Source organism: Juglans microcarpa x Juglans regia, chromosome 8D (assembly GCF_004785595.1).
Source record: "Juglans microcarpa x Juglans regia isolate MS1-56 chromosome 8D, Jm3101_v1.0, whole genome shotgun sequence".
NCBI lineage: Eukaryota > Viridiplantae > Streptophyta > Magnoliopsida > Fagales > Juglandaceae > Juglans > Juglans microcarpa x Juglans regia.
This window is the reverse complement of record NC_054608.1, coordinates 35,306,500-35,450,678: the sequence shown is the minus strand read 5'-3', so window position 1 is coordinate 35,450,678 and position 144,179 is coordinate 35,306,500. Positions and strand designations below refer to the sequence as shown.

Here is a 144,179-nt window from a genome sequence, read left to right as displayed (position 1 = left end):
GATGCTTTGGCCTGGAGTGCCTTTAATGTAGCGAAGAACACGTGTGGCAGCGGTCATGTGTGGAACCCAGAGGGCATGCATAAATTGACTGAGAATGTTCACTGCAAAAACAATATCGGGTCTAGTAATGGTGAGATAAATGAGTCGTCCAACTAACCGTTGGTAGGAGCCTGGATCAGGAAGAAGGTCACCATTAGTGTCGCTTAGCTTCAGGTTTTGTTCCATAGGGAAGGAAGCAGGACGAGAACCAAGAAAGCCGCTATCAACAAGGATGTGCAGGGCATATTTCTGTTGATTGAGAAAGATGCCAGAAGGAGAGCGAGCAACTCCAAGTCCAAGGAAATATTTGAGAGGGCCAAGATCCTTGGTTTTGAAGTGAGTGGAAATAATGGTTTTGAAATAGGTAACCTGAGAAAGATCATTGCCAACAACCAAGATGTCATCAACATAAACAAGTACAATGGTGAGGTTGGTAGCAGTGATCAAAGTAAAAAGAAAATGGTATGCCTGAGACTGAACAAAACCTGCAGTAAGAAGAACATATGTTAGTTTAAAAAACCAGTTCCAGGAGGCCTGTTTGAGACCGTAGAGAGATTTCCGTAGACGAAAAACCCGTGTCTCCCCCTTAGGACAATAACCAGGAGGAAGTTTCATGTAAACTTCCTCATCAAGGTCACCATGTAAGAATGCATTATTGACATCCATTTGGTGAATAATCCAATTTTTTGCGGCAGCAATAGCAAGAACACAATGAATTGTGGTCATTTCGGCGACTGGAGCAAAAGTTTCATGATAGTCAATGCCTTCAACTTGAGTGTAGCCTTTGGCCACGAGGCTAGCTTTGTGACGCTCAACAGTACCATCTGCTCGTAATTTGGTCTTAAAGACCCACTTGCAACCAATGGATTTTTTACCAGGAGGGAGAAGTTCAAGAGTCCAAGTAGAGTTTTCCTGAAGAGCACGGAGTTCAGAGGACATAGCTTCTCGCCAGTGAGAGTGGCGAGTAGCTTCTGAATAAGAGGTAGGTTCAACAGATGCAGTAAGGGCAGTTAAGAATGAATAATGAGCAGGAGAAAAACGAGAGTATGAAATAAAGGTAGACAAAGGATGAGAAGTACCTGAGGACTGTGCAGCGGTCAAAGTAGCAATGGACTCCGTGGGTATGGTGGGACAAACATAATAAAGGAGATATGCAGGTCGGGTGATAGTACGGCGTGGGCGAGAAGCGGGAGGGATAGGGTCGGGAGGTATGGTGGGAGAAGAAGTATTAGGAGAAGTGGGATTTTCGGGTACGGGTAAAGGGAGAATGATGGAAGTAGGCTTAGGTGGAGACACAAGAGTTTGGAAAGGAAATTGATTTTCATGGAAGGTAACATCACGGGAGTAGAAAATGACATGTGTGTCCATATTGTATAACTTATAAGCTTTGCGGTTGCTCGGATAACCAAGAAAGACACAACGAGATGCATAGGGTGAAAATTTATCGCGATGAGCAGTAAGAGTTTGAGCATAGCAAAGACAACCAAACACTCGAAGATGAGTGTAGGTGGGTGGAGTATTGAGAAGAATTTGAAAAGGAGTTTGATTTTGAAGAGAGCGAGTAGGGGTTCTATTGATGAGATAGGCAGCGGTAAGGACACATTCGCCCCAAAATTTGAGGGGTAAATCTGCCTGAAAACGAAGACTTCGGGCAACATTCAAGAGATGTCGATATTTACGCTACGCAACACCATTCTGTTAAGGAGTTTCAACACAAGTACGCTCATGAATGATGCCATGTTCATGAAAATAGGTTTGTAGATTTTGAGAGAGAAATTCTTGGCCATTGTCGGTGCGAATATGTTTAACAGTTGAATTAAATTGATTTTTGACAAGGGCAAAAAAAATGTATTAAATGACTAAAGGTTTCTGATTTAAAACGCATTAAATAAATCCAGGTGGTGCGTGAAAAATCATCAACAACAGTCAAGAAATAATGTGCGCCACAAATAGAAGCAGTAGAATATCCACCCCAAATATCACAATAAAGTCGATTAAAAGGAATCTTACTTTTAGTAGCTTGAGTTGGAAAAGGCAAGCGAGTATGTTTAGAACGAGCACAAACATCTCAATAAGAAAGAGTACATGGACTATCAAAAATATTAGGAATAATAAAACTGGAAGGGTGACCTAGATGTTGATGCCATAGGGTCTTATTGTCAAGGGTGTGAACAGAGAAGGCAGCAACTTTTGGTGGCCGAAATATATAAAGTCCATTGTAGGCTTCACTTGCTCCAATCAACCTCTTCAACGGAAGGTCCTGAAAAAAAACTGTAGAAGATGAGAAAAGTGCAACACACGGTAAATTACTAGTGATTTGAGAGATAGAGAGGAGATTATAATGAAAGAGAGGGACATAAAGGACATTGGAGAGGATGATATTTTTGGAGAGCTGAATGGTACCAATGCCTTCAACGGGAATCATGGCACCCGTGGGTAGCCGAATCTCACGGCTCGAAGAAAGCTGTTGAAGATTCAAAAATGATGATCGACAGTGGCTCATATGATCACTAGCGCCACTGTCGATTATCCAATCGGTATGGGGATCGAAAAAGGAAGGGTTTGAGAAAGAGTTAACAACAAAATTTGCCGTGGGTGGAGGATTTTGTAAGAGATTCATGAGCTGTTGATAGGTTTCGGAGGAGAGACCTGGAACCGGGCTGGAGGAAGAAGCAGCTGGAACCGGGCTGGAGGTAGTGAGATGAACGGTGGCAGAAGGGGGTTTCCCGAGCAAAGATGGCCTGTGGGGGTTGCGTGGTTCACGGCCAGGGGGGTAGCCGATAACACGCCAGCAATGATTTCGCAGGTGGCCATCCTTACCGCATTCGGTGCATTTGAGAGGTGGATGTGCATGAGGAGAACTCCGAGCAGCAAGAGCAATATTTTTTGGATGGAGTCGGGACGCTTGAAGGAGCCTCTATTGTTCCTCTTGAAAGAGGATGGAGAAAATTTTATTCAGAAATGGAAGAGGGTCGGTGGCAAGGATTTGGGACCGAAGAGCAGCGTAGGAATCATTGAGGCCGAGAAGAAATTGAAAGACACGTTCATCTTCAGCCCTTTTTTCCAAGGTAGTGGCATCGGTGAAAGGTTGGAGATTTCTCAACTCATCCCAAAGTTGTTTGATACTATTGTAGTAGTCGGGTATGGAGAGTTGGTTTTGGTGAAGGTTGGAGATTTCTCTTTTAGGATGGAAGAGGCGAGCATTATTTCCATGGCTAAAACGAGATTCGAGATCAAGCCAAACATCTCGAGGATCATCATGATAGTCCAAGGAATTGGCGAGGGAAGGGTGATTGTGTTGAGAAGCCAAGTTAAGACCATATCTTTGGTGCGGCTCCATTGGGCATAATTAGGGGATGTTTTAGTTGGGGCATTGAGAGTGCCATCAACAAAAGAGAGCTTGTGTTTAGTGTTGAGTGCACGGCAAATAGAACGTTGCCATTTTGGAAAATTGTCACCAGTGAGGAGATCGGAAACCAGAACAAGACTAGGAGAATCAGAGGGATGGAGGAGATATGGGGAAGAAGGTAGAGGAGGATTTGGAGGAGGGTCGGTTGAGGAAGCCATCGGCAAGGGCAGGAAAAAAAAGTAAGTCAGAACCTGTTTTGGCCTGATACCATGTTAAGCGATAGTTTTGCTGAATAATTCACTGTATTATTCATTGAAAATGGTTTACAAAATATATAGCTATGTAGGGGTGATGCTTTACATGGAGAGAAGATCAAATAATATCTTTACAAGGAAATCAAATGCTATACTTGGAAATCAAATATTGGGTAGCAAAACTGGTGGGATGTGCGAGAATCATGGAGATTCTGATGTGCTATAATACGTGTTTAGACTTGCCTCCCTCTTCAAGGTAGTAAGTTCAAAAATCTTCGGTAGCACAAACCTAGGGAGTTGGTTCTCAAGCAAAAGTAAATAACGTTCATTGTGTTTCAAGAAGTATAAATGTCATCAGTTCACCTTCTAGTGAAGTCGATTGAATTCTTATACGTTCGAACGTATTATGAGGTTAAAACGTTCGAATGTTAAATATAGTCTTCGAACGTATATGTAGTGTTCGATGTCTTAAGAAATCATTCGAACACTAAGTATTACGTTCTAACGCTAATTGTATCTATGTATGAACCGAAATTACAAATTACATTCGAATGGTTAGATTGACTATAATAAGATGAGCTCAACACCACGTATTTATACTACAAAATTAACGAATAATTACTTGATGATGAAGATAATCTTGACGTACAATTATTAATTTTATTGGAAAAATAAAGACATAAATTTGTTTTGGAAACCATACGCTTCCGCTTATTATATATATTTTCTTTCAGTTATGATATTTTGTAGTATCATGTTGCTAAAGCCTAAAAACAAAAGAGGTTATATATAAATATACATACATATATATATATATATATAGATATAGATATATAATATAGGTTTCCTTGCAATAGTGTTAAGTTTGAAGGAAGATTATACCATGCAATTGTCCCCAAGAGTAATTTTAGGGTGCATGGTTTTAAATACAGTACTACTAATTATTCTAAGTCTTTTGTTAATTGTAGCCAAAAGAGGTAGGTGTTAGTTGACTTGATTTTTAAAGTCTCGATCCGGTCCACAAGGGTCAAATAAATCATGTTAGTTAAGGTCGTAGGAGGTGGTCGGGAGATTAAGTAATGTTACTCATCATTCTATTTCTCAGAATTATTTCATTATTTTATGATGTGATATTAAATAATTAAAAATTATTTATTATATTTTACTTGTGAACCTATCATTTAATGACACGTCATTAGATGATGAAAAGATGATTAATAGATTTTTTCTAATCCAAATACGTGCCCTAACATTCTGTCTCATCAATATCATGCACGTACATGAAGTGGAAGCATGACCACTCATGAGCCACATGCATATTTTTCTTGGTGTAATTAGAAAAAAGTATGTCCCTGCTCGGAGCAATATATGGAGATCGAGGAATTGTGCTCATCCCATGCATGGAAATGGAAGCGACCTTTTTTTTTTTTAGAAAAAAATACAAACTCAATAGTTGTAATTAGGGGTGGTAAATTAATGTGCATTAATATGATTGCTTGTAGCGTCAATATTGGTAAATTAAAACAAAGAATAGAGGATGCTTAATGCAGAGAAGCACATGACCAACCGTACCTAAAACGGATTACATGCAAGATCATATATAATTAATACACCCAGTCAATAAATGTGCCTCAATTGGCTTGTGCTAGTGAACCAACTAATTTCATAATTAACGGTTCTCTGATCCCTTTCCAAAACTCCTCATTATTTTTTTCTAGTATGAACAATATGAGTACTCCAGCTCCAGTTCGGTGGTCATTAGAATTAATGGAAACTCAAAGATGTTCTATATATTTTGGGTGTCTTGAGATTTGCCTGATCTCATATATGGATCTGATCATTTTCTCCTCATCTTTTTATTAAATAACTTGGCACGATTATGTATTTAAGCATGGTAATAATTAATGATCCAAAATGTTACGTCACGTTTAATTGGACATATAAATGTTATATATAGTTAGTGTCTATTGGAATAATTATAAACGCGGGTAAGAACTCAGGTGATCTACTGGAATTGATACTTGGCATGTCGACATCTATATATAATAATGACTTATACTCTAAATTAAAGCACTAATTAATCAATATAACAGTTATAATTGCTTGAAATTATAATTATAAAATCACAAGCACGAAATCGTCTTTATAACCACCCTCTTAGGTTTATAAACCTGGCGATTGAGGAATTGATATATACTTGCCATGTCGACATCTAGATCTATATATAATAATGACTTTTACTCTAAATTAAAGCACTAATTAATCGATATAACATGAGTTATAATTGCTTAAAATTATTATAAAATCACCAGCACAAGATCTTCTTTATAACCACCCTCTTATTTTTAGAAGATCGAGTACTAGGTGATGATTTTAGTGTTCAAGGAATTCTTCCTTCTAGTACTTAAGATTTTAGTGTCCAAACAAGCCCTTATCGATGCAGGGTAGCGGGAAGCTGTCTTTCGGGCAAGCCTTATTTAAGTCGGTGAAGTCAACGCACTTTCTCCACTTGTCGTTTTGCTTCTTCACCAACACCACATTGGACAGCCAATCTGAGTAATGTGCCACTTGTATGAAGCCCGCCGCGAGTAAACGATTGACTTCTGTGGTGATGGCGACATTCTTCTCTGCACTGAAGTTTCGGCGCTTTTGTCTTACTCCCTTAACTTTTGGGTCCACGCTCAGGTGGTGCTGCAGGATCTCTAGGTCGATTCTGGGCATGTCCTTGTGACTCTAGGCGAAGACATCCTGATGTTCCATGAGAAACTGTTGCATGGCGTTCCTCATTTCGAGTGTCATCCTGCTGCCAATCTTGGCAGTGGCTTTCAAGCGGCTCAGGTTCAAAGGGATCAACTCCAGTGGCTTGTTCGGCTCCACCATCCTAAGCACCTACACATCTTGAATCTCCCCATCTGCTGAGGTGCGCTCGGGCAGGAGCGGGATAATGTGATCTTCGGCCGGGGTGTGGGCATCAATTCCTGCACGTAACACTCTCGTGACAAGACCTGCTCTCCTTGGATTTCTCCCACTCCCTGAGGGTCGGGAACTTCATCTTCAAGACGTAGGTTGACGTTACCGCCCTTAGGTTATTGAGGGTAGGCCTGTAAATTATGGCGTTGTAAGAGGAAGGGGCCTGCACCACCGAGAAGTCGACCATGAAAAAAGTCGTACAGGAGGCCCTGCCAGCCAAGATAGACAGTGTGATAGTCCCGACTGACTAGACCATTTCCCTAGAGAACCCCTTTAGTGGCATGGGAGCTGGTTTGAGTCAGGCGGTGTCTATCCCCATCCAGGTAAAGGCTTCCAAGAAGAGGATGTCTGCGAAGCTGCCATTGTGAAGTTGGTGACCAGCATAGTCACCATTAGGGCGTCGTCAAGTGAATAGAGGACCCATTCCTCATCGTCTTCTCCAAAGGAGATAACGGGTGCCGGTTCGCTTCTCCTGTATTTGGTGAGGACGTATTCTGCTGAATACACTTCCCAACATCTCGCTTGCCTAGCGTGCACCTTTCGATTGGGATAAGGCCGTGCCCCCGCCAGCGAATCCTCCCACAATGGTCCTGATTTTCCCCAACGGTGGTCTTTCCTGATGTGGTGCACGAAGGTGATCTTGCGGGGGTCCTCGCGCAACTTTCCTTTACCTCGGGCTCCCTTCCCTCCTTAGCCTTCTAACTTTCTATGCACTTCTTTCCTATGATATGCACACTTCTTTCACGTGATTTCATACTTGCACAACAACCGGCGACTGAGATAGATGATGAAGATGCCATCCAGAATGAGCCTCCCGCAGATGATGGTCCCACACACGATGAGATTCGTCAGTTGATGCATGACAATTCGGCTCCTCCATATGATGGCAGCAAGGTGATCAAATAGGTAGATTGTATCATATTTTTCAAAATGTTGAATTTAATTGTTTCCCATAATATTGATATGAGGAAACACAAGACTAATTTCGGTGTGGAACGAGCTCTATTTATGTTACGGATAGCACCAGGAGAGCCATTTGATCTGCCTTTATATTTCCTCCTCCTCATCCAATCTGAGTCACGATATTCGAGTAGAGGCAATCTACCTTTTGCACTAATGATCTCTAATCTCCTAGTCCAATTGGGGGTTAATGTGCTAATGACAGAGCGGAGGTAACCACAGATCGGACCCATTAACAAGATCACTTTCAACAAGAGCGAGGGCCACTTGCGGTAGGCTCGAATTAATATTCCAACGGCACAAGATAGTGGTAGTTAGCGTGATCCAGCTTTTGCTAATACTGGTGTTGATAGACAGACTGCACGGGCTACTATGACGGAGATACAATCCCTACTTGAGGAGCATTGCATACTTTTGATCTAGGAGATGGAGGATATCATTGTGCCCATCATGGTTCGACTGCAAGAGATTGAGGGACACATTTTCTGTCATACAAGAGGACTTTGAGAATCTTACCTAGTAGTTTTATTTTTTATTTGACTTTTTATGCTGTATCGAACATTGTCGATTTAATTAGTGCAATGTTTTTATTTGTTATATAAGCTTGCTTGTTTATTGTCAAAAATAATTTTTCTTATTTTACTTACCGTTCATGATAATATAAAAAATGACACTCCCTATAAGGTAATTGTTTTTCTTTGCTAATTCTTATTTAACATAATAAAACTCATTAATTAATTTTTAAATTATTTATATAAAATTTTTAGGAATATGAAATATTTTAATTTACCATGAATAATAATAAATACGTATAGCTAGATTTTTTATCTTTTGAAAACGATAACTAATAAACTCAAATAATATTTATTTTTAAAATATTTGGATGCCTTTTAATAAATTTATATAATTAAACAGTATCCTTCGAACACCTACTTAAGCATTCAAATCAATAATAGATCCGTTCGGATATAAAATTATTGTTCGAACTGTGTTGCTACCATTCCTGCCAGATTTATTTATAACTTCCCACCAAAAAATTTGTTCAATAATCGTGGCATTCGAATGGGTTCTAATGTATGTTCCCACTACGAATATTATAATTCAAACAGTTATGTCAATATTTGAACTTGAATTAAAATACAATTCAAACTTTTACCGGAGTGTTCGAACAGTATAGCAACATCCCCATCAGATTTATTTATAACTTCTAACTAATATTATTATAATATTATTCTTTAATATTATTATTATTTAAAAATTTAAATAAATTAAATTATTTTTTATATTTTTTATAAAAATTTAAAAAAATTATAATAATAAAATGAGATGGAATAATTCCAACTATTAAAACGGGCCTTAATGATAAGTAAATAGTAAATGCATATCACGTACGGTTTGGCTCATAAATATTAGTTTCGGCGTGCCATGCAACGTGCATCAGCTGGAATTTAACCGAAAAAAAAAAGAAAAAAAAAAGAAAAGAAAAGAAAAAAAAAGAGGCAACTGTAAGACATGATAAATTACATCTCTTTTGCTTTTAGATTCTTTAAATAAATGTATATAATTTTTTACTGTCTTTGGAAAAGTCTTTCAACATTTAAGTCTACGACTATCACATGATTGTCTGTGTATTAATTTAGGATGTGAAGTAATATTTGTCTGTGTATTAAAAACCATTAGTGCTTTTTTAAGAATTTTTATAGTTGTAGACTTAAATTGCATCTCTTTTTCTTTTAGATTCTTTAAATAAATGTATATTATTTCGAGTGACTTTGGAATTGTCGTCTTATAGACAAGCCACTAAAAAAGTATTATAAGAATTTCTTGGAATATTTTCTCCGAATGATAAGTATTTTGTGAAATTTTAAATACCTAAGTATTAATGAGAAAATATATAAACAAATATGTTTATAACAATAATGTGTTAATGATTATATTTTAAAGGAAGTGTTGAAAAGATAGGTCATATGCTTATACCCATGATGTGAACATGGTAAAGAGATCATTGATATGCTAAGTATTTTGTTACTGGACATTGAAATATATCTATTATGGTTGTTTATGTTTTCTGTCATTCCACTTTTAATGTACATTAAATTGTGTAGATGACTGATGACAAGATAATGTCTACAATAGATATCAATTGGAACCCAAGGCATTACAGTATTTGCCTTAATTTTTCCAATTAAAAATCGTGTTGAATTAAGTTACTGTTGTTGTGGTACATGGAAGGGAATTTGTTGGTCATATAACAGAAGACCGCCATGCATGACTCGCATTGGTAGCTGGTTTGACATTAATATTACAGAACTCATGTAATATATTCTGAGCTATAAAAGTTTTCTGGAAATGAATTTGCGCAGTATGGTTAATTTCCTGTAATAAACTCATGAACGGAAAATATTATTTTATGGGCGTATGGGCCAAGTGGGAGAATGTAAGAGTTTTATTTAAGAAAAATTATAGTTGCAGTCGTGAGTGCACAAGCGCCATGCAATCACTTTGAAAAAAGTGAATAAATATGGGACCCACATGAAAAGAAATTAATTTTTTAATTGTGGATCTCACTCTTTTTCAAAGCGACTGTAAGGAAGTTGCATCTTTCACGATTGTATGTAGCATTACTCTTTAAACTCTATGTCCCACACATCCATATCCTGATGGGTTTAGAATAGCTCAATACTTATTACTTATTTGCTCCATCACAATAAAATAAGATTAACTCTAATGAGATAAGATTAATTATATATCTAATTACAATAAGACACAAAGTCTCTAGATTTCTTGATTGCCATAAGTCTATAAATAGTACTGAGGAGTTAAGGATTTTAACCTACAACATCATTGTGTCTCTAGTCATCGGGAGACACTCGGAGGTAAAATTGTTAGGGTGATTATTCTCTCATAGCCAGGTCAGATTTTTCATCGAATGTGATTGAGAAATGTATGTCTTTTAACTGTTATTATTCTATTATCGTGAATCATAGAAAATCGAAGATTCAACTATTAATGTTCATATTAAAATATTTAACATATATCTCATCTCAACTCAACATTCAAATATCATTCAAATACAAATATGTAAGTGCTATGCGAGTGCTATTAATTGTGAACGCGAACATTTATATACAGCAAATTGTATATAATTTTTAACCGAAAAAAAAAGAAAAAAAAAGAAAAGAAAAGAAAAAAAAAGAGGCAACTGTAAGACATGATAAATTACATCTCTTTTGCTTTTAGATTCTTTAAATAAATGTATATAATTTTTTACTGTCTTTGGAAAAGTCTTTCAACATTTAAGTCTACGACTATCACATGATTGTCTGTGTATTAATTTAGGATGTGAAGTAATATTTGTCTGTGTATTAAAAACCATTAGTGCTTTTTTAAGAATTTTTATAGTTGTAGACTTAAATTGCATCTCTTTTTCTTTTAGATTCTTTAAATAAATGTATATTATTTCGAGTGACTTTGGAATTGTCGACTTATAGACAAGCCACTAAAAAAATATTATAAGAATTTCTTGGAATATTTTCTCCGAATGATAAGTATTTTGTGAAATTTTAAATACCTAAGTATTAATGAGAAAATATATAAACAAATATGTTCATAACAATAATGTGTTAATGATTATACTTTAAAGGAAGTGTTGAAAAGATAGGTCATATGCTTATACCCATGATGTGAACATGGTAAAGAGATCATTGATATGCTAAGTATTTTGTTACTGGACATTGAAATATATCTATTATGGTTGTTTATGTTTTCTGTCATTCCACTTTTAATGTACATTAAATTGTGTAGATGACTGATGACAAGATAATGTCTACAATAGATATCAATTGGAACCCAAGGCATTACAGTATTTGCCTTAATTTTTTCAATTAAAAATCGTGTTGAATTAAGTTACTGTTGTTGTGGTACATGGAAGGGAATTTGTTGGTCATATAACAGAAGACCGCCATGCATGACTCGCATTGGTAGCTGGTTTGACATTGATATTACAGAACTCATGTAATATATTCTGAGCTATAAAAGTTTTCTGGAAATGAATTTGCGCAGTATGGTTAATTTCCTGTAATAAACTCATGAACGGAAAATATTATTTTATGGGCGTATGGGCCAAGTGGGAAAATGTAAGAGTTTTATTTAAGAAAAATTATAGTTGCAGTCGTGAGTGCACAAGCGCCATGCAATCACTTTGAAAAAAGTGAATAAATATGGGACCCACATGAAAAGAAATTAATTTTTTAATTGTGGATCTCACTCTTTTTCAAAGCGACTGTAAGGAAGTTGCATCTTTCACGATTGTATGTAGCATTACTCTTTAAACTCTATGTCCCACACATCCATATCCTGATGGGTTTAGAATAGCTCAATACTTATTACTTATTTGCTCCATCACAATAAAATAAGATTAACTCTAATGAGATAAGATTAATTATATATCTAATTACAATAAGACATAAAGTCTCTAGATTTCTTGATTGCCATAAGTCTATAAATAGTACTGAGGAGTTAAGGATTTTAACCTACAACATCATTGTGTCTCTAGTCATCGGGAGACACTTGGAGGTAAAATTGTTAGGGTGATTATTCTCTCATAGCCAGGTCAGATTTTTCATCGAATGTGATTGAGAAATGTATGTCTTTTAACTGTTATTATTCTATTATCGTGAATCATAGAAAATCGAAGATTCAACTATTAATGTTCATGTTAAAATATTTAACATATATCTCATCTCAACTCAACATCCAAATATCATTCAAATACAAATATGTAAATGCTATGCGAGTGCTATTAATTGTGAACGCGAACATTTGTATACAGCAAATTAAAACTCAAATAATTTGCAATGCTATAAGTTAATTATCAGTGATCTCTCCAGTCTCCCTTAAGCTAAATGCTCCTAAACGTACGTCGACCACACGAGCTTTTGATTATTTAATACACGATGATCAATGAATGAGTCCAATCAATCATGTGATAGTTGTAGATTTAAATTACATCTCTTTTATTTTTAGATTCTTTAAATAAATGTATATTATTTTTGAGTGACTTTGGACCAGTCTTTCAACATTTAAGTCTACAACCATCCATGATTGTCTGTATATTAATTTAGGATGTGAAGTAATATTTGTCTGTGTATTAAAAACCATTAATGCTTTTCTAAGAATTTTTATAGTTGTAGACTTAAATTACATCTCCTTTTCTTTTAAATTCTTTAAATAAATGTATATTATTTTTGGTGACTTTGGAAAAGTCTTTCAACATTTAAGTGTACAACTATCATATGATTGTCAGTGTATTAATTTAGGATGTGAAGTAATATTTGTCTGTGCATTGAAAACCATTAATGTTTTTCTGAGAATTTTTATAGTTGTGGGGAATGCCTTCGATTGCTTCATTGTTGTCTAGTCCGTCCATGCATCATGATCAGGCTGATCTAGATCATGATTCGTTAACTCTAAGTACTACTGACATAAAACCCACGATTTCTTGGCAAATAAATCGTTCTGGAATTAAGACCAAATTGCTAATTAATTAATTTTTTTCTTGAGATTTGTAATATTGACATGACAAGATTTAATTTTCAAACTAAAACTTTCAATACTTATAGTACTGCTTGACTGAAGACATCTAGGAGAAGTAGTTTAGGCAAATTAAGCAGTATACTTCGATCTGCTGTTTATTTTGGGAGTAATTTCAAATATTTTGACTTTGTTTTTGGTTGCTGATTTATTTGCTTATTTGTATGGGAGTGCCATATTTTAAGCACAAATAGGGGTGTAGTCTGTCCAGTCTAGTTTTAGACAAAATTTAAGATCAAATCGGTATGTACCAGTTTTACATTTTTGAGAATCGATTACCTACCAATTACCCTCTTAAACCTCATGTACCTCCGGTTTTAACAGTTCCAGTCTAGTTTTTCGGTTTTATTAATATTAGTATTAGAGCATAAAATGTAATTAATATACTAATATATATTAATATACTAATTTATACTAATTAATTAAATTGAAATGTAATTAATATACTAATATTGTATATTAGTATTAGTATTACTAATATATTATGTATTTATCAAAATGAATATGTTGAGAATTTATTAAGCCATAAAATGTTAGTAATATATATTTCATGTTTAAAGCATATGATCAAATAAATTTTCACGTTTAAGATTAAAAAAATATTATATATAATATTAAAAAAATTAATTTAAAATATATAATATAGTGAACCGGTCCGGTACGATCCGGTCCTAAAAAGTATAGAATCAGAACTGGCTAGTTTTGGAACTAAGGGAACGGGTCCCAGACCGGGCCAATTTTCCTTTCTAGTTAATTTTTACACCGCTAAACCCATACACGAATACATTCCAATCCCCACCCTCGCCGCTATGCCGGTCAATTGTGCAAATTGCTGGTTTAAGCATTATGTATATGGAAAACACTACTTTGCCTCCCCACTTTGCCCACTCTATTTGACCGCTGGTCAAATTTTTTTATTTTTTTTTACTTAGTGATTAAGGAAGTGATTTTAAGTGTATTGATGTATTTTTTTTTATTTTTTTAAAATATTTAAATGTATTAAAAAAATGTGAAAAGAAAAAAAAAAAAAAACTTTTTACGCTGGGTGGTAAGCCCAACGGTCAATATGGGGCGGCATAGTAGCCGCACCCTTATGTATATATATAGGTACTGTTTACTTATGTGGAAGGCTTGGCATGGAGCTTTAGCAGTGGATGATAAAATTCGGAGACTTGGTATCCCTTTAGTCTCGAGATGTAATTGTTGTATTCAAGGAAAATATGAAGACTTAAATCATGTTTTATTTGCTGGTGAAGTGGCTACTGAAGTCTGGAAAAAAATTGGAGTTTTGCTTGGTCTTCCAATTGGAAGAAACTGGTATGAAACCTGCCTTAGTTGGTTTCAGAGGGCTTCAAATGCCTCTCAAGCTGGTGTCATATTAGGTGTATTACCTATAGTTATTTCGTGGAGGCTTTGGATTAGGAGATGTAAGGCCCGTATGGAAGGGAAGATGGAATCTGGTCAAGTTGTGTGGCAATCTATCAAACAGTGGGTGGGCGTTATCTGTCAAGGGTTTTCAAAGCCTAAGAAATTTACTCAAACTGACTTTTACATTCTTAATTGTTTCAATATACAAAAAGTTCCAATCAAGCAACAACAAATTAATTACATAGCATGGTCTAAGCCGGATCAAGGCCGTGTGAAGCTAAACACGGATGGTAGTAGTCTAGGGAATCCAGGTGAGTCAGGGGCAGGAGGTGTGATTCAGGATATGCATGGGAGGTTGCTGTTAGCATTTGCTAAGAATCTCGGGTTTGGTAATAGCACTTATGCGGAGTTAAGAGTGCTGTTGGAAGGTGTCAAACATTGTAAAAACATGAATTTCAGTGCAGTTGATATAGAAATGGATTCTAAAGTGATTCTGGCATGGTTAGATAAGAACAGATGCGGTAGCTGGTATTTGGAGGATTTTTGGGAGGAATTGCAACTTCAGCTCATTACTATGGATGTACGGTTTATGCACATTCATAGGGAAGGAAATGCTACTGCGGATTGGTTAGCTAGAAGGGGAGCAAGTGATGGTGATATGGAATGGCAGAGTATGGGGGAGGTTTCTCCTTTGTTACGGGGTTTGATTAGAGTTGATAAATGGGGTCTCCCTTCAATCAGGCGGAAGAACTAGTTGAGTTAAACTGTGCGTGTTGCGGGTTGCTGCTGGTTTGCATTCGTGCAGATGTATGTTTCGTGGAGGAGGCGTTCGGGTTTCTGTCGTGTGTTGTATTTATAGGCAGTTTTTTTGAGTAGCAGGTTTTTGGTTAGGTTAGGATGGGTCTGCTGTTTTAGGTGGTTTTGTAATTTTGATTTTGGGTTTTGGTTTAGATATAAGGGATGTTTGTAATTCTCGAGTCTCGGTTTTGTAACTACGGTTTTCCTCCGTCATAAGTGAGGTTTTTTTAATAAAATTGGGACGGGATAACTAATGGACAGGTGGCTTCCGACTCTTCTATAAAAAAAAAAAAGGTACGTACTGTCTAATTCATAGTATATATTTTATTTTTGGTGTCTTGAGATTTGTCATCTTATATATATATATATGGATCTTATTTTCTCCGCATCTCTTTCTTAATTTTTACGTCACCTTTGGGCTTCGATAATAGAAATGTTATAGTTATTGGATTCGATAAAAAGGGTAAGAACTCAAGTCTCTGGAATTAATATGCGTGTGTGAGTGTTTACTCTCTAAAAGCACTATTCAATATTACATTTATAATTCCTTAAAATTATTATAAAATCTAAAGAATCTCCCCCTTCTAAAATTATTACAGTTATGGCCGGTGCATGTTGTCTTCTCAATCCTTGCTGGAAATATATATGTTCCAAGAATTACCTATAAAAAAAAATAAATATATGTTCCGAGAATTGTATACAAATTAAGCTTGGAAAGGTTGCAACTCCATATGTGCAGGTTCTCTCGTGGGTACTGTACATGTTGTAATACTCAATTGGACATTGGTACATTAATTCTTCATTTTCCTTACATAACCCTTCAATTGTTTCGATCAAGCTGGATCGCATGTGCAGAATTTCCGTATTGAACCGAGAAAAAACATGATAAGAATGTTCAAGAAGTAGATGCATGATGATAATTTGTCAATCCCAAATTGTAATTAAACACGTTAATATACAATGAAAGTCGTAACTTTCTCCTTCGAGGGAGGAGATCATTTCATCATACTTGTATCTTTTACTTTTGACTACTTTACACATTCATTCCATATATGGATTTCATTATTTGAAGGAAAACATTTTTCGTTTTTTATAAATTAGAAAATATCTGGAGGTCACAATCTATTATATATAACATGGATTATGAGAGAATCCCAACAACTTCTAATTCCAAGATGGGTTTATTCGATTTGAAACTCAAACATAATACACATAGTACACACATACGCAATGAAACAACAACAGAGCATAAAAGAAATTAAAAAACAAACACTGCTACATGAGAATCTGAGGACTCCCAGTTTTATTGAAAAGCCGATACTAAGCTAAATGATGTGCAAACACAAGGCTCAATCATCGCTCCACTGGATAAACCTACATCAACCATTTCAAACGGGGTTTTGTTTTTGTCAAAATGGTGATAGTGAAGACAAAGGTGGAGGCGATTCCTGAGTATTTGAGAAGTTGTCATTTGAATTATTAAGCCGTGCTTGCATCATGATTAGTAAGACTGTGATCAAGATGGAAAAGCATGTGTGGATTAATCCATTCAAATTCAGCCTAGTGAGAAGACGGCGAATTCGAACTTTGATTTCGTGCATTTGACAAAGACGGTTGATCTTTTCGATTTGCTTGGTCATGTAGCAATCCTCTTCATCAATATCAAACACTAGCTCTTTAGTGAGTCTATTGAAAAGATTCGCCACCTCCTGGTCTCCACCCATTGCATGTTTAATAATCTCGACATCACGAAGAATCTTGACATCCTCGACCGTATCCATTATGCTATCCAAGAACAACGCCAGACAGCAAAAATATGGATCTACATCGCAGTTGTTCTGTTCATAGGCTATCAAGTTCCTCAACACAGGGTTGGTGCTATCATCGATGACAATAGTTGGAATCTTTAACGTTTTGCCTTTAAGCTGTATGTTGAGAATGCTACCAGAATTTTTTTGGAACTTAATACCAGCATAACTAAGTGTTTTGGCATTATGCACCCAACCTTTCCCAGGAAGCTTAAGATGTGATTTTTTCTTTTCACTCTTTGCAGGCTTCGGCGGGCATATATTATCCCCTGAAATTAAAGTAGAGTGAAACAAAGCTAATAGATGTATATACTCGCCATTGGCGTGCTTGTTCAACGTCCATGTTTCAAATTTGTCCTTCCCAATCCTCAAGGGTTCAAAAAACCTGAGAGCAAGCATATTCAGAGTTTCCTCCCCCGTCAAGGTAGTAAGTTCAAAAATCTTCTGCAGCACAAACATAGGGAGTTGGTTCTCAAGCAAAAGCAAATCACGAGAGATATTTGTCCGCATCCAACGTGTTTTGAAAAAGGGCTCCCCCACATATTTTTTCTGCAAGAAGTTAAGAAATATAATTGTGATCAGTTTGCATGCCTTCATGTGATCATAATTGCTAAAGGGAAAATTAGAGCGAAAAACAAACTGAATTAGAATGTATAACTAATTAATACCTCGTATAAACGCAGGAGTTCTACAATGAAGCAACCGTCGAGGAGCATCATGTGCACAAAATCATCAGGTTTTATAGCCTGAAAGTCATATGCATAAAAATCTCTTGTCTTTTCCTCCAATTCTCTCATGGCATTTTTAAGACATTTTTCAAGGCTAGGCTGCCCTGTTCGGTTTCGAATTAGGCGATCAAGAAACTGCCGTTTTTGAGTTTGCATGGCTTGTAGACTTGGTTCATTATGATGAAATGGACCAATGGAGACAATCATGGGGACGTAAGCTCCTTTGTCGACTTTGAACATAGGTACAGGAACCTTCAATGTTGACCATCCTGATCCGCTAATGATAACATGATTTTGTCTCTCATTATCCAGGATTCGGATAGCATGCTCAGGAACAACTATTCTTGATTGACTCTCTTCATAATTTGGATTGTCATCTTCTTCTCCACCAATGCCAGAATTAGCAGCTGCTTCTTCATGACCAATATTGCCGAAAGTTGGGTCCAAAACTACATTTAAAGTACTCCCACAATTTGATTGTTCGTTACTGGTTTCAAATTCCTCTCCCTCATCTTCCATTTCTTTCAATAACTAGCACTTTTAGTTCTTCTTAATTATTACGAAAATGCTGAAACTTAGTTCGCAATAGTTGTTAGATCTGTACCATAAATAACGAACATATAATCACAATGTGCTGAGATTCTAATTAAGACCATATATAGAAACTTAATGATCATGATCGATGTAAAAACATGATGAGGCTGAGATCCACAATGCATGGCCTAGTAGTCCTGGATATATAATTTATTCAAATAAAATTTTATGGAATGAGTTTATCACGAACTAAAATTTTCAAACCAATGACTACAATAAGAAAAATGAGTATGTGTGACGAATTATTTAAGACGAAAACATACTCATTTTTGCAGGAAATAGTTATTTTTTCGAGAAATAACTAGCCACAAATAAACAGTTTTATTGCTTATATTAAATGAGTACCATACATACTCGGTCGGAAATTGGAAGAAAAAACATCCATTCATATTTAATTAACTATATATATATATATATATATATTCTAAATGAGCATTTAAATATCTCATTGATTATATTTAAATTATAAGATGAAAATTTTACCTGTAATTATATATGTTATAGACCAATTTGGATTCAAAAGTTTAATTAGATGAGTAGTGAATATATATATATATATATATATATGTATATTTAGAATAATTTTATTTGAAGATTTTTATTGTAAGCACCATCTACATGAGGTTTTGGTTTCACAATATCACTAAAAATATCGTACGTAGCTTATATATATAGCCCTCTGTGTATAAAATTATCAACCCTAATTCCAAATATTGGCTCCATATATATATATATATATATATATATATATCAGGCCAGATATCTACTAGCCTCAACGTCTTACAGATAGCTGAAATCAGATATATGCAGGAGGGTCAAGAGGCCAGACATCTACTAGCTAGTCTCAACTCGCATGTGATCATCACGTCGATATGCATGCATGCTAGTAGCGCTGTAATATACAGAAGATCAAAAATTGATTATGAAAACTATCAATCGAGCTATAAAAAAGGACCTTTTTGTATTTTACATCAAGCAATATATATGTAGATCAGAGTACTGACCCTGATCAACATAACAGTAATAGAGGTACCTCATCAACTGTCCGTCAACAGATTCTGGTTCGTCTTATGTTTTCTGGAAATTTACGTAATTATATAATTACCTGAAGTTAATTAATCACGTAAGACTGAATATATAAATAATATATATATTTTATTAGTTCGAACTAATAAAATAGAAAAAAGGATAATGGACATGTTTACATGATAAGAAGAATACATATGAAAAATAGCAAACAACGTACATACGTAGAGTACTAATCATAAGTACAATAAAAACAGCTAGCAAAAGCTCTGAAAATACGAAAGGTACGTACGCACAAGACGTACATGATATAAATATATATTAAATTGTAATATGTTTTTTAATATAAATAAATTTTACACATCAAACTAAATCAAAATTAATTTATAAATTTATTTTTATATAAAGTTTTTTATGGATCATGTAAAACTCCTATTTTTTCAAGAGCGGTAGAATTGTCAATTTGGAGCATAAGCTCTTTACTATTGGACTCATTAGGGGTGGGCAGCGGGGCCCCGCCCCCGCTGCCCCGACCCGCTTCCGCCCCGCCTCCGTTAGGCGGGGCGGATCACCCCGCCCGTCAGATGCGGGCGGCGGGGCCACCCGCCCGCATCTGGGGCAACATCCGGGGGCGGGGGCGGGCTGGGGTGACCCCCGCCCCGGATATAACCCGCCCCGCCCCGCGGATATTATTATATATAATATATATAATTATAATTATATATAATTATATTATATATTATACGTTATTTACATATATTTAAAAAAAAAAAAAAAAAAAAAAAAAAACCCAGGCATGAAACGACGTCGTTTCATGCCTGGGTTTAAAATTAAAACCGAAACCCTTCGTCCCTTACGCAGCTCCCCCTACTTCGCATCTCAGTTCTCACCTCTCGGCTCTCACTCTCGCTCGCAGCGGCGCAGCCTCGCTCTCGCCTCTCTCTCTCTCTGAGTTACTTCTCGCAGCCGTGAGCCGCCGCCCGGTCCATCACCTCTCTTTCTCTCCGGTTCATCTCTCTTCATCTCCGAAGGTAAGCCGTAAGAAACCCAAATTTTTAAATCAATTTTTTTTTTATTTACATATTTAATGGAGATTGGAGGAAGGATGGGGTTTATTGGAGATGGAGGATGGGATTTTGTGAATTGTGTGCTGTGGAGTTTAGATTGTGCATGTGGTTTGATCTTTGAAATTTTGAATGTGACCCGTGAATTGTGTGCTGTGATTTTTTTTTTTTTTTTTTTTTTTTTGCATTATATAATGTGTGTAAATCACTGAATTTCAATATTATTGTGTCTAGGGCTCCAATCCGAAACCCTAAATTAATTTAGGGGTTTTAATCTTTGAAACCCCTAAATTAATTTAGGGTTTCGAAATACCCTAATTTAATTTAGGGGTTTTAATCTTTGAAACCCCTAAATTAATTTAGGGTTTCGAAATTCCCTAAATAGCCCAATCCGAAACCCTAAATTAATTTAGGGGTTTTAATCTTTGAAACCCCTAAATTAATTTAGGGTTTCGAAATACCCTAAATTAATTTAGGGGTTTTAATCTTTGAAACCCCTAAATTAATTTAGGGTTTCGAAATTCTCTAAATAGCCCAATCCGAAACCCTAAATTAATTTAGGGGTTTTAATCTTTGAAACCCCTAAATTAATTTAGGGTTTCGAAATACCCTAAATTAATTTAGGGGTTTTAATCTTTGAAACCCCTAAATTAATTTAGGGTTTCGAAATTCCCTAAATAGCCCAATCCGAAACCCTAAATTAATTTAGGGGTTTTAATCTTTGAAACCCCTAAATTAATTTAGGGTTTCGAAATACCCTAAATTAATTTAGGGGTTTTAATCTTTGAAACCCCTAAATTAATTTAGGGTTTCGAAATTACCTAAATAGCCCAATCCGAAACCCTAAATTAATTTAGGGGTTTTAATCTTTGGAACCCCTAAATTAATTTAGGGGTTTAATCTTTAAAATTGCTATGCATTAGGGGTTTAAAAAATTAATTTAGGGGTTTAAAAACAGAATTTGATGTTCCCTACCAAATTGAACAAAAAAAAAAAAAAAAGAATGCACTAGGGTATTTCGAAATTCAATATAATGAATTAAGATGAAATATATATATATATATATGAAATTATGAATGTCAAGTGGTACTTTTTTTTATTCTACTTTTTTTTTTTTTTTATGTTCATTATAATTTATATAGTTGCTATGCTTATGCCTTATAGTCTTTCAAGTTATAAATATATATATATATATATATATATATATATATAAATAACTAAAACCACTATAAGTCTTTTTATAACTTGAATAATTAATGTGTCTTTTTAATGCCTAAAATTTATGACTTTAAATTTTTTACAATTGTTTGATGAATTATATATATAATTATAATTTTTTATTCTAATTTTTTTTATGTTCATTATATATTTGCTATGTTTTCTATAATTTCAGATTTGTTGTTTGCTTGAGTTATGGATATGCCAGCAGATTCTAGTGCGAGCTCTCCTTTCCAGGCCGAGGGCACCCCTACCCCTACCCCTACACCTACACCTACCCCTCCTAGTCAAACCCCTACCCCTAGCCCTACGGCACCTTGCCCCGCCCCCAAGCCCAACAAGAAACCTGCTTCAATAGTTTGGAGTCATTTCACCAAACTAGAGGGTGGTGACTCAAGTAACCCCCAAGCCAAGTGTAACTATTGTGGAAAAATTTATGGATGTCACTATAGGAAACATGGCACCTCACAATTAAAGGTGCACTTAGAAGAGCAATGCAAAAAAAGTCCAATATTAAGATCATTACAAGACAAAAGCCAATCTAGGCTAGAAATTGGACTTAAAAAAATGGCGGATGAGACTAGTGGGGGTGCAACTTTGAAGGGGTATACTAAGTATGATCCCGATGAGTGTAGAAGACACCTAGCTCGTATGGTCATAATGGACGAGCTACCTTTTCAAATTGTTGATGGGAAAGGGTTCCAAGCGTATTCTCGCTACTTGGAACCAAGGTTTAACATTCCTTCTCGCCACACGGTGGCAAAGGATGTAAAAAAACATTATTACATTGAAAAGGAGAAGTTGAGGGGTCAATTGGCGGATCAATTTGTTTGTCTCACCACTGACACTTGGACATCGATCCAAAATTTTAATTATATGTCTTTGACTGTACATTTTATTGATTGTCATTGGACATTGCAAAAGAAAATTATAAAATTTTGTAAAATCACCGATCATAAGGGTGAGACAATTGGAAAGGCCTTGGAGGCCGCAATAAAGGAGTGGGGGTTGACCCGAGTGGTTACAGTCACAGTCGATAATGCCTCGTCTAACGATGTTGCATTGGGACATCTAAAGACCTATCTTAGAGAGGCAAATAAGACACTCATGGGTGGTGAGTGTCTGCATGTGAGATGTGCGGCACATATTCTGAATCTGATTGTCACTGATGGTTTGAGAGATCTTCATGACTCGATTGCTCGGGTTAGGACTGCTGTGAGATGGGTGAGATCTTCTCCTTCGAGGTTGGACAAATTCAAGGTTGCTGCGAGATCTGCGGGCCTAACATCTAAGAGGGGCCTTTGTACTGATATGCCTACACGATGGAACTCAACATTTCTGATGTTGGAGGCGGCCCAAGAATATAAGCTGGCATTTACATTATTGGGTGACGAAGACATCCAATATGTTAAATATTTTGATGATCACGGGGGATTGGGGAAACCCGTAGAGGATGATTGGGAAATTGTAACTAATTTTGTAGAGTTTTTGAGGCTTTTTTACGATGTCACCATGAGGCTATCTGGAACTTTGTACCCTACATCCAATATTGTATGTCAGCAAATATGTAAGGTAAAAGAAGAATTAGATGACATGGTCGCGGGTGGTCACATTAGAATGCGGGAGATGTCATTGATTATGAGGACAAAGTACGACAAGTATTGGGGAGATTTAACGAAGGCTAATATTTTGTTATATGTAGCTGTCATCTTTGACCCGAGGTATAAGTTGGATGGCATGATATTTGGATTGGGCCTTGCGTACGGGCAAGTATGGGCAGAGCTTATTGCAGCAAGGGTTCGGGAAACCCTTACTAGATTATTTGATGAGTTTTCCACCCTGCGGGGTGGTAATATTGCGGCACCTACACCTACCCCCTCAGCCTCAAGCTCACAGTTTCCTGAAGTCGAGGTTGGGAAAAGACGTAGATTGGAGTGGGGTGAGAGGTATGAGCAGACCCCCTTCCTTCGGAGTTCTATAGAGGCTCAGTCAGAGATAGACAGATACTTAGCAGCAGAGATTCTACCATTTTCCCGAGATTTTGATATATTAAGTTGGTGGAAGGTGAATGCCGTGAAGTATCCCATCCTTGGAGAGATAGCCCGCACACTTTTGGCCATCCCTGTTAGCACAGTAGCCTCAGAGTCAGCCTTTAGCACGGGAGGACGTGTATTAGATTCATTTCGGAGTTCATTAGCTCCTGCCACTGTAGAGGCTTTGATTTGCACGCAGAATTGGATCAAGGGAACTCCAATTCATGTTCCGGATGTTCTTGAGTATGAGAAGGCCGACGTCGAGGAGGATAGTGATGATCAGTTTGGATCTGGTATTTATTTTAATTTCATTTTATAATTTCTTATTTTAATTTATTTATTTTCATTTAATTGGTATTCATTAATTTGATTTCAAATTTAATACTTATAGTGATACATGAGACGACGTCTACGGCTACCTCCGATGCAGTATGACTTTGTATTGGACCCACCATTGTCATGGTTTGCACTTTGCACAATTTCTTCCATAATTGTTTTTTGCATTTAAAATTTTGTTTCATCTTTATAACTTTTTAATTCTAATTTGTTTTATTTTTAACTTATTAATATTTCAGGTTTTATAACTTATTGACTTTTATGATCTTGATTTTCAGTCTCACAGCAATCGACATAACTCACCACTCAGTGAACTCACCGCTACGGCTCCACCCCAAAATCAAATTGATCAAATTGAAAAATTATGATTTTATTCATTTAACATTGATTGTAATGTTGCTACAATAGTTAATTGTATAATTTGTAATATTTATTTCTTTTAGAGGAGTTTGTAATAGTGTAATAGTTTATTAGTTCTCTTAATTTGTATAATTGTGAACAAAATATTTTAACATAGTGCCTTACTGCCTTAGTGATGATTACTACTTAATTAGTTAATAACGTAATAGTTCAATGTATGATTCTATATATCCCTTATATATATATATATATTTTTTTTTCCTGTTTTTAAATATATATACTTTTTAATCTAAATAATGGGCTCAAATGGCCCAAAAACGAATTCTGGGCCCAAAGTGGCCTAAAAACCGATTCTGGGCCAATTAGGGCCCAGAAAAATGTACTGGGCCGAAGGCCCAGTATGGGGGCGGGGGGTGCGGACGGGTGGGGGTCCACCCCCGCACCCCGGCCCAACGGACGGGGGACCCCGCCCCCGCCATGCGGGGGCGGGGTCCGGGGAGAAATTCCCCACCCCCGCATATGCGGGGGCGGGGGGCGGGGAGGGGTGGCCCCGCCCCGTAGGGGGCGGGTATCACCCCTAGGACTCATTCATTCTATGATAGCGATGCATCATATATTGTACGTAAACGCGTAACTTTCATTTTCAATTACTTTTTAATTAATTAAGAGAAATAGTTTGTACAAGTTTGAAATAGACAAATTTCATACAACTCTTTATAAAATAGTAGACCCCACCTTAAAACAATGTAAAAAAACTATTATTTTATTACTAGACTCACTTTTTTACAAAAAGTTTGTATATGACTTGTATCTAACAATATTACTCTTTATTTAAAATTTATCTATTTAAAACTTGTATCTAACATTATTATAGCATTACTGCTTGATATATACTTGAAGTTACGCTAAACTTCAATGAAGAAAGAGCCAGAAAGAGAAGAAATTGCGAGGCAAGTCACGTTAAGTCAATCTACCAAGTCAATTTCCTATTGTGATCTGTTCTTGCGCGGGATAATTATTCCCACGTCAATTAGTCTTAGTCAATTTATTTTCCACACGAGTCTACGTCATGATTGAGAGCCTCATGCCCCTTATGCACGAAATGTTTTGGACGGATTGGTAAATTATCACTTATCTAAAATCAATGTGTATTATGTGAAAGGTATATATCTTGTTTTTAGAGAAGCTTAAACGATACTCAGTTTTATTACTAAACTACTGGAGAAATACCTTCAATTAGTATACAACTGTTAAAAATACTAGATCAAAGTACAGCAAAAGTCATATTATCTCGTCGGAAATATCTTAGATCTAGTACAATTGTTTCATAGATTTTTCGTCATCATTGTTCATCTGAAATCTTTACGTCGATGGTACAATAAAAACAGCTAGCAAAAGCTCTGAAAATACGAAAGGTACGTACGCACAAGATGTACATGATATAATATACCAATATGCATGGATAAACAAATATATGTATACATGCATGGAAAAAGTCATATATATAATTACTAAGCTGAGATGAAATAAAATAATAATGCATGAGATTAAAGCAGCCTAGATCAGAGGATCTTATTAAACTTAAGATAGATCAGAGGATCTTATAAAAAAAAAAAAGATAGATCAGAGGATGTACCATGCATGCATGCATTCGCGGCCAATGTAATTTGTTGGGATTGACCTCTGTGCTTGCATGGTCTCCCTCTCTTCCCCCCTCTCGATCATCTTATAAACCCAAAATTCCAGCAAGTGGAGGGAGCTTCCATTCAGGGCAGGTCGTATCTGCTCGATCGTCATTTAATTAGAACCATACATAGGCTATCTTTTTATTATTGTCTTTTGGCTCTTCACTAGCTACTTGATCTCTATGCATGCTTAAAAAATATGGCCAAGTTTGCGTAGAAAACAGGGCGACCGACATGTCATCCAAATTCATATTTTGTTTTTTGTTGGGAGCTTTGGTCCAACTGATTATATGTGCTTTCACACTTGGAATTTTGGTCTCTAAAATATGGCCAAGTTTGCGTAGAAAACAGGGCGACCGACATGTCATCCAAATTCATATTTTGTTTTTTGTTGGGAGCTTTGGTCCAACTGATTATATGTGCTTTCACACTTGGAATTTTGGTCTCTGCATGCGTTTGTTAAGGCCTGGTTTGTATTCGTAAACCATGTCAACTCATCTTACTACTATTTATTATTATTCACTATTTTAACTTACAAATCTCACTACTATTCACAACTCATCTCACTACTATTCATAACCCATCTCAACTCATCTTCGAATTCAAACGACACCTTTATTCTCTTTTTGTGTAATTAGGGTTAACAATGATATATATACTGTAGTTTGAAAGAATTCCTTCCGGACCATCTTCGTCCTCCACCATCATTATTTGGAAAATATGTAGCACGAGTTCTTAATTTCCAGTTGCACTAGAAATTAACTTTTTAAATATATAAATCTTAAAATTTGTTTAAAAATTAAAAAGAAACTTTTAAAATAAAAATACTGCCCCAATCAATTATATATTATTGTATTGGTTATATAGATTAATCATGAATAACATTTGACACCGGACATAACAAAAATTATTCTAATGGCTAGTTAATCAACATAAATTAGAGATTGAGATTGAGAAAATAAGCAAAATAAAGAGAAACTCTGAAAATATTGATTAATGATAAAATTTGAAACTATTTCACGAAACACAAATCACGCTTAAATAATTTCAAAATTTGAAATTATGATAATTTTTTCAAAAGAAAAAAATTCAAATTATTGCATGAGAATAAAATTTGCAAGTAAACAAGAATCCTATGCATGCTTAAAGATTAATTATGATAGTTTAAAGAGATAAGACGCCATATTTTGCATTGCTTTGAGTTATGCCTGACCCATACGAATGCTCTTATAAACCCAAAATTCCAGCAAGTGGCGAAGGGAGCTTCCATTCGGGGTAGGTCGTATCTGCTCGATCGTCATTTAATTAGAACCATACATAGGCTATCTTTTTATTCTTGTCTTTTGCAAAAAAAAATGACTATTTCTTGTAAAAATGAGTCTATTTTTGTCATAAAGAGTCATTATCGTCGTAAATAATTCGTTACAAATACTCGTTTTCTTGATGTAGTCTTTGGGTTGAAAATCTTAGTTCATGATAAACTCATTCCACAAAATTTTATTTGAATAAATTCTATATCTAGGACTACTCGACCATGCATTGTGGATCTCAGCCTCATCATGTTTTTACATCGATCATGATCATTAAGTTTCTACATATGGTCTTAATTAGAATATAAGCACATTGTGATTATATGTTCGTTATTTATGGTACAGATTGAACAACTATTGCGAACTAAGTTTCAGCATTTTCGTAATAATTAAGAACTAAAAGTGCTAGTTATTGAAAGAAATGGACATGATCTGGGAAAGGGATTTGAAACCAGTAATCAACAATCAAATTATTGGAGTACTTCAGTTGTAGTTTTGCATGCAACTTTTGGCAATATTGGTCATGAAAAAGCAGGTGCTAATTTGACATTGGTGGAGAAGAAGAAGATGACAATCCAAATCATGAAGAAAGTCAATCAAGAATAGTTGTTCCTGAGCATGTTATTTGAATCAATGCTAATGAGAGAGAAAACCTTGTCATCATCAGCGGATCAGGATGGTCGACATTAAAGGTTCCTGCACCTATGTTCAAAGTTGACAACGAATCCACGCGTACCGCCTGCTTTTATCTTTTGGCCTCGTATTAACAGGTCATGTCCTTGCTAGCTGGGTCTTTGTGTCAGACCCGAACCCACACGTATCGCCTGCTTTATTTTTTCTTTTGAAGAAGTTCCTAAATGTTTGTTCATGAGTTCACGTGGGTATGGATATATATTTAAGTATTATTTTAAATTAAGAGTATTAATAATATGAGTAATGCTTTATGGCTGATCCGTAGTACACGTTATGTGTAATGCTTTTTTTTTCTTCTTCTTTTTCGAACCGGTTTCTCTCTCCTCACCCGTTTTTCCCTCTCCTTCCCGTTTCTCTCTTCTCACCTGTGTCTCCGTCGCAGACCAAATCTGCCACCACCATCGATTCGGCCTCCACCGCAGCCACCAACCACCACCACCGAGCCCGTCCTCCTCCTCCAACCCGAGGCCTGTAGCTCCTCTGCAAGCACGCAAGCGTGTAGCCCAACCCCACTCACCCACGTCGCGGCTCACATTCTGCCATCTACAGTCGTCTGTCGCCGTCCACAAGTACGGCGAACGTTCACCCCTCGGCCATACGCTCCTTCCCCAACCCACACCGACTACGCACACGGACCGTTTCTCTCTCCCTCACATGCCCTCTCTCTCAGAGGTCCTCTCTCCCTCACAGCCAAATCCACCACCGTACTACTGACTGACTGCCACCATCTTGACAGTCGTCGCTACCTCGACAGTTGACACCCAAGGATGGGCGAGGGGAGGGAAGCCTTAGGTGAGGGGGGGAGGCCTTGGGAGACATGGGTGGTGGGGAGAGGAAGGAAAAATGAAATTTGAAATGGGAGGGAGGTGGGTTTTGTTGGGGGCATTTTTGGTCATTTTACTAGGTGTGTTTTGGATGATCTAAACAATGGGCTGATGCTAATACTTTTTCTAATAATATGTATACTTGTCCAATTTAGCATACAAACTCATTTCATTATTATAATTTTTCTAAACTTTAACATAAAATATAACAAATAATTTACTTTTTTTTTAATTCTAAAAAAAAAATAATATTAAAAATTAATTATATTCTAATCATATTTTATTTAACTTTTAATAAAATATTTCATCACATCTCATCTGTACTAGGTAATCAAACGAGGACACATCCAGCTCCATTATAATTATCCATTCTACAACCTAAAAAAAAAAAAAATCCAGTTTACAATCAATTAATAGAAGCATATCACTTAATTAAAAATAAATTTATTCTTACAAATCAACCAGCTTTTATTTAATATAAATATGTAAAAGATCAAATATATATAAGACAGTTGTAGATTAATCATTTTTCTTAAATTAATTAGCTAGGTTCGAAGTTGGAAATGGATTAGCAAACTTATGGTCATCATCTAATATTACTATTTATACCAGCTAATATTCTTGTAATTAAGTACCGGCCTTGGTTAAGGCTAGGCTTAGTTCATGTTAAGATGAACAACTAGCTAATTCTTGTTCATTTTAATGGTTAGACCTTAATCAAAGTTTAGAATTTTAAATTTTATCGAGTTTTAATTTGTTTCTAGTATAGAAAGAAAATTAATCATAGTTTATAATTTATGATATGGTACATTAATAGTCAAGATAATGTACTGCGTGCCTTAATTAGAATCTTGAGGTTAGTATATTTATTTTTTATTATGCGTTCCTTTTTTGTATCCTTACCCATGATCATGATCAAAGGATATATATTATATACAAAAAATTATCTTTATATTATATATAATTTACCAGCCCATGCAAATTACTAGCTAGCTCCATGCCGATCTATTCATTCAACTGATCAATGAATTATTGGTTCGGCAATTAATGCGACGTCGTCCAATTTGTCATCACGTGAATTATGGGGAATAGAAGAGGACTAGAGTGCTACTGCGCACTACTCTTGTTGACTGCTGACTCGGACTTTATGAATGATTTGTGATTATTTGGACTTATCATGAACGATAGATTTGGATATTTGTTAAAGATCATTTAGACTTATCAACGATAGATAATTTGGATTTTGGCGGTATATGCGGACTATGGTTCAGTACATGACATGAGAATCTTTTGAAAGATCGTGTTTTTAATTTGTCTCGAAAGTTGAGAAAATTCTCGTCATAGTACTTACTCATCATGCTTTCGTAATGCTTTTCATTTTCAATTACTCGTCGACTGCTCGGTCGTTTCTCTTCAAAGTTTGGAATATCTGCTATATAGCGAGAAAGGGCAACGTGTTCTGTGTTCGTTTAATGCGACGTCGTATAATTTGCCTTCACGTGAATATTGATGAAGAATATATAGAAGAGGACTAGAGTAGATTTGGATAATTTGTCGTATAATTTGTTGTCACGAGAACGATAGATTTGGATGTTTCTTTAAACATCATTCGGACTTATCAACGATAGAGAGAATAATTGAATTAATATCTACTAATATAAATTTATAAAAATGTTAGATTTTCTTAATATTTTACGAAACATAATGTTAGTCTGGTAAAAAAAAGGTATCAAGTAATTTTTAGGAGCCAGACAGGTGTTGAATTTCATATTTGATGGGGAAGATTTGATACCAATCAGATTTGATAATAATAAGAGATGAAGAAGGATGAGATAATAATTTGGGAAGGAGAAGAGGAAGAATGGGAAATAGATTTGGAGTAGGTAATTTTGGAGAGGTTAAAGGTAGAGAGGCTAAAGGTGATAATAAATTGTAAGATGATCTAATATTTTTGTGGTAATGACTCCAATACCGTATATGGTCTTGGAGTTGCAGAAGGGCAAGGTGAAGGATAGGGAGGAGATGGTGGCCTCGCGTATGAAGATTTGAACTTTACTTTTGATTTTGAAGTTGATATAATTTTTCCTGCAAGAATTCTTGGGATAGAAAATCAGAAAGATAATTAGATTCTCCTTTAATATATTCAATATCAAAATAAAAAATACTTAATATATCTTGTCATCTAGCAAATATTTACTTAGCAGTCAGGTTTTTCACATCTTTAATCAAAACTTACTTGGCTGATTTATAATCTATTCTAAGTAAAAGCTTTTGATTCAATAAATTATCTTGAAATTTGGAAATACATAATACAATAGCTAAAATTTCTTTTTTAATTGTACTATAATTCTTTTAGATAGGATTTCAATATCTTGAATAGAATTAAACAATTTGTTCCAAATCAGTTGATAATTTTTATTAGTTCTTAGTAATAACAATAGTATTTAGCTAAATATATATATATATATATATATCTCTTATATATATAAAGTGTCTATGAGACAAAAAATTTGTTTTAATGTTTTTTTTTTTTCAGTTAAAGTTAATGCTAAGTTAACACCGTATCATCGTCTCCCATCACGAACCATCGCCTCAATTTCCAAAACCTTCGTCTCGGATTTGCATCATCGGGTTTTGCAGTCTCTCTCTCTCTCTCGCACTCGCGCACACACATTAGCTGTGTTTCTGCAAGCTCGCTAACTCTCATGGCTGCACCAGTAGTAGACACAGACTACCGCAAGGAAATGGGCAAGGCTCGTCGAGACCTTCGTGCTCTCATCTACAGCAAGCAATGCGCTCCTATAATGCTCCGTTTAGCATAAAGTCTCTCTCTCTCTTGTTCTGCTTTAGCAATGCAATCCCCGTTTCGTTCCCGAGAAAACTACGGAAAGAGAGAATGGAAATGAAAATTAATCTCCTACTTCTTGTCGCCGAAATATTGGAAAGTTGCAATTTTTCTTCTTTTCTAATCTTCTCACCATTGCTGATTGACAAAACAAACAATTAACTATATAGGCATGCTATGTTAAAACGTTATGATTGATCTTAAGCATGCACGCAAGCGTATGGTACAGGACATTAACCTTGCATAATGCTGGGACAGGTGGCATAATGCTGGGACCTATGATGCCAAAACAAAGACTGGAGGTCCTAATGGCTCAATCAGGAGTGGGGTGGAGTTGAAACATAGTGCAAATGCTGGTTTGGAAATCGCAATTGGATTCTGCGCTGAGCTTTTACAGCTTAATGTGTAATATAATTTAGCAAATCTGATTACGGGTGGGTCAAGAAGTTTAGAGCTTAGTTTGTTCTCCAGGGAAATGAATTGATATTTTGCACCTAATTTTGCATTGGTTTTCTTCTCACTGTTCCTGGGTTTGTTTCTTCGTTTTGATGTCAGAAGAAGTAAAGTCTAAACATCCAAAGATTACATATGCCGATCTCTACCGGGTTACGATTCTATTTCGAGAAGCATACATTTGTCTTCAACTACGTGGTGTTTCAAATTTAACTCATCTTCAACTCGTTTTGAATTTTTAGCTTGCTGGCATTGTTGCAGTGAAAGTTATTGGAGGCCCCTTTATTGACTTTGTTCAAAGAAAGAAGGCATATTCATGGAAGAATTTCTATAGCACCTATCCATGATCTGTGCCCTTTGGCCCAAAACAAAGTCAATATACCTTTATACTTTTATATCCAGCAAAATATATATCAAAAAAGGGAAAATAAATCTCGTTTGGCCCAAAACACGCTATTAAATACTATCGTCTTGATGATGCAAACTCAATCATCTTGTTAAAGTACTGATCATAGTAATTAATTTGTTTGTTAAAGTTTCTTTGTAATATTCTATTAATTATATTACTTATATAAAAATTGAAGCAATGTCTTCTAGGAAAATTACTTATACGTGGTTGGTTTGATCATCTGAATCAGTTCATGATGCATTTTGGTTCTTTACCTCATCATGATCAAGTATAGTTATCATGTTGAGGGATCAGCACTATACTACTCCACATATATATTAATGCTGCTAGCTTGATATAACATGATTCATCTCTTAGCTAGGAAAATTAATTAATTAAAGGTAATAATTTCAATTTATTTAAATAGAATCAATGAGACAATTAAATCTTATACGTAAATGCTCATTTCGATTATATAGTTAAATATGAATAGATATTTAATTTTTCTTCCAATTTTCGATCTGAGTATGCATGCATTCTTAATTAATTAGTCTTTGGGTTGAAAATTTTAGTTCGTGATTAAAACTCATTCCGCAAAATTTTATTTGAATAAATTATATATCCAGTACGTACTACTCCATTATGGATCTCAGCCTCATACACTACAACATAATTGTTTATGACTCTAATTTAAAAATTATGTGATTTTTATAGTGCATAATTTGTGAACAAATCTAAAAAATTGTAATATATATTTATATACACAAAATTTCTAAAATATAATTATATATTTATATATATAAATATATTTATGTTTATATATATTTGACATGCAGTGATTTAGTATTAAAGTTGAAAAATCTAACATTAAAAAAAGTTGAGAATTGAAATGAAAAAACAATAGATATATTAAATAATAATATTGTTTCTTACATATATTAAAAGTAAAATACAAAATATGATAGAATTTCATAAATAACACTCAGACGAATGCGTTGTTCAGGAAATTCGTATTCCATATCTCCTCAATCAAGCTATCAACCTCACTGAGGACACCTACACGATGGGCTATCTCAGCGACAGACTCCTCTACAGCCACGATCTGTCGATCGATATGTGTAGTCAACTGTGAGATCTCGCATCAACCCAAGTAGGCAGTACATCTCCCACAGATGTACTCGTCGGCTGTTGACTACTACTCCCCACACCCGGCCAGGGTTGCGTTGAAGGAACTAGATCCGCTACAGGGAGGGGCTGATGTCGAGGATACCCTCTCGCTTGTCCAATGCTACGTCGATGCGTGCACATGTCGAGAGGGTTCATCTTATCTGTGACCCACTCCTCCGGCTGGAATGGCACTCTCTGAGCAAGTAATAGCTGGGTGATGATGACACCATATGCGAGGTTGTCCGTGGAGACAATGCTCACCTCGTAACGGATCCTCTCAAAGATGTGCAGTGGCAAATTGATGGGATCTCCACGTACCACTCATATAAAAAAATGTGCCCGAGTCAGACTAAATGTAGTCTTATGTGCTACAAGATACAGGTTTGTTGCAACAATAAGCTGCAAAATGCGGAAGAAAGGTAACAGATGTATTTGGTTGAAGGCATTCTTCCTCTCGATCTCTGTGCGATATTTCCCAATGAGGATGTACAAATTCTCGTCGCAGTCATCATCCCAAGCCTCACAGTCAGTACCCTCGACCTTTGACCGATCTACGTCTTTGGCAACTGAGACAGTAGATGATGCAGAAGTGCCTACATCTGCATCGAGTGTGCCATGTGTATATGTAGATGTGCGAATGATGGCTGTGTCACCAGTTTGAGAGTCAGTTGGAGTCGATGTCTTAACTACTCGACGAATCCCGAGGAGCTTGGCGATCACATCCGGTGAAATCTCAAACGATAGTTATCCTAATATACTAACTGGTCAAATGCCACAATGGTAATATATTTTATTATTAATATATGTCATATATTATAATGTATACTATAACATATCCCGAATGTAATCTAATATTATATTATAAAATAGAAACTATATACTAGTATATATATATATAGTATATAGTATATATATATAGTATTGTTCGAAGGACTAGTCTATTTTAATAGTTATCCCAATTATTCTCTATCATTATTCGATGGTAATATTTTATACGCTTTAACATTAAATATTAAGACAAATGGTTATAAAATGATGAAAGGGTCACATTCTCATTCATCATTACTATCTTAATATTGGATATATTATCTAATTATTATTATACCTGGGATATACGCCTTTGGTATTAGAGCCATTGGTGATTATATTGTCATTATAATAGGCGGTAAAACCGGCCATATGCATGATAGCAAATAGGGCAGGCGGTATAACCGACCATATACATGAGGAAATAAATACTATAGAAAAGAGATATGAAATAAACTTCTTCATTAAAAACATAATACTTACAAGGAGACTAATTCTCAAAGGAGTTGGAAGCTGAAGACATGAGGGAAGGATGATTGGAAGATTTACAAAGTGAGGAGAACAGGACTAGAATGGAGAGGTTTTGGCGAGAGAGGAAGGGATTTCATATCAGAATTCTGAATACCCTTCTTTCCTCGTGAACCCTTTTATATAGACACTAAAACATTAACTCTAATAGTACATGAACAGTATCGGCCAACATTAAAAATAAAAACAGTATCAGCCGACACTAAGAACAAACACAGTACATGACACGTAATCTTCTATGTACAGAATCATTTGTCGATTTGCTGGGCAATAATCTGTCATGAATAATCTTCTAGGGAGATAATATTCTTGACAATTTCCGTCTGTCATGCTGGCTAATCGAAAAATAATAATCTTTTGGAATCATATATTCTGAGGATCATAATTTGCTAATTCCAGTTCAAATGAGTCTTGAGAATCCATCAGATGTACTGGATGGTAAGGTGAATAATCTTGAGAAGAAGAGGTAGCTTGGTTACCCTGAAATTGAGAAGCCTGATGGGCTGGTGATAATGCGGGTTGCTGTAGTGGAGATAATCTGAGTTGTGCTTCTTCTTCCTCGTCACTATCTGATACTTGTGACATTGCTTCAGCTAATTTTTTCAAATCCTTCTTATTTGTAATGGATGCTAATTGTGCTTGAAATCTGCTTCGTTGGACTAGGACTTCGGGAGTTTTGATAATTTTTGAAAACATCTTTAATACATAATCATAATTGTATTTTTCCTACCATTTGATGGAGACTTGGCAGGCTAGAAACATAATGGTTTTGAGAGAGGGATGAGGTTTGATGACGTATTCCCATTTCATAATCCAATTTAATTTTGTTTTGAGAAAGAAGAGCAGAAGTGGTGAACAATGGTTAAATGCTGGTGGACTGTCATTTTGTGAAGTAAAATTTCAGAGACTTTCCTGAAGGGGAAAAGGAAGGAGAAGAGGTTCGGGTCTATAATATTCCCACCATAGTGAGAACCATTTCGGGAGTGTTTTAATTTCTTGTAGTTTCTCAAAATGAAAGAACCATGAATGACGCAAATTTTTATTTTGTTTTAGAAACATTTTTGTCCATGCTTGCTGGTAATCATAATAATCATAATAAGGAAGATCATAGGGATGAGAGAATTTTCTTGTTAAATAGGGATTTTTTTCCCATTGTTCCAGAGTAAGCACTTGTTTAATAATGACTTTATGAAAAGCAATAATTGGAGATGCAGGTAGAGAATGTTGAGTTTGAAGAGAACAAGGAATTTCTGAGAGAATAATTGAGCCAGTATCTACTAATATGAATTCATAAAAATGCTGGATTTTCTTAATGTTTTGTGGAACATAATGCCAGTCCGGTAAAAGAAATGCATCAAGTAATTTCTAAGGGTCAGACAGATGTTGAATTTCAGATTCAATAGGAAAGACTGGATGCCAATGAGATTTGATGATAATAGGGGATGAAGAAGGCTGAGATAATAATGTGGAATTAATAATTTGGAAATGAGAAGAAGAAGAGAGAGAAATAGCTTTGGAGTAGGTTGGCAATTTTGAAGAAGCTAATGGTGAAAATGAATTGTAAGAGGGTCTAATGTTTTGAAGTTCTTGGAGTTGCAGAAGGACAAGGTGAAGGATAAGGAGGAGATGGTTGCCGCGCGTATGAGGATTTGGACTTTACTTTTGACTTTGAAGATGACATGATTTTCCCTGTAACAATTCTCGAAATAGAAAATCAGGAAGATAATTAGATTCTCCTTTAATATGCTCGATATCAAAATAAAAAATACTTAATATAGCTTGCCATGTGGCAAACATTTGCTTAGCAGCCAGGTTTTTTACATCTTTAATCAAAACTTCCTTGGCTGATTTACAATTTATTCTAAGTAAAAACTTTTGATTTAACAAATCATTTTGAAATTTAGAAATATATAATACAATAGCTAAAATTTCTTTTTTTAATAGTACTATAATTCTTTTGGATAGGATTCCAACATTCTGAATGGAATCGAACAATCTGTTCCAAATCATATGATAATTTTTGTTTCATAATTTCTTCATATCTAATATCAAAGGCATCCGTTTCAACAATTTTAAAAGTATGAGGAGATGGAAGTCCTAAGCATGGTAATTTCTTAACATGGGCTTTAATTTGTTTTATGATATTAGTATGTTTTTCTGTCCAAGAATGTGGATTCTTTTTTAATCTCTTAAATAATTATTTACATAATGGTCTGAGAGATTAGTAAAAATCTGCAACATAGTTGAGACTCCCTAGAAATCTCTGTAATTGACTTTTGTCTTTTGTTTCATCTGAAAATTTATCAGCAAATTCTATTGCTCTACTAATTGGTGTAATAGTTTTTTGATAGATTACATGTCTTAGAAATCTAATTTTTTCTTGAAATAATTTTATTTTTGATGATGAAACGACTAATCCATTTTGTTTGATAACTTGAAAAAAATTATTTAAATGTTTCCAATGTTGTTCAATAGATGAAGAAAATATTAATACATCATCTATATAAACTATCGAAAAATGAGTGAAAGGGGTAAATATTTCGAAATTCACTAGGGGCATTTTTTAATCCAAAAGGCATAACATTCTATTCAAAATGTCCAAATGAGACTATAAAGACTATCTTATATCGGTCCTTTTCAGCAATTTGGATTTGCCAAAAGCCAATTTTCATGTCAAATTTTGAGAATACTGTAGCATTATATAATCGAGATAATAAATCTTTTTTATTAGGAATTGGGTATCTAATTCATTGTAATACCTTATTTAAGGGTTTATAATTTATTACCAGACGAGGAACTCCTCTTTCTAATTCTGCTTGTTTTTTGACATAAAAAGCAGCACAACTCCATGGTGATTTACTTTTCCTTATTAATCCTTTTGTTTTTAAATCATTAATTTCTTTTTTGCATTATTCTAATAATTCATTATTCATTTGGATAGGTCTAGCCTTGGTTGGAATATTTTTCTCAGAAAACTCTTTTTGATAGGGTAATTCAACTATATGTTGTTTTCTGTTCTAGAAAGCATTAGGTAGGTTAGAGCATACTTCATTTTCGATTATAGTCTTAAAATTATCAATTTTTTTGGTTAATAACGGGTCTTTTAACTGTTCTCGAATTCTTTTATATTTTAATTCTTATTTTAAGAAGTTTATCTAGTTTTCCTTTCTTCTAATTCTATTTTTTGTTAGAAAATTAATTTCTCTGGTTAATGAGATTTTCTTTAAAGAGTTAATTTCTTTTGATACTAGGGAAAATAGGAATTTAAATTGAATTTCTTATCCAAGTATTTTAGTAAAAATTCATTCTTCTGTTACAGAGAAATGGTATAGTAGGGCAAGAAAGCAATTTCCTAATATTACTTTAGTATTAAAATTTTTTACTAAAATGAAAGTTGTTTTAAAACAAATTCCATTATTACAGATATGTGCATTGGATAATTTATAATTTATATTCAATTTTATTCCATTGGCTTGGGATAATGTTTCTTTTGTTCTTTTAAAATATTTAGAAGGTATTAATCCCTCTTGTATACAATTTAAGTCTGCTCATGTATCTAATAGGACAATTGTAGTAAAAGAGAATTCTTGATTAATTGAAACTGTTACTTTAGCATACCATTTTTGAAAATTTATCTTATCCAGAATATTAATGAAATTGTCTGTTTCTTCTTTTATAACTAATGTTGAACATTCTCCTTGCTTTATTTTATATTCTTTATCATGAAGATTTTTACCATTTTTCTCTATTTTTAATAATATAATTTCTTGTAATAATTGTTCATTTGAAACTTCTAATTTAAGATTGGATGTTTTTAAATCTCTAATTTCTTGTTTTATCTCATTGATTTCTTGTTGTATATCTTGAATCGTAATTTTCTGTTTGTCAGTTTTAAATCTTCCTATTATTTCTGAGAAATTGTAAGGTGTTGAGGATGACGTTACTGAAGTATTTTGATTATTAAAGGTATCTTTTAGCTTTTCTAAATAATTTTTTTTTTCTTGAGGATTGTTGATTTTGTCTATTAATTCTAAAATAATATCTTCTTGTTTTGAAAGTACATTAATGGTTTTGTTACAGATACAATTATCCTTATTTAGACAATTACAAATATGTACTTCATCTTCTTCTGATTCACTATTGGAAGATTGTTCTGAAAGACTTGATTCTTTTAATTGATAGATTTCTTCTGAAGAACTATCTTCCTCTTCACTTGAATGTATTATAAAAATATCTAATAATTTGTCTTTTAATGCTTCGGATATGTCTAATTCATTAATTTGTTGTTTGACTTTACAGTTTGATCTATAATGTCCTACTTTTCCGCATTTATAACAAACAATCTATTTTTTCTTTTTGTTAGTCTTTTTAGGACTTTTTAGTGGCTTATTATATGTTTGTTTGTCTTTTATCTTTTTATAAGGTTTTTTGTATTTCATTTTTTATTAGAATAATTCTTATAAACTCTTTTTCCTTTTTTGTATCTTCTTGAAGGAGTTAATAAATGAGTATAACCAAATTGTTCACAAATGGTACCTAATTCCTTTCTAGCAAATTACTTTTCTTTCTCCATTTACTTTTTTAATCTTAAATCGTTGCGCATAGTTAATCCAGTTCTATTAATTTTACTTATTATATCACCATATGTGAGATTATGAAAATCAATAGTACCATCTGATCTTAATAATAATTCTCGTACCTTTTGGGTGAAGTAATATGGAAGTCCGGCTATGAACTTTTCCTTCCAGTATGGCTGTTAACAATCATTTCTGATCATAACTTTAGTTAGAAATACATATTTATACCAACGGAAATCAGATAATTGAGGGCATTTTAGATTAATCAATAAATCACTAGTTCTTTCCTGAAATTGAACTGGATCACCAACAAAGTGTTTAGTTAATGCATATATTAATGTGCTTACAGCATCTTCTAGAGGTAAATCATTTTTTGTTCTAATCACTTGCATATTTTCATCATATTTATAAGCTGTTAATGTTCGTGACCTTTCTTCATATGAAAGGTAGTGATCCCACCAACTTTTTAATTGGCCAGTAAACCCTGTGACAATAATGTATGCTACTTGATAATCAGTTTTTCTGTTACTTTTATAGACGTTAGCAACCATAATCATTTCTTGAAAATGATTTAATATTTCATACTCAGATATTCCATCTATATTCCATTCGTATAATACATTTGGTGCGAAGGCAAATCTTACTATATGTTCCCTTTCTTCGAATTGCATATCTGGTGGAGTACGTCTAGGATACCAATTTCGAGTAATAGAGACATGATGTTTTGAATCTCTAGCTTAAAAACTATTAACATGATCTCCTCTAATCTTGTTTATTTGTAGATCTAGATTTTTAAATTGGTTTTCAATATTACTAATTTCAGAGTCAGATATTATAGGTGAATCTGTTTTGCTTAATACATTAATATGTGGTTGTTTTGAGGTGGTAGCAGTATTACTAATAGTTAGTTTTTCTAATTTACTAGAGATTTGTTCCAATAAATCATTTTTATTTTTGGAAAAAATAGGTTTTAAATGAGATGAGATTTCATGGGGACCAAATAAAGGGGTTTCTTCTACTTCGTTAATAGTGAGCTTTATAGGAGATATTTGGGCTTCAATTCTTTCTAATTGCTTACCCATGGTTCTTAGATATAGATTAGTATAATTGTTTTGTTGAATTATATTATCAAGGTTTTTATCAGTGTTTGTAATATTATGTTTTTTTTATTGGTGAAGCCAAAATTTGAGTATTTCTCTGATTGAACTTGATGACTTCAAAATGGAGATATTCTTCATAAATAATTTGATTATTCTCTCTTTTAATCCATTGGTTAGTAGTCCTGTTTATGGTAGATAATTGATTTGATTTATATATCTCAAACCACGTAAAGAAAGGTATATTAGTCTGTATTATCTCTAAATCTTGAATATAATCTCTTTCTATTTTTGTAAAGGTTGAGAAAAATATTATTCTTTTGTGACTATTTTCTTCTTTCATATAATCTTGTTTGAGATATTCTTTGTCAATTTTAAATTCTTTTTTATTAAGGGTATATATTTGGACATCATCTCTAACTACTTGAGAATACGTTGAAGAAGAAGGTTCTTTTTCAGGATTATGAGAGGAATATGCTTTATCAGGATGGCTAACAGCATATACTGGTATATCAATAATATTTTCAGGAATAATTCACCGAATCTATGTGTCAAGATTCTGGGATCTAATATCAAAAGATCTGGTGTCAAAATTTTGAGATTTATTTCGAGAGATTGATGTAAGAACAGATCTGGGTGTATGATAACTGAAGGGTGCTGGAGAATAATAATATGAAAAAGATCTTATAAAAGGTTGAAAAGCTATTTGGATTGTCCCGTCCGTTTTTTGATCTATATATTCAAGATTATCCTTAGAATTATTTTCTATCTTAGGTATTGGGGTAATATTCTCTAATTGCCATTAATTAGGAAGTGTAATTTGATTCCAATTGATTTGTTTAGGAATTTGTATACTAGAATTTTGTGTACTATATTGTAATAATAATGTATGTATATCCTTTTGGACTGGTAATAAGAGCTTGTAGTTCTAGTGTTGTTTTCATTAATTTATAATGAATCCTATAGACTACTGTTAAAGGATGTGACCCTTTCATCATTTGATAACCATTTGTCTTAATATTTAATGTGAAAGCGTGTAAAATATTACCAACAAATAATAATAGAGAATAATTGGGATAGCAATTAAAATAGATTGGTCCTTCGAACAGGTTAGATTCTACCATTCCAAGTAATGAATCATGAAAGTTATAATGTCTTCCGTCTCTTAACAGAGCAATACTAAGGTGTTTAATCCATTTCTAATGAGTGGCTTTATAGCTACTTGTACTAGTCCAATATGAATGAAAGAATATTTTTGTTCTTTGTGACGATTAATAACTTCTTTTGTTAATAGTTGTAATGATTCATAGTCATTATTTAAACTAATAGTTTTCTATATTGTTTTAATTGTATAATTTGTAAAAAATGATAATTTAGAAGAAAAAGTGGAGAGTTTGTATATTTAATTTTTTGGAACATTAGGAATTGTCCAGTCTTGTAAATTTCTTTCTATATCTAATATACTGTAATCTTCTTGGTTGATGTTATCAAGTTCTATAGAGATACCAATGGTAGATTCGTTAGGTTTGAATAAAGAATTCATTGAAACAGGTTTTAAGTAGAGATTTCATATTTCTAAAGAGAAATAAATAGATTAAGAACTTGAGGGAACACCACCGGAACCACTCTTATAGCCTTCTGGCATGAATTGGCTGACAAGGAGACTAATTCTTAAAGGAGTTGGAAGTTGAAGACATGAGGGAAGGATGATTTGAAGATTTACAAAGTGAGGAGGACAGGACTAGAATGTAGAGGTTTTGGCAAGAGATGAAGGGATTTCAAATCAGAATTCTTGATTAATTGAAACTGTTATTTCAGCATACCATTTTTAAAAATTTATCTTATCAAGAATATTAATAAAATTGTCTGTTTCATCTTTTATAACTAATGTTGAACATTCTCCTTGCTCTATTTTATATTCTTTATCATGAAGATTTTTTCCATTTTTCTCTATTTTTAATAATATAATTTCTTATAATAATTGTTCATTTGAAACTTTTAATTTAAGATTTGATGTTTTTAAATCTCTAATTGGCGGTCGCGCGTATGAGGATTTGGACTTTACTTTTGATTTTGAAGATGACATGATTTTTCCTGTAAGAATTCTCGGGATAGAAAATCAGGAAGAGAATTAGATTCTCCTTTAATATGCTCGATATCAAAATCAAGCACACATTATTGTCACAGGGTTTACTGGCCAATTAAAAGGGGTCAGGCGGTACAACCGACCATATGCATGAGGAAATAAATAATATAGAAAAGAGATATGAAATAAACTTCTTCATTAAAAACATAATACTTACAATGAGACTAATTCTCAAATGAGTTGGAAGCTGAAGACATGAGGGAAGGATGATTGGAAGATTTACAAAGTGAGGAGGATAGGACTAGAATGGAGAGGTTTTGGTGAGAGAGGAAGAGATTTCAGATCAGAATTCTGAATGCCCTTCTTACCTCGTGAACCCCTTTATATAGATACTAAAACAGTAACTCTAATAATACATGAACAGTACCGGCCGACATTAAAAACAAAAACAGTATCAGCCGACACTAAAAATAAACACAGTACAGGACACGTAATCTTGTATATACAGAATCATTTGTCGCTTTGCTGGGCAATAATACACTATATTCTATATATAATGTATATTATATATAGTTAATATTTAATGTAAGATATTATATTTTATAGTATATATTATAATATATACTATACTGTATATATAGCATTATATATAGTATAGTATATTGTTGTTGTTAGTATACAAATACTATATAGTAATGCTACTAATATATAACATATAATATTAAACTGATAGTACTATACTAATATATTATACGGTATAATGTTATAATATATAACAAAATATATTAAGTATTATATATATTATAGTCTAATATAATAATAACTAGTATATATATAGTGTATGTTACTATATACTTACTATACACTAATACTATATATATAATGGAAAAACAATTAACAATATAATTAAATTCATGTATGCATTTATAACAAGACATACAATCATTCTTATAATATTTTCTTAGACCATATTTTATTGACTATAAGTTAGAATATTACAAACAACATTAAATTATATAATTTTTCGCTGTTTTGCTAAAAATGTAAAAGTTAATTCCCTATAATTGATATTAGATTTTAAGAATATATTATGTTCTTAAAAAGTTGTCTAAAATAATATTACATCAAATACAACAAGTGATTTAACATAAATATGTGATATTATTATTATATTCATAAAGCCATTAGCAATCCCTAATTCTCGGTTAGCTGTATTAGCATTACTATATAGTATATAATAATAATACTATATAGTAATGCTATTAGTATATAACATATCATATTAAATTGATACTATACTAATATATTATATGATATAATGTTATAATATATAACATAATATATTAAGTATTATATATATTATAGTCTAATATAATAATAACTAGTATATATATAGTGTATGTTACTATATACTTACTGTAGAGGATTCCAGTAAATCAGTTATTGATTTACGGAATCCTCATTTATCTTATCCTCCTTGATTATAGGAGATAAGGCTTAGAAGATGCAGTTTGTATTTGTAATTTATCCTTTCCGTTTTTATCTCATTGTATTTCAAATCATACTCTGTTTCACATGTTTATATAAATGGAAACCATCACCCAAAGAAGATGTGGTGATTTTACAAATATTGTTATGGTATCAGATTTTTTTTGGATTAACCTCCTCGATCCTCTCATGGCCGATTCTTCCTTCTCCTTCAACACCATGATCCACATGGTTACAATTAAGCTTTCCTCCACAAATTATCTTCTCTGGCGAAATCAACTCCTCCCTCTCCTTCAATGTCAGAACCTTATTAGCCATGTCGATGGTTCCGTCGCAGCACCACCAATCACTATTTCCTCTGATTCTTCTTCCTCTCAACCGAATCCTAAATATACAGAATGGAAACTCCAAGATCAACGCCTTCTCAGTCTCATCTTCTCTTCTTTGACTGAAGAAGCCATGGCCGAAGTTCTTGGACTTACTACCGCTCGAGATGTCTGGGTTGCGTTGGAAAATTCCTTCAGCCACATCTCGAAAACTCGTGAGCTCCATATCAAAGATGACTTGCAGCTCATCAAACGTGGCACCCGAAATGTCGCTGAATATTCTCGTTCATTTAAGGCGTTATGTGATCAACTCACTGCCATGGGCCGCTCGGTTGATGACACCGACAAGGTTCACTGGTATCTCAGAGGATTGGGCACTGAATTTGCTAATTTTTCTACTGCCCAGATGTCTCTCACTCCATTACCAGCTTTCAAAGATTTGGTTCCCAAAGCTGAAAGCTTTGAGATTTTCCAGAAGTCACTTGGTTCCTCCCCTGTTTCTTCTGCTGCCTTTACTGCCACTAAAGGGTCATTTCATCCCTCTCGGGGTGGTAGTAACTCCAACTCTCGTCGTTCTCGCGGCGGCTATAATGGAGGCCATAACCATGGACGTGGCAAACGGGGTTCTTATATCCCTCGATGTCAAATATGTAAAACGGAAGGGCACACTACTGACCGCTGTCGCAATCGTTATGAACGCACCGATCCTACGGCACAGCTTGTTGAAGCTTTTACCACATCCTGTTCTCTTTCACATGGCTCTGCATCTGATTGGTTTACTGATACCGGCGCATCTGCTCATATGACGTCTGACCCTTCTCAGTTGGACAAGGTTGAGCCTTATCATGGTAAGGACTGTGTAATAGTAGGAAATGGTGCTTCTCTTCCTATAACTCACACTGGCACGCTCACCTCTCTTTCCAATCTTAAACTTTTGGATGTTCTCGTTGTTCCTCGTCTTACCAAAAATTTGTTATCCATCAGCAAACTAACCTCTGATTTTCCCCTTTCTGTCACCTTCTCTCGTGATAATTTTGTTGTACAGAATCGACTAACAGGAACGGCGGTGGCAATCGGTAAACGAGAAGGTGGTCTTTATGTGCTAGAACGTGGCAACTTTGCATTTGTTTCTATCCTTCGAAATAAAAATTTACATGCTTCCTTTGAATTATGGCATGCTCGCCTTGGTCATGTAAATCCTTCTGTTTTATCCCTATTGAATAAAAAAGGACATTTATTTCTCACCTCTTTGTTGCCAAATCCATCTCTTTGCTCTACTTGTCAACTCGCTAAGAGCCATCGCTTGCCCTTTTCTCCAAATGTTACTCGCTCTCCTATTGTTCTAGGCCTCATCCATTGTGATATTTGGGGTCCCGCTCCAGTCAAATCCAATTTGGGATTCATCTATTATGTGTTATTTATCGATGACCACTCTCGTTTTACTTGGCTTTATCCCATGAAATTAAAATCCGATTTCTTTGATATTTTTCTCCAATTTCAAAAATTGGTTGAAAATCAACACTCCACCAAAATAAAAATTTTTCAAAGCGATGGTGGCGCCGAATTTACAAGCAATCGATTTCAATCTCATCTTCGACAATTTGGCATTCACCATCAAATGTCTTTCCCGTACACTCCTTCCCAAAATGGTAGAGCTGAGCGCAAACATCGTCATGTGACGGAAACTGGTCTTGCTCTCCTTTTTCATTCCCATGTTTCTACTCGGCATTGGGTTGACGCTTTCAGCACAGCGACCTACATTATCAACCGGTTGCCTATGCCTGTTCTTGGTGGTCTTTCACCGTTTGAAGTTTTATCTGGTAAGTCGCCTAATTACGAGAATTTTCACCCTTTTGGTTGTCGAGTTTACCCATGTTTACGTGACTATGCACCTCACAAATTTTCTCCCCGTAGCTTACCGTGTAGTTTTCTTGGTTATAATTCCTCACACAAAGGTTTCCGTTGCTTTCATCCTGCCACTTCTCGCACGTACATTACACGACATGCTCGGTTTGATGAAAATTTTTTTCCGTTCTCACATGCTTCCAGTGCTGCATCTGTCACTAACCTTAATTTTTCCAATTTTTTTGAGCCCTGCTCCCTTGAACCCAGCGCATCTTTTCCTACTCCTACGCAGGTCCATACTAGCTCTCCTTGCAATGTTTGTCCAGATGACTCTGTTTTTTAGCCCTTGCAGGTTTCTTCCTCTGCTACGGAGTCAACGTCCTCTTCAGCTGCACACGACACTGCAGTTGATCCTTTGCCGAGTTCTTCTACTGCTACGGAGTCCACATCTCCTTCAGCTGAAGTCTTGCCCGCACCTGCGTCCTCTACGGACTTGGTTTCTTTTCTAGCAACTGTGGCTCCGTTTGATGTCAATACTTCATCAGCACCTTATGGGTCTCATCCGATGATTACTCGTTCAAAATCTGGGATTTTCAAGACACGGCATCCAGCTAATCTCAGCTTTGCAAAGTCTTCACCATTGATCCATGCATTACTTGTCACTTCTGAGCCTAAGGGATTTAAATCAGCTGCCAAAAATCCAGCTTGGCTTGCTGCCATGGACGACGAGATGAAGGCGCTTACAAATCATACTTGGGATCTTGTTCCCCGGCCCTCAAATACTAATATTGTCGGCTCTAAATGGGTTTTCCGGACTAAATTTCTTTCCGATGGATCCGTTGATCGATTCAAAGCACGTCTCGTCGCAAAGGGCTACACTCAACTTCCCGGTCTTGATTACACGGACACTTTCAGTCCTGTGGTTAAAGCCTCAACAGTTCGTGTTGTTCTCTCACTTGTCGTGTCTCATAAGTGGCCTCTACGTCAACTTGACGTCAAAAATGCCTTTCTCAATGGCATTCTTCATGAAACTGTCTATATGGAGCAGCCCCCAGGCTATGTTGATCCTCGTCACCCTCTTCATGTTTGCAAATTAAAGAAGGCCCTTTACGGCTTGAAACAAGCCCCACGTGCCTGGTTTCAACGTTTTAGTTCATTTCTACTAAAACTCCGTTTTTCTTGCAGCCGTGCCGACACCTCTTTATTTGTTTTTAATCGACAGGATGATCTTATTTATCTCCTTCTTTACGTTGATTACATCATTCTCACTGGGAATAATTCTGCTCTCCTCACCAAATTTATTACCCAACTACATGCCGAGTTCGCTGTCAAAGACTTAGGCCCACTGAATTATTTCCTTGGTCTTGAAACATCGTATGTCCCAGATGGTCTTTTTCTCAGCCAAGTTAAATATGCTACTGATGTTTTGGCTCGTGCTCACCTCCTGGATAGCAAACCAGTTGCTACCCCCATGATTGTCTCTCAACGCCTCTCATCCGAAGGTGCTAAATTTGCTGATCCAACTCTATATCGCTCCTTAGTTGGTGCCTTGCAGTATTTAACGATTACACTTCCTGATCTTGCTCATTCAGTCAACTCTGTAAGTCAGTTTCTCCATGTGCCTACTGATGTTCATTTTCAGGCTGTTAAGCGAATTCTTCGCTATGTAAAAGGCACACTTCATTTCGGGCTCAAGTTCACTTCCTCCCCTTCCCTGGGTTTAGTTGCATACTCAGATGCCGATTGGGCTGGCTGCCGGGACACAAGACGCTCCTCCTCTGGCTACTCGATTTTTCTTGGCAATAATCTTGTCTCTTGGAGTGCCAAGAAACTGCCCATGGTTTCTCGTTCAAGTTGCGAATCCGAGTACCGTGCTCTTGCTCTTACTGCTGCTAAAGTATTATGGCTCACTCATCTCCTAAGTGATCTTCGAGTTACATTCACTCACCGGCCTCTCCTTCTTTGTGACAACAAAAGTGCAATTTTTTTGAGCTCCAATCCTGTGTCCCACAAGCGTGCCAAGCACATCGACCTCGACTATCATTTTTTACGTGAGCTTGTTATTGCCGGTACTCTTCGTCTTCAGCACGTTCCATCACATTTACAACTGGCTGACGTCTTTACGAAAAGTGTTTCACGGGATCTCTACATCTTCTTTCGGTCCAAGCTTAGAGTTTGTGTCAATCCCACTCTTAGTTTGCGGGGGGCTGTAGAGGATTCCAGTAAATCAGTTATTGATTTACGGAATCCTCATTTATCTTATCCTCCTTGATTATAGGAGATAAGGCTTAGAAGATGCAGTTTGTATTTGTAATTTATCCTTTCCGTTTTTATCTCATTGTATTTCAAATCATACTCTGTTTCACATGTTTATATAAATGGAAACCATCACCCAGAGAAGATGTGGTGATTTTACAAATATTGTTACTTACTGTACACTAATACTGTATATACTAATACTATACACTAATACTGTATATATAATGGAAAAACAATTCATAGTTTAATTAAATTCATGTATGCATTTATAACAAAACATACAATACTTCTTATAATCTTTTCGTAGACCATATTTTATTGACTATAAGTTAGAATATTACTAACAACATTAACATTCGAAAGTGAATTGATGAAATATGAGAGGAAATTGATTTACGTTCAAACGTTAAATTATAATACGTTCGAACACGAGAAGAGCGGAAAGTTTCCTGCTCGATTTCCTCACCTCTGAGATGACCTTAAACGTTCGAACGTTAAAATATTTCGTTTGAATGTGAATCGATGAAATTTGCAAGGAAAGTTATATACATTCAAACATTTAATTTTTGTACATTTGAACATGAAATTAAAATTGCAGGAAATTTTTCGCTCGATTTCGGACTCTGTCATAGGAAGTAACGTTCAAACATGTATATTTAACGTCTGAACGTTATCTATCGAAAATGTAGCTTAAATTTATTTACGTTCGAACGTTTCATCTGAAAATTGGGCAGGATATGTTAACGTTCGAATGTACAACTTAAACGTTCGAATGTTCCATCTAATAATTTAGTTTTTACAAGAATACACGCATGGGAGGAAGCAGAGTCATTTCTACTGCTTCTCCCGTGGGTGAAAATAACCGAGAGAGAGAGAGAGAGATAGGGTGAGAGGGTTGTGGGTTAGAGAGAGAAAGGGTTAGAGTGAGAGAGAGTTGAGTGAGAGGGGGTCATGGGTTAGAGAGAGAGAGAGAGAGAGTTAGAGTGAGAGAGAGTTATTATTTTGGAACTTTGGCTCCATTGATTTTGGTAAGAGAAAACTCTTTTTTTTTTTTTTTTTTTAATTTTATGATATTTGTCTTGTGTTTTTTTTTTTTTTTTTATGTATATGTCTCTAACAAGTTAGTATTGTATTTTTTTGAAGGATTGGTTATTTTGGCAAGCTCAAAGATTTTGATTTGTAAGAGGCTATTGTGAGTACTATGTATATTTCTAAATTTGAGCAATATGCTTATATATTTTGTTGTGATTTTATTGTGGATAATGATGAATATGGGATGTTTATAATGTGAGTTTTTTGAAGGACTATGATGAATTGGATATGGGTACTAGAGTATTTTGAGTTGAGTAGTGAATTTTGATTGTATATATACATAGTGAATATGTATCAATTGGGTATTGATGAATTAGAAGGAATTAAATTGTTTATATTGATGAATTAGAAGGAAATATTTGTGATATGGATTGTGTAATATGATGAATTAATATAAAAAATTGTGTTGTGTTTATGCTTACTATTAAAATGGAAAATTATCTTGTGTTTGTCCTTACACTTGAAATGTTATGATTATTGTTTGTAAATTTTGTGAATATTTTGTAAGTTTATGGTGTTTATTGATGAATTAATATGTTTAGAAATATTGTTGTGGAAATATTGTGAATATGTTGTGATATAGATTTGAAATATTGTAATTATTGTTTGTGAATTTTTATTGAATATGTTTATATGGTTAGAAATATATTGTGTTTAGTTTGTGGATTTATGTGAATTTTTTTAACAAGAAAATTATAAGTTTAGGAACTTAATTTAAGTAAAAATTAAAAACATTTAATATGAGAATTAATATTTAATATTTAATACGTATATATAATATATTCATACTAATTTAGATAGAATATGATTATTATGCATATATAAACTATAATATACATATAATAACTATAAATAATAATAACTTATTAAATATTCTTACTATTGTGAGGTTCAAAACCATTATAATTTTAAATATATATATATATATATAAAGAAAGTAAAATACTCTTCAAGAAAAAAGTCTTGAACCCACCAAAAAAATAGAGAGTTGGAATAAATAAATATACTTATTTAAAATAAAATGGAGAGTAAATAAATAAGGATCAAATAAATGATTATTTAGAAATTATTACTTATTGTCTATATAAATAAATAACTCACTCAATTAAGTATAACAATTAAAATTACATAGGTATCAATAACAATGTCCTAAGATATATAATAACAATTAAAATTATAATTTAGAAATAATAATAGTAAATGATCTTGATTAAATTTTAGTCTAATTGCTTGACTGTCGTAGTCTCTCTGACCTTGAGAGTTGCCAAGACCGAAGAGTTTGTGACAGTTAAGTAATTAGACTAAAATTTAGACATTCATTCAAAATCATTCTCCCTCGTTATCTACTCATGATAGGAAACTTGTAAACATATTCTTTCATCTCTCTCTAATTAAACAATATAATACTACTATTAATTTGACATTATTAATTCAAACAACATGGAGATATTGTTTGTAGTGTTTTTTGATAGATATTGTGTGATATTGCATAAATAACTTTAGACCCGTTTGGGAATTAGTGTACATTTATGTGTCCACTAATTCTTAAATTTTCCAGTGTGGACAGTTTGAGATTATATTATCTGTATTGCACATTTTTGTCACTCATACTCTCCACATTTAATATGAAGTTTCGGTATCTTCCTCTACTGTTCTTCGGGTATACTGTTTGTAGGGTCATAATCCCTCTATGTGAATATGTGTACTTGGAGAACTATGAGGAGGTGCTGCCGAAATTTCTACTAACGTGGAAAGTAGTAGAGTGACGAGATTTGTGCAATATGGATAATATAATCTCAAATGAGATAAGACTAACTACCTTATCAAAAGAGCAATGAGAATTGGAGCATGACATGCATTTGAATTTTCTATGTACGTGCTATTAATAGATAGATGTTTTTAGAAATGGACAAAAGTTGGATGCATCTGGACGATAGACTTGGAAATGATTACGTACTCTATGCGCGTGGAGTAAGAACCTTCATTGATTTTGCACGAGCCTTTGCTCTGATAGTCGTGGTTACATTAAGTGTCCATGTCGAGGGTGTAAAAATTTGTGTGCGATAGGATTGGATGAAGTTGAAAGTCATATATTTGTGAACGGTATGGATCTGGAGTATACCCTATGGGTACTGTATGGTGAGCCTTATGAACAGTCAGGGGATGTATTGTCGATCATCCAGATTATTTAAGGCACATAGATGATGATTATGAGCAAGATGAGATGGAGGAGATGTCGAATGACATTGGAGCTGGAATGTTTATGGATGAGGTTAACGACAATGCCTCAAGTGGCCGAGGGACTGATCGTGAAAATTTCGCTGCAATGTGGGAAGATGCAAAGCGCGAGCTTTATCTAGGTTGTCAAAACATTCTAAAATGTCGATTATTGTGCGATTGCTTCACATTAAATAATTATGTGGGATGTCGACGAAAGCAATAAGCATGGTATTGGAGTTATTTAAAGAGGTGCTTCCCGAAGGGTCTGCATTGTCGAAGAACTTTTATAAAGTGAAACAGTTGAGAAAGAGATTAGGATTTGAGTACAAGTTCATACATGCATGCAAGAATAATTGTGTTTTGTCTTAGAAGGAGAACGAGGAGAGACAAGCATGTCCTATATGCAGAGAGTCGAGGTAGAAAGGTAAGAAAAACGTGTCGGTTAAGGTGTTGCGGTATATGTGTAAGAAAACAGCTCACGATATGAGATGGGACAAGGAGAAAAGAGTTAAGGATGACACATATATAAGGCATCCAGCTAACTCACTTGCATGGCAATCTTTCGATAATTAATACCCAGAGTTTGGGATAGAAGCTCGGAACATGCATCTGGGACTCACAACCGATGAATTCAACCCTTTTTGAAATATGAATACAAGTTGTAGCACTTGCCCCATAGTGTTGATTCCGTATAATCTTCCACCATGGAAGTGCATGAAGGCGCCCAACTTTTTGTTAACTTTACTTATCCCCAGCCCGAGATCACCTAAGAATGACATTGACGTATTCATGAACTCGTTTATTGAAGAGCTAAAATAGTTATGGGAAATAGGCATCAGAACTTATGATGCATCCACGTCGACATCTTTTCTGCTACATGTTGCGGTAATGTAGAAGATAAATGACTTTTCAGCATATGGGAATCTTTCCTGCTGGAGTACGATAGGGAAGTTAGCTTGTCCGATATGTAATAGAGAAACTGCTAGTGAGTGTTTAAAATATTCTCAGAAGTTGTGTTTCATGAATCATCGATGTTATCTACCAGCAAATTATGCATGGAGAAGAGAATGTACTAAGTTTGATGGGAGAGTAGAGGACAAAATTGCACCAAATGAGTTGTTTGGGGAAGAGATAGTGGAAAAATTGGTACATGTTAGAGCGAACAATTTTTGCAAAGGTCGAGGGAAGAACAAGAGAAAACGAGGCGCAACAGAATTGAATTTGACAAAGCGTAGTATTTTTTTTACTTACAGTATTGGTCATCCTGCATGTTGCGACATAATTTGGATGTAATGCACATAGAGAAGAATATCTATGATAATATACTGAGTACATTGATAAACATTAACAAAAAGAAGAAGGACACGATCAAGACGAGGAAAGATTTGGAGAAAATGAGAATTAAACATAATCTATATTTGCAGGTGGAAGACAACAAGGTGATCATGCAACATGCATGTTTTACGATGATGAGGGAGGAAATGATGGACTTCTGCAAATGGTTGCAAGGTGTGAAGTTGTCAGATAGTTATACTTCAAATATTGATAGATGCATAAGCCCTGATGACTGAAAAATGAGTAGATTGAAAAGTCATGATTGTCATGTATTTTTACAGAAGTTATTACCTATGGGAATTCATGGGAAACTGACATCTAATGTATGTGTTGCCATATCCAAACTCTGTATATTTTTTAAGAATTTGTGTGCTCGAGTAGTAAATCGAGATATGTTGCGAAAACTGGAAGAAGACATTGCTACTATACTATGTAAATTCGAGCATATCTTTCCACCATCATTTTTTGATGTCATGGTCCATTTAACAATACATTTACCTCGAGAGGTACTGTTGGGTGGACCGGTACAGTTCCGTTGGATGTATCCAGTTGAAAGATATTTGGGTCAAGTGGAGCGTACTGTTGGGAATAAAGCCAGAGCTGAGGGTTCAATAGCAAAGGCCTATATACACGATGAATGGTTAACATTTTGCTCTCTATATCTTCGTGATGTTGAGACACGATTTAATCGTCAAGAGCGAAATGCTGATCTTGCTGCTTCACCTCCTCTTGAGCTATCAGTGTTTTCCCAGAATGTACGACCCTTGGGTGCACAAACAGTTGACGATTTAATTGATGGAGAATTGGGTAAAGTTCGATGGTATGTGCTAAATAATTGCCAGGATATTGATGACTATCTCAGGTATGTCGTTGCATGTTTCGAATAATTCTAGTTTCTTGAAGTTTAACTATAACTATTGTGCTCGAAATATACTTCTTTTGTACTTACATACAGTGAGCACATGGACAAACTTAGGATTGAAGGCATAGAGAATATAAAGGCAAGACACGAGGAAGAATTTTTCGGATGATTTGAACGTGTATGAACTAAAATTATATATGTTACATTTTGAAACTTTTAACTCTGTGTAACTTTTAATAAATATAGACTATTTCAATTGTTAGGTTTTGGAAGAACGTACTCGTGATCCCGGATCAGTTTCTCCTGAATTGTATGCATTGGCCTGTGGTCCCTCAAATAGAGCACTTCGATACACTGCATGCACGGTTCGAGATTATAGATTCTATACTTTGGATCGTGAACGTAATAGAAAGACTCAAAACTCTGGTGTGTTGGTCGAGGGGAGTCAAGGAATAGATGATATTGACTATTATGGTGTCATACGTGATATTATCGGATTGAAATTTCTCGTTGGGTCTATAACATATGTCTTTAAATGTGATTGGTGGAATCTAGGCGGTGGTCGAGTTTCAATACATAGGGATAATCACTTTACGAGTGTCAATACTGCATCTAAATGGTACGAAGATGATCCATTTGCATTGGCTTGTCGAGCTACCCAAATCTATTACTTGATTGATCAAATGAAAAGCGCTGTTGAAGATAGCAGAAAGATAACTTGGCGAGTCATACAAAAATTTGTACCTCGAAATATATATGAAGCAGGAACGAGTGTAGATTACGAAAATAGTGAAGATGAAGATGACACTTCGATTGCAGAGGAATACCAGGAAGATGGAGAAGGTATTAACTTGTTTGTTGACGTCAGTGCACTCGAGTTACTCCCCTTGTGTAGAGATGACGTTCCCCTGTCCATCTCGACCCATCCGTATTAAATGATTGTTCAATTCAAGTAAGTGAGGAAGAAGAAGAAGAAGATGAATTAGAATCTGGGGATGAGGTGTATAAGAAGGACGAAGAAGAGGATAATGATGATGACGAAGATGTTATTAAGGAAAATTCTGAAACAATCATGAAAAATACATCCGAAGATAAAAAGTAAAAGTACTAAATATTTTATTCATATAGGTAACTATAAAATATTATACTTTTCATAATTTATTCTAATTAATTTTCTTTGATATAATTAATCATTTTCAAGGATGCCTCCAAAACGACAACGAAAAAATGTGCCTCCTCCACCAAGTCCAAGTCTCTAACCCATTGAGGACTCCCTATTCGAGGAATCTGCTCCTGAAGATCAAGTTAACACGCAAGAGAACAACAGCCAGTCAACACCTACCAGTAAGGAAATGTCATTGATAATTAATTACATAATTAATACTTTTGTCACAATAACTATATAACTATAATTATACTATTATTATATAGTTGATGCATCTACTCATCGCGATCATGGCTATACATGTGACATCTCTCTTGAGAAAAATAGAAGGCACGAAAAACTCAAGATCACCATTCCTGATAATTTCACTGAAGGAGTTGATAGTTCATCATCGCTTTTCTCCTATATTGGCACAGTAGTTCGAGTTTATGCTCAATTTTTTGTACGCTCATGGCAAGATGTTCCGAATAAGATTAAGGAACACATTCGAAATCATGTGCTGGTGAGCTTACATTGAGAGTACTTTTTTTTCATCTAGATTAGTATATCATATTTTTTACCTGATTCACTTATTAGGATGAATTCGACCTCAACTTTGGCCATAACGAGGATTTGAGAACTGTGAATGAGTTGATGGCTACACTATTCCGACGTCACAATGGACGATGTCAAAACCACTTCAAGAAGTTTGAGACGTTGGAAGAGGCTGCACAATCCCCTTTACAGCAGATGAAGTTAGATGATTTGAGAAAATATTGTGATCTTTTCGCATCTCCAGATTATCAGGTATTCTACACTTATATCCTTTAATTGTTTACATTTATATTCGTTTTATATATTACATGTATATATATTATAATCAGCATTCTTAATTAATTTTGTAGCACTTAAGTTCTACAAATGCACAAAATAGATCCACTCTGACTTTCGCTTTGTTAGAAACGTGATGATCCTGAAAATTTTTTCCTTATTCATGTTTATGCTTCTGCTCACACTAATGAGTGTAGTGAGTGGATGGATCCTACTGCTACAGATAATTTTGTAAGTAGTATTAATTTTGTTAAATAAATTATGTATCATGTGAATAATTTATTTTTTATTTGTATTTCTTTTAATATATTACTTATTGTGTGTTTTCTTTCAAAATTTAGGAAAAAATTATGGAGATGCAGTCAGCTTCTAGGAAATCCTCTCCTAGTGACAGACATATTCACACAAGTGCTTGAGTCGCAGTCTAGTATGGCAAAAGGTTTGAGACGATCTTTCAAGCATAGATGTTCATCCTTCTCAACATCATTTATTTCATACATTAATAATCTTACCAAATATTTAGAAACTGCATGGCGTGAGAATGAGTATATGAGGTCGAGACAGCAAGAGTCTCTTTCAGAGCGACAGTCTCATTTAGAGACGTGTTTGCAAGACCAATAGAAAGACCAGGAGGAAAGAATATGCAGTGAAGTCCAAGAGCAAGTGCAGCGGGAGATGATGGTGCAAATAGAGCGTGTTACGTCGTTGCAACAGAATCACGGTGCAAGGAAAAAAGAAGAAATGAATTTTATTAGTGTATATAACTAATTTTAATATCTAATTTTGAAATTTTATAAGACATTGTTAGTTGTCAATTGATGGCGTGTAACATAATACAATTGATAGGTTTTTTAATTTTATGAAATTAGCATTTCTGCTCTGTATGTTCAAATGTAAATAAAAAATGTTCAAACATTGGTTCACATTTGAACCAATGTTCGAACGTGAATACACAAAATTATATAATAACGTTCGAACGTAGGCCTCAACGTTCAAATGTACTCATTCTCAAATGAACAAAACGTTCGAATGTTTAAACGATTAACGTTCAAACAAACCTCTGAATGCGCCACTCGCGTTCGAGCGTTTCTTCATTAACATTTGGAATAACGTCTGAACGTTAAACCCGTTACGTTTAAACATCGGTTTGTTAACTTTCGAACGAACATTCGACCATTTATTGCAATTAATGTTTGGATGCAGAAACGTTTGAACGTAAATATAATACGTTCTAACTAGAATCAACGAACATCAACTTCTGTCATTTGAACGCCAATCGATCGGGCTGACGTTCAAATATTCAATTGAACGTCTGAACGTTACTTTCTATGACAAATCTCAACTGTCACAAAAAAGTAACGTTTGAACATTACACCAAACGGAAAACCTACAACTGTCACTAAAAATATTTTTAGTGACGGTTCAACAGTAAACCGTCACCAATTATTTTCTGTGATGCACATTAGGTGACAGTCATGGTGACGGTTCCAAACCGTCACCAAATATCTTTAGTGGCGTTTTGGTTATTATTTTTTTTACAGCTTCCTTTGTCACAAAAGATAAATTGTGTTGTAGTGATATATTATAAACATCGATCATGGATGATCGTTAAGTTACTCTATATATATGGTCTTAATCAAAATCTCAGCACAAGCAATTGTGATTAATGGTACATATCGAACAACTAATTATATTGTTAACTACATTTCAGCATTTTCGTAATAATTAAGAAGAACTGAAAGTGCTATAGAAAGAAATGGAAGATGAGAAGGGAGAGAAATTTGAAACCAGTAATCAATAATCAATTTATGAAGAAACTTTTGGCAATATTGGTCATGACAAAGAAGCAGCTGCTAATTCTGGCATTGGTGGAGAAGAAGATCATGGCAATCCAAATTATGAAGAGAGACAATCAGGAACAGTTGTTCCTTAGCATGCTATCCGAATCCTGGATAATGAGAGAGAAAAGCATGTTATCATTAGCGGATCAGGATGGTCAACATTAAAGGTTCCTGTACCTATGTTCAAAGTCGACAAAGGAGCTTACGTCCCCATGATTGTCTCCATTGGTCCATTACATCATAATGAACCAAGTCTACGAGCCATGCAAACTCAAAATCGGCAGTTTCTTGATCTCCTAATTCGAAACTGAACAGGGCAGCCTATCCTTGAAGAAAGTCTTAAAAATGCCATGAGAGAATTGGAGGAAAAGACTAGAGAGATTTTTATGCAGATGACTTCCAGGCTATAAAACCTAATGATTTTGTGAAGATGATGCTCCTCGATGCTTGCTTCATTGTAGAACTCCTGCGTTTATACGAGGTATTAATTAGTTATACATTCTAATTCAGTTTGTTTTTCACTCTAAATTTCCTTTAGCAATTATGATCACATGAAGGCATGCAAACTAATCCCAATTATATTTCTTAACTTCTTGCAGAAAAAACATGTGGGGGAGCCCTTTTTCAAAACACGTTGGATGCAGACAAATATCTCTTGTGATTTGCTTTTGCTTGAGAACCAACTCCCTATGTTTGTGTTGCAGAAGAGTTTTGAACTTACTACCTTGACGAGGGAGGAACTCTGAATACGCTTGCTCTCAGGTTTTTTGAACCCTTGAGACTTGGGAAGGACAAATTTGAAACATGGACTTTGTAAAAGCATGCCAATTGTGAGTATATACATTTATTAGTTTTGTTTCACTCTACCTTAATTTCAGGGGATAATATATGCCCGCAGCAGCCTACAAAAAGTGAAAAGAAAAATCACATCTTATGCTTCCTGGGAAAGGTTGGGTGCATAATACCAGAACACTTACTTATGCTGGTATTAAGTTTCAAAAATATTTTGGTAGCATTCTCAACATACAGCTTAAAGGCAACACGTTAAAGATTCTGACTATGGTCATCGATGATAGCACTGGCCCTTTGTTAAGGAACTTGATAGCCTATGAACAAAACAATTGCGATGAAGCTCCTATTTTTGATATTTTTGTTGTCTTGCATTGTCCTTGGATAGCATTGTGGATATGGTCGAAGATGTCAAGATTCTTCGTGATGCTGGGATTATCAAACATGCAATGGGTGGAGACAAGGAGGTGGTGAATCTTTTAAATAGACTCACTAAGGAGCTAGTGTTTGATATTGATGAAGATTGAAGAGGATTGCTACATGACCAAGCAAATCGAAAAGATCAACCGTCTTTGTCGTGCGCACGACATCAAAGTACGAATTTGCCATCTTCTCACTAGGCTAAATTACAATGGATTACTCCACACATGCTTTTCCATCTTGATCACAATCTTCTTAATCATGATGCAAGAATAACGGCTTAATGATTGAAATGGCGACTCCTCAAATACTCAAGAATCGCCTCTACCTTTGTCTTCACCATAACCATTTTGACAAAAACATAACACTGTTTGAAATGGTCGATGTAGGTTTATTTGGTGGAGCGATGATTGAGCTTTGTGTTTGCATATCATTTAGCTTAATATCGGCTTTTCGATAAAACTGGGAGTCCTTAGATTCTTGAGTAACAGTGTTTGCTTTTTAATTTTTTTTTATGCTTTGTTGTTGTTCCATTGCATATGTGTGTACTATGTGTATTATGTTTGAGTTTCAAATCGAATAAATCCATCTTGGAATTAGAAGTTGTTGGGATTCGCTCACAATCCATGTTATATATAATAGATTGTGGCCTACATAAATTTTCTAATTTATAAAAAACAAAAAATGTCTTCCTTCAAATAATGAAATCCATATATGGAATGAATGAGTATGGATAGATCATTCGTTGCGATGGGTTGTGATCAAGAGCAATTTGTAAAGTACTCAAAAGTAAAAGATACAAGTATGATGAAATGATCTCCTCCCTTGAAGGAGAAAGCTCCTTTCATTGTATATTAATGTTTTTTCAATTTAATGCGGAAATTATGCACATGTGATCCAGCTTGATGGAAACAATTGAAGGGTATGTAAGGAAAATGAAGAATTAATGTACCAATGTGCAGACTGTAGAGTGTTGGTCTCAAATGATCATCTTGGATGGTTTTCTTGTTAGGTGGAAATCCAATTGAGTATTACAACATGTACAATACCCAAGAGAGAACCTACATATATGGAGCTGCAACCTTTCCAAGATTAATTTGTATACAATTCTTAGAACATATATTTTTTTTTAGGGTAGTGATAGCATTACTACTAAGACTATTCATCCGGCCAGATTTTTTTTCGGCCCGATCCGGAACCCGGATAACCAGGTTTCGATTACGAGTTCCAGCTTGGATTTAATCATGGCCAGTAACCACATGATGAAAATGGGTTGTACCCGATCCAGGTACCAGGTTTTAAACTTGGAACCCGGTTTTAAAACCAGGTTCCTTGGTTTTTTTTAAAAATCTGACTGAAACGACGCCGCGATTTCGTTTTGTGCTAATATCGCAACCCTACTCGATTCTCGAATGACCTATTCACTCCTTCAACAATTCACACCTCTCTCTCTCTCTCTCTCTCTCTCTCACACACACACACCGAAACCCTAGCTTCTTCTACCGTTTGAAGCTTCGTTGCTCGTGTCATTGTCTTCATCACTCTCAATCGCTCCATCGTCTTCTCGGTTTCTTGGGTCTATGAGATTTTATGCTTGTGGGTTTGGGTGACCATGGTGTTGTTGGTTTCTCGGTCTCTTCCCTTTGTAAATGAAGTTCATGTAGATCCATGTCATTAGTGATTTTGTTTGTTGTTTGATCTAAAGATATATGTTACCTTTGTTGTTGTCAGTTTTTCTGGATATATGCAAGTGTATATGGGTCTATTTGTCTCCGAATATAGCTGATTGAGCCACCGATCGACCTGGCTCTCTCTATCTCTCTCTCTCTGTTGCATCGAAACCCTAGCCTCCCACAGCTTAGCCTTCCTCTTCTTTAGGCAAGACATGGCTTTTGGGTAAGATTTTCTTCATCACAAATGTGTTCTTTTTTTAATTTCTAGTTGGATCCATGCATATGTTCTTCTCATATTATAGTTGGGTTTTTTTAAACATGGCTTGTGTGTGTGTGTGTGTTTTTTTTAAACTATTTGAGGGTTTTCAATGGTAGCGTTTTTCTTCCCAAAAGCTTTGGGTTTGCTCATTTTTGGTTTATTATTTAAATTTTATTGAAAATTATTCCTTGTGCATTATGATATAAACATATGCTTGATGTTTCCCTGCTCTTTACCTTTTATTTCGTCTTTGCCTTTGTTACTTGTTATTTATCACTTATTTCCTTCATTCTCTTTATTGATTTGGGTATGTTTTGATGATAATGTTTGAATGGAATAATATTTGAGGAGTATTTTTATGGTTTATATCCGAATTATGTGTCATGAAGGTGCTGAGACTAGCAGCGTTAGATCAAACTCCGGTGAAGAAGATAAGGGCCGGTGACTGAAGTAATTATAGCGGAAACTAGTGGCCACGACAAGAAACTTTGGCACTCTCGAAGATATGGTCGGACATGGATGTGAGCTTCAGGGATGCAAGTGTTAAGGGTTCTGTGTGGGAAGAGATTTCCAGGTGACGTCTTCTTTTTTTTCTCTTTTTAAATAGACTGGCATCTGCCACATCAGCTTCGTCCACAATTTCATGCACAAAATATACTGTACCTAGCATAACTATTTATTCTCAAGGCTTATCCAAGGCTTAAGCTAGTGGAAATTACTTAGTTGATGCCACACAATACCTGTGCCAAAAATAACCTCAGCCCTTTCCAACCAATTAAATATCTTGGTGCAAGTGGAAAACGGTGGGCAATACTATCAAATGCCCACGAGATCACACACATGGCTTGTTGAGTTATACTTGATTTCAAGTTTAAAATGTCATTTTTGAGGCTTGGCTTGATTGTTGCTAGACCCTCGCTCGACCCTGGCTCAAACACTCGACACATTGCTTGATAGTCCGCTCGAACGAAGCTGCAACCTGAGAGTTCGCTCAACTTCGCTCTACAGTCCCCTCGTGCGGGAGGCAAACTCGAGAGTTCGCTCGACACCCGCTCGAGCTGGATGACAACCCTAATGTTCACTCGAGCTCCGCTTGACACTTTGCTTGAGCCAATGTTCTGATTTTAGCATACGCGTCGTTTCACTAGAAATGTCAATGTTTCGTCATTCATTTTGAGTTTTCTACCATTTGTGGCTACCGAATTTTGTCTAGAGAGAGAGGGATCCTCTTTGTGATATATCCAAGTGTATTTTGACACTTTGGTTAAGGATTTTTTAATCTCTGCTCTTGTACTCAATCTTTGTTCACAATGAAATCGTTTGAAACCAACCCCGACAGTGGACGTAGGCTCACATTAAGCTGAACCACTTAAATATTGGTGTTCTTTGTGCGCTTGTTGTTTTTTTTTTTTTTTTTTTTTTTTTTGCTTGTTTATGCTATTATTCACTTCAAATTAGAATTTGTTATTTGGTCATTTCCCAACAAACTGGCATCAGAGTGTTTGGCTCTGTGCAAAATTTTGAGAAATGGCTATGGTAAAGTTTAAAGTGGAGAAATTCGACGGTCAAAATAGCTTTATCTTATAGCGCATCAAAATGAAGGCTTTGTTGCAACAACAAGGCTTGTCGAAGGTGTTGGACGTGAGGACATCGGATGATTCTCCCGCACCGACTAGAGAAGAAGAAGAAAAGGCACATAGTGCCATTTTGTTGTCACTATCGGATGGAGTTTTAAGGGAGGTGGCCGATGAGGAGACAGCTGCTGGTCTTTGGAAGAAACTTGGGAGCTTGTATATGAACAACTCGCTCACCAACCATTTGTATTTGAAGCAACAGTTATATATGCTCACAACAATGAATTTACGATATTATCAAATGACATAGGCAATCAACACAAAACAATTAAGGCTTGATCCTCTTCTTCAAGCTTAATGTCAATATTTCTCAAATCGATAATAATCTTATTAAACTCATCTAAGTGTTCAGAGATAGGATACTATTTCCTTAGCTGATGTGAAATCTACTTTGGACTCTAAGGAATTGAGAACCAAATTGAATTTGAAGGGAACGGATAATCAAGCCAGTGGTTTGTTTGTTAAGGGTTCCTCTAGCAGGGATAGATCAAATGAGAGAAGTTCAGAGAAGAACAGGGGTAAATCTAGGGGCAGTTCACAGTCGGGATTTAACAAGGAAAATGTTAAATGTCATTACTGTCATAAATTTGGTCATTACAACAATGAGTGTCCCAAACTGAAAAACAAAGAAGAAGGCACTAATTCCTCTAATGTCGTTAGGGTTGCTGATGAGTCTAACGGCACATACCTTGTCCTAGCAATTAGCGGCTCAAATTGTCGCTATGGCAATAAGTGGGTCATGGACTCAGCTTGTACTTTTCATATGTGTCTCAAGAAGGACTGGTTCACTACATATGAGTCAGTCAATGGTGGTTCCATTTTGATGCGAAATGATATGGCGTGTAAAATTGTTGGGATTGGTTCAGTTAGGATTAAAATGTTTGATGGGATCATAAGGACATTGTCTAACGTTCGACACATCTCATATTTAAGGAAAAATCTTATTTCCTTGGGCACTCTTGATTCTTTGGGTTTCTGGTATACCGGTGAAGGTGGAGCTATTAAAGTCAGTAAGAGCTCCATGATTGTAATGAAAGGAGATAAAATAGATGGTCTTTATTTCCTTCAGGAAAATACAGTGGCAGGTGCAATTGCAGTGTCTGTTTCAAGTAATCCAGATTCAGACACTACCCATTTATGGCACAGGCATTTGGGTCACATGAGTGAAAAAGGAATGTCTATTCTGAATAAGCAAGGTTTGTTATGAGATCAAAAGATAGGGAAACTTGAATTCTGTGAACATTGTGTGTTTGGAAAACAGTGCAGGGTTCAGTTTACTACAGGGATTCACAGAACTATGAAATAGAAGAGTGAAGTTTTTGCTAACTTTAAACAGTGGAAGGTTTTGATTGAAAATTAGACAGGCAAGAAGGTTAAGCGACTCAGAATTGACAATGGTATGGAATTTTGTGGAGGTGATTTTGATGAACTCTACAAAGATGAAGGCATTGTGAAACACCGCACAGTGAGACATACTCCATAGCAAAATAGGTAGCTGAACAGATGAACAAGACTCTCTTAGAGAGAGCCCGTAGTATGCTTTCGAATCCCGGCTTGTCTAAAGATTTTTAGGGTGAAGCAGTTAACACAGCTTGTTATTTGGTTAACCACTCTCTAGCCATAGCTATTAGTTTAAAAACTCCAAATGAGGTATGGTCTGCTATTCAAATTTGAAAATTTTTTGTTGTACTGCATATTTCTATGTTAATGATGGAAAACTTGAGCCAAGGGCAAAAAATGGCATATTCATTGGATATGCCAGTGGAGTGAAAGGATTCAGAATATACTGTATTGATCCTAAATCACCAAAGTTTGTTATTAGTAGGGATGTAGTATTTGATGAACAATTCATACATAATCCGACAAAGGAGTTTACTGTAACTACATGTGAAGAGCACAGTAATGGCAAGAAGGTAGAGTTACAGGTTGAGGCTTCACAAGGGGTGCTGGGCGACACCCAAGATCATGCTATCACTGATGAGCATGATCTTGACTCTGATGATGGCACACAAAGGGAGCAAGAATATAGTATTACTACTGGTAGACAGAGGAGCAAGATCAGGCCACCTCAAAGATGCTCATTAAACATGGTGATGTATGCACTTACTACAACAGAGGAAATATATGGTAAAGAGCCTTCCAATTATTCAGAAGCTGTCAAAAGTAAGGAGTCTGCACAATGGTGTGCAGCCATGACTAAAGAGATTGAGTCTCTTCATAAGAACCAAACTTGGCATTTGGTTAAGTTGCCTAACAAGACAAAGACTGTTGGTTGCAAATGGGTCTTCAAAAGAAAAGAGAGAATCTAAGGTGTGGCAGATACATGGTATAAGGCACACTTAGTTGCAAAAGGATACAGCCAGAGAGAAGGCATCAACTTTAATGAAGTTTTCTCTCCAATGATGAAACACAGTTCAATCAAGGTGTTGCTTGCTGTGGTGGCAGCACATGACAGAGTTTCAGCAACTTGATGTTAAAACAGTGTTCCTACATGGTGAGCTTGAGGAGACTATTTACATGCATTAGCCGGAGGGATTCATTATTCAGGGAAAAGAAGATCATGCGTGCAAATTGAAGAAATCATTATATGGTTTGAAGTAGTCTCCGAAACAATGGTATAAACACTTTGATTCTTTCATGATAGATCATGGTTATGTGAGGAGTAGCTATGATAGTTGCGTTTATCATAGGCAGTTATCTGATGGGTCTTTCATTTATTTGCTACTTTATGTCGATGATATGCTTATTGCTACTAAAAGCATATCTGACATTAATTTGTTGAAAATTCAACTCAGAAATGAGTTTGAAATGAAAGACTTAGGTTCTACAAAGAACATTTTGGGGATGGAAATCCACAAAGATAGGAAAGCTAGAAAGTTGTACTTGTCCCAAGGAAAATACATTGAGAAAGTTCTTCAAAGATTTGGAATGCCTAATTCCAAACCAGTAAGTACACCACTTGCTACAACCTTTAAGCTTTCAGCATCCCTATCTCCCCAGACAGATGAGGAGGAATGGTTAATGGCTAGTGCTCCTTATTCCAGTGCAATTGGTAGTATTATGTATGCAATGGTTTATATACTAGTCCAGATATTTCACAAGCAATGAGTGTTGTTAAGAGGAACATGGCTAACCCTGGTAAAGCTCATTGGCAGGCTGTGAAATGGATACTTAGGTATTTGAGAGGTACTTTGAATCTTGGCTTAGTCTTTGATAGAGAAGCTGACTACAATTCGAGGATAGTTGGTTATATCGATTCTGATTATGCTGGAGGCTTGGATAAGAGAAGATCATTGACAGGGTATGTAGTTGCTTTGTGTGGTTCTACTATTAGTTGGAAAGCAACACTACTATTGCTTTACCAACAATAGAAGCAGAGTATACGACTGTAGTCGAGGCTGTTAAGGAGACCATTTGGTTGAAAGGTCTGATCAGTGATTTGGGATTACAACATGATGCACTTTCAGTATTTTGTGACAGCCAGAGTGCGATACATTTTATCAAAAATCAAATGTATCATGAGAGGACAAAGCATATTGATGTTAGGTATCATTTTCTTCAAGAAATTGTTACAGAAGGCATGTTAGAAATTCAAAAGATTGCTACTATTGAGAATCCAATAGATATGACGACAAAGCCAGTTCCAGCATACAAGTTCAAACTTTGTTTGGACTTGATTGGTGTTCGTAGTATGTGATTCCCTTAGGGGATTTGATGGAGGGGGTCGGTTCTTTGGTTAATGTTTTCTTGCTAGGATTGGTAGAATTCAAGCCAAGGTGGAGATTTGTTGAGTTTGGCTTGATTTTATTTTGAAAATGCCATTTTTTAGGCTTGACTTGATTGTTGCTTGACCCTGGCTCGACCTTGGCTCAAGTAATGTTCACTCGAAAATCCGCTCAAGCAAAGCTACAACCCGAGAGTGTGCTCTACTTCGCCCGATAGTCCACTCAAGCAGGAGCAAACTCGAGAGTTTGCTCGACACCCGCTCGAGCAGGATGGCAACCCTAACGTTCACTCGAGCTCCACTTGAGCCAATGTTCTGATTTTAGCGCCACGCCGTTTCACTATAAATATGAATGTTTCAACATTCATTTTGAGTCTTCTACCATTGGTGGCTGCCGAAATTTGTCTTGAGAGAGAGGGATCCTCTTTGTGATATATCCAAGTGTATTTTGACACTTTGGTTAAGGATTTTGTAATCTCTATTCTTGTACTCCATCTTTGTTCATAGTGAAATTGTTTGAAACCAACCCCGACAGTAGATGTAGGCTCACATTGAGCTAAACCACTTAAATCTTGGTGCTCTTTGTGTGCTTGTTGTTTTTTCTTTGCTTGCTTCCACTATTATTTACTTCAAATTAGCATTTGTTATTTGGTCATTTCCCAACATGGCTAAGCATAATACAATTTTACATGCTGAACAACAAAAACTTATCATTTGGGGTAAGACTAGACAATGGCTTGGGCAAAATCCCTAGTTACAGATCACGACTACTGCTGACTAGAATTGTTGTAGCTAAGCAACATGTATTTCTAAGAGGTCTTGACACTGCTTTCAGAGTATGAGCTCCCTTGATCATCATTAGAGTATACTAGGGGTACTGGGCAGTGGGGCCACGTCCGTCAGATGCAGGGGGCATCCGCCCACATCTGTGAGTCCAGAAGGGGTGGGAGGTAGGTTGGGTGAGAATCTCTTAGAACCCCTTGTGAATAATGTGAAATAGTGTTTACCACCCTCTTATAATTTTCAATCGGGAATTGAGGAAGAGAATGTGCATGCAAGCTATATATCCTCCATCCAAGAACTTAAGATTTATGTTTGTAGGTGTTATCTTCTCAATCCTTGTTGGAAATATGTTTTGAGAACTACTCTTCCAACTCGATGGAACAATCATAGTATACAAAATGGAGCAATACTTGAATGGATCCAATCTTCACATGATGTATATATTATCATAGTAAACATGCATTGGCTTATGTATAAACAATTATATCTAATTATGATCATCAATATATAGGAGTTATCTACACAGAAGGGATGCGCACAACTCCATATAATATGGTTCTCTCCTATGTGGGTGTCTGATACTTATATTTGGGAATGAGTTATTTGAGACTAATTAATGCATTAATTCCCAATAAGTCTCGAATGTGTTACTAGGAATGTGTTATTTCCACCATCTTACGAGAAACTAATCATCCAAGATATGATCATTTGAGACTTAAAACTTCGCATATAATTGGTACATTCTTCATTTTCATTGCACACTCTTAATTATCTACCCAATTGGCCGTCCTGTTTCCATCAAGTTGGATCACATGGACAGGATTTCCATAGTGAACCACGAAAAAAATGGTAAGAATGTTCAAGAAGTACTTGTTGATAATTTGTCAATCCCAAACTGTAAAGACTACTATTAATATAATAATAGTAATGCTATATATAGTTTTAAAGTGTGCAAGCCCCACGCACTACCTTTGAAAAAGAGTGGGGCCACTATTAAAAACCTAATTTTTTCACGTTCATCTCATATTTAACTATTTTTTTCAAAAGGTGTGCACCATGCTTGTATACCCTAAGACTGCAAATATCATTTCTCTTAATTATACAGTTAAAGTAACTTCCTCCATCAAGGGAGGAATTCATTTCATCAAACATGTGGCTTTTACTTTTAAGGAAATCATTTTTGTCCCACATGATATTCATGATATATATGTGTGACAAGAAAAAGGAAGACATTTATTGTTGTTTATAAATTAGAAAATTGATAGAGGTCACAATCTATTACATTGATCCCAACAACATCTTATTCCAAGATGGATTTATTCAATTCGAAATTCAAAAATAATACACATAGTATTGACAAGTGCAATGGAATAATAACACATGAGCATACACGACTTGATTTAAAAAAAGAAAAAACCTACATGAGACTATGAATACTCTTTGTTTTATGGAAAAACCAATACTAAGCTAAATGATGTGCAAATTAACGCAGGGCTCAATCATCAATGTTGGCTCTTCCAGATAAACCTGCATCAACCATTACAAACGGTGTTTTGTTTTTGTCATAATGCGTATAGTTAAGGTGAAGGCGGAGGTGGAGGTGGATAATACTGATTAACTTTGGGACTGTAATTTGTAAAATTAGCAGCGAAAAGGAAAAGGATAATTGTAACCAAGATGGAAGAGTATGTTGTGAGTAATCCCTCTTGTAGTTCAGCTTGGCAAGAAGATAGCAAATTCAAACTTTGGTGTCGTGCACTCGACAAAGACGGTTGAACAATGATAATTTAACTTGAGGACTGACAATTAGCAATCACTTAGTATTTCTCATTTGAAAAATGCTTCTTGCAACTGGCCTGTGCAATCGGCAAGGAGTCTCCATGTCATTAAATGAAACATTGTGTTTCATTTTGTATTGCAATAGGTAGGGAGAAGAAAATCTAACTAACACATGAGTGGGATCTCATGTTTAATGAAACAGTGTGTTTCATTTAATGTCAAAACACACAGTTTCATTCTTCCAGCAATTGCAACCAGGCGTTCTCCGATCTCCCCTCCCTTCTCGAACAACCCTTCTCCTTCGAAGTGGGTCTTCCTTCCAACAGGCATTCTCCCTTCTCCCTTCTCCCTTCTTGCTTCCTTCCCGTGCTTTTCCTCTTTTGCAGTCGTTCACAATTGGAATTAGACTTGGAAAGGGAGGATGTGTTGTCATCGATGTTAATGATGAAGCCTTGGCCCATAAATTCATTGCACCAATTGAGCATGATCAAGAGCTGCTTTTGGGTTGAGAGTTTTTCTTTGTATATACATCTCACTAAATTTGGGTCAAAGGAATCATCTTTGTTCAGAGATTAGGTTGGTTTGAAGGGCCCGAACAATACAAATCGGACACCTTAACGGCATGTTGGCTGTAACAAGATGCTATACTCCTCATCATGGTGCAAGTCACAGAAAGGAAATGAACGGGAGAAAAAAAAAAAGAGAAGACTTAGAACGTATTTCTAGAGAGAGAGAGAGAGAGAGAGAGAGAGATGGAGATGGGTGACTCTTCCTTGTCTTAGTTGTCTACACCAGAAGAAGATGAAAGATTGAAGGTGACAAAAGATGGGTTGCTTCCACTCTGTGGTCTTTTCCATGATCTTCTTCCTTTCCTTTGAAATGGGTTTCAGCATGGCTTCAGCACCACCTTTTTGTCAAAATGCCCTCACTCGAACAACGTTCTTCTTCCCTGATGATTGAAATGCTTACAATGTAAATTCTTTGTGTGATCTGTGCGTAATACTTTCACTCAAATATGAAACTTTTCCCATATCTTCTTCCCGAGGTTCTACTTCTTCTCAGATGTTTACAGTTCGATCATGAATTATCTTCTTCCCGAGGTTCTACTTTTCTCAAATTTCTCTCTTTTTTTTTAAAAACAAAAAAAAAATTCTAACAAATGCTGACGTGGTACTTAGCCGGTTACACAGCGATTGCACTGCTGGTTGTACGTAGCAGTTTTGTTCTCATATATGGTAAGATGATATCAAGTACTCTTAGATCCATCCATATATCTGATCGTGCAAGTCTACATCATGCTTGAGAGCCTCATGCCCCTAATGCACGAAATGTGTTGAGCGGATTGTGAATATTTAACGCTCATGTGGGTAGATAATGTAAATGCATCTTATCTAAAATCAACGTGTATTGTGCCAATGGTAAGTTATTTTTAGAGATCGCTGAAATGATTCTCAATTGAATAGTGCTATATATGTTTATAATTTTACTTATAATTTTACGTACAAGACCAATTTTGTGAGTTTACTTTTTAAATTAGAATCTTAAATTTTAAATCTGATAAATTTTATTATATCAATAGCTGACACATCAACATATATTATTATGCAAGTAAAAATTATAATTGCAAATCGTATTTTTCTTCTCAATCTTACTACTAACTGATCTCAAGATACAAGTCATAAACTTATCTCTACATTTATTATAGTTAATAATAAATAAGAGGTGATGACATGTAAACATTATTTTCTTGCGAATGTTGTTACCCTTTTTCTCTCTACAGAAATAGGGTTTGTTGCTGGTAGCCGCTCGGTTTGGCCATTACGTAGGGCTGCATGGCAGCCGCTGATGGTGGCACCTGTCGGTCCTTTGCTGACTTGGTGGCTGCCATTCCACAACCCTTCCCTGAGATGGTGTTGGCACATAGACCTCCCAAGATGGTAGACAGGGAGGTGTATTTCCAGTTTACAAAAGAAGAACTCACACGGTCTGTAGAACCTTTCCGTTTCTTGGTTGTGCTTAAGTTTTTAAAGCAGCGTCCCTCCTTGGATGCAGTACGTGCTTTCATTAACAACAGATGGGGACTCTCGACCATACCGGTGGTCTCCTCATTGAGGCGTCCTCGTCATGTGTTCGTGCGTATGGCTAATGAAGCCGATTTTACCAAAGCCTTATTGCAGGATGTTTGCGAGATTAATGAAATTTTTTATTGTGTCTTTCGCTAGACTCTGGAATTTAATGAAGATGAAGAACCTTCGAAGGTATCGATATGGATTTTTCTACTAGGTCTTCCTCCAAATTTTTATCACGAAACTTTTTTGAATATACTTATGGTGCCTATTGGGACATTCATTTGTCGTGACAATCCGACTCGATGCTCTACGAGAATGGATGGAGCAAGATTATGCGTGGAAGTTGATGCTGCAAAATCTCCACTGACCCACTTCTGGATTGGGGCTCCGAGGATACCATCTAGTCGAAAGCAAGAAGTGGTGTACGAAACGCTCCCAGCATATTGTTCTACGTGTAAAATGCAGGGTCATAATGTTTGGACGTGCAAAATTGGAAAGGCTGGGCAGAATGGGAAGGGAAAGAAGGGGAAGAAAGGCCATCACAAGAATGGGTAATCTGTAGCTATCAATGGGGAAGAGCCAAGTCCAAATGAGTCTGCAGAAAATTCTACGCCTGCTGTAGGAGTGGAAAACGCTATGATAAATGGTAAGGAAACGGAGGGGGCAGTGGAGGATTTCGTTACGTTAGAATTAAATCCTTCGTCTGAGCTGATGGGTGATGTTCTGGTACCTGCAATAGAAGACCCAACGGTGCTACTAGAGCCTAAGAATGAAATTCCATTGGTGCTTGAACAGTTTGCTGACGTGGTGGTACTTTCGGAAACAAAGGGTGCAAAGGATCAAGTCGATGACACGATGATAATTAATGAAAAGCCTAGGACTACTACGGGTGTTTTTCAGGGGGGGCTTTGTATGTTGGGCTACTCGAATCCGATTCAGAATTTGGTTTTGTTTGAGGTTCCAATGGCCAGTGAAGGGATGGAACCAGTTGAGGTGCAGACTAAGACAATGGGGGCAGAGGAATCTACGGATGAAATAGGAGAGGAGATGCTTGTGTTGGAAAATATAGTTTCGGAGCCGGAGCCGGACATTCAATCTGAGGTTTTAAATCAGGAGAAAGAATACCTTACGGAGTCCGAGGCCAATGAAGGTAGGAAAAAATACAAGAAAAATATGTATGTTAAAATGCGTAGCTCTTCCCGGGTTGATGCTCGAGTTTCTAACATTGCCCAATGATTGATTCCATTTTTGTATGGAATATTAGAGGGGTTAGGACCTCTCAGAGTAGATTAAAGAAGTTGATTAGAAAATTGAAGCCAAAAATTGTTGCTCTTTTAAAGCCTTTTCAAAGTCTAGAGGGTGCTCGTCAATTGGCAAGACGTTTGAATTTTGATAATTTTATTTCTAATGAGGTTGAAGGGGGCAAAATATGGATTTTCTGTGGGTGATTTTAATTTTATAAGGAATGATTCAAAAAGGAGGAAAGGAAGGCCTCGACCTAGTATGACTATGGAGGAGTTTGATAATTGGATCCATCAATGGGGGTCTTATGGAAATGGTTATGAAAGGGAGTGCTTTTTCTTGGCGTAATGGCAATCAGGGATTGCTCATTCTTGGGTGCGGCTTGATCATGCTCTCATGGATAGTTCTTTTCTTACTTTGTTTCCTAATGCTCTTTGTTCATATTTGTTACGTTCTACTTCAGATCATGCTCCCATGTTCATTGAATTTATGAAAGATCTTTTCTCTTATGGCCCTGCCTGTTCTGTTTCCAGCAGATGTGGGTGGATCACCATGATTTTTTGGACTGTGTTCGAACAGCATGGGATGTTTGTGTGGACGGGTCGGCTATTCAGATTTTGACTGGAAAATTAAAGCAAAAAAAGGTGGCGCTTTGGGAATGGAATAAAAGGGTCGTATTAATGCTCTTGAAAAATAGGTTGAGGAGATTGAACAACAACTTCAATTAAATTGGGAAGAAAACTTGGAGAGGGAATTACATGAGGCAGTTTCAAATCTGGCCACTTGGAGGCGATGAGAAGAAGTGAGATTGGCACAAATGGCCAAGTTAAAATGGCAGGTGGATGGTGATCGGAATACCAAGTTTTTTCATGCCTGTCTTTCCAATAAAAGAAGAAAAAGAGTGCTGAAAATGCGATCGAATACGGTGATTTATGAGACGCCGAAAAGTATTCACCAAGGGGCAGTATAATTTTTCTCTTCTTTCCTTCAAGGGGAACCACTGACAAAGCAGCCTAGCCTAGAAGAGTACATTGTGCCAGTCATTTCAGAGGAGGAAAATGTCTCTCTTATTCATCCGCCCTCTCTTGAGGAAGTCTTTGAAGCTTTGTCTTCCATTCCGCATCAGAGTACACCAGGTCCTGATGGATTTGGTTCGGGTTTCTATAAGACATGTGGGAGGTGGTTAAAGCTAATGAGTGGAAAGCAGTTTTGGAATTGTTCATGTCAAAACGCCTTCCTAAGTTCTTCACAGCTTCATATTTGGTTTTAATACCAAAGTGGAGTTGCCTACAGGTTTTGATAAGTTCCACCCATTAGCCTTTGTTCTGTTTTTTATAAAATCTGCTCCAAGATTATTGTAACTTGCTTAACAGGTCTATTGCCTGGTCTGATTTCTCCAGAACAATGTGTCTTTATTCTTGGACGAAGCATCTTTGAGAACATTAGTCTCACCCAAGAAATGGTTCAATCTATTAATAAAAGAATCCATGGGGCTAATATTATGTTGAAAGTGGATATGGTGAAAGCTTATGATCACGTGGACTGGGCTTTTCTGATTACTGTCTTGCAGAGGTTTGGATTTTCTACTCAATTCTGTGATTTGGTGCATTTCTGTATTTCTAGCCCTTAGTATTCGGTTATGATGAATGGTACAGTCGAGGGTTTCTTCTCGAGAGGCCGAGGTCTTCATCAAGGTGATCCACTGTCACCTTATTTATTCATCATTCAGCAAGAGGTACTATCCCAACTAATCCATGGTAGTGTGCGAGAGCATAAATTTGGGATTTTTTCTCAGATCCGAGGTACGCCTATTGTTTCTCATTTGATGTATGCTGATGATGTTATGATATTTTTCAATGGAAGTCATAGGTCGGTTTGAGTTCTTCAGGAAATGTTAAGCCAATATGAGAGGTGGTCGAGACAGACTATTAATATACAAAAATCGGCATTATATTGTTCGAACAAAATTTCCTCTAGCCGAAAGCGAAAATTATTACATAGTACTGGCTTCATGGTGGGGACTTTTCCTTTCAAATACCTGAGTGTGTCTATAATTTTGGGAGACTTAAGCAGGTTCATTTAGAAGACATGGTGAATAAAGTGAGGAAAAAAATTAATGGCTGGAAGATGAGGCTATTATCTACTGGGGGAAAACTCATTCTGTTGCGGCATGTTATATCCAGCATGACGATTCACATTTTTGCTGTTTTACAGGTTCCTCAAATTAGCTTCCCCAAGATCCATAGGTTGATGAGTTCTTTCTTTTGGGGAGAATCTGATGGGCGAGATAAAAGAAATGGGTGGCGTGGAAACATATTTGCAAACCTATGGAAGAAGGGGGGCTCGGGTCACGAGCCCTTCAAGATGTTCAAAAAGCCTTACATATGCGTTTTGCTTGGAACATTATTCAAGGTACTTCTTTATGGGCCAATTTTTTCGAAGCAAAATATGTGAGATCAAAGCCTTGATGCCTAATACAGGCCTCTAAAGGGTCTAGATTTTGGCGAATGGTTGCTAATTGTATTCCGTTGTTGTTGAATAATTCTAAATGGAAGATTAGAGAATGTGAGATTTTTTTCTAGTATGATAAATGAAGGGATAATGGTCCCCTAATGAATGAGATGCCCCTAGTGGGTCCACCCTGGCTAAAAATTAAAGACTGTCGGTTTTCGGACAGTTGGGATATGGATCTTTTGGAGAGTTTAGTTGGAAGGTGGATGAGATTTTAATCTCTTTATCAGGGCCTCATTTTGGAAAGGATGTTCTTGTTTGGACTCCTACGGAGCGGGCATGTTCTCTATCAAATCTGCTTGGAACTGTATTCGTGTCAGAGGATCTCCTCTTGATTGGCATGCTTGGATTTGGCATAAAAACCTTCCTTTAAAAATGTCTATACATTTCTAGAGGGCTTGGCATATGGCATTGAGTGTGGATGATAGATTGCGTCGTATTGGTATTACCCTTATTTTCAAATGTGATTGTTGTAATATAAGTCATATTGAAGATATGAACCATGTGCTCTTTGAGGGTGATTTTCCTAAAAAAGTATGGTCCTTTTTTGGCACTCTTTTTGGTATTCCTATTGGAAGAGCTTGGAAACAGAATTCTGGGACTTGGTTTAGGTGTGCTAGCTCATCTTCGCAGGTGGGATTTATTGTGGGCATCAAGCCCATTATTGTTACTTGGCGCTTATGGAGAAGAAGATGTCTTGCTTAGATAGAAGGTATTCTGGAATCTCATGAAACTGTTGTCCATTCTATTTGTGTGTGGTTAGGTTCCCTTTGTCAGGTGGCTAAGCAACCTAAGTGATTATCATGCCAGGATGGCATGATCCTTGAGGCCCTGTGGATTAAACTGGTAAGGTGGGTTAAGCCACCGTCAGGGTGGCACAAACTGAATACGATTGGTAGCAGTCTTGGCAACCCAGGTTCCTATGGCATTGGTGGGGTTATTCGTAACGATCAAGGTGACATGTTCAAGCTTATGCCTCACATGTTGGCTTTGGTTCCAATAATAAAACATAACTCATGGCGCTCCTTCAAGGTTTGAGAATTTGCAAAGCATTAAATATCGCTAAGGTGATATTAGAAATGGATTCAAAGGTAGTTATTTCTTGGTGGCTTAGAGGGAGATGTGGTGTATGGTACCTATAGGATTTTTGGGAGGAAATTGTTGGGTTGTCCCGTACTATGCAATACTATTTTTAGCATGTCTTTCGTCAAGGTAATAGGGTGGAAGATTGGTTAGCCAAGTCTGGGGCTTCAAATGCAGAATTGGCTTATTCTAATAATTGTAATATGCCTCGAATTTTTAGAGGATTGCTCTGTTTGGATTTTTCAGGTCTTCCGTCATTACAATGTTAGGTCTGGTTTTTTTCCTATGGCTTTTATTGTTATTCTTGATCCATAGGCTTGTAATAAAAAAGCTTTATTGGCTGCAGCTTCCTTGGTTTGCTCCTTAGGCCTTGTTTTTGTTTCCATTGTATTCCCCCACCACAAGTGAGCGTTTTATTTCAATAAAGATGGGAGGGGGTCACTATTAATAGACATGTGCCCTTCCGCTCTTTAAAATAATAATAATAATAATAAATAGTTTTTAATTTTTTAAAAAATTGCACGATCATATAAAGCTAATAGAATTCATTAAGCAAGAAAAAAGATCTCAATTATAGTATTATATAATGAAAAGTATAATACTTAATGTGGATCAAAAGTATTTAGATTTCATATTAAACTTGTATAAACTAGCTTAGGTACTATAATGAAATATGAGCTTATAAAAAATACTTCTTAGTTTTTTTATTGAGAACAAGATTTTTAAAAATATTATTACAAAACTGATAATGGATGAATATTATTAATTTCATGAAAGGCTGTCATTAGGGCCATTTTGGAGACAAAAAGTCCTCCCAACTCATCTTAATTCATCCCATCTAATAATTACAATTTTCTTAAATTTTTACGCAAAATATAATAAACAATTCAACTTTTTCAAATCTCAAAACAATAATAATATAAAAAAAATATTCTAATAGTATTTTATTCAACATTCAACTTTCATCTACAACTTAGCTCATCTCAAATCACTATACAAACCTCCCCTAAGGTAATAATAAGTCGTGTGTTTTAGAATTTTTTTTTTCACATTTTATATGAAAAATTATATATGTTTTTATTGGAAATGAAAGCTCTCTTAAATTAGACTTGCGTACGTACGTACACTTGTGTGGGGTACTGTAGGTATGTACATATAATATTGATCAAAAGTCTGTGTCTATCATATATATATATATATATATATATATATATATATATATTGCTACATTAATACTATATATAAATTAATTAGTTGTTCGATCGTACATGGGGGATTGATGAGTAAATTTTAATTAATTCAAAATTTTACCAAGTACTATATATATAATGTTCCTCCGTCCTGCAGCTAGTTAGCTTGCAATTGATATCGATCATTTCATTTCATGGTACGCATATGCATCGAAATATTATATTCACACGACTGATACATATAATTATAAATAGTAGCTAGCTAGATTTCTTCAATATTTTACAGATCGAACTGGTTATTATAATGCTAGCTACAGGGTGGTATGTCCGACGTCGACTCCAAAAAGCCACCTCGACTTTTTAAAAATATTTTAAAATATAGAACCTACAACAATGACTCATTTTAATGGATGTTTTAAATATTTAATATTAATATCTCTTATATTAAGTTATTTTAGACAATATTAATTAATCACTATATAAATATACTGTAAATATTCTATGTACTCCTGATCTTATCCAAAATCAATCCATGCTGTCTAGGGCTCATGAACACCAACTCAATCGGAGTCAGAATGCCCTAATTTCAACTCCGAACTCGACTTTGTTGATAGAGTTCGAGTCTGACCACTATAGACTTTGCTCCCACTCCGACTCCAACTAGTTGGAACAAAGTCGAAGCCACAACCACCCAAAATATATCACCCAATTAAATCACAAGAAGCAAAATCATCCAAAAATCACGACAAGCAAAATACCCAAATCACAATAAGCAAAATCTGGAAGCAAAATCACCGATAATTCACCAAATCACAAGCAAAATCACCGTCCACCAAAATAAAGAAACAAAATACCCAAATTACACGCTATTATACATTAGTATTATATGTTATTATAAATTAGTTATTATACGTTAGTATTACATGTTATTATAAATTTATAGATTAGTATTTATATATTAGTATTACATGTTATTGTACATTAGTGTTTATGCATTATTATTATATGTTGTTATACATTAGTGTTATATGGTAGTCATATTATGATAGTTACATATACTATAGTTTAAACTATTATTAATCAATTTAGTCTATCTATATTATAGTATAAGTATATTATTTTATAATATTTAGCTCCTACTACTTACTAGTATATTATTGAATCTAACTAAGGTGTCATTTGAATAGTGAGTTGAGAAAAAATTTGTTGAGATGAAATTTGAATAAAGTATTGTTAGAATATTATTTTTTTTAGATTTAAAAAAAGTTGAATTGTTTATTATATTTTGTATAAAAATTTGAAAAATTTATAATGATGAGATGAAACACTTTCACTATCCAAGTGAGATCAAAATATTTAAGTTATAGTTATATAAAATATATATGATTAATATATAGAAAAATATATATATAGGAGTCAGAGTCAGTCCAACGCCACGTCTAACTCAGAATCCGATGAGTCGGAGTTAGAACCAAAGTCAAATTTTTAAATTTTTGCATAGCCCTAATGCTGTCGATCGATAACGTCTTACAAGTTACAAGAATCTAAATCCTCTAGATCATCTGTCATATACCTACAGCAATAATATTGGACAATATTAATGATCCAAATACGTATCTTAGAATTATGTCTCATCCACGTCATGCACATGTGGAAGCATGACGTCACATCAGCCACATGCATAATATTCTCCTTGGTCTAATTAAAAAAGTCTGTCCAAGCTGGGAGCAATGGAGATGAATTGTGCTCATGATATCCCATGGAAATGGATGTGAGATTTTTTTTAAAAAAAAAAAAATACAAATTTAGTAGTTGTAATATATTTTTTTTTTTTTTTATTCGGGAATGGAGTCGAACACAAGACCTCTATTTTAAAAGTTTGGGTGTTATGCCATCTGGCCATATGTCTTTGGCATTAGTTGTAATCATTAGGGGTGGTAGAATATACATTAATGAGCCCAATAGTACACGCACACTACTTGAAATGGATGTTCATGGTGGTCATTGATTTATCAAGTCTTTCGGGGAATACATGTTCTCTATTGCCTATAGAGTTAAGTGGGTGGCTCTTGCCCTTTCTTAGACTCCAGGTTGGTCATTAGAATTAATGGACGGTGTTTACCTTTCTAGAGTTTATTTTGCTATATAGGGAACAAGCTAGGAAATGTAATGACAATAATATTTCGTCCGGATTTGCTTAATTCTTTATTAGCTGCATGGAAATCATGACATGCATGAGACTTGGCAACCAAAGTTAATTATATGCATTTAACATATCTGTTTGGTTTAAAATGCTAAAGCTACAATATTATTTTTGCTGTTTATTTTGGGAGTAATTTGAAATATTTTGATTTTGTTTTAGGTTGCTGATTTATCTGCTTATAATTTTGTATGGGAATGCATATGTTTCAAGCCCACACACGAATACATTCCAATCCCCGCACTCGCCGGCCAGTAGTACTGCAAATTGCTGGTTTAAGCATTATATATATATATATATATAGGTACTCATGTCTAATTCATAGTGTATATTTTATTTTGGGAGGCTTGAGATTTGTCATCTTATATACATATCATGGATCTCATTTTTACCGCATCTCTTTCTTAATTCTTACGTCACGTTTGGGCTTTAGATAATAGAAATGTTATCGTTATTGGGGATTCGATATAAACGGTAAGAATTCAAGTCTCCTGAATATATATATATATATATATATATATATATATATATATAATTTTGTGTGTGTGAGAGAGAGTATTACTAAAAAATATTATAATTTTATAATTTTATAATATTTTTGTTGTTTATTTTCGAAATAATTTTGAAAAATTTTGACTTGTTTTGCGTTGTTGTTTTAAGAAGCATAGGTCATGCCATCGTATATAGTGTGTGTGTATGTGTGTGTGTGTATACATATATATATATATTTTGGGTCATGTACGTCTTGAGATTTATCCTCTTATGGATCTCATTTCCTTGGCATCTCTTCTTAATTCACTTGGCACGATTATGCATTTAAGCATGCTAATTAATTATCCAAAAAAAGTGAAGTCACGTCTGAACTTGTATTTGATAGATAGTGTCTATTGGCCTGAATCATTATAAACGGTATGAACTCAAGTCTTGTACTTCTAAGTACTGGAATTAGTACTTGGTGCATGTCGTCATCTGTAATGACTTGTACTCGAAAAGCACTAAACAATGTAACAGTTATAATTCTTTGAAGTTATTATACAATCACAAGAATCTAGCCGTCACCCTTTCAAATAATGTGAAATCGTATTTACCACTTTTTAAACTTATTATGCGATGGAAGAGTCATACTATACAAAATGAAGCAATACTTTAAAGGATTTATTCGGTTGGAAATTCAAACATAATACACATAGTAATGACATATGCAATAGAACAACAACACAACAAACACGACTAAAAAAAAAAAAAAAGAACTGCTACATGAGATCACTATGAATACTCTCAGTTTTATTGAAAAACCAATACTAAGCTAAATGATGTCCAAACGCACGGCACAATCATCAATGTTGACTCCACCAGATAAACCTGCATACCCCATTTCAAACGGTGTTTTTTTTTTTTTTTTTTTATCATAATGCTTATAGTTAAGATGAAGGTGGAGGTGGAGGTGATTAGTACTAATTAACTGAGGGGTTCTAACTTGAAAACTTTGCAGCAAAAAGGGAAAATATGATTGTAACCAGGATGGAAGCGTATGTTGTGAGTAATCCCTTGTAGTTCAGCTTGGCGAGAAGAAGACAAATTCGAACTCTGGTGTCGTGTGCTTGACAAAGACGGTTAATGTTTACGATTTGCTCAGTCATGTAGCAGTACTCCTTATCAATATCAAACACTAGCTCTTTAGTGAGACTGTTGAAGAGATTCGCCACCTCCTCGTCTCCACCCTTTGCCTGTTTGATAATCCCGGCATCACGAAGAATCCTGACATCCTCAACCGTATCCACTATGCTATCCAAGAACACTGCAAGACAGCAAAAATATGGAGCTGCAGAGCGATTGTTTTGTTCATAGGCTATCAAGTTCCTCAACAAAGGTCCAGTGCTATCATCGATGATCATGGTCGGAATCTTTAACGTCTTGCCTTTAAGCTTTATGTCGAGAATGCTACCAGAATTGTTTTTGAACTGAATACCAGCATAATGAAGTGTTTTGGCATTATGCACCCAACCTTTCCCAGGAAGCATAAGATGTATTTTTTTCTTTTCATTCTTTGCAGGTTGTTGCATGTATGTGTTATCCCCTAAAGTTAAGGTAGAGTGAAACAAAGCTAATAGATGTATATACTCACCATCAGCGTGCTTGTGCAACGTAAATGTTTCAAATTCGTCCTTTCCAGGTCTCAAGGGTTCAAAAAATCCAAGAGCAAGTGTATTCAGATCAGGACTTGCCTTCCCCTTCAAGGCAGTAAGTTCAAAAATCTTCTGCAGCACAAACATAGGGAGTTGGTTCTCAAGCAAAAGCAAATCACGAGAAATATTTGGCAACATCCATCGTGTTTCGAAAATGGGCTCCCCCACATATTTTTTCTACAAGAAATCAAGAAGTATAAATGTGATCAGTTTGCCTTCATGTGATCATAATTGCTAAAGGAAAATTGGAACGAAAAACCAACTTAATTAGAATGTATAACTAATGAATACCTCGTATAAACGTAAGAGTTCTACAATGAAGCAACCGTCAAGGAGCATCATCTGCACAAAATCATCAGGCTTTATAGCCTGAAAGTCTTCTGCATAAAAATCTCTAGTCTTTTCCTCCAATTCTCTCATGGCATTTTTAAGACTTTCTTCAAGGGTAGAATGCCCTGTTCGGTTTCGAATTAGGCGATCGAGAAATCGCCCTTTTTGAGTTTGCATGGCTCGTAGAGTTGGTTCATTATAATGAAATGGACCAATGGAGACAATCTTGGGGATGTAAGCTCCTTTGTCAACTTTGAACATAGGTGCAGGAACCTTCAATGTTGACCATCCCGATCCACTTATGATAGCTGGCTTTTGTTTCTCACTATCATTGATTCGGATCGCACATTCAGGAACAACTGTTCGTGATTTCTTACCATGATAATGTGTTTGGACTCTTGGACGTCTCTCTTCATTTGGATTGCCATATTCTTCTTCTCCACCAATGCCAAAAGCTACTGCTTTTTCATGAACAATGCCAAAAGCAGTTGCTTCTACATGACCATTGCCAAAATTAGCAGCTGCTTCTTCATAGCCAATATCGCCAAAAGTTGCCTGGCGAACTGCATCCGAAGTACTCTCGTTAATTCGGATAGTATGTTCAGGAAAAGTTTTTCCTAATTTTCTACGTTGCTCATGTCTTGGGACTCTTGGACGTCTCTCTTCATTGGGATTGTCATGATCTTCGAATTCTTCACCAATGCCAAAAGCTGCTACTTCTTCATGACCAATACTAAAATTAGCAACTACTTTTTCATGACCAACGCCAAAATTAGCAACTGCTTCTTCATGATCAATATTGCCAAACACTGCCTGGTGATTTGGATCTGAGGTACTCTCGTTGATGTGAATAGCATGTTGACCAGGAACAGTTTTTCCTAATCTTCTATGTTGCTCACGTCTATGGACTGATCTTGATGTATGCCTTCGATCTTGATCATTTGGATTCTCATCTTCAATTAATCCTTCACCAATGCCAAAAGCTGCCTGGCGAACTGCACCTGAAGTACTACCATTTGATTGTTGACTACTGGTTTCAAATATCTCACCCACATCATGATCATGATCGTCTTCCATTTCTTTCAACCGCTAGTGCTTTCAGTTCTTCTTAATTATTACGAAAATGCGGAAACTTAATTATCAATAGACGTTGTTCGATCTGTACCATAAATAAAATAATCACAATGTGATGAGATTCTCATTCCGACCATATATAGTAACTACTTGATCTATGTAAATACATGATGCGGCTGAAATTCTTAGTACTATTGGAACTAAATTTTTCGAAATGAGCATTTATCGTATATTTGTCTCATTGATTATATTTAAACAAATTGGAATTATTATATAGAATTAGCTTGCATTAATTAAATACAATAATGCAAGGTCACTCAAAGTATGAATAAATAAATAAATATAATTATACAAAGGTGAAGCTTTCATAATATATCTAAAAACATTGTAACTAGCCCTCCGTGTATAAAATTATGAACCCATTTTGAAATATTGGCTCCACATATATCAGGCCAGATATCTACTAGCTAGCCTCCACTTACTTCTAACTTTAAATTAAATTGTAGAAAAAGTTAGAAATAATTTTAATAGGTATAGTAAGCTAAATAATTAAGGTTGTGCATAGACCAAATTGGATGATATATATATATATAGTAATACTAGATACAATCATATGCCAAGTATGCAAATTTCTCGCACTTCTTTTGAAAAGAACTAAGATCTACCATTAAAAAAATAATTTTGTCATGTAGGTCTCAAGTTTAACCATTTTTTTCAAATAGAATGCACGGAACTTACACATCCTAGGACGATAAATATCACTTATCATATATATATATATATATATAGAGAGAGAGAGAGAGAGAGAGAGAGAGAGAGAGAGAGAGAGAGAGAGAGATGGAGGGTCAAAAGGCAAAAGTCAATGAGTTTTAACCATTCTAAAAAAACTAATTGAATCTCTTTGGTGCTCAAAATTATCAATTGAGCTATAAAAAAAGGATCTTTTGATTAATTGCAGAAGATACAGCTAGGGGAGTTGTAAAATAACTTATAAGAACATGAGATTTGCTATGAGTACAGTACTGAAGAATTTCTTAGATTGGGACACGAAAATACGGAGATTGAAACGGATAGAAGAGCAAAGGCTAGAAAGACAAGGCCCAAAAGGCTGAGGCTGCAAGAACCTGCAACCATATTGCAAGCATCACCTCCATGCAGAAACCAACCAACCAACGAACTGTCCGTCAACTGATATCAATATTCTGGTTAGTGATGATCTGTTTTCTGGAAATTTGCTTACAAAATTACCTGTTAATTAACCATGTATGTTCGTACGACTGAATATAGCAACTTTCAGTTATTACTAAGAACTAATTAATAAAAAAAATTAATGTTTACATGATAACAAGACAAAAATAGCACACAACGTACGTACAAGCGTTGTGCGTACGTACTTGGAGTACTAATGTGTATAATGTTCATGAATTAGAAGAACAAAGGGCGACCCTGCAGAGATAAGAGGGTCAGAAGTTGGTAATCAAATATTAGAAAGAATATTATTTAGTAGAACAAAAGGCAGCCGCAATGCAGTACGTAGTACTAGAAATTCAAAGCTAATCATCATCATGTGCAGCAGATATAATTAAGTACAGAGCTGAGATGAAATGAAATAAATCATGAGATTAAAGAAGCCCAGCTAGCTAGCTAGCAGCTTACGGCTGGAACTTAATTAAGATCAGATCAGAGGATGTACCGAACCGTGCATGCATTCGCGCGCTTAACGTTTGTTGGGATTGACCTCTGTGATAGCTCGATCCCTGATCTCTCCCCCCGCTTTGAACTTTATAAAAGCCCAAAATTCCAGCAAGCTGTGGAGCGAGGGAGCTTCGATTCAGGGCAGGACGTCGGATTTGCTGCTCATCATTTAGAACCATATATATATAGGCCGGGTATCCTCATATTGATCTTGTCCAACTTGTCTCTTTACTAACTAATCTCTATGCTTAAAATATAAGGACCAAGTTGACCTAAAAAAACAGGGCGATCGAGAGACAGTACTACGTGAATATTCCACATTCACATAATTTTGTCTTTTGTTTGGAGCTAATTATTTGATCCAACTGATTATTTGTGCTTTCACACTCGGAGTCTTCTTGGTCTCTGCGTTTTTTTTTTTTTCTTTTTTTTTTTTTTTTTTTTTTTTTTTTTTTTTTTTTTTTTTTTTTTTTTTTTGGTGTAAGTAGAATGAACCATGTTCTATATATGTTAGTTAGGGGTATATATAATTAATAATTATGAAAGAATATAATTTCTTCCGTGCCATTAATTTCGTCCTCCACCATGTAAGTAATTAGGGATATATATATATATATATATATATATATATATATATCTTAAAATTCGTTCAAAAATAATAAAAACACCTTTTAAAAGCCAGATCAAGCAACTATATATTCGAATGACGAATGTGAAATGCGTCATTGCTTTCATCAGATGGTTAAATATTATATGCCCAAATATTGAGACGATAATTAAATATATAATAATAATAAGTTATCTAGTCATGATCGCACAACTATATTATATATATATATATATATATATTTAAAGCATTCTCAAATAAATTGTTTCACCAGGCTTATCGGAATAAATTGATTGCTTCCATTCTGCAGTCTAGAATACTGCACAACTTAACAATAATATTATTGAGAAAGAGATATTATCCATCGTATACTATGTGTTTCTAAGTTTCAAAGTGATTTGTTAAACTAAAAATTTATATTACGCATTGATTGTAAAAGTGCGAAATATGTTTTAGAAAAAAAATGTTGAAAACATTGCATCAAAGCATATTTTTATCAGATAACAAGCTATTTTAAGTGTATTTAATTTTAATATTGATTATATTAAAAGATTTGAAAACTACATTCCTGATTTTCTTACTTGTGAATTTCAACAAAAAATATAAGCAAAAAAAAAAAAAAAAAAACAAGGGAAGAAGATTGCTACTCCTCTCTCAATACCTAATATCAAAATTGTTAAACATGAGCCTACTACCACGGCCACCCCTTTAATATTGCTAACAAGTTTACTACTTTTGATAATATTCTTATTGTTAAACTATTTCTTTTTCAACTGCTTTTAATATGCCCTATGTTTCCTTGGTTAAACTTGTTAATTCTATCCAGTATTACCCTTCTGCCACCTAATAATATTCTTAAAAAGCAAAGTGTTACCATCTTTGCCGCTAACATGAAAGCAGACGACGATTTTTTTATTTCCCGAATACCAATATCATGCACGTACATTCATCACATGATTTCTTTAGTTTTTTCATCTTATTCAAAGTGTGACGCGCGCCCACACACACACATATATTGATGCTGTAAGCATATCGTCATTTCTTCTTTGTATTATCTAAATACCATTGGATCGGAGAGTGGACTTCTCGTACTCTCTCTCTGTGCACTATAACACTATTCCCTGAATCATGGATCTCTAGCATCTTCTTAATTGGCAAAGTACTTGGCGTTTGAGGGCCAGTACATTAATAAATTGACCTGCAAGTTGCAACACAGATAGACTACGGCTGTATCATGAGACTTAATTGGTGGAAAAATTCACACAAAACTTGCTGGGACACTATCATTGAAGCCAGACCAATAAATAAATAAATATATATATATATATATATATATAATATATGAGAATTGGGAATCAGAAAGCAATGAGACTGATAAAAAAAAGGACATAGAGAATCAGATAAGATACAAACAAATTCAGCCAAATTGTCAATGAGAGCTGGACATGAACAACTTGCATATATAAATACTGAGCAGTGGTCGTGTTATTTAATTACCTCAACATTAACACAGTTAAGTTAGATAGCAATTGATGCATGTATGGTGTACTAAACAACTAGTTTTTGGGGAAAATAAAGTTTTTTAAACCAGTTTTCCAAAATTCTACTCCGAGTTGAAAAATTGTATGCCCACCACACAATTCATAGCTAATTTTTGCTCAAATAAATCAGCCAAATTAGAGGCATGTGTTATTTGGGAATGTGTCGTCCTAGTACCATGTGATGATCTATAACGTGGGTGTGTAATACTTATTGGTTAACCAAGAAAATTAATCATACAGGATATGATCATTTGAGACTTAACACTGCGCATATATATATATAATTGGTACGTACATATATTCTTCATTTTCCTTGCACACTCTTAATTATCTATCCGACTGGCCTGCTTCCATCAAGCTGGATCACATGGACGGGAATTCCATAGTGAACCAAGAAAAAAATGGAAAGAATGTCCAAGAAGTTGTTGATATTTTGTCAATCCCAAATTGTAAAGACTATATATCATTAATATACCAGTAATGCTAGATCAATATAAGACCGGAAAATGATTTACGTACAACATTTTTAACAATACTTTATACAGCTTTTTTCATTGAAAAATCTTTTTCATGTAGGTCCCCTATTTATCCACTTTTTCCAAAAGGTGTCGTGGAATTTGTACACCTTAAGTGGCTGCGTTTGGTTCTCAAACTCAATTGAGCTTAGCTGAGTTCAATCTAACTTTAAACTGAATCTAACATCCAAATACCTAATTCTAAATTATTAAACTCATTCCAACTCAAAACTTTCTTACACGTGGGACCCACAACCTTTTTCAACTTAAAACATTTTTATACGTGTGACCCACAACCTTTTTCAATTTTCTATAAAAAATACTAAACTCATCTTAATATCTAAGCATACTTTAAACTCAGTTTAGATGAACCCCACATAACTCCCTCTACTACTCAACCTACCACTATTCATAAAGAACTCAACTCAACTGAGCTCAGCTCAACATTCAAACGCAGCCTAAAACTATAAATATCATTTCTCTTAATTATACAGTGAAAGTACATCTATCAAGGGGAGGAATTCATTGTAATCAAACTGCATGTAGCTTTTCCTTTTGAGGAAATCATTTTTGTCACACATATTCATGATATATATAATGTGTGATAGAAAATTAAAGAAAGACATTTTTCGTTCTTTATAAATTAGAAAATCTATGGATCGAGGTCACAATCTATAACATGGATTGTGAGCAAATCCCAACAACTTCTGATTCCAAGATGGATTTATTCAATTTGAAATTCAAACATAGTACACATAGTATTGACATATGCAATGGAACAACAACACAGAATACACGACTTGATTTTTTTTTAAAAATAAAATAAGAAAGAAAAGAAAAAACACTGCTAAATGAGATCACTGTGAATACTCCGAGTTTTATTGAAAAACCAATACTAAGCGAAATGATATGCAAACATAGGGCTCAATCATCAATGGCGGCTCCACCAGATAAACCTGCATCAACCATTTCAAACGGTGTTTTGTCTTTGTTGTAATGCTTATAGTTAAGGCGGAGGTGGAGGTGGAGGTGGAGGTGGGGGTGGAGGTGAATAGTATTGATTAACTGGGGTTCTCAAACTTGCAAAATTAGCAGCAAAAAGGGAAAAGATGATTGTAACAAGGATGGAAGCGTATGTTGTGAGTAATCCCTTGTAGTTCAATGTGGCAAGAAGTTGGTAAATTCGAACTCTAGTGTCGTGTGCTCGACAAAGACGGTTGATGTTTTCGATTTGCTCGGTCATGTAGCAGTTCTCCTTATCAATATCAAACACCAACTCTTTAGTGAGGCTGTTGAAAAGATTCGCCACCTCCTCGTCTCCACCCTTTGCCTGTTTGATAATCCCAACATCACGAAGAATCCTGACATCCTCGACCGTATCCACTATGCTATCCAAGAACACTGCCAGACAACAAAAATATGGAGCTGCAGAGAGATTGTTTTGTTCATAGGCTATCAAGTTCCTCAACAAAGGGCCAGTGCTATCATCGATGATCATGGTCGGAATCTTTAACGTCTTACCTTTAAGCTTTATGTCAAGAATGCTACCAGAATTGTTTTTGAACTCAATACCAGCATAACGAAGTGTTTTGGCATTATGTACCCAACCTTTCCCAGGAAGAATAAGATGTGTTTTTTTCTTTTCACTCTTTGCAGGTTGTTGCATGTATATGTCATTCCCTAAAGTTAAGGTAGAATGAAACAAAGCTAAGAGATGTATATACTCGCCCTCAGCATGCTTATGCAACGCAAATGTTTCAAATCCATCTTTCCCAGGTCTCAAGGGTTCAAAAAATCCAAGAGCAAGTGTGTTCAGATCAGGACTTGCCTCCTCCTTCAAGGTAGTAAGTTCAAAAATCTTCTGCAGCACAAACATAGGGAGTTGGTTCTCAAGCAAAAGGAGATCACGAGAGATATTTGGCAGCATCCATCGTGTTTGGAAAATGGGCTCCACCTCATATTTTTTCTGCAAGGAGTCAAGAAGTATAATTGTTATCAATTTTCCTTCATGTGATCATAATTGCTAAAGGAAAATTAGAGTGAAAAACCAACTTAATTACAATGCATAACTAATTAATACCTCGTATAAACGCAGGATTTCTACAATGAAGCAACCGTCAAGGAGCATCATCTGCACAAAATCATCAGGCATTATAGCCTGAAAGTCTTCTGCATAGAAATCTCTTGTCTTTTCCTCCAATTCTCTCATGGCATTTTTAAGACTTTCTTCAAGGATAGGCTGCCTTGTTCGGTTTTGAATTAGGCAATCGAGAAATCGCTGTTTTTGAGTTTGCATGGCTTGTAGACTTGGTTCATTATGATGAAATGGACCAATGGAGACAATCTTGGGAATGTAAGATCCTTTGTCAACTTTGAACATAGGTGCAGGAACCTTCAATGTCGACCATCCTAATCCGTTGATGATAACAGGCTTTTGTCTCTCATTATCGTTGATTCGGATCGCACATTCAGGAACAACTGTTCTTGATTTCTTACGTTGATCACGTGTCTGGAATCTTGGACGTCTCTCTTCATTTGGATTGCCATATTCTTCTCCACCAATGCCAAAAGCTGCTACTTCTTCATGAACAATGCCGAAAGCAGTTTCTTCTACATGACCAATGCCAAATCTAGCAGTTGCTTCTTCATAGCCAATATTGCCAAAAGCTACTTGGCGAACTGAATCCGAAGTACTCTCGTTGATTCGGATAGCTTGTTCAGGATCAATTTTTCCTAATTTTCTACGTTGCTCACGTGTCGGGACTCTTGGACGTCTCTCTTCATTTGGATTGTCATCTTCGAATTCTTCACTAATGCTGCTTCTTCATGACCAATAGCAAAGTTAGTAGCTGCTTCTTCACGACCAATGCCAAAATTAGTAGTTGCTTCTTCATGGCCAATATTGCGAAAAGCTGCCTGGCGAACTACATCTGAGGTACTCTCGTTGATTTGGATAGCATGTTGACCAGGAACAGCTTTTCCTAACCTTCTACGTTGCTCGCGTGTCGGGACTCTTGGACGTCTCTCTTCATTTGGATTGTCATCTTTGAATTCTTCACCAATGCCAAAAGTTGCTGCTTCTTCATGACCAATACCAAAATTAGCAGCTACTTCTTCATGACCAATGCCAAAAGCAGTTGCTTCTTCATGACCAATATTGCCAAAAGATGTCTGGCGAACTGCATCCGAATTACTCTCATTGATTCGGATAACATGTTGACCAGGAACAGTTTTTCCTAACCTTCTATGTTGCTCACGCCTCTGGACTCTTGGACGTCTCTCTTCATTTGGATTGTCATCTTCGAGTTCTTCACCAATGCCAAAAGTTGCTGCTTCTTCATGACCAATACCAGAATTAGCAACTTCTTCTTCATGACCAATGTCAAAAGTAGCACCTGCTTCTTCATGACCAATATTGCCAAAAGATGCCTGGCGAACTGCATCCGAAGTACTCTCGTTGATTCGGATAGCATGCTGACCAGGAATAGTTTTTCCTAATCTTCTATGTTGCTCACGCCTCTGGACTGATCTTGACGTACGCCTTTGATCTTTATCATTTGGATTGTCATCTTCAATTAATTCTTCACCAATGCCAAAAGCTGCATGTCGATTTGCATCTGAAGTACTCCCATTTGATTGTTGACTACTGGTTTCAGATATCTCTCCCACATCATGATCGTGATCATGATCTTCTTCCATTTCTTTCAACAGCTAGCGCTTTTAGTTCTTCTTAGTTATAATGAAGATGTTGAAACTTGGTTCTCAATAGTTGTTCGATCTGTACCATAAATAAACTAATCACAATGTGCTGATCAGGAGATTCTCATCACGACCATATATAGTAACTACTTGATCGATGTAAATACATGCATGATAAGGCTGAAATCCACATTAATGGAGTAGTACTACTGGAACTAAATTTTTCAATCCAAAGACTAATTAGTAAGTGTACATGCATACTCGGTGGAAAATTAAAAGAAAAAACATCCATTCATATTTAAGTTTAACTATTAGAAATGAGCATTTGTCATATATATATATATATATATATATATATGTCTCATTGATTATATTTAAACAAATTGAAATTATTACCTTTATAACTTATTAATTTCCCTATCTAAGAGATGAATCATATATGTTATTGATCACCTTTAATTTCAAAAGTTTGGATGAGTAGTGAATATATAGAATTAGCTAGCTAACATTTAATTAAATACAGCGCAAGATCACTCAAAACATGAATAAATAAATATAATTATATTAAGGTTAAGGTTTCATATTAATATTACTGAAAAAATGGATCGTAGCTTAGCACTCTGTATAAAGTTTTGAATCTTGCCTATTTTCAATTAATATTGGCTCCATATATATCAGGCCAAATATCTGGTAGCTAGCTAGCCTCCACTTACTTCTGACTATAAATCGTAGAAAAAGTTAGAAATAATTTGAATAGGTATAAGCTAATAATTAAGGTTGTGCATAGGACAAATCGGATTATATATAATAATATATTAGATATAGTCTTAATTAGGATATGCAAATTCCACACACTTCTTTTGAAAAAAAATAGAGTCCATTAAAAAAATAATATTTTCATATAGATCTCAAATTTAACCACTTATTTTAAACGGAGTATATATGCGAGACTTACACATTCTAAAACTGAAAATATCATTTATTTTATTTATTTATATATATATATATATATATATTTGAGTGTATGCAGGGTCAAAATGCAAAAGTCAATGAGTATTAACCATTCTAAGAAGAAATCTAATTATTGAATCTCTTTGGTGCTCATGTCACGTCAGTATGCAGCTAGGTGCATGTAGAAGAAAAACTGAGAATCTGATCCAATTTGTAGTTATAATTAATGCTTACTTATCACTAACAAGCTATAGTAATTGGTTATATACCATATTTTGAAACAAAAAAATATATAAAAATTAGTTCTCAAAATTATCAATCGAGAGCTATAAATTAAAAAGGCCGACCTTTTCATGTATTTTACATCAAGCATTATATACATATATATGTGCATTATATACATATGTGGAATAGTACTGAGCCTCAACATGATAACAGCTGATCAGGCAAGAACCAACCATGCAAACATCACCTCCAGAAACCAATTACCAACCACCGATCAACTGTCCGTCAACAGATCGATGATCATTCTGGTTGGTGATGATCTGTTGTCTGGAAATTTGCTTATCTATATAATTACCTGTTAATTAACCATGCATGTACGTACGACTGAATATATATATATATAGATAACTTTCAGTTATTAGTAATAACTAATAAAAACAATTAATGTTTACATGATAATTAGAAAGCAAAAATAGCACACAACGTACGTACGTACGTACGCACGTCGTACTTAGAGTACTAACGAGTACATTAATGTTCATAAAAAATATATATTCATTAACAATTTACAATTAAGGGTTTAATGATGCTTGGAGGTTTTGATACATCAATTAGTAGAACATATAAAAGGCGACCCAGCGCGCAGATCAGATAAGAGGTTCAGAGGAATTGGCCGTAATCAAAGAGAAAGAATTTATATATACATACATATATATATATATGCCGCAAGGCAGTAGTACGTACGTAGTACTAGAAATTCAAAGCTTATAATCATCATGTGCATGTAGATATAATTACTAAGCTGAGATGAAATGAAATAAGTCATGAGATTAAAGCAGATTACTGCATGCTGGAACTTAATGAAGATCAGAGCTGGATGTAGTACCGTGCATGCATTCGCCAACGTTTGTTGGGATTGATCACCTCTGTGCACATAGCTGTCCTGATGATCTCTCCCCCCGCTTTGAACTTTATAAAAACCCAAAAGTTCCAGCAAGTGGCCGATCGAGCGAGGGAGCTTCGATTCAGGGCAGGTCGGATTTGCTGCTCATCATTTAAAACCCTAGGGTATCCTTTTATTCTTGTCGATCTTGTCTCTTTACTAACTAATCTCTATGCTTAATTAAAAAATATGACCAAGTTGACCTAAAAAAACAGGGCGAGAGACAGTACGTACTGAATATTCCACATTCACACTTGGAGTTTGATTTGGTCTCTGCATGTGTGTTTTTTATTCTCTTTTTGTGTATTAATTAGAATAAATCATGTATTATATATATATATATATATGTTAGTTAGGAGTATAATAATTATGAAAGAATATTTCATTCCGTACCATTTTCGTCCTCAGCCCACCATGAATGTAATTAATTAGGGGTATATATCTTAAAATTATTCGTAATTTAAAAAATACCTTTTAAAATAAAAATACTGCCGCGGCCAAATCGATCAAATAGTCATGTATTGGTAATTATTGATTAATCTACATGAATTAGACTTCAAATGAGAAGCTGGCCAGATCAGATGATGATACACAAATTACTGTATGTACGACGTACGTACGTACGTACGTCGATCGGCAGTTTGCATGCATGCCTGCCTGGCTTGTTTAATTTAAATCATGATGTGCTTTTAACTTCGTTAATCGCACTTCTAATTAGTAAAATTCAATTCCTAGTATTTAGAAAATCTATTATTCTTAATTAACAACAAAGAAATTTATATTATTTCTAATTGCTTTCTGAACAAATTCATGGTTAATGTTATATGTTCCAAATTAGTCCACACGTCGCGACCGTTTCAAATCATGATAATTAGTGTGACGAATGTGAAATGCGTCATTGCTTTCATCACATGCATAAATTAATTAATATTATATGCCCAATTAAAACAATAATTAAAGAAGTAATAGTAGTAAGTTGTCCAGTCACCATCTCACAATATATAATTAATTAGGTTGTTAAGTGATCATGCTAGGCGTAGATCATGAAGATATTCTATAGATCGAAGAAATTAATCATGATACAATATGACAATTATGGTTCTATATATATATATATATATATATATATATATATTCAAACATATTAGTTTGGAAAAGGAAAAAAAAAAAACAGAGAGAGATAGAACCAATAGCTAGGGAATTAATGAAAGACGATGACGATGATGATGATCAAAACTATTAAATAGTTGCGGAGCATATAGATGACCGCGTGATGATCAATATGGATTCAATCCTATCACATGATATTGCGCGCTAGCTATGTTGGCATTCTATAATAAGATGAGAGCACCATCGATCATGATGTATTTATATTTCGAAATTAACGAATGATCATTACTCGATCGTGATGAAGATGATCTTGATCATGAAGAATTATTAATTACTAGAAAAATAATAATATTAAACAAAATTGTGAGTTTATTTTGGAAACCATACGTACGCTTCCACTCATACACACACACACACACACACATTCTTTTATTTATGATATTCTCGTATAAGTATGTTGCTAAAGAAAAGAGTACTTTATAGGTTTCCCAATACTAAGTTATAAGGAAGAAACCATGCAATTCATGTCCCCAGGAGTTTTAGGGTGCATGGGTTTTAAAATCCAGTACTACTAATTATTCTAAGTCTTTCTTAATTGTAGTCAAAAGCGGCAGGTGTAACTTGATTTTTAAAGTTTCGATCTGCGGTTCCACATGAAGGGTCAAATTCATCATGTTAAAGTTAAGGTCGTAGGAGGTGGTCGGGAGGAGGGAGATCAGATATATATAATATATAAATTATTCTTGATATATATATATATATATGTAATTAACAAATTATCCAATGGAATTCTATTAGCTAGCTGGCAAAATAAAGTATATATATAGCTGACGATCATGACATCTTTGGTAGCTAAAACATTGTAATAACATTTTTCATTTTATATATATATATAATGATTAGAAATCAGAGCTCAAAAGGATCGAACAAATGCAACTATATATAACATATGATATCTAGATCTAAAGAAAAAAGAGCTGGAATGTTAGAGTTGGTAGAGGACCTCATCTACATATATACTGACGTGGCATCCAAAAGGTACGATTTTATTGCCACATAACATTTTAATTCCGTGTACTTTTCATAATTAAAAAAAGAGAAATGTTTTGGGACCCGAATTTGTGTCCCGAAAGTTTTTTTTTTTTTTTTTACTTAGTGATTAAGGAAGTATTTTTTAATGATGTTGTAAATTTTTTACTTTTTTTAAAAATATTTATGATGATTAAAAACATACATGAAATAAAAGAAATAAAAAATAAATATTTTTTTTTGCCTTTTCGGTGGATTTTCGGGAGAGATGTAGCACTACTCTTGAAAAAAACTAAAAAACCCCAAACTAAATTAAAAATAAAAGGGTTAAAAACATAAAATTATTATAAAGATCAGATAAGAGATCAGTACATACATGCATGCACGCAGTACGTACAAAAAGAAAAATCAACTTAAAACAGGCGAGTTTTACACCAAATCAGCTCATCTTATCCCATTTTTTCATGATCTTTTTCTGTCTGACTTTGGTATCATCTTATAATTAAAGCATTAATATTGCCGTACTGGCAAAAATAGAGTTGGTTTTTTCGGCATTTTTTAAGCAGTCATTATCTTTTTGTCCCATATTTGGATGTACTCCATTAATGTTACCTTTCTTAATGGAAGTTGCCTCTCGCAGATGCTCTCTATATACTCATCATGAGCGAAATGCAGAAAAAATAGGGTTAAAAATCTGAATCATGCAAGTTCCATTAAAAGTAGTACCCAATGCACGCACCGAGTCGAGGTTACAACTCAATGGAGAAGTACAGCTTAAAGCTGCCAGAAATGGATCAGAAGTACTTATAAGGTACGTACCTCTTTTATCCATCAGAACTTCAATTTGATCTATAGGAGGAGACAGCTAATTTAGACCTTTCAAAGATTCCAATTTCCCCCATGCATGCACATGATCATATGTCTTTGCATTATCCATCCATCTGATGATCTTTTGTTCAAATATTTTACAACCATCTTTGTCATGCATGGCAGACGACGATGTTTTTATTTACCAAATACCATCACGTTATACGTACATATGATCGATTTCTTTAGTTTATTTATCTTATTTGAAGTGTGAGACACGCATATCCATATATATATAGATATTATATCGTTTCTTCTTTGTATTATCTAAGGATCGGAGAGTGGACTTCTCTCTCTGCACTGTAACATGACTGTTCCCTGAATGATGGATCTCTAACCAACATCTTAATTGGCAAAGCTACTTGGGGTTTATTTAAATCTTAAAATAATAATAATAATATTAGAAAATTATATTGATCTAATAATATTTTATTTAATTTTTATCTTAATTTATCTCATCTCAACTCAACTCACTATCCAAACGCTATCTTAATTAGTCAAAAAATTCAGACAAAACTACTTGCTGGGACACTATCATTGAAACCAGACCACATGATTATATATGAAAATTGGGAATCTGAAAGCAATGTGACTAATTGCATGGTAAGCAATGAGAGCTGGACACCAACTTGCATATATTCAAATATATATATATATATATATATACTGATCAATGGTCATGTTATTTAATTACCTGATCATTTTAAGTTGGATAGCAAATGTATGGTGTCCTAAGCAACTTGAATAGCTTTGTGTGGTAAAATAATTTTAGACAAAGCAAACAAATGGACCCTTATCATGTGTCGTCAGTGTACTGCATGTGGTCATGTTTTCCTAGTATCATATATAGACCAACACTACAGTAAAAATGTTTATTTATTACTAATTATTTGTTACGAAATAATCATTTTCTATCAAAACAGTCCATTATTGTCACATGTAAATGGTATTCTCATCACAAATATTATTTTTTTTAAGTACTGCGAATGAAAAGCTGGGTGCTCGTTTAGCTATTGTAATTTCTTACTGAACCCGATCTTCGTTAGCATAATTAATATTATTTCACCTTCTTATCCACAGAAGAGGATCATATCATCATGTACAATTATAAAGTCGGACTATTCTCCCGCCAAATTTGACCGTTAGGTTAAATTTAATATTTTTTTTTAATTTTTTATTTACATTTGTTTATCATTTAAAAATATTTTTTAAAAATATTAATATATTAATATTTACTTTCTTAATTATTAAGTAAAAAAATTAAAATATATAAGATGTTAAAATAAGTGGATAATTAAAATGTGTAGGTAAAGTAGTATTTTTTTTTAATAAAATAATGTTTTTTCCCATTATCCAACGAAAAAAACGGATGGAGGAACAGTACAGTCATGAGAAGACTTTTACTTTTGCTAGCTATAAGAGAGAAGAAAATGTCCGCAACTCATGGGTCCAACAATAATAATATGATATGGCACAATCATGTCCTCATGCACCGTCAATGAATTTATCTTTAATTTCCTCCGAGTCAAGAAGTTAGGCTGATTTTGGATGTTGAAATCAATTGAGTTGAGCTATAAATAATATTATTTTATTAATTTTATCGAGATAGATTTAGGTTTTTTTAAGTTGAGATTGGTTTAAATTTTTGGATAATGATAAACTTTCTATCCTAGCTTTTACCACTCATTTACTACTCTATAATATATTTGAAATTATTATTATCACTTTTAAAGTATTTTTTAACATCATTAATAAATAAATAAAAATTTTAAAAAATATACAACTTCACTAATAATCACTTTTAATCATTAAGTAAAAAAATTAATAAATAAAAGGAGTTATAAACGAGTGGTAGGAGGGTAGTAAGCATATCATGATTATGTTAAATTTTTAGGTTGAAATGTATGAAGTAGGTAATTGAAATGGGTTTAACTTTTTTTATGAAAAATTTTAAAAATAGTAAATATTTTCAATGATTAATTTGGTATGAGTTGAGATGAGTTAGGTTGATTAAACAAAACACACCATATTGAGAAACTTTTTAACGTCATTAATCTTCCATCATTCTCCATTAAATTAATGATTAAAAAGCTGGAAGACTCCAATAATTATAATCAAGAAGCTGCTCATGAAATATTGGATGGATCAGATCGATCCAGTTTCAAATTCAGTAAATATTCCATACCAATACGAACTTTGAAAGTTGTTTTATTTCTCATTCGATCGTAATAATTAATTAAGACAGCACTCTAATATATTAGGTTCATATTTGATAAGATGTTTTTAATGTCAATATTGCTATGACGACTATCATGATCATGATCATTTATTACATGATGATCAACTTCATTTTCTTGAATAGATTCATATCTTCCTTTCCAATTATGGTGAATTTTTTATTTAATTTTTTAAACTTTATAATTAAGCTGCAATTAATGATCAAATCATACCAATTGATTAAAAACAATTTTAATTTGACATAGAATCCTTCGTTTTAAATAGAATTAATGTAAAATAATAATAATAATAATAATAAAGTTATAAATTCATTATTTTCCTTTTAAGAAAATGATCCTTCTTTAACAGGATTATTATACTTACTTTATACTTATCTCTAAAAGAAGAACTCTTTAGAGTTTCTGTCCTAAAATTTAGTTTTATTTCAATAAATATTAAATAATAAATACTGGAATACTCACGCAGATTATATCTAGATCCTATAATTCAGAACAGGAACTCTCCATGTTCCCTTGTCCTGAGTAGCGAGAAGGTTGATTAATCCTACGTAGTAAGTACCATATATGTTGATTGTTTGTCGTTCAACTAAAAGAACAAGAAGAACCCCCCAACAAGTTAAGCCCTTGTAGATATCGTTTTGTTGGATCGAGGTAAGTGGGGAATGTAATTGCTTCTGTTGACACCATTACTACTGCAATCTTTATGAAACGTCAAATTCATGACGTGATCTTTGATATTACTCAATTCTCAGGGGAGAAGAGTTGGCCCTTCATAGTATTCTTGAGGTCTGAGATCGGAAGAGATCAAACGTCTATGGAGATGGCAGGAGGTGGATCTCTATGTCATTAATAATCATTACCCAAGGGTGAGGAGTTGGCCGGCTGAGTTTCCTGGCCTTCATATTTCTGAAGAGGAGGGCTTTGGACAATGGAGATGGCAGGTGGGTCTATTGGTCCGGCCGGTGTGGCCAAAGAGAGAGCTGAACATTACCAAGGAAAGGTCACTGTTTATGTGATCATTGCCTGCTCTGTTGCTGCTATTGGTGGCTCAATTTTTGGCTATGATATTGGAATTTCAGGTACTTTCACTTTCAACTTTCTGGATCAGAATTTTGGACAAATTCATTGCTGTTTTCTCTTTTTCGATGATTACTATGGTGGTGGAGGATATACCAAAGATTGTCATGGAATATTGAATCAAATAAGGTGGAGTGAAAAGTTCTGCTTTTTTTCCTTTTTTTTTTTTGGGTGAAAAGTTCAGCTGTCACATGAACTTTTATATGGGTTGCTTGTGCAATAATAGAATCAGATAGCAAGGCAATATAGTCTTTTGTGACGCTGCTTTCTTTAGGGGAAAAGAAAGTTTTTTTTATACCAGTTTTCCAAAATTCTGCTGTGAGTTGAAAATTTGTATGCCCACCACACAATTCATAGCTAATTTTTGTTCAAATACATCAGCCAACAACATAAAGGCTGAGACATCTTCACAAAATCCTGTGTCCTATACCATGTCTATAACGTGCAAATATTACACCAATTTTCTTTTCTTTTCTTTTCTATTCTTTTCTTTTTGTCTGTCATTGGAACCCAAGTTGTAATCACTTTATATACCTGCTGAGAAAATTTTCAAGTTTATCGTAAATTCCAGCTTACCTTTGGTGCTTCGAGGAAAATTAGACCCTATAATTGTTATGAAAAATCCTGGTGTCGTCTTTGTGTTTGGTCCAGCTTTGATTCGTGACAGGACTTCATGTTGCCTCATTTTGGAAAACTAATGAACGAACTATCAAAATCTTAATCTGATAGTCAAACTGACACAAGAAGAAAACAATCATATGTCAAAGTTTGTACTTTGCTTAATGGTACAGATTATTACATCCATGGTTTCTCTTTTACTGAGTTCAATGGTGAGGCCTCTTGCTTATGATACAACCTGGACAGAACCGAAATAAGGGTGGGATACCGTGAAATGGAAGAGATGTACAAAGGATAAGATTGAATGTATTTTGATGATAATGAAATATCAATCAATAAATTAAATTATTGTTAGTCAGATGACTCACATGTGTGAGACATCATTGAACTTTTGTGGTAATCAGATGATTCACTTATGGGTGCGTGCGTGCCTGTAGGAGAAGAAGAGAGTGTGTCTACATGTTCTTTCGGCTTGTTACCAAATGCTCTTTTGTGATCAACAGGAGGAGTGACATCGATGGATCCATTTCTTGAAAAGTTCTTCCATACGGTTTACATAAAGAAGAAGCATGCACATGAAAGTAACTACTGCAAGTACAACAACCAAGGACTTGCAGCATTTACATCTTCCTTATACCTTGCTGGTTTGGTTGCATCTTTGGTGGCGTCTCCTGTGACAAGGAAGTATGGACGTCGGGCAAGTATTATTTGTGGAGGGATCAGTTTTCTTGTTGGAGCAACCCTGAACTCAGCCGCCGCTAATATGGCAATGCTTCTTTTGGGTCGAATCATGCTTGGTGTTGGCATTGGATTTGGAAATCAGGTATCCTGTTTCACCTACCTTTTCAAGTGTTACAAGAAAAAAAGCGAATATATGTTTTCTGTTTCAGAAAACACACAACATAGTCTTCCCCATGTTTGTTTTGAAGGCGGTTCCACTATATTTATCAGAAATGGCGCCAACTCATCTTCGAGGAGGCCTGAACATGTTGTTTCAGTTGGCAACTACACTTGGGATCTTTACAGCAAACATGATCAATTACGGAACACAAAAGCTTCAACCTTGGGGATGGAGGCTCTCCCTGGGCTTGGCTGCTTTTCCAGCTCTATTGATGACAGTGGGAGGACTACTACTTCCTGAGACACCTAACAGCTTAATCGAGCAAGGACTAAAAGAGAAAGGGAGAAAAGTCCTGGAAAAGATTAGAGGAACCAAAAATGTCGATGCAGAGTTTGAAGACATGGTTGATGCAAGTGAGCTAGCGAACTCAATAAAGTATCCATTTCGTAACATCCTTGAAATAAGGAACAGACCACAATTGATTATGGCAATCTTCTTGCCAACATTTCAAATCCTCACAGGCATAAATTCAATTCTCTTCTATGCTCCAGTGCTATTTCAGAGTATGGGGTTTGGTGGCAATGCTTCTCTCTACTCCTCAGCTTTGACTGGGGCAGTTCTTGCTTCATCTACGCTAATCTCTATTGCAACAGTGGATAGATTGGGTCGAAGGGCTTTACTTATAAGTGGTGGAATTCAAATGATTGCATGCCAGGTAAAGTTACACGACAAGTCAAATGAAAAATAGTACCAGAGTTTCTAAATGCAGTCATTTTTATGTTGTTTTCCCGAACTTGGATTTGGCAAATATTCCCCTTGAGTACGTAACGTGTTTCAATTCAGCAGCTCTACTAAAATAAGCATAAGCATGCTCTAAACATACAAAAAAGTTCTTGTATTGCACTGATATTTCCATTTAATCATTCTGTGTGTTTGCGAAACAGGTCATCGTCGCTATAATCTTGGGGCTGAAATTTGGCAAGGATCAAGAACTATCGAAAGGTTTCTCTATATTGGTGGTGCTGGTCGTTTGCCTCTTTGTTCTAGCTTTTGGATGGTCTTGGGGTCCACTTGGCTGGACAGTGCCAAGTGAGATATTCCCGTTGGAAATTCGATCAGCAGGACAAAGCATTACAGTATCTGTGAACCTTCTATTCACGTTCATTATAGCCCAGTCTTTCCTTTCCCTTCTTTGTGCATTCAAGTTCGGTATCTTCCTCTTCTTTGCTGGCTGGATTACCATCATGACCATCTTTGTTTACGTCTTCCTACCCGAAACTAAGGGAGTTCCAATTGAAGAGATGATTTTCCTGTGGAGGAAGCACTGGTTCTGGAAGAGAATAGTGCGTGAAGTTGCTGGAGGTGTGGAGAGCAATGAGAGGCAAGGAATTCATGGAACTAGGTGAAACAACCACTGTGAAGTTACACAGCCCGTAAGCTGCATATGTATTATCTCATTGCAGAGTAAGACAAAGGTACCAATACCATTCAAAAGGTTCTGTACACAAAAAAAATACCCAAAATATTGATCATGACTTATAGATGTGTCAAGTGGCCATGATGTCAAAGTATAGGCTTTCTTTTTCTTTTTCTTTTTTTTTTTTTTTTTTTTAAGAAGAGCCGGTAGCCACCCTTATAGCGACCCCGTCCCAAGTTTATTAAGCAACCCTCAGTTATGGCGGAAGAATACCGTGCATGGTTACAAAACTAGCATCTGGGAGTTTACAAATAGGAAAATAACAACCTCCCAAACACAAACCAACCAAAAAGAGAACAAAAGAAAAATAAAAGACCACACCCAGAAATCAAAGCAGATCTAAACGGGCCTAATAGAAAAAGTAAACTAAACATGCCTAATGAACAAAAGGTAAACTAAACATGCCTAGCAAAAATAGGAAGCAACAGACCACAACCAGAGAGCAATAAAACGGAACTACATAGGCCTAATAGAGAAAGTAAACTGAACATGCCTAAAAAACAAAAAGTAAACTAAACATGCCTAACAAAAAGCCTCTAAGCAACCCCAAAAGCAAAACAAATAAAATGATCCTTAGGTACGTATTGGAGGCAGCCCAGCCTTATCTATCCGAATAAGACCCTTTACGAACCTCGGCAATTGCCGTAATTCTTCATAAACTACATCACTGCCTAGCTCCCCTTGTTTAGCTAAGAAGTCGGCCGCTTGGTTCCCTTCACGGAATTAATGAACGACACGAGTATCCATTCCTTGCAATTCGTGACTAAGCTCATTCCAATAGTCTCATAAATACCAAAGAGTGCATTTCCCTGACCTGAGCCAATCCACAATCAACTTAGAATCACTTTCAATAATAATCTTAGAAAAAGAAAGTCTTTTACAAAGCCAACTCCCTTCCAAAATAGCTCTCAATTCAGTTTTATTATTCGTTTCGAGACTAAAATGAGCCGAGAAGGCTGCTATAAAATTACCATCCATATCCTGCAAGATGCCCCCACCTCCCGAAGACCTTGGATTATTCCGACAACTCCCATCGCAATTGAGCTTAACCCATCCCGATGGAGGCTTTGACCATTTAACGAGCCTACATTTCAGGTTAATAATTCTCGGCAGCTCCAAATTTAAATCATTGAGCACATCAAGATCCTCTTTATTGAGTTGTCGTTGCACTTTCAACTCATTCACCATCTTTTTGAGCCACATTTTAACAGAGGTCCACACTTGCATCACATTTATGTCCAGCCCCTCCATACGTACTTTGCATCTTCTAGTCCATAAACACCAAAAGAGGACTTTTTAACACAAACAATCCAAGCCGATATTCTAGCTTTCCAGGTAATAAACATCAAGCACGGCACCTTCAAAAGCCTACTTGCAAATTCCCAAACCCGAGAGGCTATTTAACTTGTGACTAAAACATGGTCGATGCTTTCCCTAGCATGCGGTAGACAGCAATCACACGCCGACGCAAGAGAGATCCCTTTATTTTGAATTCTCTCATCTGTTGACAACCATTGAAACTAGGCTCTCCAATTGCAGATGTAAACTTTTTTCGGCAACCACCTGTTCCAAAGCCACTCATGCCACAACATTTGGATCCATTTTTCCCGAATTACATCCCACGCAGAACCAGTAGAAAAAAGACCATCCGAAGTTGGTTTCCACACACAAATGTCCAACCCAGTGCGCCCAGGAATTTTACTTTGCAAAATTTATTCTGTGATTGTCTCTCCCACTAGATCCTTCAACAGATCAACATTCCATGCCTGATCCCTCCAGCAATCTTTGATACGCAGTCCCTTATTTCCAATATCTTGGATTATGGTTGATAAAGGTCTTGAAGCTAACCATCTATCAAACCAAAAAAAAAAAAAAAAAAAAAAAAAGAATTACCATTGTGCAATAGAATCTGGACGTTGTCGATAACTTCCGGAACGAGCTTCATTAGTGACTTCCACACTCTCGAATATGTAGTTCTAGGTGCACTGGACAAAGGATGGTCGTCCCTTAGATATTTAGCATGAAAAAAATCAGCCCACAACCCTTCGGCCGTTAATAAGCGATATGCAAACTTCATGTGAAGAGACTTCTGAACCTCATGTAAATCTCTCAACCCCAAACCGCCTTCGTTAGTATGTTTGAAAATTTTAGCCCATGATCTCCAATGCTATTTCTTTCTTCCCTCCACATTGCCCCAAAAACAATTGGATAAAATAGAATTTATCTGATCAAGAGTCACATTCGGAACATGGATCACCGAGAGGATATGTATAGGCAAACTAGAAAACACATGTCTCAATAAAATTAATCGAACACCTTGTGACAGTAACTGGAATTTCCAGCCGCCAACTTTTTTCCGTATTTTCTCAACTAGTGGCTCAATGATACAAGAAGTAATTCTACCTATAACAAGCGGTGCACCCTAATAGGTCACAGGAAAATGACCTTCCTTAAATCCTATCACCCTCAATAAATCATGTTTCCGAGACGGATTTATGAGTTTAGAATGAAAAATCACCGATTTCTCCTGACTTATCTTTTGGCCAAACCAACTTTCATAAAGAGCCAGAATCTCAACAAGTCGCTTAATAGATTTTTTTCCCCCAATAGAGAAAACCAGCAGATCATCAGCATACAACAAATGAGAAACTAAAGGAGCCCCCACTGGGTGATAAAATCTCTCAATCCGACCATTTTCAAAAAAAATTTCTCAGCAATCTGGTTAACACCTCCTCCATGATAATAAAGAGGTAATGGGAGAAATGATCCCCTTGTCTCAACCCCCGAGCAGATTGAAAAAATGCCTTAAAGGTTCCATTCATCATCACCGAAAACCAAGGAAACCTTATACATTCACCAATCAAATTTTAGAAAATATGGGAGAAGCCGAATGTCTTCAGAACTTCCAAAAGAAATCTCCAATCTACCCGATCATAAGCCTTAGCCATATCAATCTTTAGCAAGACATTACCACTCAGAGTTTTTCTATGGAGAGAGTGCACCATCTCCTTTTCAAAAATACTAGTGATTAAGGAAATGTTTTTTAATGATGTTGTGAATTTTTTATTTTTTTTAAAATTTTTATGATGATTAAAAAAATACATGAAATAAAAGAATAAAAAATTTGCCTTTTCGGTAGATTTTCGGGCTACATCTCTCGGGAGATGTAGCATTACTCATAATATTTTATTTTTTTCACTTACTGAATATATAGTCTATAGATAATGAGTAAAAGAAATCAATTAATTTAAAAAGAATAAAACCAAAAAAGTTTTTAAAAATTACAAATAAATATAAAACAAGTGTGATATGTGGTGTATATGAATGATACGATTTGAAAAAGTTGAATTGTTTATTATATTTTGTGTAGAAATTTGTAAAAATTGTAATAATGAGATAAAACGATTTCCAAATCCAAACAGGACCTTAAATTCAGATTAACTGGTTTGAATTCTGATATGAGATGAGATGGTTTTAGATAAAAGATGAAAGTTAAATAAAATATTGTTATAATATTATTTTTTAAAATTATTATTATTTTGGGATTTGAAAAAGTTGAATTGAGATTTGAAAAAAATTGAATTGATTATTATATTTTGAATGGAAATTTGAAAAAATTATAATAGTGAGATGTAATTAGATAAAATGCTTTCCAAATCCAAACAGTGCCTTAGATTCAACATAACTTTAGAGCTTTAAGGCAGTTTTAGTTATCACCAGTGTTTCAAGTGGAAGTACTACGAATATAAAATCAAATTCAACAAAAGTATTCTTTTCAATAATTTTTGGATAAATTTCTATTTGGCTAAGGGTCCTTTGACCCATCCAGCTCTTATCACTCGGCATGCATCTCATCTTTTGATATTTTTTAAATATCTTTAAATATTTTAAAAAATATTAATGTAGTAATAAATATTTTCTTAAATATTAAAAAATAAAATAAAATGCTAGAACAGTCAAACGGGCCTACCAACAAGGTAACACAACAACAACCTCCTCCACCTCCTTCCAGTCTCTCATCCAACCATCATATTTTTAAAAATAGAATATGAAACAAAGCCTAAAATCTATAAATTTTGGTGGTTCTCTGCCAATCAAATTTCATGACAATACATTCAAATGAGCACAATAATTCAAGTAAAATAGTCAATTTCAGTAAACAATAAACTATATTTCAAAAAATATGACTCGCAATAAATAACAAAACCTATTTCCTTTAGTCTGACGCAAAATAATAAACACCAACCGAATCTCAAAGAGAACATCCAAATTCCGCAAAGAACATCCTTTGGATGATGAAATGTTACTACAATGTCACACATTCCTTGCACTAGACATCAACGACATCATTACAAGCATTCTGCCTCTTACCCACATGTTATCTTCCTTGTCCAAATACAAGCCTCTTAGACCCATATTCATCAAATAAAACAAATCTCTAAATGTCCAAACTTTCACACGAAATCAAAGGAAGAGAAAATGTCACAATGTTTAACTCAGTCATCTTATATAACAGAATGCTTCGACTGGAGAGAGGGGAACTTGAAGAATGAGAATGGCCTTGATTGGTGGAGTTAACGAGCAACAATGAACTCGAAGGAAAAAATCACTTTTAAGAGAAAGAGAGACAGAGAAAGAGAAAATGTATGTTTGTGTGTTTGTGTGAAACAAAAATATGAGAGTATCGACCGGAATTGGGAACAAGTCACTCCACATTTAAGGGAAATACTATAGCAAAATGTTAAATGAAGTTAAGATACAACACTCATTGGATGCCACTTTCGATTAAATCTTTTTATATTTTAAAGGACATTGTATTTTATAAAATTCATTGTGAATGCTATGAGTATGAAGTTTGAAAAATGCCATCTAGCCTTTCAGTAATGCATAGCCCACCTGCCAATTTGAATACCTTGTTACATTATTTCCCCTGACTTTTAAATCATTGCTTTTAAGATTTGGGCTTGATTTCACGTAAGCTTGTTTTAGTTTGAACTCTATTTTTACGAGAACGATACTAATATTTTATGCAGATTAAAATATATTACTAAGTATTGATTTATAATTCGATTACAATAGTAAATTATAAAGATTTGATTTTAGCATAATTAATTCTATTTTATGAACCGGCATTCCACTATTTATTTTAATAGATTGAAATAAAATATAATTATTCCACTAAGCTATAAATTTAAAATAGAGATATGTTAAGAGTATTTAAATAATAATATTATTTATTAGTACTGTATAATAACTTAATAATTATTATATTTTTTTCTACAATATATTTAATTGAATTGCATATCATGACATGTCTTTCTAGAAATTTAGTGACATTTGGTACTTCGTATAGGGAATGATCTACAAGGCAAAATTTGGAATTAGTGCTACGCTTAAGTTGTGTGACCATAAATTAGGATTAGCACGCATTAACCAGTTAGAATATTCATACTGACAGTTCTTAAGAAACTAATTTTTGTACCACGTATGTTACGATATCTACAATCATGTCATTCATCAACTATATCCAGTACCATGTATTTCATCATCTGTAAATAATGTTAGGTTTGTGTTTGTCAATATCCAAAGATTCTAAAGCAGAAAACATGTCGGATCATAAAAGATTGGATAATGCTACCATAGACTCCAAACCAAAAAGCATGTATGATAACAATAGACCTTGCCAGATTACATTACCACCCTTCTCTTTTTCAAAAGTGAATGCTCGCCATCTTCACATTCCGCAACACATATAATTTTTTATTTTTTTCTCTTATTAAATATATAGTCTATAGATGATGAGTATAAGAAATTAATTAATTTAAAAAGAAGAAAACCAAAAAATTTTAAAAAAATACAAATAAATATAAAATAAGTGTGGTGTTGGTGTATATGAAATATGAACGATAAAACTCATGCTCCAAACCCGTTTAACAAGGCAAAATATCCTCCAATAAAACAATTTAAATTATTCTTAAATTTTAAATTTTTTAACTTTTTCATTCTCAAACATTATTTTCAAACATCAATTAAATATAAAATATTTTTTAATATTTAATTTTTAAATTTTTCATCAAATCATTATCTAATCATTTTAAATTTTTCAAATTTTCACACAAAATATTAAAAAAAAAACATATACATTTTTTAAATCTCGAAACAAAAATTATATTAAAAAATTATATTATTTTAATAATATTTTTATTCAATTTTTTTCTCATTTTTCAAAATCTAATAAAATATTTTAACTCAAATAATTTCATTATTATTCATAAACTATTTTTATTATTATTCACAAATATTTTGAGATATTCTAAATATCACATGGACCCTTATTCTTTTCAAGATTGAGTTTTGCCTTTAGCTTTTCTGTAAAAACATTCACCATGGTTTCTTTATCATTTTTTTTAAAATACATTATCAAAATTCACTTTTTCTATTTTGCATACTGAATTTTACAATATATAATACATTAGTTTATCTATTTTTTTATATTATTTAAATATTATATTTTTAAAGTTTTTTTATTCAGTTTAAATAGCTTCTCTAACTTTTAAAGATATCCTCATATCTTTCAATATTTGCAATATCTTTCCATATACAATGTCATCTAATTATGTCCTATTTTAGATTAATTGGTTTGGATTCAGATATGAGATGAGATAGTTTTAGATGAAAAATGAAAATTAAATAAAATATTATTAGAATATTATTAGAATATTATTTTTTAATATTATTATTTTTTTGAGATTTAAAAAAGTTGAATTATTTATTATATTTTGTGTGAAAATTTAAAAAAATTGTAATGATGAGATGTGATTAGATAAAACGCTTTCCAAGTCCAAACAGGGCCTTAGATTCAATATAACTTTAAAGCTTTAAGATTAGTTCTTACCAATGTTTCAAGTGGAAGTATGACGAATATAAAATCAAATTCAACAAAGCTATTCAGTTCAATAATTTTTGGATAAATTTCTATTTGGCTAAGGGTCCTTTGACCCATCCAGCTCTTATCACTCAGCGAGCCTGAGTCCAATCTCATTTTTTTGATATTTTTTAAATATCTTTAAATATTTTAAAAAATATTAATTTATTAATAATTACTTTCTTAAATATTAAAAAAATAAAATAAACTGCTAGAACAGTCAAACGGGCCAACCAACAAGGTAACACAACAACAACCTGCTCAACCTTCCTTCCATTCTCTCCTCCAACCAACATATTTTTAAAAAATAGAATATGAAACAAAGCCTAAAATCTATAAATTTTGGTGTTTCTCTACCAATCAAATTTCATGACAATACATTCAAATCAGCACAATATTTCAATTAAAATAGTCAATTTCAGTAAACAATAAACTATATTTCAAAAAATATGACTCGCAATAAATAACAAAACCTATTTCCTTTAGTCTGATGCAAAATAATAAACAATATTCAAATCTCAAAGAGAACATCCAAATCCCACAAAGAACATCCTTTAGATGATGAAATGTTACTACAGAGTCACACATTCCTTGCACTAGACATCAACGATATCGTTACTAGCATTCTGCCTCTCACCCACACATTATCTTCCTTGTCCAAATACAAGGCTCTTAGACCCATATTCATCAAATAAAACAAATCTTGTAATTTTCAATCCTATTAAGAAACTCAGGCCCAATGACTTTAGGCCCATGACCCCAGCCCGCCCCCGCTGCCCCGCCCCGCTTCTGCCTCGCCTCCGTTAGGCAGGGCGGATCACCCCGCCCGTCAGATGCAGGCGGCGGGGCCACCCGCCCTCATCTGGGGCAACATCCGGGGGCGGGCTGGGGTGACCCCCGCCCCGCCCGCCTCGGATATATTATTATATATATAATTATATTATATACGTTATTTACATATATATTAAAAAAAAAAAACCCAGGCATGAAACGACGTCGTTTCATGCCTGGGTTTAAAATTCCCAAACTTAAAACTGAAACCCTAGTTACCCAGCCCCCCTTCTCGCCTCTGCCCAGCCCCAATTTCTTCTTCAGTTCTTCTCACTCTCGCTCTCGCCTCTCTCTCTCTCTGAGTTACTTCTCGCAGCCGTGAGCCGCCGCCCGGTCCATCTATCTGCATCGCCATCCCCGTCGCACGACTTGGACTCGCACCCGGTTCCTCTCTCTTCATCTCCGAAGGTAAGAAATCCAAATTCGACACTTTAATTTTTTTGTAATTTACATATTTAATGGAGATTGGAGGAAGGATGGGGTTTATCAGAGATGGAGGATGGGATTTTGTGAATTGTGTGTTGTGGAGTTTAGATTGTACATGTGGTTTGATCTTTGAAATTTTGAATGGCTCCCGTGACCCGTAAATTGTGTGCTGTGAATTGTTTTTTTTTTTTTTTTTTTTGCATTATATAATGTGTGTAAATCACTGAATTTCAATATTATTGTGTCTAATTAATTCAGATTGGAGCCCTAAATTAATTTAGGGCTCTAATCCGAAACCCTAAATTAATTTAGGGGTTTTAATCTTTGAAACTCCTAAATTAATTTAGGGATTTAATCTTTAAAATTGCTATGCACTAGGGGTTTAAAAAATTAATTTAGGGGTTTAAAAACAGAATTTGATGTTCCCTACCAAATTGAACAAAAAAAAAAAAAAAAAAAAGAATGCACTAGGGTATTTCGAAATTCAATATAATGAATTAAGATGAAATATATATATTTATATATATATATGAAATTATGAATGTCAAGTGGTACTTTTTTTTATTCTACTTTTTTTTTTTATGTTCATTATAATTTATATAGATGCTATGCTTATGCCTTATAGTCTTTCAAGTTATAAATAAATAAATATATATATATATATATATATATATATATTATGAATGTCAAATTCATTTGAACACAAAAGAGAATTTGCATAAACATATTGTTTTAGTAAAAAGAAAGCATTTAGGGTGACAAGACAAATCCCTCAACAAATTTGGAACATTCATACTAACACAATAATTATGGTGCATGCCCATTATCGATATGGACATCCATCCTTTTGTAAAGCGACCATAATTATTATTATCCATTCATATCAACATCTCATCCCTTGTTTTGAGTTGATTTCTAGACGTTTCATTTTTATTGTATTGTATTTAATTTCTTTATTTAATTTAATATGCTCAGATGTGATCATTTTTCTTAATATGTTGGTTCAAATTTCTCTGTTTTGAGTTCGGGGAAATAATTAAAATAGTACAATAAAAATAACTAAAACCACTACAAATCTTTTTATAACTTGAATAATTAATGTGTCTTTTTAATGCCTAAAATTTATAACTTTAAATTTTTTACAATTGTTTGATGAATTATATGGTCTAATTTTTTATTCTGATTTTTTTTTTATGTTCATTATATATTTGCTATGTTTTCTATAATTTCAAATTTGTTGTTTGCTTGAGTTCATGGATATGCCAGCAGATTCTAGTGCGAGCTCTCCTTTCCAGGCCGAGGGCACCCCTACCCCTACCCCTACACCTACACCTGCACCTATCCCTCCTACTCAAACCCCTACCCCTAGCCCTATGGCACCTTGCCCAACCCCCAAGCCCAGCAAAAAACCTGCTTCAATAGTTTGGAGTCATTTCACCAAACTAGAGGGTGGTGACTCAAGTAACCCCCAAGCCAAGTGTAACTATTGTGGAAAAATTTATGGATGTCACTATAGGAAACATGGCACCTCACAATTAAAGGTGCACTTAGAAGAGCAATGCAAAAAAAGTCTAATATTAAGATCATTACATGACAAAAGCCAATCTAGGCTAGAAATTGGACTTAAAAAAATGACGGATGAGACTAGTAGGGGTGCAACTTTGAAGGGGTATACTAAGTATGATCTCGATGAGTGTAGAAGACACCTAGCTCGTATGGTCATAATGGACGAGCTACCTTTTCAAATTGTTGATGGGAAAAGGTTCCAAACGTATTCTCGCTACTTAGAACCAAGGTTTAATATTCCTTCTCGCCACACGGTGGCAAAGGATGTAAAAAAACATTATTACATTGAAAAGGAGAAGTTGAGGGGTCAATTGGCGGATCAATTTGTTTATCTCACCACTGACACTTGGACATCGATCCAAAATTTTAATTATATGTCTTTAACTGTGCATTTTATTGATTGTCATTGGACATTGCAAAAGAAAATTATAAAATTTTGTAAAATCACCGATCATAAGGGTGAGACAATTGGAAAGGCCTTGGAGGCCGCAATAAAGGAGTGGGGGTTGACCCAAGTGGTTACAGTCACAGTCGATAATGCATCGTCTAACGATGTTGCATTGGGACATCTAAAGACCTATCTTAGAGAGGCAAATAAGACACTCATGGGTGGTGAGTGTCTGCATGTGAGATGTGCGGCACATATTCTGAATCTGATTGTCACTGATGGTTTGAGAGATCTTCATGACTCGATTGCTCGGGTTAGGACTGCTGTGAGATGGGTGAGATCTTCTCCTTCGAGGTTGGACAAATTTAAGGTTGCTGCGAGATCTGTGGGCCTAACATCTAAGAAGGGCCTTTGTACTGATATGCCTACACGATGGAACTCAACATTTCTGATGTTGGAGGCGGCCCAAGAATATAAGCTGGTATTTACATTATTGGGTGATGAAGACATCCAATATGTTAAATATTTTGATGATCACGGGGGATTGGGAAAACCCGTAGAGGATGATTGGGAAATTGTAACTAATTTTGTAGAGTTTTTGAGGCTTTTTTACGATGTCACCATGAGGCTATCTGGAACTTGTACCCTACATCCAATATTGTATGTCAGCAAATATGTAGGGTAAAAAAAGAATTAGATGACATGGTCGCGGGTGGTCACATTAGGATGCGGGAGATGTCATTGATTATGAAGACAAAGTACGACAAGTATTGGGGAGATTTAACGAAGGCTAATATTTTGTTATATGTATCTATCGTCTTTAACCCGAGGTATAAGTTGGATGGCATGATATTTGGATTGGGCCTTGTGTACGAGCAAGTATGGGCAGAGCTTATTGCAGCAAGGGTTCGGGAAACCCTTACTAGATTATTTGATGAGTTTTCCACCCTGCGGGGTGGTAATATTGCGGCACCTACACCTACCCCCTCAGCCTCAAGCTCACAGTTTCCTAAAGTCGAGGTTGGGAAAAGACGTAGATTGGAGTGGGGTGAGAGGTATGAGCAGACCCCCTTCCTTCGGAGTTCTGTAGAGGCTCAGCCAGAGATAGACAGATACTTAGCAGCATAGATTCTACCATTTTCACGAGATTTTGATATATTAAGTTGGTGGAAGGTGAATGCCGTGAAGTATCCCATCCTTGGAGAGATAGCCCGCACACTTTTGGCCATCCTTGTTAGCACAGTAGCCTCAGAGTCGGCCTCTAGCACGGGAGGACGTGTCTTAGATTCATTTCGGAGTTCATTAGCTCCTGCCACTGTGGAGGCTTTGATTTGCACGCAGAATTGGATCAAGGGAACTCCAATTCATGTTCCGGATGTTCTTGAGTATGAGAAGGCCGACGTCGAGGAGGATAGTGATGATCAGTTTGGATCTGGTATTTATTTTAATTTTATTTTATAATTTCTTATTTTAATTTATTTATTTTCATTTAATTGGTATTCATTAATTTGATTTCAAATTTAATACTTATAGTGATACATGGGACGACGTCTACGGCTACCTCCGATGCAGTATGACTTTGTATTGGACCCACCATTGTCATGGTTTGCACAATTTCTTCCATAATTGTTTTTTGTATTTAAAATTTTGTTTCATCTTTATAACTTTTTAATTCTAATTTTTTTTATTTTTAACTTATTAATATTTCAGGTTTTATAACTTATTGACTTTTATGATCTTGATTTTCAGTCTCACAGCAATCGACATAACTCACCACTCAGTGAACTCACAGCTACGGCTCCACCCCAAAATCAAATTGATCAAATTGAAAAATTATAATTTTGTTAATTTATAATTAATTGTAATGTTGCTACAATAGTTAATTGTACAATTTGTAATATTTATTTCTTTTAGAGGAGTTTGTAATAGTGTAATAGTTTATTAGTTCTCTTAATTTGTATAATTGTAAACAAAATATTTTAGCATAGTGCCTTACTGCCTTATTGATGATTACTACTTAATTAGTTAATAACGTAATAGTTCAATCTATGATTCTATATATATATATATATATATAATTTTTTTTTCTTGTTTTTAAATCTATATACTTTTTAATCTAAATAATGGGCTCAAATGGCCCAAAAACGAATTATGGGCCCAAAGTGGCCCAAAAACCGATTCTGGGCCATTTAGGGCCCAGAAAAATGTACTGGGCCCAAGGCCCAGTATAGGGGCGGGGGGTGCGGACGGGTAGGGGTCCATCCCCGCACCCCGGCCCAATGGGGGACCCCGCCCCCGCATGGCGGGGGCGGGGTCCAGGGAGAAATTCCCCACCCCCGCATATGCGGGGGCGGGGGAGGGGTGGCCCCGCCCCGTAAGGGCGGGTATTACCCCTAATACACGCATTTCATGATATATCTCTTGTATGCTTGTATTAACTTTGGTATGTTGTGTAATTACTTGTTAAGATTTCTTGAAATCTCATTGTGGTAGTTTCTACAACCATTTCTCAACCGGAATGATAGAAGTTGTGATAAGTGTAGTAGACGACGACCATGACCAAGAGGAAGAAAACGGCACCTCCTCTTCTGGAGAGGATCGTGCCTAAAATGGTTGTAAGTCTGCCTGAGACTTCCATCTTAGAGCGACTCAAGGCCATCGACTAAGAGATCTCTGGAATATTTGAGTTCATTGCGGAATTCAGGTGGCATAACAATTAGGACAAAGATAAGACCTTGGAAAAGTGTGTAAAACCCGAATCCTCTTGAAGAGAACGGGAACCTAAATTATTTTGTGGGGAAAAAAAAGGACTTATGGTTTTAAACCTCAATTTTTGTCGAACTGAGAAGGTCCCGTGTTTTGGGAGATTTAAATTATACTCTATGATTTTAGGATGTTACATCTTTATGATACATATTTATGGTTTGGCCAATGTTGGGATATGATATTAGTACGGTGCCATGTGCTTTGCAATTACTTATTGCGTTGTTTAGATTATCCGACCTTTACTATTTTTTCGTTGCTATGTTATTGCATACTGTTAGTGTACTTAGGTGGATAGCATATTATCTGTCATATATGAGGGGAGTGTAGCCTTGTGTTACATGTCCCAGTGTCTCAGTCACCATCCAAGTGGGGGATGGGGGCACCACAGTAAAGAATGTCAGATTTGTGTTTGTCAATATCCAAAGATTCCAAAGCAAAAAACATGTCGGATCATAAAAGATTGGATAATGCTAACATCGACTCCAAACCAAAAAGCATGTTTGATAATAATAGACCTTGCCAAATTACATTACCACCCTTCTCTTTTTCAAAAGTGAATGCTCGTCATTCTCACATTCCACATCACATATATATTTTTATTTTTTTCTCTTACTAAATTTATGGTTTACAGTCTTATAGTTTATGAGTAAAGAAATCAATTAATTTAAAAAGAATAAAACCAAATTTTTTTTCAAAAAATACAAATAAATAGTAAATAAATAAGGTGTGCGGTGTATATAAATGAAAAGTACTAAAACTCATGCTCCAAGCCCGTTTAACAAGGCAAAATATCCTCCAATAAAACAATTTAAATTATTTTTAAATTTTAAATTTTAAATTTTAAATTTTTTAACTTTTTCATTCTCAAACATTATTTTCAAACATCAATTAAATACAAAATATTTTTTAATTTTTAACTTTTTTGTCAAATCATTATCTAATCATTATAAATTTTTCAAACTTTCACATAAAATATAAAAATAAATATATATACATTTTTTAAATTTCAAAACAAAAACAATATTAAAAAATTATATTTTTTTATAATTTTTTTACTCAATTTTTTTCATTTTTCAAAATCTAATAAAATATTTTAACTCAAATAATTTTATTATTATTCAAAAATACTTTGAGATATTCTAAATATCACACGGACCCTTATTCTTTCCAAGATTGAGTTTTGTCGTCATCTCAGCATAAACCAGTCTCTCTCTCTCGAACTCGTCTCCCTCTAAACCCTCATAACAGACCTGTCTCGAGGGGGTGGGAGCTTCGGCTCCTTCCCCCTCCCTCCCTCCCCCATCGTCCCCTCTGTGTAGTGCTCTCTTTTTTTGTAGTTTGTTGTGTTTGTTGTGGTTTGCAGACTAAATAAGGAGAGTCGCGGATCTTGGATGTCCGGCCACTATAGATCAGCACATGCCTCTCCATTAGGGGTGTGCAAAATTTCGAGAATTCCGACTCCGTCCGACCTCCGCTCCGACACCAACTCCGACGGAGTCGGAGTTGTCGGAATTCGGAGTCGGAATTCGGAACTACTCCGACTCGTGATTCGGAAGCGGAGTCGGAGTCGGAGCTCCATGTAGCTCCGACTCCGACTCCGAAAATTTTTTTTTAAACCCAGCTGTAAAACGACGTCGTTTTACAGCTGGGTTTAAAAAAAAATTTTGGAACGACACCGTTCCACTTAATATGGAACGGCGTCGTTTCATATGGCTTCCTAAGGAAGCCTTCTCCCCTTCTTCTTCCTTCTCCAGTTCTTCTTCTTCTTCCTTCTCCCTTCTCTCTCGCGTCTCCTGTCCCAAACTCCCAGTGACTGAACCATCCATTCTCTCTCGCGTCTTCCGTCCTAGTGCCAGCGTGCCGCCGTTCGTCGTTGCTCCTCCGTGCCGCTGTTTCTCGTTGCTCCTCTACTCAGCTTCCAAGTTCCACCTACGGTGAGCCCTAAATTTATGAGCACTAAATTTAATTCAACCACGTCTCTTATGAATTGGAGCCTGCAGTTGTGATTCTTGTGAATTGGTTGTATTGAATATTCAATATAGTCCCAACACGGCGCTCAAAACCCTGAATTTTACATTGTATTGCAGACTTGCGCTCGAGCGAGGTGTCGAGCACAAGTCGAGCGCACGTTGTATTGAACATTGGCTCGAGCGCCATGTCGAGCGCGCGTCGAGCGAACCTCTCTGGATGGGTTTTGCTCGAGCGTTACGTCGAGCGCACGTCAAGCGAACCTCTCTGGATGGGTTTTGCTCGAGCGTTACGTCGAGCACACGTCGAGCGAACCTCTCTGGATGGGTTTTGCTCGAGCGCTATGTCAAGCGCACGTCGAGCGAACTTCTCTGGATGGATTCTGCTCGAGCGCCACGTCGAGCGCATTTCGAGCGAACCTCGACTCTCCATGGCGTTGCCCAGTCGCCGATCTTCAAGATTTCCGAAGGCGGAGCCAATTGGAGCAGCGAGTAGCTCGCACGCGCGGCTAAAACATCTCGGAGACGTTCGGCGAGTGGCTCTCTCACGATGCCAGGAGACTCTCTGCCGTCGTCATGCGCGGCGCCACTAGGGTCTGTGAGTCCGGAACCTCCAAAATCGGTCGTCAGTTTCTCCCAGGGTGGTGCGTGTACTGAACGCGCCACCGCAGCTGCGTGGAGCATTGCTTTTTCTGTTGTTACAGTGTTTTTTCATTGTATTTTATTTTCGTGTCCTGTTTTTCTTTTTTGAAATAATAAAAAATTCAAAAATGGTGTCCCTTCGGACCTTGGTCTGAATGGTGTGATGTCCCCTCTCTGCTTAGGCGGTATATGGGGTTGGTGCACCTTACTCTGCCTAGTCGGAGTATGGGTTTTGTCATTTGGTTACTATTTCTCTGTCGGGGACAGAGTTGTGCACGACAGATCCTTTAGACCTTGGTCTTTAGAGATCTGTCGTCTGAATTAGACCATGTCAGCCACGGAAGTGTGTTGGGGAGCTATTAACATATGTAACTGACTTTTTTAAGTCAAATTTATATGTTCTTTGTTATGAATGAAATGTGATCCCTTTTATAGAAAAAAAAAAAAAAAAAAAAAAAAAAAAAAAAAAAAAAAGATTGAGTTTTGCCTTTAGCTTTTCTATAAAAACATTCACAATGGTTTCTTTATCCTTTTATTTAAAATACATTATCAAAATCTACTTTTTCTATTTTACATATTGACTTTTACAATATATAATATATTAGCTTATCTATTTTTTTCTATATTATTTAAATATTATACTTTTTAATATTTTTTTATTCAGTTTAAATAGCTTCTGTAACTTTTAATGATATCATCATATCTTTCGATATTTGTAATATCTTTCCATATACAATGTCATCTAATTATGTCCTATTTTAGATTAAATGGTTTGGATTCAGATAAGAGATGAGATAGTTTTAGATGAAAGATAAAATTTAAATAAAATATTATTAGAATATTATTTTTTAATATTATTATTGTTTTGATATTTGAAAAAGTTGAATTGAGATTTGAAAAAGTTGAATTGTTTATTATATTTTGTGTGAAAATTTGAAAAAATTGTAATGATAAGATAAGATTAGATAAAACGTTTTCCAAATCCAACATAACTTTAAAGCTTTAAGGCAGTTTTAGTTCTCACCAGTGTTTCAAGTGGAAGCTGTACTACGAATATAAAATCAAATTCAACAAAGTTATTCAGTTCAATAATTTTTGGATAAATTTCTATTTGGCTAAGGGTCTTTTGACCCATCCAGCTCTTATCACTCGACGAGCTTGAGTCCAATCTCATTTTTTTTTTAAATATCTTTAAATATTTTAAAAAAATACTAATTTATTAATAATTACTTTCTTAAATATTAAAAAATTAAAATAAAACGCTAGAACGGTCAAACGGGCCAACTAACAAGGTAACACGACAACAACCTCCTCAACCTTCCTTCCAATCTCTCTTCCAACCAACATATGTTGAAAGAATAGAATATGAAACAAAGCCTAAAATCGATAAATTTTGGTGGTTCTCTGCCAATCAAATTTCATGACAATACATTCAAATGAGCACAATATTTCAAGTAAAATAGTCAATTTCAATAAACAATAAACTATATTTCAGAAAATGTGATTCGCAATAAATAACAAAACATATTTCCTTTAGTCTGATGCGAAATAATAAACACCATCCAAATCTCAAAGTGAATATCCAAATCCCACAAAGGACATCCTTTAAACGATGAAATGTTACTACAGTGTCACGTTCTTTGCCACACATTCTTTGCATTAGACATCAACGGCATCATTACTAGCATTCTACCTCTCACCCACACGTTATCTTCCTTCTCCAAATACAAGCCTCTTAGACCCATATTTAACAAATAAAACAAATCTCTAAATACCCAAACTTTACACGAAATCAAAGGAGGAAAAAATGTCAAAATGTTTAACTTAGCCATCTTATATAACGGAATGCTTGGGCCGGAGAGAGACGAGCTTGAAGCATGAGAATGGCCTTGATTGGTGATGAAGTCAACGAGCATCGATGAACTCGAAGGAAAAAACCAATTTTGAAAGAGAGAGAGAGAGAGAGAGAGTGTGTGTGTGTGTGTGTGTGAAACGAAAATATGGGAGTATCGGCCGAAATTGGGAACAATTCACTCCACATCTAAGGGAAATACTGTAGCAAAATGTTAAATGAAGTTAAGATACAACACTCATTGGATGCCACTTTTGATTAAATCTTTTTTATATTTTAAAGGACATTGTATTTTACAAAATTCATTGTGAATGCTCTGAGTATGAAGTTTGAAAAATGTCATCTAGCCTTTCAGTAATGCATAGCCCACGAACCAATTTGAATACCTTGTTACATTATTTCCCCTTCTTTTTAATCATTGCTTTAAGCTTTGGGCTTGATTTCACATGAGTTTGTTTTAGTTTGAACACTGTTATCCATTCTGTTATTTACGTGTATATATATTCCAAGCTTTTATAACAAACAACATAATAGAAAATATTCTTCCATTCATAATTTGTCATGGTATCAAAGAATCGATCTCTATAGTCATGGCTGACAATCCCTCAAATCCTACTTTCTACACACCGATGATAGTCCTAGTGTTGTTCTGGTATCTCATCCCCTCAATGGCCACAACTACTCCACATGGTAAAAATGGCTTCATTGATGGATCTCTTCCAAAACCCACCAACTGATCCCCTCTTTGAACCTTGGTCCTGATATAGCAATATGATTTTATCCTGGCTTTTAAATCCTGCTTCTAAGGAAATTGCAGCAAGCATTATCTACATTGATATTGCACATGCTATGTGGGCAGATCTCAAAGATCGTTTTTCTCAAAGTAATGTCCCTCGCATCTTTCAACTTTAGCAAACCATTTCTTCTTTCTCCCAAAACCAACACTTTGTTAGTGCATATTTCACATTACTTAAAGGATATTGGGATGGACTCAATAGGCGGTATAACTGGTTCAATTTGGTCTGATTTTGGACAAAATCTAAGACTGAACTGATAACACCGGTATTGCATTTTTTAAAACCAATTACGCACCGATTACCCCCTAAACTGGTACTTCCGGTTTCACTGGCTCCGATCCGATTTTAATATATTAAGTATATTAGTATTACTAATGTATTTATCAAAAGAAATATGTTGAGAATTTATTATGCAATAAAATGTATTTAATATATATATATTATATTTAAAACATATGATCAAATAAATATTCATGTTTTAAATATAATATATATATTTTATATTTAAAACATATGATGAAATTATAATATATTATTTCATACATAATTATATATTATATATAAAAAATTATATATAATATATAATATTAAAAATTAATAATATATATATAATATGTGAACTGGTCCAGTGTTGGAAAACGTAAAACCGATTTTGGACCAGATTTTATTGGTTTTTAAAATGAAGGAACCAATCCGAATCAAACCAACAGGTCTGGGCCAATTTTTCAGTTTATTTTTACACCCCTAGAACTCAACAATTTTCATCATCTGCCTTCATGTACTCTTGGAGCATCAAAGACTCTTCTTGATTACCAACAACAGGAAGAAATCATGTATTTTCTCATGGGACTCAATGACTCCTTCTCCAATGTTCGAGGCCAAATCTTATTAATGGATCCTTTGCAACCTATCAACAAAGTTTTCTCACTAGTTCTGCAGGAAGAACGCCAACTTGCCATTTCTTCCACCCCTTCTATGATTATTGAACCAACTGCAATGCTCACTCACAGTAAGAAATCTCCCACCTCCTCTGGACCTAAGCGTGAGAGACCCTTCTATAATCACAGCAAAATTCATGGTCACACCATTGATCGATGTTACAAACTTCATGGTTACACACCTGGTCATCGGTTGCACAAGTCCACTTCATCACCAGCAGCTTCAGCTCATCATGTTTCAACTCCTGAACCACCATCTGATATTCCTGCTCTTCCTTTTACCAAAGAGCAGTGTGAATAATTATTAAGTCTTCTGAAGCCTACATCTACGCAACCTATGGCAAACAACATCAGTGCAGGTACTTTCACACCTTCCACAAGTCACCTCTCAGGTAATCTCTCAAGTTTTTCTGCCACTTCCTCTCCCACTTGGATCATTGACACTGGAACCACTGACCACATGGTCAGCTCCCTCTCCTTATTATCTTCTATTAAATCCATATCAACTTCTGTCACCTTACCTAATGGTACATCAGTACCAGTTACTCACTCTGGTAATGTTGTCCTATCTCCTACATTCACACTCACAAATGTTTTGTGTACCTTCATTTTCTTTTAACCTCATCTCTGTCAATAAACTTGCTTTCTCATTTCATTGTTGTCTCATTTTTCTCTCTAATTTCTATTTTATACAGAACCTTCTAACATGGAAGACGATTGGTTTGGGTGAACAGCAACATGGTCTTTACCACCTCCTTCCATTTTCTGCATCCACAACTGTTGCTGTCTCCAGATCTTCTGCCACACTATGGCACCAACATTTAGGACACCTTTCATTTTCTCGTTTATCTTCTTTAAATAAAGATGTATTGAATGCTTCTAGTTTTACATAAACACATTGTGATGTATGCCCATTAGCAAACATCACCGATTACCATTTTGTCTTAGTCAAATTTCATCATCTTCTCATTTTGAACTTATTCATTGTGATATATAGGGTCCTATGGCCACCTCTACCACTGTTGGTTCAAAATATTTTCTTACTATTGTCGATGACTATACACGATGTACATGGCTTTATCTCATGCCTAGCAAATATCAAACTTGTCTACTTTTACAATTCTTTTTTAATCTCATTAAAACTCAATTTAACACAAGTGTTAGAAAGATCCGTAGTGACAATGGCCCTAAATTTGACATGCCTACCTTGTTTGCTAAAACTGGCATCATTCATCAATGTAGTTGGGTTGCCACACCTCACAAAATGGTGTCGTTGAACATAAACACCAGCATATTCTCAATGTAGCTCGTACACTTCATTTCCAAGCAGACTTACCTCTCTCTTTTTGAGGTGATTGTGTTCTCACAGCCACATATATTGTCAATCGTATTCTCATCCCTCTCCTTTCAGGACGTTCACCTTATGAAGTCCTTTTCAATGCCAAACTCTCATACTCACAGATTCGAGTATTTGATTGCCTTTGCTATGCTTCCACACTTGTATCTCAACGCCACAAATTTGATCCTCGTGCACTAAAATGTGTCTTTCTTGGCTATCCTTTTGCCACCAAAGGTTATAAGCTCTTAAACCTACACACAAATCAAACCTTAATCTCTCGAGATGTTGTTTTTTAGGAACAAATTTTTCCTTTGGTCTTATAGCCACATCTCACCTTCCACCAACAGATCAATCCTTACTTCTCCCCCAACCTACCTTCACAGATGACACCAACCACACCACCACATCCCTCCTTTCATCTTCTTCCACATCCATTCATAGGTCCTCTCGATCTCGCCGTGCACCTTAGTACCTTCTGGATTATCACTGCCACCTGGCTAGTTGCCTTCATTCGCCATCTCCTTCCATGCAAATTGGCTCCACACCTTCAGGTACCTCTCATGCACTTTCCTCTTATATATCTTATGAAAACTTATCACCTCAACATCGTGCATTTCTATTGCTCTGTCATCTCACCATGAACCCACATCATTCCGTGAGGCTGTGAAATGCCAGCAATGGCGTGATGCCATGGCTGTTGAGGTACAAGCTTTAGAAGATAACCAGACATGAACTCTCACTTTTTTTCCTCCCGATAAGCATGCTTGGCTGCAAATGAGTATATCGCAACAAACATAAATCTGATGGTTCAATCGAACTTTACAAAGCATGATTGGTAGCAAAAGTGAACATCCAACAAGTTGGTTTGGATTATCATGAAATTTTCTCACCTGTTGCTGAAATTGTTACTGTTAGATGTTTATTTGAAATTGCAGCTACACACAACTGGAATATCCGTCAATTAGATGTCAACAACGCCTTCCTTCATGGCGATCTGCATGAAGAAATGTATATGACTCTTTCTCCTCGCTTTACTCGACAAGGGGAGTGCACTATTTGCCGACTTAACAAATCACTATATGGCTTGAAACAAACATCTTGCCAATGGTTTGAAAAATTCTCATATGTTTTAATTGCTTATGGCTTCCATCAATCTCAAGCAGATCATTCTCTCTTCACTCGGCACACAAGTTCCTCTTTTATTGCATTACTTGTCTATGTTGACGATATTGTTATAGCAAGCAACAATTTTGTAGCCATTAACAGGTTAACCCTTACAAGACCTAACATTGCCTATTCAGTACAAACTTTAAGCCAATTCATGGGAGCTCCTTGACAACCTCATTTGGATGTAGCTCATTGTGTCCTTCGCTACATCAAACATACACTTGGCCAAGGAATATTTCTTCTAGCTAATACTTCCATGCACCTCCGAGCATTTTGTGACTCGGATTGGACTAGTTGCATGGATAGTCGATGATTAGTAACTAGATAATGCATCTTCTTGGAAAATTCTTCTATCTCCTAGAAATCTAAGAAACAAAGCTATATTGGTGGTGATGTCGCTTGCTTCTTTGTTCTAGCTTTTGGATGGTCTTGGGGTCCACTTTACTGGACAGTGCCAAGCGAAATATTCCCCTTGGAAATTCGATCAACTGGACGAAGCATTACAGTAGTTGTGAACCTTCTATTCACATTCATTATAGCCCAGTCTTTCCTTTCCCTTCTTTATGTATTCAAGTTCGGTATCTTCCTCTTCTTTGCTAGCTGGATTACCATCATGACCATCTTTGTTTACGTCTTCCTACCCGAAACTAAGGGAGTTTCAATTGAAGAGATGATTTTCCTATGGAGGAAGCACTGGTTATGGAAGAGAATAATGCATGAAGTTGCTGGAGGTGTGGAGAGCAATGAAAGGCAAGGAAATTCATGGAACTAGGTGAAACAGCCACTGTGAAGTTACACAACCCGTAAGTTGCACAAGTATTATCTCATTGCAGAGTAAGACAACAGTACCAATACCATTCAAAAGGCTTTGTACACACAAAAAAAATCACCCACAATATTGAACATGACTTATAGATGTGTGAAGTGACCATGTCAAAGTATAGGCCTGATGATAATCTAACTTCCCAATGAGGAACTATCGATCCAGAAGCAACCTAAGCTTATAGTTCTTCATTTTTTACCTTTCTGTTAAGCTAAGCTGCATCATAAATGACCACTTAAAGATAGTTATGATTCAAACTATACATTTTCCTCAAGTTCCAATCCCTTAATAACTTGCCATGGCAAAAATATATTTCATCCCTCTATTTGTTGATAAAATGATAAAAGGAAAAATAGCATCACAAGCCCCAACTTTTTAAAAGGAGAGAAGAAAGTTGAAGGGGAAAATGACCAAGCACCTAAAGGAAAAACTGATGTGAAAGGAGTATCTTAAAACCTTGCACCATTACTTTTAAGTACATAATTCAAATTAACACCTTAACAATTTAACATACAAGTTTCCTCCACTGGCTTTAATTTTTGTTTATGGCTCCATTTTTTTTGTTTTCAAAGTCAATATAATCAAATTTACACTATAAGAACTAAAATGGATTAACGTCATCCGTATTGCCTTAAGTTAAATCCTCATAATCATTTTCAATTAAATTGTTTAAACTTTACCGACTTATTCTTTATTACCACCAAAGGAACTCTTTTTTAAGAAGAAAAATACTTTAATTACAATGAGATTAACTAACATAACTTGACTTGACTTGACTTGGTATATTAGATTATAAAGCGATCTATCATATTATATGAAACCATGTCAATTTGTGAAATTATCTTTATGAGAATTTTTTTGTGGTGCAGCACTTCTCTTTCAAAAATACCAGAAAATTAGGGCTAACTATCAGCCGCCATAAAGAAAGAAGTGCAAGGGAAAGTCTCCTATAAAACTCTCTCGGTGAGAGAGAATAGGTGGAGTGTGTTAGTCTTGGTGCTCTAGGAGTGACTGAGGGAGTGTGCTTCCCCTTAATCAAACTGAAAAGATTAAGGCAGGAAGAAATGGAGGATTTGGGGATGCAGTGGGGTCAATGCAATCTTACTGAAGATGAGAATTCGGTAATTGAGATTGGCTCTGTTGATCTGAATGAAGTTGCAAAGAAATGAGAGATGTGTTTGATGAGTAAATTGTGGTCTAATCATCGTGTTGGGAAGGAGGTGGTTCGTTCTACCATGGCTAAGATCTAGAGAGTTGATAGTTCATTCACTTTCCAGGAACTCAATACAGATATGTTTGTTATCATCTTGGCTTGCCAGGAGGACAAACGATGAGTGCTAAAAAGAAGGCTTTGGCTTTTTGGTAATTGTCTACTGGTCCTTAAGCTTGATGATGAATTTTATTTGTGAGCTTTTTTGGATTCAAATGTATAATCTACCATTTGTATGTATGAAACGGGAGATTGGAAAGCAAATTGGAGATTCGATGGGGGTGGTTCAGGAGGTTGATGTAAGGGAGGGTGGATCCGGTTGGGGAGGTGCTCTGAGAGTTAAAGTCGAATTGAATCTAAAGAAAGCGATTGCTCATGGAAGAACTGTGAATTTACTGGGAAAGAAGTACTGGATTTCCTTAAAATATGAGAAATTACCTAGAATGTGCTTTTGATTGTGGTATGATTGTCCATGGGGGAAAAGGATGCTCTAATTCAGGTGGGAGGCCATTAGTGAAGCAGTATGGAACCTAGCTTCGAGCTAGTCATCCTATGGGGAGGAGGAGTGGAATTCTTAATGATGAAAGAGCAAATCCTTATGTGAGTGAAGGGAAGACGCGTGCTGAGAATTTGGGGAGAAAGGATGGAAAATCCTCTCATTCTAATCCTATACAAGCTGAGGGATTTATGGAATCTAATAGTAGTGAAGGGGTGAATAGACTAAATGTGAGTGGTGTGAAAGAGTATGGTGTCAGTGATCCTTTACTGCCTTCTCTACACAATGAAGAAGTTGGTACTATGCTAGCCAACCATGTGTTTGAGGAAAAGATTAAGACAATTGCAATTGAAACTCTTAGTGACTCTAAGGGCAGGTTTAGGGGGTGAGATGAGAATTTTGTGTTTTGTTTTGAAGTTTAAACTATTATGTTTTAATATTATTATTATTTTGGGATTTGAAAAAGGTGTATTAGAATTTGAAAAAGTTGAATTGTTTATTATATTTTGTATAGGGATTTGAAAAAGGTGTAATGATGAGATGAGATGAGATGAGAATTTTGTGTTTTGTCTTGTGCCCCCAACCTGCCCTAAGACTATTCGTACAAGAAGGAGCATGATAGGTTCAGGAGAAACAAAAAAGAAACAGGCAGAGTTAAAGGCCATAGATAAATTGATAGTACTGAAACAGAATGATTCAAAGAGGAATGAGAGGGATGGAGTGCTTAGTAGAGGGAAATAGAAATGAAGGGCAAGGAATACAGGTATTTCTGTTGAGACTGTACTGCCTGGAAACAGTAAATGTAGTTTACAGCTTGTTGATGAGGATCTTCCTGTAAATGAAAACCCTGTGAAAAAAGGAAGGCTAGATGGGGTTTGTGATGATGATTTGCCTTCCAAGGGATTGGTGGTGGTTGTTGATCAGCTCCGCCAAACATTATGAAAATCTTAAGTTGGGAATTCCGGGAGCTTGGGAACTCTCGGACAATTCAAGACCTCTACCATTTAGTAAAAGATAAAAAGTCCAATATAGTTTTTCTCATGGAGACAAAACAATTAGCAAGAAAGTTTGATGTTATTAAAAGGAAACTGGGATGTGTTGGTTGTTTTGTGGTGGATGCTAGAGGCAGTAGTGGAGGATTGGCCCTAGTATGGAGTCAAGAGGTTAGCATTGAAGTGCTTAATTTCACTCAGCACCATATTAGTGTTACTATGATGCATGATAATGGCATGAAAAAGTGGGTGTTGATTGGATTTTATGGTCACCCCGAGGCCCTTAAAAGAAGTTCAACATGGAGCTTATTGTCTAGTCTAAAACCCTCAAGGGAGTAAGGGTGGTGTCTGATTAGAGACTTTAATGACATAGTCTCACAATCTGAGAAAGGGGGGGGGGGGGGGGGAGGGGAGGAAAGACCTGAGGGTCAAATGGAGGTCTTCAGACAGTGCTTAAAGGGCAATAATTTGTATGATTTGGGATGGAAGGGTATAAAATACACCTGGACAAATAAGCATTCAGATGACACTTTATTCAAACCACAAGCCTATTTTGTTGATAATGTCTGAGAATATGCATCCTGCCGGGGCTAGAAGGAGATTGTTCAGGTTTGAGGCAAAATGGACTTTGGAAGATGAGGGGGGAGGATTGTGGAAGTTGTTTGGGAAAGAAATAATGCTACTCAAAGTCTAATGAATAAGGAACAAGGGAAACTGAAAATGTGTAAAGGTGACCTTCTTAGATGGAATTCCCTAAGAGCTAGTGATGGGGAAAAGAAGATCCTAAGGTTGATTGAGAGGTTGAAAAAAGAGCAGGAAATCGAGGGTTCTCATAATGCATTAGTTGTGAGAGACTTGCAGAAGAAGCTGGGTTTACTCCTTGAAAATGAAGACTTAAAATGGAAGCAAAGGGCTGAGCGAACTTGGTATCAGCTTGGTGATAAAAATATCAAGTTCTTTCATGAATGTGCTAGCCAGAGAATAAGAAGGAACTGTATTCGAGAGATCCTAGATGCACAGAGAAGAAGTGTGAAAGATCAGAAGGTTTTGAGGAGGTATTCTCTCAGTTCTTCAGCAATCTGTTTATTTCTTCAAACCCTTCAACGGATGAGATAGCAGATGGAGTAGAGAGGAAGGTCACTAGTACTATGAATGCTAAATTGCAAAAGGAGTTTACAATGCTTGAGATTGTAGCTACTCTCAAAGATATGGGCCCTCTCAAATCTCCAGTGCCTGATGGCTTTGGAGCATGCTTCTACCAGACCTACTGGAGTGTTGTTGGGGAGGAGGTAAGCCAAGTTATCCTATCTTTTTTGAATGGAAGGGGTGGATTAGATTGTTCAATTAATTTTACTCATATTGTTCTAATTTCTAAAGTTGAAAAACCTGCTGATGCTAGTGATTTTCGACCTATAAGCCTTTGTAATGTATTGTACAAATTATTGTCAAAAGTCCTAGCTAACAGGTTGAAGAAGGTGCTGCCAAAGATCATTTCAAAGAGCCAAAATGCTTTCCTCCCAGGAAGGCTAATTACAAACAATGTCATGGTTGCATATGAAACTTTGCATACCATGAAAACAAGGCAAAAAGAAAGGGTTGGAAGCATGCATTGAAGCTGGATATCTCCAAGGCTAATGATAGAATGAGTGGGGCTTCTTAGAGGCTGTTATGAGAAAGCTTGGCTTTGGTGAACTGTGGATTAAACTGGTTACGGAGTGTGTTACTTCTATAACATATTATGTCTTTGTGAATGGGCAACTAGGTTGTGTCATTAAGCCCTCAAGGGGAATTCGTCAGGGAGATCTCATATCTCCCTATTTGTTTATCCTCTATGCTGAGGGTTTGAGCTCCCTTGTTGATATGGCTGAAAGGAGAGGTGATATAAGGGGAGTTACTGTAACCAGAGGAGGCATAAGAGTAAATCATTTACTCTTTGCTGATGATTTTTTGATCTTTGGGAGGGCTAAGTTGTCAGAGTGGCTTAAGATATAAGAGCTCCTAAGCATTTATGAGAGGGCCTCGGGACAGGCTTAAATAGACAAAAAACTACTATCTTCTTTAGCTCTAATACACCTATGGCAGTAAGAAGACAAATCCAGCAAGAAGCAGGAGTTGCTATCTGTGGTAGCTTTGAAAAATATCTTGGTCTCCCTTCCATTGTGGGTAAATCAAGGTATAACACCTTCAAGAGCTTAAAGGAGAGGGTATGGCACAAAGTGAATAATTGGAAGAATATATTCCTCTAAATCAGGAAAGGAAATATTATTAAAAGTTGTTATCCAGGCAATACCAACGTATTCAATGAGTGTTTTCATGCTTTCAAGGAGATTGTGTAAGGAAATTGCTGCTATTATGGCTAGAAGTATTTCAAAAGGGGGGAATATGTTGGAAGCTAGATTGGGCCATGGTCCTTCTTTGATATGGAGAAGCCTAGGGTCTTCTATTGATTTGATTAAAAATGGACTGATATGGAGGGTTGGGAGTGGCAATAGGATTAAAATATGGAAGGATAGATGGGTTCCTTCATCTTCCTCTCACATGGTGCATTCTCCTGTGAAGATTTTATCTGAAGACTCCTCTGTTAAGCAGCTCATTGATGAGAACACAGGTCATTGGAATGTATTGCTAATTTCTGAAATTTTCAGTAGAGAAGAGGCTGAGGCCATATGCAGTATCCCTCTTAGTAGGTTGGGTTCTGAGGATAAAATGAGATGGGGTTTCTCACAGAATGGTTTTTTTTTTTTTTTTCTGTTCGGAGTGCTTACCATCTCGAGCACTCAAGGTTGATGGCTGAGAAGGGGGAAACTTCAACTGTGATAGCTAATGAATTTGGTTGGAATTCGATCTGGAAACTAAGAGTGCAGGGAGTGGTAAAACAGTGTCTTTGGAAAGCTTGTCATGACTTACTGCCTACCAGATTGAACTTAGACAAGAAGAATATAGTTGATGATAGTATGTGTCCTACATGTGAGAGGGAAGAGGAGTCTACCATTCATAGTTTGTGGTGTTGCCGAACTGCCTCAGATGTATGGCAGAGAATGACGGTCCAGTCCATAAGTGGGCTAGTACAGCAGGGGATTTCATGGAGTTATGGAAGCAGTTGAATCATTGTTTGGAGGAGGAGGAGGGGGTTGGTCTGGTGGCCTGTACATTGAGGAGAATATGGTTGAGGAATTCTTTTATCTTTGAGAAGAAGTTTGAACGCCCAAGAGCTTTAATCATTACTGCTCAGCAGAATTATGCAGATTTTAGAGCTGCTAATACTTGTTTTAAGCCTTCTCACACTGACAGAATCCTGGTTAGAAGGAAGAAACTTGATGCTTTGGCCTATAAAATTAATTGGGATGCTACCCTTGATGCTAAAAATAAGAAGGTGGGAATTGGGGTTATAATCAGAGATTCGGTGGGGGAGATTGTTGCCTGTTTGTGCTTAATGTTGCTTACTCTCTTGAAGCCTGTTATGGCTGAGGCACGTGCCTTGAGAAGGGCAATGATCTTTTGTTTAGAGTTGGGGTTATCGAATGCTGTTCTTGAAGGTGATTCTCTGGTGATAGTTAAGGATACAAACGGTGTAGATGAAATTGGGACAGATTATGGTGTTATAATTGAGGATACTAGGAAAATGCTCAAAAATAATTTGAACTGGTTTGTAAAGTTCACTCATAGGGAAGCTAAAAATATAGCTCATACACTCGCCAAATTGGCTCGCTCTTGTAACGATGAACTTGTATGGATAGAGGAGGGTCCTCCACAGATCAAGAATTGTGTGTTGAGGGAGAAATATTGTAATGATTGATTTGTTGTTAATGAAATATACCATGTTTACTTCAAAAAAGTAATAATAATAAATAACAGAAAATTATTGAAATTTTCAGTTTCCAAACGTCCATGGTTGTGTTTTGTATTTGTGAAGGCAGTAGAATGCATTGAAAAAAATAATTTACATGTATTTTTTGGATGTTTGGAAATGCCCTTTCGTTCAATGCTTCTGAAAAACTAAAAGCCTTAAAAAAACTTTGCTTGACAAGTTAAAAAAAAAAAAAAAAAATTGGACTGGTTTGGTAAAGGTATCATCCGACCCAGTCCAATAGAGAGAGGCTTATGCAACTAGACCGAGAAAGGTAAAAGCATCCAACAAGTTATTCTCAAAACACGCCACAGAGAACCATGGCGTGATTGTGCATAAACTCGGATTCTGAAGCAAGGCACCTCCCAAAACACCTGGGAGAAACAAATGATTCTGAGCTCTCACTCAAATGCAGATTGCAGCCAATATTTTTCCATATTTTTTTTTTTTTTTTCCCAATATAGGGGGAGTCAGATGATTTCCAAAGACACTAATCTTCCCCAGAATTCACTCACTTCTTCTGCAATGAGATCATATGCATCATCAATAACAACAGTAAAAGTTAACACAAGTTAAAGAGGGAGAGAGGGTAAAAGCAGAGCTCATGCACTACTCAATCTAGATCTTATAATTCTTATTCTTTCTGTAAACTGGCACAACCCCACAACATGATATTAAGGATTAGCACATACAGAAATCCTAAATCAACTTCAATGAAACCCCAACACCCACACAGACAGACACGCTGTGCCCTGTATATTATTAAATACCCACATCGACCATACCATAAAAACAAGCTATAAGAATAAATAAGTTAGCAAACACTAGCCATCCTATTGTTAATCTTCGAGAAAACTCTGAAACTACTTTCACTCTCCTTTTGTCCTGCCGGGTAGGAGCGATTGATCCAATCTCCGCCGATCAACTTCCAGCAAGACAATTCGAAAAGATATTGATACAATTTAACTAATTTACTTCGATCGCACTCCAAAGCCATCCTCTTGAACAAAAACATGAAGAAGAAAGACATCAGAGAGCCATGTATAACAATCACCAATACGAGGACCTCCGACTTTTCAGGCTGATGACAAAAACCCATCATACTGAATCGAGGCGCAAAATCCGGCGCAAATCACTTGTTGCCGAGCCGCTGTTCTTCCCCAAGAAGCCCGGGACAGGAAGGGAACATGGAGGCGGCGACTCGACGACTGAAGATCCGCCGTAGATTCCATCGTTTAACTTGAATTCGGAAACCCTAATCTGCCTCTGGACGGTCTCCGGATCCGGACCCAGCCGGTCGGTGGATCCCAGCACCAAGTTCAGATCTCGTTCCTTCTTCGCCCTCAACTTCCGATTATCACTAACCTTCGTCTGGCTCAACGTCTCGCCGCGCTTCAGGATCCTAACCTGGCCCACGACCATGTTCTTGGCAGGAACCATGGCCACCAGGGAACGATCTCGATGCTGAGGACTGGATTGGATAGACGGGGGAGATCGCCTACGTCGGCGGGAGTGGGAGCCTTTAGGACTAGAACTATGGGGAGATTTGAGAGGAATTGCTAGGATTTCTGGGCAAACCCGGGTCTGAAGATAGCTGTGGGAAGGAAGAATCGCAGTGGCCATTTCAACCGAGGGAGGGGAAAGGGAAACGATGGCTTTAAGGAAAGCGATGACTTCAAGAAGCAATTGAAAAACCAGTGGTACGATACAGGGAATGAGAGTACGATAGAGCGTTATTTATAAACTTTTCTTTCGGGGATTGAAACCCGCGTGAGGATTTGAACCGGCTAGAGCGGTGAAAAGATTACCCGCAGGGCACGTAAATACAGTCACGGGACGATTTCATGGAATAAATTTAACGAAGTCGGTTACGTGACAGTATTTTTGCACTCGATTGCTCTCAAATTAACGAAAAAGGACAAGAAAACGGGGCAGTCTGGTGGTGGAGTTGTAATTTAAGTGTGATTAATGGGTAATAATCGAAGAGGGTGAAAAGTTTTGTTGTCGTGAAAGATAAGACCATCTTCCTGAGAGGAACGTGACTGGCAGCAGACAAAGTCGATCTTATCGAAACAAGTCGTGGGTCAACCCGCTGGATGGTTCAAGTCACCGACTTGACAATGAAGTTGCCCGGGTCGAATATATTCCCCAACCTTTTTTGTTTTCTTTTTCGTTGCATAGTGAATATATACTCCAACTTTTCATTTGCAACACCTTCCAACAATTCATGCACAATTTCTAAATTATTATTATTTTTTTATAAATATTAAGTAATATCATAATATCAATGCATAAATTTTCATTTTATTATAAAATGATTTTTCGTTAAAAATTATTCTTTATATAAGTAATTTTATTAGTATCACATTCAACCATATCATCCCTATTCTTTTAATATTTAATAGATTTTTATTTACTCTCGCTATGATGCTTACAAACGAAGCATTTTGACTATAATTATTAAAGTTAATCTTATTTTCTCGCAATCGCATTTGAATTAAGGGACATGCTACGGCCACTGCTTCCAGCTCTCGTTGGGAGCTACCGTTAGGCAAAATTTTTTTTTTTACATGCATTTTTTAATACTTTTAAATATTTTTAAAAAAAATAAAAAAAATATAATATTATTAAAAAATACTTCCTTAATCACTAAGTAAAAAAAAATTAAAAAAAATAAAAAATCACAGCGATAGAATAGAGTGGTAAAAATGAGCGGTAAGAGTAGCATTTTCCTTGAATTAATAATTGAGTCCAAGATAACTCTTGAATTTATAATAATTTTCAATATAAAGTATGTTTGGAAACTATATCAAATTCAACTCATATCAACTCATTATTACAATTTTTTCAAATTTCAACACAAAATATAATAAACAATTCAATTTTTTCAAAACTCAAAATAATAATAATATTAAAAAATAATATTCTAACAATAATTTATCATCTCAACTGAACTCAATTGAACTCAATTCAACTCAATTCAACGTCTAAACGCAGCACTATTTCCTTCCAAAAACCCACTACAAGTCAGATTCCCATGTGTTAGAATAGTAGAATCCGTAGTTTTCATAGGATAATCTGTAGATTGTATACATTCTATTTGAGACAAGTTGGTTTTGATGGATGTCTATTGGTTTGGCTGATTTTCGATAGTTGTTCAACTCTAGATATTGCTAGTTTGAGAAACAATATGTAGGGAGATTTTCTCCATTTCACAAGTCTAATGGGTCTTGGCCCAATACTTGGCTCTAGGGTTCAAAGATCACCCATAAAGCAAAATGCTTACAAAAAAAAGTAATCAAGTGGCTGATGGTACAGACTTTCTTGGCATAGCTCGGGCACATTTTGATCATGGTGACTTGTACAGGACATAGTAAGAAATACGAAGAACCATCGATCTCCTGACATGGGAGCATCAACGGATTACCAAAGACAAAGTAAGGTTAAAGAACCACGCCTCATTAATAGCACCACTATCCGAACTACATGCCACATTAATGACGCCATAGCAGAGCCACACCACATTAAAGGACTCTAACAAAATGAATAGTACTAAGGGCACAAACTCTATATGGATAGACACGATATGTCTCATCCTCAGACCACGGTATAAATAATAAATTTCAGACTCTCTTTGATTTCTAGACTCTCTCACTTATTTACAAACTTCTAAAAGAATTTATTAACTTCGACATCAGAGACTCCCCGGCTCCAAGGTCACTCTCTCCTAGTTGCATTCTTCTCTACTTTTATAGGTTCAAGTCTTGAAGACTTGAAATATTGAAACCTAACCCAAAAACGTACGAAATACGACGTTAACACAATAGATTAGTGAGATGGGAGTTCCTTCCTTACCTGAGCCTATGTATGGGAGATCATGGGATCATCCAATTGAATCAAGTCTTAAAACTCAGAATACAATAAGGCTAATGGGTTTTTGATCAATTCTCTTTCATTTCTTAACAAACGATCTCTTGTGAAATTTGGCTCCCAAAAATACTTTAAATGAACTTGGTTATGTATCTTCAATGATATCACCTTCGTCCTTGACAAAGGCAAGGGCTTTGCTCCTCCACTCGAGCTCTTATTGCACGAGGTAGAGTAGGGACCTTGCTCATCTCCGGATTATCTCTCTCTCTCTCTTCTTTTTTTTTTTTTTTTTTTTTTTTGTGCGTTTCTATTTATTATCATTGTATTCTAGGTAGGAGAATTTAGATGTTTTAAAGTTTTTTTTATTCCCTAAATTCTATGTCTAGAATAATAAAAAAATGAACATTATAAAAGTCACCCATATTAATTATCTTTTTTCTATCCCTCTATAGATATTAGAGTTTGATCAAAACTCTATAAACATTAATTATCCCATTTATAACAAGTTATAGTATGGTTTGAGGAGCATATATATATATATATATTTATTTTTACTTTTTTCTTACCAAATGTTTGGTATGGGAATAGTGAATAAAAGAATTTAATTAATTTAAGTGGAATAGAATAAAATAATTAAAAATAAATATAAATAAGGGTTGTGCGTGAAATGATGAGTATTAAATCTCTAATGAGACAAAACTCAACCACATTAATTAAGATGTACATATTGCCTTAAAAATTTTGAAGTGTATAAATTATAAAACTGCAAAGAAATCCTAACACACTCCAAATCGATTTATCGTGTCATATACTCGCAAGTCGTATCAATCAAATATGAATTAACAAAAATAAAATAAAAATAAATAAATAAATAGAAAAAGACAAATTTGCCGACATGCAGATTAGATATATTAAATTCGGCACGCCACGCTTGACTGTCACATCCGTATCATTGTAACTGGAAGTTTGAAATCGCCCATCGGACGTTGCAACTTACCCACTTCTCGGTACGCACGGGAGCAACACGTATTTCTCAATTTTGTTTTTTTTTTTTTTTTAATTATCTTATTTTCAAATTAATATATTATACACATAATTCATATCTTTTAAATAATAAAATTAAATTCAAAATTTATCTCTTAAATCAAATTATATCATTAAATACTTTATAAACCAATTTGAAAATATAATTTCTCTTCATTTTCATATATTCATAAATTAAAAGGCCTTAATTCTAATCACTATTTTCATTTTCTTCTTCATTATATAATCTTAGCAGTTTCAACTTGCTATTTTCAACTTTGCTCTAACAAATAAAATTCTTCCATTCGGCTAGCCGACATAGTCGCCCGACACGCCTCGCCACCATGTCTGGGAATGTTTATTTGTGGATTTATTTATTTATATATTATTTTTTTTAAAAAGGGAATTTCGAGTTTTATATCTTTATTTTGAAAGTTAGAGCACTCATAATGATTTTTATATTAGATAAAAAATATAAAAAATTTAAATAATTGTTCTAAAAAAAAATTTCATCCGATTATATAAAATAAATTGAAAAATATATTTAGCTATAGTATCCCGTTATATATAATGGGTACTGTTTATCTTGTAATTTTTTTTTTATTAATATTTCATTTACTCTCTTATTTTTATTTACTTTAATTTTTATCATATAAGAAAATTCTTTTTATTGTTCATCATTTAAAACATATATATTTCATTTTCTTCTAAAAAATATTTTGGAATTATTTTTAAACCAATTTTTTCATATTTGATTTGATTTTTAATTTTTATTTGACTTATATATTTTTATTTTACGTGTATAGGACTGAATTAATTTATATTGTATATAAAAATAAATTGTAAATATAAATAAAAGAATATATGGATATTGTAAATTTATTGGTAGAAATAAAATATTTAAAAAGAATAAAAAAATAATATTTAAATGATATAGAGAAAAAATAGATAAACTAATAGATGATATATTGTAAAAATCGATATATAAAATAGAAAAAATAAATTTTAATAATATATTTTAAAAGATAAAATAAAGATTCTATTATAAGTACTCGTAAGATTATGTCAATGAGTACGGACAATGACACGTAGCGGGATTCGTTTCTAACGGTTTCCAAATAATTTTTATGGGTTTTTTTTTAATGATTTGATAAGTTTTTAAAATTAAAACGCAAACATTAGGTTATACTTTAAAATTAAAACGCAAAACTAACTTATTCTAGAAACAAATCACAACAACTATTTAAAAAAAAAAAAAATTAATGCAAGGGGAGATGGTAGTTTCGATGAAATGTAAAATAATTTTTTTTTTTTTAGTAAAATCTATTTTTTTATAAAAAAAAAATTATATAAAATTTGTTTATTTAGGCTTATTCTCAATATTATTCATTTAAATCTTTTTTTGGTATTAAAAATATTTTATATCATCTTATTTTATCAATATAATTTTTTTAAATTGATATATAAAATATAATAAATAATTTAATATTTTAAAATAATAATAATATTTATAAATTATATTTTAATTATATTTTATTAACTTCATTTTTTGATTTTTATGTACGGGACCACAAAATTGGAATAAATACGGTATCAACAGGAAAAGCGCAACGCTGTCTCAGCGATCTGCATCTCCGGCTCTTCTCTTCTCATTCTCTTTCAGCCTTCGGTTCCATTTCCTTCCGCCTCAGAGATCCTCCGAGGACGAGACGACGCCGCTTTCTGTCTATGGAGACGACGTCTTTGGGGAAGTCCGGGAGTGAGCGGTCCGAGAAGGACGGGTCAAGTGGCTCCAGCTCCGGAGCTGGATCTGAAGAGAGAGGATCATTTGAGTACTTCGGGTGTGTTTACCATCTGGGAGTGAATTCGATCGGGCGCGAGTACTGCCACCTCCGCTTCCTCTTCATTCGGGGAAAGTATGTCGAGATGTACAAGCGCAATCCCCACGAGAGCCCTGGCATTGTAAGATAACACACTCACCCTTTTCCATTTCCCTTCTCCTTTTCTTTCGGCCTTTTTAAAGTTTTGGCTTTTATGCAAATTTAAAAATAACGGATCAAATGCGACTCTTCGGGTTTTTTTGCCTTTTCTGTCTTTTTTAAGTAATAAGATTGGCCATAGGAAGCTCGCGTGCATGGAGATTGAATTGTTGAAGGATTGTGATGAATGTGGCATGAGCGAATTTGTATTGAATTTTAAATAGGATTTATACGTTTTCCAGTCACCCCAGAAATTCATCCAATATTTTATATGGGATGTGTGGGACGGGAGACTGTGTGTGTCTGGGGCTTAGTCTGGTGTTCAATGAACTTCCGAAATCTCGTAAGCAAAAAATATAGAAGAAGAAACTGTTAGTGTGATTATCAGTGAGGGCTTATGTTACAAATTGTGTTAAGTCTTGATGCTAAATTTTTCTTCTCTCTCTTCTTTCTGATCTTTTTTTTTAGGGTTTTGCATATATCTGACACAATTGAATACTTGTAGTCTAAAAGAAGAGATGTTGACTGAAGACGAGCTAGAAGGCTGAACAGAAAGATGCTCAATATCAGCTAAACTTCAAGTCTGTAGAAGTCCTAATTAGTTTAGCCAAATTTGAATTACTGTATATTAGTGCAGAACTAGTTTTTAGCAATAAGAAAAGGAAGAAAATGCTAATGATATTATCAAGTTAAGGAATCTGCATTCTGTGGTGACGCGTTGATTTCTTTTAGATTGGAATAGCAGCATTAGTAGTGTCGACGCTGAATTTTCCGGTTATACAAGTTTAACTTAATGTCTAAATCCAATCCAGCAAAACCAAGAGAAAGGAAAATGATTGTTTCGATATCACTAGAGATTAGAAGCAAAAAGTAATTAACCAAAATAAATAAGAAAAAGAGATATTTACTAAATACTTTTAACAAACATAATTATGGTCTGATTATTTTTCCTGCTAAAAAACGTAATGTATGTTTTTTCAACTTTTTCTTTTGTATTGATACTTGAACTGTTTGTCCAACATTTTCTTGGTGCAGCAACCCATTAGGAAGGGTGTCGTAGGGCCCACACTTATGGTGGAGGAAATAGGGCGTCGGAAGGTCAACCGTGGAGTAATGCTCTACCACATTTATATGTCATCTCTGTTGTTAGTAAATATGTATCGATATTTTATTTGACACTAATTATATTATTTTCTTTTCTTTGTTCTTGGACACCTGGTGCCAATAAAAAAATATTATTTTCTTTTCTTTCAGTTTTCTTGAACTGTAACAGCTTCCAGATTAATGATTTTTTTTTTTTCTTACCATCATAAGAAGATAAAGGAAGCAAGCTTTTTCTGCTAATGTCGTTCATTTTTGTAGGATGTTTATGTTCTAAGGTTTTACAACCGATTGGATGAGACAAAAAAGGGAGAAGTAAGTTTGTAGTTTCATTTTATTTGGTTTTGAAAAACTATCGCCTTTTTAGGAATAAGAGAATTTGATTAATATGAAAGAGTTGTAAACCCCATATACAAGAATTTTACAAGAGATTTAGCTAACTGGAAAACGTTCTATAAATTCGTGAAAGGTAGAAATATAACAAGCTACACTATTGTGGATCAGCATCCAATGATACATGGTATTGAGAATAAAATGACTTACCGATTTTTGCAATTTTCAAAACTACGTGATTTATTTTCCTCCAAATACACCACAATAAACAGATGTCATCCTCCACATCGGTGCACACAGATGTTACCAAATTGCCCTTCCCAACAAACCAGGAGATCCACTGCTATGAATGACATTACTAATTCTAATCCAATTAGGCCAAAAACCTTGTTCCATAAAACACTAGCGGTCTTGCAATTGAGTGGAAGGTGATCCATTGTCTTTCCATTCTTCTGACACATGTAGCACGGATTGATCACCTGATACAATGCTCTACTTTGTTATCTTGGGTAAGAATCTCCCCCAAAGCTGTTGTCCTAAGGAAGAAATTTATTCTAGCAGGTCCTATTCCTCTAAATAAGCTTCCAAGGGAAGAGGACCTATCATGGGCACATAAAGCATTGTAGAAAGACTTCACAGCAAAACACCCCTTTCCTAGTTGGATCCCAAACCGGTTATTTTCACAATTGTGTCCCACCCAACTCAAATACAAGCAATCAAGAACGAAAAGTTCATAAAAATAAAGCAAATTAGTAAGCTCATTAATAAAAAATAATTGGATCCCTCTTTCTTTTATGTGGAAATGACTAGCAATTAATTGGATTTCTTTTTCCTTCAAGATTGCTTGTGCTACAGCTGGAGAAGCCCGAAAGTGGATGGATGCATTTGACCATGCCAAGCAACAGGTACAAAACTAGAAAGTGGTTGTTGCTGTTTTCTTTTCCTTTTTTTCCCAGCGAGAAATCTACACATTTTGGTGTTCCTTGTGACATAAAAGCATAACTTTTTTATAAAGTATAACAAATGTAATGAGGAGTGCCAAATCCATAAAGGGATCTTACAAAAGTAAACTTGCAAACTAACGTGTCTTGATTTGGTACATTATATCTACTTTACAATAAAAAGAACTTTAAAATCTGATGTATCATGTCCCGCCATATCAATTTTTGAATTTACTTTTGTGAGATCCCTTTGTGGATGACTCATTTCTCAAAATGTAAATGATATTGACTCATTTTTTCTTATATTCATCTTTCCAAACCTTTGCTTCTAACAGGCTGAGTATGAGCTTTCAAGACGAGGTAGTGCCAGAAACAAACTGAACATGGAGACCGAGTATGCTTATTTTTAATCAATTGATGATACAGTTTAACTAAGTACTTTAGCTGCGTTAAATGGATTTCCAGAAAGGGTTTGAATCATAATTGATGAATGAGACGGAACTGCTAGCTGATTCCCCCTGCCACATTGTTCTGTTAAAATGCAAAACAAGCTGAGATCATTGTTTCTTTATGAATGGAGTTTTCCAGGATCATATGTTACAATCCTAACAGAAGCTAATGATGAAATAGGCTAGGATAGAGGTTGGGCTTGATTTTGCTTTTTTGTCAATATTTTATTGTTGTCCCCCCGTACGGTGGTGGAATCCTCCTCCCTTTATGTGTTCTCTATGCATGCATATGTTACAGGTTCTTGAATTGTCTGTTATCCGAAATTTTCTCTCATTTATTATTCTCTAATGCCTCAACTTCTTTAAACTATGGAAGGATCAATCTGGAAGGGCATCGCCATAAAGTGAGGCGGTATGCACATGGCTTGAGAAACCTTATAAGAATTGGGCAAGGTGACTTTTCATGTGCATGGCTTGCTTTCTTTATGTTTTTAATATAGGCATATGATATGTCATACTGAAGACATTACTGCTGCCCCTTCATTTGGCACAGAAAGGGAATTTGAATTCGAGTGAAAAGACAACAATTTTGAACTTATATTTCCAAGATTTTGTGCTTATTAAAAAATTACTTGCATGATGTGGCAAATATACTATTAGAGATTTTATTCCAGACTTCATTTTATGTTATTTTATTCTATCAACAGTATCTCTGTGTCAAATGAGTGGGCGCATTGATCTCCTTAAGCTCATTTGTTGCATTGTTACCCAGTTTCCTTGCGATAATTGTAACTTTTTCTGTGTGGGTTTCTATCATACTACTAATTCTATGATTTATTTAGTTAGTGAATGGTATTTTACAACACATATTGTATATATCATTATTCCGTATTGCTGGTGTTGAAATCTGTTATCTACCAATATTAATGCATAATATCTCTATCTCTGTTACTTGCAGGTCCAGAGACACTTTTACGCCAATCTTCTGATTTGGGATCTAGTGTTAGGCCAGATCGGTACGGTGAAAGGGACAGTGGAGATGTAGTTGAGGCACATGAGTGGAAATGTGTGCGAACAATTAATGGTGATTCCTCTCAACCTAATAGAATACGTTTTCTGGAATTATTCTCCTCTTTTAACCTTTTTTCCTTCCTTTCCTGGTCGGTCTTTTATTAAGACTTCATTTTTGTCTTCAACCAGAACTATTCATCCTGTTGGTTAGCCTAATACTAATGATTATAACATGTTTCACCATCCTTCCCGTGGTCTGTTGGCTCTGTGTGAATGAAAAAGCCAGAGGTCCACAATTCAAGTACTCTTGTAGTGCAAATTCTCATATCGCATTGTCAAAATGGCGAGCCTCACTTGAATGTGTCTGAGCTGTCACCATGATCAGAGGCTAGAAGAGAAAACAATGTGGAAGTTTAAATAGTGTCTTGGGATAGTATGTTGAAAAAGATAGGGTTAATGCTCGAATGAGTTTAACCATGCACGCACTCAATACATGTGGATGTGCACATACCACACATAATGTTTGATTAGAGTCGAAGACGTTATGTATAGACTGTAAGAGCAGGGAAAGTTATTATTACACTGTGATGTGACCACGATGTTATGGAATGAAGTGTTCAAAAGGTGTGGTATGGCTTGGGTGATGCCTTGGAGGGTGGTGGACCTTTTTGCTTGTTGGAGAGGATTAAGGGGTAATGTGCAAATTGCTGCTGTTTGGAATATGATACCTTTATGCCTTATGTGGTGTATTTGGGACTTTGGGTAGAGAGGAATGGTCGATGCTTTGAAGATAAGGAGCACTCGGTTGATTAACTTAGATATTTTTTCTTTAATTCCTTATTTCAGTGGGCTTTGGCCATTGTATTTAATGGAACTAGTGTCCATGATTTTCTTGCTTCTTTTTCTAGTTCCTGACATGTAATAGGTTCAGTTTTTGTATACTTCCTGTGTACTTAGCTTTGCCTTGTTACTTGTCTCAATAAAATTTTTATTCATAAAAAAAAGAAGTTATATGTACGGGCTGGTTGCTGGGTCAGTTTGAAGAAATAATCAATCGTATTCTGGAATATAGTACTGTTTAGATACATCATTTGGTAAATAATTATGCTATTGAAAAGTTATTTTGGTTCTTTAATATCTCTTCTACATCCTTCTTGTTCTTTTTTATTTCAGGTGTTAGGATCTTTGAGGATGTTGCTGATTCCAAGGTATCTATTATTATAATATTTTTTTCTCAATGGGATAAGAAGCATGTCGGTTCCCATCTCGCTAAATTAACTTTAATTCTGGTTTGCTGGGAAATACATTTTAAAAAAGCGCTACATAAATCTAGATTGTTAATTTATTCTTGATTGTTAACTTCGATTCGAGAGATTAGAAAATCACATTCCCTAGCCTTGAATTTCATTAGAAGAACAATGTTACCTGGAATGATTTTCAGTTGAAGCAAACAGAGGCTCAAGGCATTTGTTTGTTTGACAGACAAAAAAATTATATGTGTTTATTTTTGCATTATAACAGCATATTAGACCAACAAAGGGTAAATTTGTGAATGACGTGTGTCCAAACCACATGACCAAATACACAAGGGGAAAAACTCCTCTGATTCACATGAGGAACATTCTTTCCTTCTTTAGGAATCAATCTCCATTCGCTGCTTTCTGAAAGATATTAGTTTATTTCTCTTTGGATATGTCACTTCTTTCGCTGCTTCTGCATTATGGGGTATAACGCCCAATAGAAAGCCCAAGCCACATGGCATATACTCCAAAAAGACTAGTCAATGATGCAATTGAAGCCTCATTGGAACATTATAAAGAGCAAGAACTTCTCATTCGCAAGCCATGTGGGATCCCATGGAACACCTACCCTTATAACTTATCAGAATGACGTATCACATGGGGCCTATTAGAATGATTAGC

The 144,179-nt window shown here is 35.3% G+C and overlaps 6 protein-coding genes and 1 long non-coding RNA gene across 12 annotated transcripts in view; 2 read left to right on the top strand and 5 right to left on the bottom strand.

The window, feature by feature from the left end:
* Window positions 1–16,739: 16,739 nt before the first annotated feature.
* LOC121242470 (UPF0481 protein At3g47200-like) lies at window positions 16,740–26,304 on the bottom strand. The gene is made up of 4 exons (XM_041140316.1): window positions 26,134–26,304; window positions 19,465–19,537; window positions 17,807–18,464; window positions 16,740–17,687 (listed from the first exon to the last, which is right to left on the bottom strand). The coding sequence occupies exons 3-4, from the start codon at window positions 18,383–18,385 to the stop codon at window positions 16,740–16,742; spliced, it is 1,527 nt and encodes a 508-aa protein (XP_040996250.1). The 5' UTR covers window positions 18,386–18,464; window positions 19,465–19,537; window positions 26,134–26,304.
* Window positions 26,305–68,780: 42,476 nt separating this feature from the next.
* Window positions 68,781–80,932, bottom strand: LOC121242821. The gene is made up of 2 exons (XR_005935987.1): window positions 80,808–80,932; window positions 68,781–68,899 (listed from the first exon to the last, which is right to left on the bottom strand). It is a non-coding gene; the product is annotated as an uncharacterized LOC121242821 (long non-coding RNA).
* A 7,436-nt stretch (window positions 80,933–88,368) lies between these two features.
* On the bottom strand, window positions 88,369–91,313 carry LOC121242820. The gene is made up of 3 exons (XM_041140773.1): window positions 90,353–91,313; window positions 89,585–90,077; window positions 88,369–89,470 (listed from the first exon to the last, which is right to left on the bottom strand). Exons 1-3 carry the CDS (start codon window positions 91,201–91,203, stop codon window positions 88,511–88,513), a joined length of 2,304 nt encoding a protein of 767 aa, XP_040996707.1. The 5' UTR covers window positions 91,204–91,313; the 3' UTR covers window positions 88,369–88,510.
* Window positions 91,314–99,187: 7,874 nt separating this feature from the next.
* LOC121242818 (sugar carrier protein A-like) lies at window positions 99,188–102,636 on the top strand. Of its 2 annotated transcripts, XM_041140770.1 has the most exons (5): window positions 99,188–99,216; window positions 99,318–99,644; window positions 100,764–101,083; window positions 101,190–101,816; window positions 102,046–102,636. In XM_041140770.1, exons 2-5 carry the CDS (start codon window positions 99,494–99,496, stop codon window positions 102,505–102,507), a joined length of 1,560 nt encoding a protein of 519 aa, XP_040996704.1. In that variant the 5' UTR covers window positions 99,188–99,216; window positions 99,318–99,493; the 3' UTR covers window positions 102,508–102,636. The 2 variants fall into 2 exon arrangements, with proteins under 2 accessions (XP_040996704.1, XP_040996703.1); XM_041140769.1 differs by having other exon boundaries at window positions 99,194–99,644.
* Window positions 102,637–102,906: 270 nt separating this feature from the next.
* LOC121242819 lies at window positions 102,907–103,850 on the bottom strand. The gene is made up of 2 exons (XM_041140772.1): window positions 103,550–103,850; window positions 102,907–103,392 (listed from the first exon to the last, which is right to left on the bottom strand). The coding sequence occupies exons 1-2, from the start codon at window positions 103,827–103,829 to the stop codon at window positions 103,268–103,270; spliced, it is 405 nt and encodes a 134-aa protein (XP_040996706.1). The 5' UTR covers window positions 103,830–103,850; the 3' UTR covers window positions 102,907–103,267.
* Window positions 103,851–132,159: 28,309 nt separating this feature from the next.
* LOC121242560 lies at window positions 132,160–133,282 on the bottom strand. Its single transcript, XM_041140443.1, has one exon. The coding sequence runs from the start codon at window positions 133,171–133,173 to the stop codon at window positions 132,649–132,651; it is 525 nt and encodes a 174-aa protein (XP_040996377.1). The 5' UTR covers window positions 133,174–133,282; the 3' UTR covers window positions 132,160–132,648.
* A 4,738-nt stretch (window positions 133,283–138,020) lies between these two features.
* LOC121242559 (protein ENHANCED DISEASE RESISTANCE 2-like) overlaps window positions 138,021–144,179 on the top strand; it is a 17,473-nt gene continuing 11,314 nt past the window's right edge. For 2 of the 5 annotated variants that reach the window (XM_041140440.1, XM_041140442.1), the window contains exons 1-8: window positions 138,032–138,405; window positions 139,458–139,532; window positions 139,785–139,838; window positions 140,696–140,761; window positions 141,133–141,191; window positions 141,623–141,699; window positions 142,205–142,330; window positions 143,431–143,465. In XM_041140440.1, the coding sequence (XP_040996374.1) occupies window positions 138,172–138,405; window positions 139,458–139,532; window positions 139,785–139,838; window positions 140,696–140,761; window positions 141,133–141,191; window positions 141,623–141,699; window positions 142,205–142,330; window positions 143,431–143,465 (726 nt within the window). In that variant the 5' untranslated portion in view covers window positions 138,032–138,171. Of the gene's footprint in view, window positions 138,406–139,457; window positions 139,533–139,784; window positions 139,839–140,695; window positions 140,762–141,132; window positions 141,192–141,622; window positions 141,700–142,204; window positions 142,331–143,430; window positions 143,466–144,179 lie in introns of all 5 variants that reach the window. The other 3 variants (XM_041140438.1, XM_041140439.1, XM_041140437.1) reach the window with 3 other exon arrangements.

What these genes read in the sequence shown, in the direction of transcription:
- LOC121242470 (XM_041140316.1), bottom strand. Translation starts at nt 18,385, where the DNA reads ATGGAAGATGAGGGAGAGGAATTTGAAACCAGTAACGAACAATCAAAT. An exon ending in AACTCCTGCGTTTATACGAG is followed by an intron (nt 17,688 to 17,806) that starts GTATTAATTAGT and finishes AACTTCTTGCAG; the next exon opens with AAAAAATATGTGGGGGAGCC.
- LOC121242820 (XM_041140773.1), bottom strand. Translation starts at nt 91,203, where the DNA reads ATGGAAGAAGATCATGATCACGATCATGATGTGGGAGAGATATCTGAA. An exon ending in ATTGGTCGTGAAGAAGCAGC is followed by an intron (nt 90,078 to 90,352) that starts TACTAACTTTGC and finishes TGAAGAAGTAGC; the next exon opens with AGCTTTTGGCATTGGTGGAG. An exon ending in AAATCCTGCGTTTATACGAG is followed by an intron (nt 89,471 to 89,584) that starts GTATTAATTAGT and finishes GACTCCTTGCAG; the next exon opens with AAAAAATATGAGGTGGAGCC.
- LOC121242819 (XM_041140772.1), bottom strand. Translation starts at nt 103,829, where the DNA reads ATGGAGGGGCTGGACATAAATGTGATGCAAGTGTGGACCTCTGTTAAA. An exon ending in CATCTTGCAGGATATGGATG is followed by an intron (nt 103,393 to 103,549) that starts GTAATTTTATAG and finishes GGATTGGCTCAG; the next exon opens with GTCAGGGAAATGCACTCTTT.
- LOC121242560 (XM_041140443.1), bottom strand. Translation starts at nt 133,173, where the DNA reads ATGGCCACTGCGATTCTTCCTTCCCACAGCTATCTTCAGACCCGGGTT.
- LOC121242818 (XM_041140770.1), top strand. Translation starts at nt 99,494, where the DNA reads ATGGAGATGGCAGGTGGGTCTATTGGTCCGGCCGGTGTGGCCAAAGAG. An exon ending in CTATGATATTGGAATTTCAG is followed by an intron (nt 99,645 to 100,763) that starts GTACTTTCACTT and finishes TGTGATCAACAG; the next exon opens with GAGGAGTGACATCGATGGAT. An exon ending in GCATTGGATTTGGAAATCAG is followed by an intron (nt 101,084 to 101,189) that starts GTATCCTGTTTC and finishes TTTGTTTTGAAG; the next exon opens with GCGGTTCCACTATATTTATC.